General features: G+C 34.7%; 10 protein-coding genes and 2 long non-coding RNA genes across 17 annotated transcripts; 6 read left to right on the forward strand and 6 right to left on the reverse strand.

Moving 5' to 3' along the window:
- Positions 1–6,304: 6,304 nt before the first annotated feature.
- Positions 6,305–8,853, reverse strand: LOC129882817 (40S ribosomal protein S24-1). Its single transcript, XM_055957280.1, has 6 exons — positions 8,735–8,853; positions 8,566–8,644; positions 8,412–8,453; positions 7,728–7,898; positions 6,637–6,723; positions 6,305–6,510 (listed from the first exon to the last, which is right to left on the reverse strand). The coding sequence occupies exons 2-6, from the start codon at positions 8,635–8,637 to the stop codon at positions 6,481–6,483; spliced, it is 402 nt and encodes a 133-aa protein (XP_055813255.1). The 5' UTR covers positions 8,638–8,644; positions 8,735–8,853; the 3' UTR covers positions 6,305–6,480.
- Positions 8,854–14,619: 5,766 nt separating this feature from the next.
- Positions 14,620–15,711, forward strand: LOC129883648 (uncharacterized). Its single transcript, XM_055958267.1, has one exon. It carries the CDS (start codon positions 14,620–14,622, stop codon positions 15,709–15,711), a length of 1,092 nt encoding a protein of 363 aa, XP_055814242.1.
- Positions 15,712–31,629: 15,918 nt separating this feature from the next.
- Positions 31,630–35,471, forward strand: LOC129882819 (uncharacterized). 3 transcript variants are annotated; one of them, XM_055957283.1, is made up of 4 exons: positions 31,630–32,026; positions 33,439–33,580; positions 33,657–33,728; positions 35,225–35,312. In XM_055957283.1, the coding sequence occupies exons 1-3, from the start codon at positions 31,716–31,718 to the stop codon at positions 33,720–33,722; spliced, it is 519 nt and encodes a 172-aa protein (XP_055813258.1). In that variant the 5' UTR covers positions 31,630–31,715; the 3' UTR covers positions 33,723–33,728; positions 35,225–35,312. The 3 variants fall into 3 exon arrangements, with proteins under 3 accessions (XP_055813258.1, XP_055813257.1, XP_055813259.1); XM_055957282.1 differs by lacking the exon at positions 33,657–33,728 and having other exon boundaries at positions 35,225–35,471; XM_055957284.1 differs by lacking the exons at positions 33,657–33,728; positions 35,225–35,312 and adding an exon at positions 34,720–35,218.
- Positions 35,472–35,476: 5 nt separating this feature from the next.
- LOC129882818 (COMPASS-like H3K4 histone methylase component WDR5B) lies at positions 35,477–38,061 on the reverse strand. 3 transcript variants are annotated; one of them, XR_008765831.1, is made up of 4 exons: positions 37,231–38,061; positions 36,158–36,463; positions 35,862–35,956; positions 35,477–35,732 (listed from the first exon to the last, which is right to left on the reverse strand). XR_008765831.1 is itself a non-coding variant. In XM_055957281.1 (3 exons), the coding sequence occupies exons 1-2, from the start codon at positions 37,897–37,899 to the stop codon at positions 36,176–36,178; spliced, it is 957 nt and encodes a 318-aa protein (XP_055813256.1). In that variant the 5' UTR covers positions 37,900–38,061; the 3' UTR covers positions 35,477–35,732; positions 36,158–36,175. The 3 variants fall into 3 exon arrangements, 1 of the variants encoding a protein (XP_055813256.1); XR_008765829.1 differs by having other exon boundaries at positions 35,862–35,963; XM_055957281.1 differs by lacking the exon at positions 35,862–35,956.
- A 1,012-nt stretch (positions 38,062–39,073) lies between these two features.
- LOC129882820 (uncharacterized) lies at positions 39,074–42,608 on the reverse strand. Its single transcript, XM_055957285.1, has 2 exons — positions 41,690–42,608; positions 39,074–39,701 (listed from the first exon to the last, which is right to left on the reverse strand). The coding sequence occupies exons 1-2, from the start codon at positions 42,527–42,529 to the stop codon at positions 39,300–39,302; spliced, it is 1,242 nt and encodes a 413-aa protein (XP_055813260.1). The 5' UTR covers positions 42,530–42,608; the 3' UTR covers positions 39,074–39,299.
- Positions 42,609–49,827: 7,219 nt separating this feature from the next.
- Positions 49,828–56,523, reverse strand: LOC129882821 (ribosome-recycling factor, chloroplastic). The gene is made up of 11 exons (XM_055957286.1): positions 56,337–56,523; positions 56,124–56,238; positions 55,611–55,680; positions 55,438–55,533; positions 54,794–54,891; positions 54,307–54,418; positions 52,611–52,652; positions 51,558–51,614; positions 51,435–51,485; positions 51,088–51,144; positions 49,828–50,180 (listed from the first exon to the last, which is right to left on the reverse strand). Exons 1-11 carry the CDS (start codon positions 56,506–56,508, stop codon positions 50,163–50,165), a joined length of 888 nt encoding a protein of 295 aa, XP_055813261.1. The 5' UTR covers positions 56,509–56,523; the 3' UTR covers positions 49,828–50,162.
- Positions 56,524–57,501: 978 nt separating this feature from the next.
- Positions 57,502–80,453, reverse strand: LOC129881747 (uncharacterized). Its single transcript, XR_008765688.1, has 4 exons — positions 80,368–80,453; positions 80,178–80,254; positions 79,149–79,208; positions 57,502–57,672 (listed from the first exon to the last, which is right to left on the reverse strand). It is a non-coding gene; the product is annotated as an uncharacterized LOC129881747 (long non-coding RNA).
- Positions 80,454–91,401: 10,948 nt separating this feature from the next.
- On the reverse strand, positions 91,402–98,184 carry LOC129882823 (uncharacterized). Of its 2 annotated transcripts, XR_008765833.1 has the most exons (6): positions 97,775–98,184; positions 96,447–96,550; positions 94,868–95,045; positions 94,048–94,152; positions 92,551–92,915; positions 91,402–91,751 (listed from the first exon to the last, which is right to left on the reverse strand). It is a non-coding gene; the product is annotated as an uncharacterized LOC129882823 (long non-coding RNA). The 2 variants fall into 2 exon arrangements; XR_008765832.1 differs by having other exon boundaries at positions 94,868–96,550.
- Positions 96,816–97,197, forward strand: LOC129882822 (uncharacterized). The gene has a single exon (XM_055957287.1). The coding sequence runs from the start codon at positions 96,816–96,818 to the stop codon at positions 97,005–97,007; it is 192 nt and encodes a 63-aa protein (XP_055813262.1). The 3' UTR covers positions 97,008–97,197.
- A 29,623-nt stretch (positions 98,185–127,807) lies between the features above and the next one.
- On the forward strand, positions 127,808–128,975 carry LOC129881748 (mavicyanin-like). Its single transcript, XM_055955858.1, has 2 exons — positions 127,808–128,038; positions 128,504–128,975. The coding sequence occupies exons 1-2, from the start codon at positions 127,852–127,854 to the stop codon at positions 128,905–128,907; spliced, it is 591 nt and encodes a 196-aa protein (XP_055811833.1). The 5' UTR covers positions 127,808–127,851; the 3' UTR covers positions 128,908–128,975.
- A 366-nt stretch (positions 128,976–129,341) lies between these two features.
- On the forward strand, positions 129,342–130,938 carry LOC129881749 (chemocyanin-like). The gene is made up of 2 exons (XM_055955859.1): positions 129,342–129,513; positions 130,493–130,938. The coding sequence occupies exons 1-2, from the start codon at positions 129,342–129,344 to the stop codon at positions 130,936–130,938; spliced, it is 618 nt and encodes a 205-aa protein (XP_055811834.1).
- Positions 130,939–133,683: 2,745 nt separating this feature from the next.
- On the forward strand, positions 133,684–134,528 carry LOC129883649 (uncharacterized). Its single transcript, XM_055958268.1, has 3 exons — positions 133,684–133,907; positions 134,058–134,136; positions 134,256–134,528. Exons 1-3 carry the CDS (start codon positions 133,684–133,686, stop codon positions 134,526–134,528), a joined length of 576 nt encoding a protein of 191 aa, XP_055814243.1.
- The last annotated feature ends 9,651 nt before the right edge of the window (positions 134,529–144,179 follow it).

Here is a 144,179-nt window from a genome sequence, read left to right on the forward strand (position 1 = left end):
GTGTTTGGGATTAAGAAGCTATGATAATAGTAAATGGTTATTTTGGAATATTATTTCGGATAGACACATTCATTGCGGGGATATGTGACTTAGTTATCTATTTCAAATCAGAAAATGCATATGAGATTTAATTTGCTATTTTCTGTAAGTGGATGATCTTCTGGACCTCCTGCTCATATGTGCGGGTACGTGGATCAAAATGAGATAGTGATGAAATTTTTCATGCAATTTCTTTTTTGGGTTCCTTTTTCTCTCCCCTAATGGCGGAATAAGTATTTCATCAAACCGACAATCTGCAAATCAAGCAGTAAATAAATCTCCAGTCAATGGTTTAAGACATCGAATTATGGAGGGTGACTCAAACCCAACATATATGTCCAATCTTCGTTGAGGGCCCATTTTTGTACGTTGTGGTGGTGCTACAGGCCCGTATACCGCACAATTAAAAATTCTTAAATGAGCTATATTTGGTTAATGACCAAATACTAATTGTGACGGAGAATATTTATTATAATGTGTCGGTCTGAGACATACAAGTGCTGCTGCATGTAAGATAGCATGACCCCAAACAGTAATTGACAATTTTGTTTTCATTAGTAGAGGTGTTGCTATCAATTGTAGGTGCTTTATAAATGACTCTGCAAGGCCATTTTGAGTATGAACATGAGCAACAAGATATTCAATTTTTATCCCAATGGATAAGCAATAATCATTAAAAGCTTGGGATATAAATTCTCCAGCATTATCAAGGCGAATGGTCTTAATTGGATAATCTAAACATTGTGCCCTTAATCTTATTATTTGTGCCAACAACTTTGCAAACACCAGGTTGCGGGATGATAAGAGGCACACATGAGACCATCTAGATGATGCATCTATTAGGACCATAAAATATCTAAACAATCTATTATGTGGATGAATAGGTCCACATATATCTCCATGTATACGCTCTAAAAAGCTAGGAGATTCAAAGCCAACCTTCAGGGTCGATGGTCTGGCAATTAATTTGCCTTGATAATAAACAGCACATGAAAAATTCATCATTTGTAAGAATCTTCTGGTTCTTTAACGGATCTCTAGTTGAATTTTCAAGGATTCGTCTCATCATTATTGATCTAGGATGACCTATTCGATCATGCCATAGAACAAATGTATTTGAATCAGTAAACTTTTGGTTTACGATCATATGTGCTTCAATTGTACTATTTTTTGCATAATATAGGCAAGACGACAAAGTTGATAATTTTTCCAAAATATATTTCTGGCAAAGAACCAACGGATCGACTATCATGATTTTTCATTAACAGCTCGTTGTGGTGTTCAACAATCAGAAGGTGAGAGAGTAATTCAGAATATTTTTAAACCCCTTTTCACCATATTGCTGCTGTAGGAGCATATTCGCGGGTGGAAATTTGGAGTATGTTTTTTCTAGTTTATCTTGCTCAGTAATTTCTTCTCCGCATAAATTTAACTAAGCTATAATTCTAAATAAGGCAAAATTATATTTTTGAAATTCATTAATCTCAGATTTAGCCAATCATGACGTGATTAAGAAAGCATGACCAACTTCAGGTGGTCATATCTTTCTTTAAATTTTTTTCACAATTTAAGGATTTTTTTAAATGTGAGATATTGTAATTTTAGCCCCTCGTCAAGATGGTGACGGAGAAAGATCATGGCTTTGGCACGATCTTGATTAGATAACGTATTGTCATCTTTGATGGTGTCTGCCAGACCCATCGATTCTAGATGTATTTCGGCATCCAATGCCCATGATGAGTAGCCTTTTTCCAGAAATATCCAGAGCCACAAATTCAAGTTTTGAGTTATTGGACATTTTAAGAAAATAAAATTATGAAAATTCTTACCTTTTTTGTTACCTTCTAAAATTAGCTGGAGTTTCATGCTGATAATGTGTTGTAAATTAACTAACTTGACAATTTTATAAAGAAAGAAGAGAAAGAGAATATAGAGAGAGTAGTAGAAATTTTCGTTTATATTTGTCTTTTAAATGGTAATTTATAGGTAAAAAAAGAGCTAGAAAACAATTGAACAAAAATATTAGTAGGCAACTAATATTCACTAACGGGCAACTAACATCCACTAACATAACAATTGCGATTTTCTTCTTCTTCTTTTTTGACTTCTTTGTATCTTTTACCTGTTTTTTTTTCTCTTTCCCTCTCTCTTCTTCTGCATTTCATTTTAAAGATAGTTTGTCAGTTAAAAATACAATTATTTCTCCTCTTAGTTTCACCGTCCTGTACTAATCTCTCCTCTGGAATAACAACACCAACGGTATAAAAAAACAAGAAGTTAATATCTTCTTATAACTCTAAAGTACATAAAATAATATTTCAAACAATTTTCTTTCTAAACAATCCTAATTGCAAAACATGTCTTGATATTTTATTTTTCGTACCTTGACAAACTTAAAAGAACTTCAAAAATAATTAGCCATACACAATATATTTGTCAAATACGAATAATTGGTTAAAACTTTTTTCTTTTAGAAAATATTTTAATGAAAATACTTCTCAAAATAAAGATATATATATTTATTTTTTTCCTGCAATTTGGTCAAACCTGTCTCTAAGGCTTAGGCACAAGAAAAATAACCAAACATTTTGTCTTGAACCTTGGAGCCTTGAATGAAATCGCCTTGCAGAACACAGCAAAAAAATATTGCACTAGTCACAGACAGACATATATACCTCTAAATTTGATAGCAAAATTTATTTTAATACTTTAATTATACGAATATTTAAATATTTATTTTAACAAAATTGAAGTTAATTAAATATCACCCTGAAAGTATAACACTACTCTCACCCACCACATCATTGCCATGTAAGTACTATATCATTAATTTTTATTTCTTTTTCATTTATTTACCATTTTTTCTTACACACTTTTTATAATTAATTAATTAAAAAAATACATTTTCAAGAATCAAAATTTAAAATATGAGCCAATTTCATTAATTTTAATTTATTAATTTTAAATGTGTTCAATAGGTAGCCCCATTTTCTTTTCTTTTTTTCTCCTCCACGAGCCCGACCCCTCTCTTTCTTCTTCTTTGTTCTTCACCATTTTAATTTTTAGTGGTTTTTTTTTTCTTCTTCACCACCATTTAATAATTTAAAAAAATAATAATAACTGAAACTTCTTCTTCTTCTCCTTTTCCTTTCCCTCCATTCTTCAAAACTTTTAAACTTTGCAAGTATTTCACTTTTTACGTAATATAGAGTGAAATCAATGTCAATAATATAGTGTTGGTGTTGAATTTTAAGGACTAATGGAATGAAAAATAATTGATAGAGGTGGGATGAAGATGAAGGAAAAAATGTTTTAATGGAGAAAGAGGTGTAGTGGGGAAATCAACAAAATAAAGAAAAAAAATTATTATTATTTTCAAAAGAAGACTCACAAATTTCATTTATCTCTAATTAAGAAAATTTACATATTTTTTAAAGAATTAATATATCAAGAAAAAATATTCAAAATGATAGTTATATATCGGCCAATAAAAAAAAAGGCCATGGATATGATTTTAAATTAAGTGTTTCTTTTATGATTTAAATTCAGTATTTCTTTTTTTTTCTTTTTCATGTGCTTTTAGGAAAACAAGTACACTCACTTTGCCACATCACTCCTTAGAGGGATATTTAAATAATTTCAGAATTATTAAGGGGGTATTTAAATGACTATATAGTTAAAGTGTTAAAGTAAGTTTTGATGCCAAGTTCGAAGGAGTTTTGATGTATTTACTCAGCGAAACGACCTCTCAATCCACTTACTCCGTTTGGGGACTTTTGTAAATTTAATTTAGGGATCATTTGGTGTGAAAGATAACATTAAATAGTCTTGAGATTAAATTATAGTGTCACTTAATTTGTTGTTTGGTTGGCAAATTCTGAATAACTTATTCTGAAATTAATAATTAGTACCGGGATAAGATATCCCTCTTCTTGGATGATATAGTAATCTTGGAATAAAATAGAGAAAATGACAAGAATATCCCTTGAAATCCTTTTTATACATCACTTTTCACGTGTATATTCACATTATTTTTAATACCATGTATAATGACAGTTACAATCTTCACTACCACTATTCCTTATTTTTATGATAATTTTTTATATTTTTTAATTAAAAAATTAGACTATACAAATATAATTTTTATTTATTAATTTATCTGACTAATATTTATATTTATTTATGTTTTGATTTCTCTACTACTAAATTACATATTTTTAATTATATATCTTTTTAGTCTCTTGAAAGCTTGTATTTTATATATCAACTAAAATGAAAACTTTAGTATTTTACAATTTAAGGGTGATATGTCCTTAAATGAAGTGATACAAATAATAAATCCTCTTTTACCTTAACAAATTTAAGATGAAAGTTCTATTTTTAAGCTAAATAAGATAAAAATTTTATTTTTAAATACATATGGTACGAAATGCACACACAAAAATATTTAAGCTAAATAAGATGAAAATTTTATATTTAAGAATGAATAACTAAAGCTTGCAAAAAAATATAAAAAAGTAAATAAAGTGAAGGATATTTTTATAAACAACAACTTGTTCTTAAAATTTATGCAATGCATATTATTTTGAATACAACAAATCAAACAACCAATAAAAAATAATCAGTATAACTTATCCCATCATAACTAATTTCAGCATGACTTATCCCATTATAACTAATCTCATCATAACTTGTATTCAAACCAAACGACTCCTTACTATTTTTTATACCTATTCATTATGTTTAAGAAATCTAATTACAACTTACTTTATATATTTACTTATTAATAAAGATAGTATTAAAAAAATAATATATAATAAGTAAAAATAATATTTTTAATATAACTGCTAATTCAAAATGGACAAACGAGAAAATGACATCTCTTGCCCGCTAATAATTTGAACGGAAAAGGGCCAAAATTACCCCTGAACTTTGAAAAATAGTTTATTTATGCCCTTCGTTCTACTTTAGGGCCAATTATACCCCTACCGTTATACTTTGGGCCAAATATGCCCTTGAGTATAACAGAATGCCACGTGTCAGTTTCTCAGTGGTCAACTTATTTCCCCTTTTAAATTTTTTTTTTTAAATTTTTTTAAATCTGTTTTTAAAACCATTTTTAAAAATATTTTTTTTTTAAAAAATCTATTTCATTTTTTTTTATCTATTTTTAAATCTGCTTTTTAATTTATTTTTTAAAAATCTGTTTTTTATGTATTTTTTACAATATGTTTATTTTATTTTAAATTTGTTTTAAAAATAAATTTGCATTCACAGATTTTAAAAATATATATTTAAAAAGCAGATTTAAAAATAGATTAAAAATGGATTTAAAAAACATATAAAAACAGATTTTAAAAAAAAAATTAAAATAAAATATTTTAAATCTGTTTTTTTATGTATTTTTTACAATATGTTTATTTTATTTTATTTTAAATTTGTTTTTAAAATAAATTTGCATTCACAGATTTTTAAAAAAAATATTTAAAAAGCAGATTTAAAAATAGATTAAAAAATGGATTTAAAAAACATATAAAAAACAGATTTTAAAAACAAATTTAAAATAAAATAAAAAAAAACTGATTTTAAAAAATAGATAAAAAAACAGATTTAATCTCAAGGGCATATTTGGCCCAAAGTATAACGGTAGGGGTATAATTGGCCCTAAAGTAGAACGAAGGGCATAAATAAACTATTTTTCAAAGTTCAGGAGTAATTTTGACCCTTTTCCGTAATTTGAATGAGGAAAAAAGCTCTTTTCAGAATTTTTAAGAGTAAAACTAGAGATCTCTTCTAAATATATATATATATATATATATATAAAACTAAAAACAAGTGGGTAAAGAACTAAGAAAACTTATTTCTCACGTAACAATGGAAGTGACATGTTTACTAAGATTGAATTTAGGTACAAGAACTCAACTACGTATTTTAGAGGCACGCTGGACAAATTCAAAAGAATATATCTAATCTAAGTTGCTCCAGCGCTCCAAAAATATTGCCACACTCATAAAAAAACACTACTTTTGAAAAAATCAATATATACCAACTAACATCGAAAAATAGTATCTAATCAAACTTGCAACAAATTATTAGGATAAAACGCCTGTACTGATTCCCAATCACAACATAAGCAAAAGGAAAGTTTAAAACTCCTAGTTAATAAATGACATCTACGCATTTCCTCTCGTTTACTTTATATATTCCAAACACTTCTTTTGACAATAAGGAGAGAATAATCTGGTAACATTTGAAGAGAGAATAATATTCTAACAATCCACTCAATTTGATGATGATCTAATAGTACTTGAACATGCAAAATATATTGAAGTAACCCCAGCAAAATTGAAATGAGTCTACAAGAAGGTCCCATAAAAACATAAATGATACGGCATGTCTAGCCAAAACGCTTTTCCAGCTTCGTCTACAATTACTATCAGATCATTTCTTCTTGGCATCTCCTGCCTTTGTCTGCAAGTATCACGGAATAATATCATTAGCATAAGAAGAAGGAAACTATGAACATAAAAAACAACAGAACAATAATTATCTCCTGCTCATAGCAGCAAAGATAGAAATGGAGACAACAATCTTTACCTTCTTAACACCACGGATTTTCTTGGCTCTGTTCTTCCTCTCCTTCATTTGCTTCCTGGACTTCTCCACCTTAGTGTCCAATCCATTCTGTGGAAGTTGTTAAATAAATTTATTAGAGACAATAAAGTGTATATAGAAGGATAAACTTATTCATTGGGGAGAGTTTAAGGTGTGCTTAACATTAATCATCACCATTGTTAACAAAACCCTTCAATAACAACTTGTAGACTACTCTTATCTGCATGATAGGTACTCAAGAACACGTATTGTTAAACGTGATGCACTTTTTTTTTTTTGGTAAAAAGCTAGCTCAGCATACATTTCCAATAAAGCAACAGTCTCAAATGCATATCGGAATTGAGAAAAAACACTGAACAAAGAAGGCATAGGGTTAGAGGAAAGACATTTAAGTGCTTCAAAACATATGATTATTGTCTAAAAGCTTTTATATAGAGAGCATTGCTCAAGCAAATGCAATCCTGCAGTCTGCAATTGGTTTTGGACAGCAGATGAGCAAAAGTTACAATGTTAGACCATCCAAATAAACTTCTGAAAAGCTAGGAAGTACTGCACATGACCATTTCCAAAAGTGATTCTATAATAGTATCTAACTGGATTACCACAGAGGCATATAGATATAATATGAGATTAATCTGGGAAAAATATTAAGAATCGAATGGCATGTAATGAAGAATCATAAAAAAGGTATACCGGACGCATCTTAAAGTCTACGGAAAACAAAGCAGGTTTTTCCTTTGGGTGTTTTGAAGCTTAGATATAAGATTTATCTTTTAATCTAGCGCTTATATTCATTCAAAAACAACCCTGTTCAAAGCACAATCAAGAAAATAAAAATAAAAACCAATGCTGCAGTGTGACAGTATATAAAATAGGCATTGCTGGTTGTTTTCACACTACACAATGAACCAAAAGATCTAAACTGCAACACTAGAGATTAAAAGGTTCTTGATTATTATTTTTTGATAAGGTTAACATAAGAGATTACTTGAATTAAAGAAGCAACTTTAACTATTGCAGGTCTTTGAAGCACATAACACATGCACTCGTGTAAAAATAAGATGATGCCTTACCCTGATCAGCCTGTACTTCGGCTCATACTTCTTAGCATTCTCAACAGAGTCATAGATCAAACCAAAGCCAGTAGATTTGCCTCCTCCAAAGTGGGTTCTGAACTTGAACACAAAGATGGCATTTGGATCTTTCACTTCATACATCCTTGCCAATTTTTCTTTCAACTCAGCCTAAAATATCAGTACAAACAGGTGAGCAATGAAAAGCTACAGAATCACAAGAACCTATATAAAGGATAAACCAAACAAGTGGGTTTTCACAAACTGAGCATGACTGTGAAGATACAAGTCATAATGTCATGGGAATTACAAGATAACCAAAAAAATTGATAGCAACTATTATATACGAGGAGAACTTTTCTTTAACATTTCCAAAGAGACCATCAAGGATTCAGCACAAAATCATAAATAAGCTCCATGGGAGATCCTCAAGTAGGTCCTTTCGCTTGGCAAGAAATTAACATACCAACTATCAATCATCAACTCTGTCTCAATCCTTAACTAGTTGGGGTCAGCTATAGAAATATCTACATTCATTGTGCTTGATTCCATCACAAAGAAGACCTTAAAAGAAACATAAACAAACCCATCTCACTCCTCTAACTATACCTATAACTGAAAATCTCCAAATGATAAGCACAATCAATCAAATAACGAAAGCTATTCGTGAAAAAAACAACCAACCTTGGAAACATTAGCTCTTCCAGGATGCAAGACATCGATAACCTGAAAAAAAAATGACACCCATTTGAATTTTAGACAAATCAAAAGGGATTATATAACAAAGAACAGCCTTTTAGATTTCAATAATAAAAAGGTCAACAATTTAAGAACTTACGAATTGTTTCCTTGCAAGCAACCTATTGGTCATGAACTTCCTAGTTCTAATAGTCACTGCCTTGTCCGCCATTTTTGTCCTGTAAGCAAACGAAAGAACTTTCAATAAAATCAACCACACAAACATTCACTAACAAAAGTACAGAAAACTATGGTGATGAAAATGATACTTTTGTCAGTCTGGATTCGCTACTCCGGCGACTCTCCGTCTCTAACTCTCCCTCTGCGCGGCGCCTCCGTTCTGAGTTCTGTTTTCGATCTTGCTTGCTATACTTTAGGGTTTTAAAAAGGCTTCCCTAATTCTTGCGTTTATTTTGGGCCGTGGGCTTAGAGATGGAGCAAGTACAAAGATAGCCATTTTGGAACTTCTATTTAAACTATGGCCTAAATTCAACGGGGAAGGAATCATTTTTGTAGGTAAAAATACCGTATGGACGAACCTTGCTTCTTGGAAGCTATATTTTTGATATTTTCGACTCAACTTCAGATATACATGATTGAAGTTGAAAAGATATGTAAATGAAGTTAGGAGTTCATATATGCATGTCTAAAAGTTGGCATATTTACATATTCTTGTATATTTATGATCGAATCTCAAATATTTATATCTAATTTATCAGATGAAAATAAAAGTCGGAAAACTTTATTAAAACGTCAACACACGACTTTTATTTACATCAAAATCTCAATTCAAATGATTTTTTCAGATAATTCAAACATGAGGATCATTTTTCTTATCGAACCAATAAAATCAAAATACCAGACAAATCAAATGATCTCAAATTAAAAATTAAAGAAGAGATAAAGATTCAAATAATTTTTTCAGATAATTCAAACATGAAAATGTGTTTTTTGGTTTTTAACATTAATGTTGTCTCCATTTATCAAAAATAGAAATTGTTATAATAAATATGCGCTACAAAACAAATCAGTGTGAATTTAGAGATATCAAATATGATGGGTATAAGTCAAACGTGTTTTCCAAAAATAAAAGTTTTGTATGAAATCTACCAACAATAACTATAAGTCAAATGTGTTTTTCAAAAAAAGAAACAACACAATTTCTGCTAGTTTAGATCGTAATTATGTTCAGACATAGTAGTTTATCAAATTGTCATTTATACTATTTTTTGTTTGTTAGATACATGTATATTTAATATATGCGGGTCAAATTAGTTATAATTTTATAATGATCTGTCTCATTGTTAGTAAATTACCAAGCGTAAGATGTCCAAATTTGAAAGTTTTAATATCAAATCGGATTTAAGCCGGAATCAGCTCTGTCCTGGGATAACAAAATTCCATTAGAAAAAAAGAGCAAATGCTGCCTAGGACCTCTATGGTGGTCCCTTGATCGCTATAGTTGCGCTAGGTAGTTAACCTAGCGAATTTTAAAACTTTTTTTCCTCTCAATTCCAGTTCTAAAAGAGTTGCCTCCAACTACAAAGGCCCTAGGGCTACTCTTAAGAGAGAAACCTTGACAACAGAAAGAAAGAAACACGTCTCCAACCTCGTCTTCGCAAACTCTTCATCAATCTCACTAAAACAGAATCAAGGAACAAAGATTTATACGCTCTGTAGCAGCAGTTTGGTGTCCAGATAGGCTATAATTTATAAGTAGTAGATTATGATTAGAAAATGTGTGCATAATGTAGATTGGATAGGAGAATTATGATTAGGCATGCAGACATGACGTTTAGATGGATAAAACATAATACTTAAAGAAAAAAAATCTTATTGTCTATTAATGTTATTGATTGAATCCCTTGAGGGGTGTTTTGTGTTGATATGACTTACATGGTGAATTATAGGGTAAAGATGTGATGATGAGTAACAATAGAGAAATTACATGAAATTTTAATCTAGGAAATATGCTTAATTACCATTAACGAGGGTGAATTTGCCATAGTGTTGTCGTAAGTACATGATGTTACTATTTAATTATTGCTAGGCTATTGATCATGACAGGGGAGTGATTTTGTTGTTGTTAATTGAAGTTTAGACTTGATTTAGATTTAATTGTGCTCTCAAGTTGAATATTTATTGCATTGTCTTCAAACATGATTCTAATTAATGATGTGGTTGTTAATGCTTGAGAATGCACGAGTTATTGATCGATGGGTCTATTTGGTTACTTGCATTGTAGGTGTACGTATGGTTTTTATACACTGAGCCATTTATGTGAGAAAGGTAATAGTAATTATAATCTTATGGTGTGATTAGTGGTTCGTGTTCGAAGTGAGCTTCAGAATGAGCGATTGTATATGTGTATATATATTTGTGTATGTGTATATATATATGGACGAAGAATTAAGTACTACACTGGTACGATAATGAGAAAAGCTGATTCTCTGCAGATCATGACTATTATACATAAATAAGACACTTAGCGTATATGTACAAATAAGAGTGTGATATAGTGGTGATATGTCTAACAGTGCTCATATGCTCAGGTATTCGTATTTTGAGATAATTGACTCGATTATTGAGTTATATGTATCTCTTGTGTGGTTTATGAATTCGTAATCTAATTGATATGGTGTGACATACTTGTAATCTTGATTTAGGGATTACGTGGGAGCATAGTTTAGTATATTATAGGTCATGTTGGTTGTTGTTAGTAGGTTATAAAATTGTCAGTATGATAGAAAAATATTCACAATGTGTGTAATGATGTTTCCCTATTGATATCGATTTGTGGGTCTAGTTGATATAGCTAATTATTAAATATGCCTATTGTATTAATTAGATGATCTTGTTGGTTAGACTATTCAAGCAAAGGTAAATGAGGGGGACTGTTGTGGTATAAAATCCTTATATCGAACTTGTGATTTTTTTATAATGTTGAGTGATCTATCCTTGATTGATCGATGATACTTAGCAGTGCGTGCGGTGTATTGATACTTTTTTTGTTATATTTTTTTGAAGTGTAGATGTGTTGCGGTTGACTGGAAGTCATTTATGTAGAATGACGCGTAGTCATCATCAACTTTTGCACCCTTCTTTTCGCTAGAAGTTGTGTCTTGCCTAACTCAAGTTAGAAGCTACTCTATATACCTAGATTAGATCTTGAGAGTTGTTTTGTTTTATTCGGTTAATTACTTGGGAAATTATTGTTTAACATTAATTTTAGGTATTAAAATATACATGCTATTGTTGATAGAACCGTTAATTGAATTTCTTACATATTTTTGATTGGGGAGGTAAGGGTTCTCCTATTTAGTTAAGAATAGAGTAGGTGTCCGCACGATCCCTTAATTAGGATCGTGACAACTTTATTCTAGATACACTGTACCCAAATGTGCATCACGTATATTTGGATACACTAACTCTCTGACTCCCTCCTCTTTCGATCGCTTTCCTCCCTCTCTCACTCACCTCTCTCTATGTGTCTATATTTTATTATGTATCTAAGTTTCACAAATTTTATGTATATATGTATCTAATATTAGTTTCATATTTTTGTGTATTCAAAATCAATTTCATCCATTGTATTTGATATCATTACATCCCTTGTATCCCATATCAATATCATGAGTGTATCTAATATCAAACATTTAGTGTATGTGTATATAGGTACATGTATCTAATATCAAAATATCTCCGAGGTCCAAACTAAATGTATTTGATATCAAATATTTAGTGTATTCGTGCATAGTATATTCGGACACATGATATCAAAGATATATGTATCTAATATCAAAATGTGCCTAAGGTCCAAAATCTTAGATACAACCTTTTTTCATAAACCACAACAACTTATATCATCCTCCATAAAAAACAGCAGAATCAAACAACATTGTTTTCATTTGTTCTAGATGGATGTCTATACTAGGATAAACATGATTAAGAATAGAAATATATGAGATAAGGTAGGAGTGACCACCATAGTGGATAAGATGAGGAAGGTGACACTGGGATGTTTTAGGCATGTGAAGAGAAGATACACATATGCCTCAATCAAGAGGTGTGAAGAGTTGACTATAGCGGGTACAAATAAAGATAGATGTATATCGAAAAAGTTTTAGAGATATGTGATTAGACAAGATATGATACACCCGCATCTTATGGAGGACATGAATCTTGATAGAAAGATTTCAAGATTGAGAATTAATATACAAAGCTAGTTGGTAGTCGAATGTTTCCTAATCTCCTTATCGATATTGCTTTTAGTACTTTTCTTTTATCTATTGATTTTATTTTCTCCTTTATTTCGATTATCTTATTAATTAACACTGTTACTGGTATCTTCTCCATTAAATGAATTTTCACTACTGTATATGTTTTACATACTTGATTTTTTTATTGTGCTTTGTTTGAACTGATGATCTATCGAAAACAATCTCTCAATCTTCTCAAGACAGAGGTAAAACTACATACACCATCCTTCTCAAATTTCACTTATAAATTACACTGAATATGTTCAATGTAAATAATTCTTACATTATCCATTTATATATATATGTTATAGCATATTTCAAAAAGTCTTATCTGTAAATATATTTTGCATGACCTATAACATTTTTTTAAAAACAATATATAAAATTTGATATTTTCTTTTCTCGAAATAAAAGAAGCAAATAGAAATATATTGGTGAAAAATAAACAAGGGTCCTGTTTGGAAAACCACTTTGGTAATTGGATTTGGTGTAATTACACTGTCTGACATGTTTGGTTGGTCATGTAATTACATGATCAACAAGTTATTGGGTTTAATTGGCAGGGAGTAATTACACTCTTCAATTCCCAGGGAGGCTGTGAATTGGTGTAATTACAAGTTGATTATCTTTTAATTTTTTTTATTTCTATTTTTATTATTTTTTGTTTTAATTTATTTTTATTACTATTTTATATTCTTATTATTTTTATTGTTCTAATATTTTCTAAAAATGTATTTTTTATTTTTTATTTTTTATGTTTCATTTCGTTCTCATTCTCAACTTTTACTTCATGTGATTTCATGCAATTTTTCGTATTACTCTCTTTTTAATTCTATGTTTATTTTTTCCATTAGCATAATTTTGTTAGTGTTCTAGTTTTAAAATTAAAGTAGAAGTCATTGTTGAATGAGGTTATAAACTTATATTTTGAATTTAGAACTTATGCTATATTTTCAGTTTTATTTATTTTAGTAGTATTAACTTGATATTTCACATTGCAAGTCATTTATTTTTTAGTTAGATTTGATAGATTATCTTTTTGTCAAATGTTTTAATAATTTTATGACTTATATTTATAATATTAATATCTTTTTAAAATCAAACATGCATTTCATGATGCTCAAAGAAATTTTATATTTTTAGTTTTTATGATTAATTTAAGAAAAATATATTAATTTAAAAAATATAAATCAATTATTTTCTATAAGATTAGTAAGAACGTATGTTTATTAGTTAATATATTCAAAATACAATATATATCTTAAATATTTAATTTAATATCATTTATAAAAGCCCTTATTTGTCTAATATAAATTTTAAGTTTAGATAATTAATTTTTATTTTTAAAATTTAATATAACCTTGTATTTAAACTTGTGCAACCAAATTGTATATTTATAGTTACACTATAATTACATTGTACCAAATAAACAAATCATTATAGTTATTAAGTTGTGTAATTACTATTCTAATAACTATATAAATTCCAATCAACACGCGACTTTCCAAACAAAGCCCAAATGTAGAAAATTGGAAACATATCACTAAGCCTGTTTGGATGATCTTATTTTAATTAACTTATAAATTGAAAACTGCTTATAAGTTAAAAATAAAAAGCAGTTGCAATCCAACTTATTTTTTTGACATTATTTTCAACTTATAAACTTATAAACTTATAAACAGCTTATAATAAGTTATAAGCCAATCCAACCGGCTCTAAAACTTGCAGTAATCTCCCTCTTCTTCTTGGCGAGGGCGAAAAATTTACAGATTACAAAGTGAACTGAGAATCTCTCATTAAGCAATAAATAACCGCTCCGTCAACCGTCTTTCCCTTCACATATCCCCAAAATACTCTCTCTAAGAAAAACCCATTGAGCTTTCAAGAATTCATCAATGGCGTCCACTGTTAATCTCTTCATCTTCCTCATTTCCATTTTCATCTGCACCGCAAACCCAACGTTCTGTTCAACATCAGAATCTCGTCGTCAACTTCTGCTAACTCCATCTCCATCTCCATCTCCATCTCCATCTCCATCACCACTTCCATTGGTCGTCATCCTCTCAAATCTTGGATTCAATGACCTCGCCAATGCTTCTCTCAATTCCAGCATCTCCACCATTAATTTCCCACTTACCATTTTCGCCCCAACCGATTCCTCCCTCCTTACTTGCCCTTCCTGCTCCATTCCCCTTCTTCTTCAAGAACACTCTGTTCTTGGTCTCTACTCATTTCACTTCCTCCAGAGTTTAGCATTTGGTACCAAGATTGAAACTTTAGCCCCAACTCGTTGTCTCACGATTACCCCATCTCGATCCAGAAATTCCTCAAAGGCAGTGTTCGTTAATGGGGTGGAAATTACTAAACCGGACATCTACAACAATGGGTTCATCATTTTTCACGGTATACAGGGGTACGTCTCTCATCTTTCTCCAATTTCTTGCAGAATTGAGAGTATGACTACTTTATCCTTCCCATTTCTTCCGCCACCCACGGCGGCGTTTGCTGCCACGCGCTCGATGTTAAAAGATGTTATGGGTCGTTTGCGTACCGGTGGTTACACTATGGTGGCACTTGCTATGAGGGTTAAGTACCCTGAGCTATCGGATTTAAAATTGATGACTATTTTTGCAATGGATGATTCGTCTATATTTGGTGTTGGAATTGGGCATGAGTATGTAGCAAATCTTGGGTTTCATATTGTGCCTAATAGGCTTTTAATGGCGTCTGAGTTGATGGAATTGGCTCCTAATACAGAGCTGATGACAATGGACAAAGGGGGGAAATTGGTGGTGACTACTGCAGGTGGCAATGGTCCTTTGGTTCCAATGAGGATCAATTATGTTAAAGTCAAGAATTTCGATCTTGTTTACAATAAAAGGATTGTTGTTCATGGACTCTCAAGGCCATTTCCGCGTATTCGTCTTCATCAACAAGCTGATGAATCCACAAGGATTTCAGTTAGATTCTCGAGTACTGTGAAATGATGGGCACCAATGTAAAGGGAAAAAGATTAGGATTCGTCCTACTATACTGTACTATTCTTTGAAGCAATTTTTTGTTAGTTCTTGTTGAGGCACGTAACATGTAGAAAAGAGAGGAGGAAACATTGTTGTATAGAATTTTATTTGCTCTTAAGAGAAACATAATGCCCAATTTGTTCTTGTCTTGTTTGCTTCCTATTCTTTCTTGTTGTTGATTGTTCATCCTGACTTTTACTTCTTTGCATTGAAACATTTTGCTTTTATCTTTAGTGAGTCACCTAGCCAAAACTATTACTTAAGCTTCCGTTTAATCATAGATTTTGAACTTAAAACTTAAAAAATTGAGTTTTGAAATTTCAATTTTTGAAATTGTGTTTGGACTTATATTTTTTTGGATAATAGTTTCATCCTATTCCACCAAAAAAAATGTTCAATACAAAGCAAGTGGAAGCTGACCATCCAACTTCTATAGATCTATAATGCATTAACTTGGTTTCCTTTTATCTTGGCATTGCTGTATATGTAAACTGCTCTTAATATGCAGTAACTCATAAAGGGTTTCTGGCATAGAACATGTGTCTATTGAACATGAGTGGAGTTAGTGTGTACGTTAAGGTATATTTGTATTAAGAAATTCATTAAATAAGATGTGTAACTTTATACATTAGTTCATACATGTAAAGATCTAAAGTAGTAAATCAATTACAAACAGATTTCAGCTGGAAAATGTTCAATAGAGTTCATCACCATTTACTCCATCACCATTTATTTCCCCTGCAATGTAAAGAGTTCATCCAAATCAATTAGGTAAATGTTTAGTTGATTTAAACGTTTCTTGATCGATCTCTAGACCTAGTACAGTTTTTCCTTCCCATTTAATTTAAAATATATTACGTGAGTGCCAAACAACACTTATTTGGGTAGTTTCAAAAGGAAGGGATATCACTCAGACATGTTAATATATATGGCAATTGAATTATAAGCCAAGATCATAAAAAGCATTCCGCGACAAGAAAGTGAATATCCTAACTTTCAATAGTCAGATAAAAGAACAGAAATAAATTGATTTATTATCTTATGGTCATAAATTTCGCTCGCTCTACCAGTTTTTCCATTAGATATTTGGCCAAATCCATCGCTGGCCCCTTAAAGTTGGCGTCAACTTTCACTTAGACACCTAAACCAAGATATGTTCATTTTAGACACCTAATGTAAGGGTCTATTGTATCATTTTGACACTTTTTAATCAATCTGAAGTTTGAGTGTAGAGCGTGTATTACACTTTCCTCTACATAGATTAATTGACCAATTAAATCCTGCCAACACTACCAACTTTACATGTCATATAACTTTAAAATTAAATACCCAAAACTTGATCTTCAACACAGTTCATTGTCTCTTCAGTTCAAAGAAATCCTCTTTTCCTTCTTCACCGATCAAAACCCACGCAAGTGTATGGAAGTTCAATTTTCCTTGATTTTCATTCAATGCCCAAAACTTGAACTTTAACACACTGTGTCCATTGTCTCTTTAGTTCAAACGAAACCCTCTTTCTTCTTCACTGATCAAAACCTAGGTAAGTGTTTGAAAGTTCATTCTTTCTTGATTTTCGTTCAATTCTTAGTTAGTACTAACTGTTATGTTTGTTTATGTTGCCAATTTTCAGATTTAAATGTTGAAATCAAGTGTTGGATATTGCATTTTTGTTGGGTATTTTGACATTTGTATCAACTGCTTCTTGAAGTGACATTAGTTTGTGTTTCGTGTTTCATCCTTGAAGAAGAAGGTGTATGTTCTGGTTTGGTTGTGTCTACTCTCTGTTAGCATTTTGTAACTAGTTTTTTTTTTAAAAAAATTGCACTGAAAAAGTAAGGGGCTTTTTGGGTATTTCCTTGTTGAGATATGAATGACTATATATTGACATGTTTTCATCATAAGGGTCATGTTATCGCAGACCTTGATAAAGGTGTATGTATTTCCCGTTGCCATTGATAAAGATCATTTTAGCCTTGTCGAGTTTCTTTCATACACTAAAGACCTTGGGTACACAAATGTGAAGGATTTTTACTGTCAAAATGAAATTAACAATGAATTTGTCCAAGTTACTTCTGATATTCAGTTGTTAGACTATGTGAAAGACTTAATAGATGGTGATGACTTTCATGTTTATGTGGTCCATGAAATTGATGAGTTAGAGGAATTGCCAACTCCAACTGGTCTTTTGCCATGGCCAGGCTCTGTTGATGTTGGAAATGTGGAGAATGAGGCTGCTTCAGATGTGAATAAGATTGAGGATGTTTCAGATGTGAATGAGTCAGATTTGCATAGTAGTGACTCAGATATAAATGCCATTCCTGATGAAGATGGTTCAAATGTTGATGAAGAATTAAGATCTTTTAGATCTGAAAGGAGGAACAAAAGAAATCCTAATCCTAAGAGAAAAAAGAAAGTACCTGGAGAAATACCAGTAGGTGAAGCTGGTATTGATAGAGGCTTTGAAGGTATTGAAAAAAATAAGAAGGATAGATATGTTGACAGATTAGGAGGAGATGAAGATTATATTGATAGCTCAGACTGTGATAGTGATAATAGCACAGATGTGGTAGATGTAGAAGTTGTTAGGGGTATTGATCAACTAGAGAGAAGAAAAAGTAAAAATGTCAGGTATGATGCTGAATGTGAAGTCTCTATTTTTGAAAATGCTAAACAATTTAGAAAGGTTTTGGCAAATTATGCAGTAAAAAATAATTATCAGATTAAGTTAAGGCCTAATGAAACTCATAGAGTGAGGGCTAAATGTAAATTCAAAGAAAAATACAAATGGTTGTGTTATGGTGCAACTGATAGTGATTCTGATAACTTTTTGATCAAGAACTACCATCCTATACATAAGTGTTCTCCATTAAATAAGAAAATGTGTACAAGTAAATTCCTAGTAAACAAATTCAGGGATGAAATAACTAAACAATCATTCATAAAGATTTGGGAAATACAAGAATTGTACAGGGAGAAGTTAGGATTGTATGTGGGTAGGACCATCTGTTACAAGGCAAAGCTAATGATTCTTAGAGAATCCATGGGTGACTAAAATATGGAATTTGCAAGATTATGGGATTATGCTGAGGTTATAAAATAGACCTATCCTGGTAGTTCTATTTTTTTAAGAATGGATAGAGAAACTGCACTAGAAAAGAATTTATTTGTGTACTTCTATGTGTGCTTGGAGGCATTGAAAAGGGGGTGGAAGGAAGGATGTAGAAGAATAATAGGATTTAATGGATATTTCTTAAAGGGTGCTTGCAAGGTGAACTTCTAGTAGCAGTTGGCAAGAATGGAAACAATCAGATGTTTCCTATAGCCTGACAGTTGTAGATAAGGAAACTAAGCATAGTTGGAGTTTCTTCATCAATTACTTGAAAGAGGACCTGCAGTTGGGTACTGGACAGGGTCTTACTGTGATGATAGATATGCAAAAGGTAATTACATATTACATTTGCTTAAGCTATCAGATTATCTATTAAGTATTGAATTGCATTTTGTTTTCTTTGCAGGGTTTTCATGCAGCAGTTACTGAACTGCTACCAAATGCTGAAGTTAGAATGTGTGCTAGACATATTTGATCTAATTGAAATCAAACCTGGAAAGGAGAGGAAAGGAGAAAACAATTTTGGAGATCTTCAAAGTCAAGTTTTGAAGTGAAGTTCAAGGATGAGCTTCATAAAATGAGCAAACTTGGTAAGGATATTTGTGCTGACTTATTGCATTATCCAAAGATGTCATGGGTTAGGGCATTCTTTCAAGAGCATTCCAAATGTGATGTAGTTGAAAATAACATGTGTGAGACCTTTAACGCATGGATCATATCATGTAGACACAAATCTATAATAACCATGCTGGAGGAAATTAGGAGAAAGATAATGACAAGAACTGTTGACATGATCAAGTTTGCCAACACCTGGATATCTGATATTGCACCTATGGCTAGACTTATCTTAGAGGAGAATAAGGAAAAGTCTAGGACATGCAAGGTGCTTTGGAATGCTGATGTTGGGTTTGAGATTGGAGAAGGGGAGTACATGCATATAGTTAACTTGACTGATAGAGTTTGTAGTTGTAGAACTTGGCAACTGAGAGGCATTCCATGCCAACATGCTATTGCTGCTTTGTGCCACATAGAACAGGACTGAACCTTTTGTGGAGCATTGGTATAAGAAGGATATCTTCTTAAAGGCTTATAGTCATTTCATCCAACCAATTTCAAATATGAAGATATGGCCTGAAACTAACAATCCAAGGATTGAACCTCCTAAACAAAAACCAATGCCTGACAGACCTGCAAAAAATAGAAGAAAGGGAAAAGATGAACCAAGAAAGAATTATGGAAAAATTTCTAAACAAGGGGTGAAACAGACTTGTTCCATGTGTAAACAACAAGGTCATAACAAGAGATATTGCAAGGTAACATAATTTATACTTGCTTATGTCTTTTTTAATCACTTATTGAATTTTTAATGAACATATATTTTGTGGTTAAATATTCAGGTTGCTGCTCAAAACTCACAATTTACTGGTCAAAGCTCACAAGGAAGTAGCCAACCTCAACCAAAAAACTTCAGTCAACCTGAACCAACAACATTCAGCCAACCTGCATCAACTACATCAAGCAAGCATGTTTCTTCAATAATAGTTTGTGTTGATACAAGTAGAGTTAAGAGGGTGAATGATACAAACTCAAGCCAACCACCATCATATGTGGATACAAGTATTTCTTTTACAAGAGGAATAACAAGTCAAATACCTCAGAGGAGAAAAGAGACTGTTGGACAAAAGAGAGGAGTTGCAGCAACTGGAGAAGACTATACAAGAGGGGGGACAAAGAAGCCATCATATGGTGGATCAAGTAATGTCGGATTTGGCATATTCACAAGTGCAAGTAGAACTCAAATACTCAATGTATGTTGCTTTGTCCTTTGGTTACATACTAATCTTCAGTAGTGCAGCATACTTACTAATTTTGGTTTCTCTTTTTCTGTAAAAACAGCCAGGAACTTCAAGTCAAAGAATTCTGCCAACAAGTTCAAAGCTAAATGATGCAAGTTCAACAGGCATATACCTTGGTTTTAAGCCTAGAGGCTTGAGATGGAAAAATAGAGATGCTGTCACTACCAACCAGTTGCAGAAAATGGCAAATAAAAAGAAGTAACAGCAGCTTGAAGTTTTGAATACTAACTGCGGATTGCTTAACAGCTTAACATAAATTTGTGGATTGTGTAATGTATTCAGTTTTGAGGATTGTGTAACCTTGTTAAACAAGTCCACTGATCTTCGTATTTAGCATAATGCTAACTTTGAGTTCATTGTTGATTATGTTTTTGTAGTTGCACTGTGATATTGTTAAATGTTTTTGGTATTAAATTTGTGAAGTCTCTATTTTTGTTGTTGGTATTAACCAGTCCACTCAATTTGAGTTACATTGTGTAGAGATTTTAAACTTTTAATAAGTGAAATATGTATTCACATCAACAAGATGTGAATTGTATACAACAATAACATCAAAATACATACAAATGTGGCCTAGCTAGAAATTAACAGAAACAACAACAACATGAGAATTATTTCTTCACAGCAACAACAACATCACCCTTACATTAACTTTACAACAACTTTACAGCAACAACAACATCAAAATAATACTGCAAAACATAAGCAATTTTACAGCAGATTATTGAACAAAACATAATGTTACTTTAAGGCAAAAAACACAACACATTTTAACAATTAGGCTTCAATCTCCATATTCCAAACACTACCAACCCAGCAACGATCACACCAACAATAAATATATTTCTTGCTTGATTTATTTTTTCATCAAAAGTCTTGACTTTCTTCAACAAACTCCAGATCACCTTATTTGCTTGAGGAGGGTGTCGATCTTCATACCAATAAAAAAAATCGCAGCCACCCATTTTCTACAAAATCAATCAGGAAAAAAATTAGAAGCCCACAATTGACAGAAAATACTTATTCCTCTTTTGTTGTACTTACATGAAATAAATGAAGCTTTAACATTCACATTGAATAAAAGTTGCAATATATGAGTAAACATATCAACATAAAGAATTATTTTACCTTTGAAAGTTTACAAGTAAAAAATCTACGACCTGGATTTAGTTGAGTCCAAGAAGTCTTTAATAGTGCTTCATTACCACATTTACAATATCGACATTCATCCAAAGAGGTCATGGAAGAGTTGGAGAAGCTCAACATGGAAGTGTAGGAGAAGAGTGAGAGAAAAACAAAGAAGAAGAGAGAAAAACAAAGAACAAGAGAGAAGTGATTTTTGCCCTAAATCAGAGAAACAATCTAAGAAATTAGGGCAAAAATGAAGAAGAAGATGCATAAATATATAGATAAGAGGGATATGACCGTTATAGGCCAAGTCTGATGCCACATCAGCTGAAAAAATAGCTTCTACGCGCCTCTAGTAAGTGCAAAACACGCGAGGGTCCAGCTAATTAAAAAGTGTCAAAATGACACAATAGACCCTTACATTATGTGTCTAAAATGAACATATCTTGGTTTAGGTGTCTAAGTGAAAGTTGACGCCAACTTTAAGGGGCCAGTGATGGGTTTGGCCTAGATATTTGCACTATGTGGCCCTTGACGCCATTTGGCTTTGTTCTAAAGTGGGCTAGAAAAGGCTATTTGTGTAAATGCCCTCCGATAATTCATTCTCATTCTCAGCCACCACAGAAATAAAATATTTTGAACTCAAAAATTTTAAACCGAAAAAAGATAGTTGAAAATTAGAATTATGTTTCATCATGAATATAAATTGAAGTTGTTTTTGAATATTTATAAGTGATTTGGAGTGATAAAAGTGAAAACAACTTTTTAAAAGTTTTTCAAATTTCAAAATTTAACTTGAAGTTAAATTTTAAAATTTTATGATCAAACACGATTTTTTGAATTTAAACTCAAAAAAGTAAAAAAAATACGCATGATCAACGGCCACTAAGTTCTTGCATTACGCTTTCACTGCAATAAAATGTTCAAACCACGGTAGAAACTGTATGAAGATAATAATACTCGTGATATTCAGACATGTATTGATAAATAAACTTTAGTTAATTGGTATACATTTTTACCTGATTTTATCACTTTAAGTATGATAAATTAATATAACTTATTATAAATATTGAGCGTAAATAATTAAGTACTAACTTTTTGAATATGCGAATAATTAATTGTAAAAAATTTCCAAATGTCATTATTAAGATATAATATTTCGAGTTATAACAAAATTTTATAAGTTTCAAGTTATAGTAGTAAAACTCTATCAAGTTATAACAAATTTTAAAATATAATGCAGCAATTAATTTATTAATAAACGGATTAAAGAAAAGGGTAATAAATGTATTAATGGTAATACCGAATTACCATTCAATCAAGACTCTAGTTTTAATTTATAAATTAATTGATTATATTTTATTAAGTAATTAAATAACAATATATTTTTCCTTATATAGTGTTTTATAAATGGCTAGATATACCAATCCTTGATTTTCTCCATTTAGTTGGACACTATTTTAGTTGTTATCAATCTCCTATTAATATCCTAATTAATAATATCAATCTCCTGTTTTAGTTTCTATTTCCTCCTTCTTATTTTTTTATTCTTTTGAAAATTGATATCATTTTTTGAAAAAAATGAAAATCATTTTTTTTAAAATTTAGTACTTATTTCTTACATCTGTTTTATTTTTTGAATCTCTTCCTTAATATTCTCACACAATTTTCTTCCTTAATATATCCACATTATTTATTTTTTCTTTAACTTTTTTCATGCACGCTTCTTTTCTTTTTTCTTCCCTATTTGTCGTCAATACTTTTTTTTTTTTTTTTTTTTTTTTTCGGGAACAGACCCTACACGAGGCTCCCACCTCTCGTGCACAGCCAGGGGTTGTGCCGCACACCCCCAAGCCTTATTATACATAAAACAGAAAAATACACGGAGGGGGACATAAACCTAACCTCCAATCCTATGGTGGTTCATAAGTCGGTCATCCTACTAAGGTCAGCCAACTCATCCCCGATACAAACACACGAAAAGGAAACCTAGAAACTATGCACCTAAAGAAGAGGACTCCTCTCGATACACAGAAACTAGGAAAGCATAAATAAGGGAGACTCGCCCTTTACATAAAATAAAGGAAAAATCTAAATAAAACTGGGGATGAATCCTCATAAAAGCTATATACATTTTAGCGTCAACGAGGATCATCAAATAACATGGCTAAAAATATAGCATGGAGACAAACACTGCAATTGGGCGCTCAATCCAATGCTGCAACACTAGTAGTAGATCATGGAGGCTTCTTAATCCTTTTGGTCTTCCTCCGTCTAAAGCTAGGTAGGCCGGCTCTATCTAGCATGTAGTATCCTCGTGTACCCCGAGGTAGCTGCTGGAGGGTGGTGTAGTGGCCTGGAGTGGTAAGAGTGTGACTGTGCTTGGAGAGAGCATCCGCAGTGAAGTTTGCCTCCCTGTATACATGCTTGCAAGAAAAGAAAACAAATAATTCGGAAATATCAACAAGGTCATGAGTTATCCGGTGAAGGCTCCACGGAGGTTTCGTCTGATGATTGATCCATTTAGTGATCAACTCCGAGTCGACTTCTAGGATAACGTGCTGAAAGCCCTGTTGAATGCACCATTTAAGCCCATAAACTGCCGCCTCTAGTTCGGCTTGATTGTTGGTTCCCTCCCCTAACGGTATGGCGTAGGCGAAGATGAATCTACCCATATGATCTCTTAAGATGCCACCCCCCCAATTGCCCCCGGATTACCCAACGCGCTTCCGTCAGTGTTCAGCTTAACGAAACCGAGTTGTGGTTTAGTCCACGAGACTTGGGTGATCTTCATTTCATGAGCACACTTATCTATGTAGGAAATAGTGTGGATCCAGTTCGAAGGCCAATGGATATAGGGGTACGCGATTCTAAGTAGATTAGAGATGTCTTTGAAAACGGCAAATTTCACTCTCGCCAGGCTAGAAATCTTTCCCCCGTATTTGCTCGCGCACCTATTCTTCCACAAATTCCAACATATAAATATTGGGGTGGAGTGAAAGATAAGTTTGTGAGCTTCTGTGTGGTACTTGTGAAGCCACCAACTCATAACAAGAGGTTTGAGGGGTGTGGCTTCATGCTTTATCCCTAGGGAGTCAGAGAAGTAGCGCCAAATATTCTTAGCGAAGTGGCCCGTGCTTGTCGTCAATACAAATTTTATGCTTTCATCCATAATTTTAAATTATTTTTTTCATATAAATTTTGTAAATTAACATAAATTTTTTTCTAGTATGAACTGAAATATAGTAACGTTCATTCAATCTTGTTTCAATAAGGAGATAATAATATAAAATCTTAATTAAAATTGATATCTACGTTGAAATTATAGTTTTGAAAAACACTGCATACACAAAGAAGTAAGAATTAAATATTTTAAAATTATATTTAGATACCAATTGCATACATTGTTACACTTAAGCTTTTCAGGTGTATATCAATTGGATACAACATTAACTAGTTTTAGCTTGGCTTACTCGGTTGAAATCTTAAATATATGTTTTATTTTTAGTTGGATACCAATTGCATATATGGTTAGAATTAATATTTTCAGGTGGATATCACTAGGATACCAATTGAAAACCAACTGCATACATTGGTGAACTTAATTTTTTAAGTGGATACCAAATGACTACCAACATTAATCAGTTTAAGTTTTTGAATCTACATTTAAAAAATAGTGTATACACAAAGGATTAAGTATTACACATAATACATATTCTGAAATCAAAATTCATTGAGTTAAAAGATCAAAAACATCAAAATATGTGTTTGTCACAATTAAACAACTAAATTAAAATAAAAATAAATTATGGCTAATTTTCAGCAGGATAATTTGAACATGTCTTCCTGTTGTGTCCCTCCCGACGGCATGTGCTGCACGTAATATATAATTTCCTCCATTTGGAAATCAATATACTCTTCGATTCCAATGTGTATGTATCTCTCTTTCCTGAAAATTTATATCTTAACATATTATGCCAATTTCATGTCATTTACAGTCCAATAAAATATACATAATAAACATTGCATACCAACTTTATGAAAACTATAAAAAAAATATCAAAATTATACAAGTTTAGAAACAATAATGAAAGAAAAATTCATACCAATTTTATTAGAAGTTAATTCCAACACAATTGAAAGTTAATATCAAGTTTCATGCCAAATATATAAACACTATAGCTAAATCACATGACTTTCATACTAATTATATGTTGTTTATATATACATTAATTATACATCAATTGCATATCATTATGCCAAGTCTATACAAATTACGTGTCACTTTCATGCCAATTTTATACAAATTACATGTCATTTGTATGTCAAGTCTCTTCCCTGCCATTTAGGTTGACAAAGTACACATTCATGCGAAAATATATGCCAAAATTCATGTCGCTTTCATGCCATTTGATGTTCACATAGTGCACATTCCATGCCAGCTATATGACACTACAAAATTCATACCAATTTTATGTCAAATGCAAAAAAAATAAAAATATCAAAATTAGACCAATTTAACTCAATTTTGGATAATTATAAAACAAGCAAAAAGTAGGTCTATGATACATAATCTGTAATCATATCAGTTAACATTCCTTTTATATACAAATTTCATATAAAAAAATACTACATACTTTGTAAGAGTTTGTATATAAAACACGTTATCCCAATTACATATTAATTTAATACAAACTTAAAATACATAAATACACCTTCATCGGAATGTCAGATTTATACCAATTTAGGGCAACTATAAAACACACAATCAAAAATGTAGTATATAATAACAAAGAAACAATCTAAAAATATACCCAGGTAAACCAAATTCATTCCATTTTTTTAAAAAGTGCCAAGACATAAATTATAGCAATTCCGTAGTAATTTCATACAACTTTCATAAAAGGGGTATGCATAAAAAAATTTAAAAAGAATATGTTCAAAAATAATTATTAAATAAATACATTCACAACATGTTTGACCTTTTTTTATTTAAGGATTTTTGAATCCTTCAATGTTGATCTACTAGGTCTTTTTTTCAAGGGTTTTGAAGACTCACCCTCTTCCACACTCTTTGCCTTTTTGATTTATTTTCACTTACCAAATCAGAATCAGAATTTGAATATGAAAAATCCGATGAATGAGAATCCAACATCTTTCCCTTTCTTTTTTTTCCTTCTCCGTGGTTTCTTTGTTCTTGACTTGAATTTTCTTCTTCATGGATGTATTCTAATTCCTCTTCAAAGGAGTTGGATTCTTCTTTGCCGGGGTGATGTTCTTTTTTATGGGGGTTTGGGTTAAAATGCTGAAGGTTGGCGGCTCAATCTCTACGTCATGTTCATCTTCTAGAAATTTTGGACTCTTTCTTGGTGTTTGACAATTTTTATTTTATTTTTATGCATCCTGAGAAATCGTTGAAATCGTGTTGAAAATAGAGGTATTGAAATAGTAAAGAAGAAAATATTTTGAATGAAGTTGAAAAGAGATGGTAAAGTAGAAAGATAAAGAGAAACGCTTGGTATCCCTGATTGTAGTGATTGGATTATTTCAATAAATGTGTCGTCTTTGTGATTATCACTCCTATTAATTATGTTCTAATTTAATATATTTAAAAAAAATTAATTTAAACTAATTTTTAAATTAATATAGATATGTTAAGACCTGTAAATAAAATGTTATAAGTGGTAAATATTTAAAATTACATTTAAAAGTTGTAATATTAACTCTTAATATATGTTGTGATTTTTCTTAATTAATTTTAGGTATTTCAATTAATTTAAGGAAAACCTACACAAAATAGACCAATTGTGAAACTATTTACCCAAATTAGATCCAACCCAAACTATTTACCTTTAATAAGCTCATGATTCAAACTATTTACCCCCTTACCCCGTTTTCTCCCTTTTAATTTCGCGCATGACGTCATGCTGACGTCAGCATCACTACTCCTCTTTCATACTATCAGAGTATAGTTTCTTCTTGATACCATCAGAGTATTATCAAGCAGTTTCGTTGAACCACTATTTCTTCCTTCTTGATACTATCATAGTATATACATACTCTCATGGTATCAAATGTTATTTACGCCAGTGCCCCTTTCCTTGTTCCTCTTTGATACCATCAGAGTATATTATACTCTGATGGTATCAAACAATTTATCAAGCAGTATTAATCTCATGATTCAAGAAGGAAGAGACAGTGCTTCAACAAAAATGTTTGATACCATCAGACTATTTTATATACTCTCATGGTATCAAATGCGTGAGAGAGTTAAAAACAAAGGATATGAAAGTAATAGTATATCTAATGATAAATAATTTTCATTTTTGAATATAACAATAATTATCCATTAATTTAAGGAAAAATTACTTAACTATACTTCATTAATTACTATATTTACTATTATTTTCTACCATTCTAAAATATTTTTAAAATCCCTATTTATATTCAAAACCCACCTTCATCCGGATACATCACTCTTGAAACCCAAGACATGATTTTCTTTCCTATTTTCACTCCATTTTGAATTTCAAATTTTGTTCTCTCTCCACTCAATCTCAACTTCATTTTACTCTATAGGTAATTTTCGTTCTTCTTCATCTTTAGTTATTTTATTTCAATTTATTTTGTATCTTCTTACTTCTAATACATATGGATGATGCACCTTCATTTAGTATTGGTATTACCTAATTAGACATGCATAATACTGATTGTCTTCATAATATTATTGAAAATGCTTTGACACAAACCAGAACCGAACCAATAAAAGATCAATTAAATATGACGAAGCAGAATTCTAAGAAGGAGAAGTCGATGAATGATGTATCTTCGTCTTTTAAAAGCAATGTGAAAAAAAATCCCCAAAAAGGATAGAAAAATTGAATCCCAGATTTCTCGACCTACATTATCCAGGGTATAGATTTTCATTGTAAATTTCTCAATTTTGATTTTTGATTCTAGAATTGTAGTTCATTGAATGCTGATAATTTTTTTGATGTATCATGTTCTAAATGGTGTTTGTTGATACATAAAAATCCAAATTTTGTTATTAATTTTGGTTCTTATTACAAGTCGAACAACGTAAGGATATACAGAGCTTAAAGTTTTAAAGTGCATCTCGAGATGTTTGTAATCAAATTTATGTACTTTATACAAAAAAATAATACATGATACATTTGTTTAATTAAGGTCTTAAGGAGTATCAGGTATATTTTTTGGTTTGATGTGTATCTGATATATTGGAATCATCATTATGTATCAAATTTATAAACTGGTTATGATACATGTTTTAGCTCTGTTTATCTGATATAATTTGATCTATTTGTTGATAAACAATTTGGACTAGTGTTTATGTATCATGAACATTACTTTTGTATCATTGCAGGAGGTTTTGTAGAAAAATCCTCAAATCCCGATATATCTTATTGTTCCACTGGCTTGGGCTTAGTAGATGATGTGGAAGACTCTGAATGTGAAACAAGTATATTACCATGTATACACCTAAATTAAAGGTGGCTGAAGAGAAACAATCTGAAACATTGCTTGAGCCAACTAAACTTCCAGTCCCAAGTTCTGTTTTACCAATTTTTTCATCTTAATGTTCATGGGTTTCAAGAAAATAAGTCTATTTCGAGAAACAATTTATTAGGGACAATGAATGTGCAAATGACGAGAGAAAGAATGTTCAATCTTTGAATTCTGGGTTGGAAGTTGATGAACCTTCTAAAAAAGCTTTAAGAAAAGAGGGAAAACGTTATTTCTGTAACTACACGCTTAAAGTTTATGTATCAGGAATCTTAATTTTTTTTGAATTTTATAGTAGTAGAATGTACAATTTTGTTTTTGTACCAATAGTAAATATTTTTTTTGGATATTCAACAATTTAGCAGACTATTATCAGATTCTCATGTATCAGATTCGAATTTAAGATGAAAGTTTATGTATCAGATTCTCATGTATCAAGCTTTATTATTTCTGATACATCTATAACCTATATCAATACAAGATGTTATGTATCAACCACAATTCAATTGAAAACTAATAAAACAATCTATCGAATGTATCAGCTATGGTTATGTATCAACTATTCTTATGTATTAGCTATTCTCATGTATCAGTTTATGTATCAGATTTTCATGTATCAAGCTTTAATGCTTCTGATACATCTACAACCTATATCAATACAAAATGTTATGTATCAACTACAATTCAGTTGAAAACTAATACAACAATCTTCAATGTATCAACCCTTAATCTATCGAATGTATCAGATGTGGTTATGTATTAGATTCTCATGTATCAGAAGCTTTACAGCTTCTAAAAGATCTACAACCTATATCAATACAAGATGTTATGTATCAACCACAATTCAGTTGAAAACTAATACAATAATCTTCAATGTATCAACCCTTAATCTATCGAATGTATCAGATATGGTTATGTATCAGCTATTCTTATGTATCAGAAGCTTTACTGCTTCTGAAACATCTACAACTTATATCAATATAAGATGTTATGTATCAACCACAATTCAGTTGAAAACTAATACAATAATCTTCAATGTATCAACCCTTAATATGTCGAATCTGTCGAATGGTCATGTATCAGTTACTCTCATGTATCAAACTCGAATATAAGATAAAAAGTTTATGTATCAGATTCTCATGTATCAAACTTTACTGCTTCTGATACATCTACAACTTATATCAATATAAGATGTTATGTATCAACCACAAATCAGTTGAAAATTAATATAACAATCTTCAATGTATCAATACTAAATCTGTCGAATATGTCGAATAGAGCAATACAAGTGTCACATAGAGAAATGGCGGATGAAGAAGAGAGTACACTAGACGAAGGAACCTATTCAGAACTACTATTTGTCGGTGACGATGATGGCGGCCTAGCAGGATGTTTCAGTTTCACTACTTCATCTTCCCCAAAAATGCTCTGTTTTGGTAATGATACTTCAATACTTGAAAATTATTCTGTACAAACACCAGAAGCAAAAATTCAAAAATCTGGACTCACATGCAGTGGAGATTCACAATCTGCTTGTTCAAGTAGCAACATCAGCAAGCCCAATGTATGTAAACAGTTTTAATTTTCCTTATTTTTGTACTAAATCTGTCGAATGGTCATGTATCAGTTACTCTCATGTATCAATCTCAAATATAAGATGAAAGTTTATGTATCAGATTCTCATGTATCAAACTTTAATGCTTCTAATATATCTACAACTTATATTAATACAAGATGTTATGTATCAACCACAAATCAGTTGAAAATTGATCCAACAATCTTCAATGTATCAACACTAAATCTGTCGAATGGTCATGTATCAGTTATCAATGTATCAAATTTTAATGCTGATGTTAGATTCACGTAACATATATTGTCGCCCACTATAATTTCATCACTTTTGTATCGTTCATAACTCACCTCGGATAACCAAACTCGAGAATGCCTCAGAAGAATCGAGATATTCATCCCGAATTGCTTGATGAATTTTGAATTTTGGATTGAAGTTTTGGTACGATACTAAGCTTTGTTTATGCTCTGTTTTTTTACTTTTTCAAGTCCCTTATAACTGTTACGCTTTGTATGGGTTAATTCCCTTATTTAGCTAAATAATTGATTGAAACAAAGAATTCTATCTTAAATTATGTTACTATCCATAAATAAATCAACAACATTAATTATTATACATACAAAACGTGATGTATCAAAAGAACCACTAATATATCAGAAATTTAGATAAAGTATACTTAATTTAAATTGTCGGGAGCGCCATAGCGGGTAAAATTTGGGGCGAGCCCAAATAGAAAAAATACACGATTTTGTCGGAACTGGATAGAACAGAGGAAAGCAAAAGGATGACGACAGCTCAGAGTTTCTCCTCCTCCGTTGTACTACCGCTACTTTGCCCTGCACCGCTGGTCCACCGCCGCGTCGCTCGTTCCCGACTTTCCGATTACGAATTCTCCTCTAAACTTCTATCAATTACCTTCCTTTCCCCTCACAAATTTTCTAAACGTACAAGGACTAGTACACTTCGTGGAATCAATTCCAATGACCCAAAAGATTCAGCATTCTTCGATGAAAATGGCGTCGTTGAAGATATGGATAGCTATCTCAATCATCTTTCCCTCGAATATGATTCTGTCTGGGACACCAAGCCCTCCTGGTAATTCCTTTAACATTTGCATTTGCCTTTGTTGATGAAAAACACGTCTAGTATGTTTTTTCGAGTTTCATATCTCGAACTTTTGCAAACTATTTATCAAAACCCATCTCAGTTATCATTATTCACTTTTGTTATCTAAAATATCACCGTAGTTTGGGTAGAAAAAGTTAACAATTGGTAGTTCAAATAAATAGTTGGTGAAACTTCAAGTAAGAAACTCGCACACGTGATAGTGAAAAATTAGCAATTGATAGTCGAGATAAATAGTTGGTGATACTTTTAAGTAAGAAACTCGCACAACTGAAAGTGAAAATTAATAATTGATAGTTCAGATAAATAATTACTAGTGATAGTTCAAGTAAGAAACTCATACACATGATAGTTCAACTCAAAAAAGTCAGGATAGAAATCATTGTTTCATTGTTTGGAATATATAGCTCAAATCTAAAGTTTCTCTATCCTAGTTTTAATCTTATAGAAAAAGCTCTTGTATATAGTTTTTAATTTACATTAAGAATTAACAGGGTATGCTTCTTTGCTGGGAACCTCATTTGTATTACTTAAGTTGAAAGAACAAACTGTTTTTGCAAGCCAAATTGCTTCTAAGTTGAACGTGAGTGAGCAGTGATACTGTGGATAGTAATGTTCGACTAGTTTTGCCATTGAAGGAGGCAGACTATGATTTTAGTCATTGACTTCTCTGTGACTATAACTTATAGGTCAAATTGAAGGCAGTGAGTAAACAAACATTCCTGCCATCGTTTACTTCAGTCACTACAACAGAGTTATCAAAGGCGAAAAGCTACTGAAAAGCACTGTGATAGGTTGGGACTCGAAGTGCAAAAAAGCTAGTAAAGCATGTGCTTTGATAAAGGATGGCGTAAATAAAGAAAAAATAAAATGTATATACACACATATATACACACACACACACACTGAAGATATGTACATCATGTGTTCTGATAACAAATAAATATATATATATACACACTGAAGATATGTACATTATGTGTCCTTATAACAAATAAATATACGTTATGTGTATATAATATATTTACAGACAAAAAAATTTATATAATTGGGTGTTTATTGTTTAGTGCTCAACATTTCAAGACATAGCCCACAGGCGATTAGACACACCTTAGTGCATTGGCGACACATTGCATAAACAAGACAAAGCACTCAACCTTTTGGCATCTAGTTTCAGGGTTGAATTGAGTCTTTGACAACAATGCAATTGAACATGGAACCTTTTGTTGTTTGTACCACTAGGATTATAATTTATATTCAACCTTTCATTTCCTCCCCTATATCTGCACTTTCACATGTTTAATTCCAATGACTGATGAACAATCGGAGATCTCTGCAGCTAGAATGCTTTCTGTAAATTTTAAGTACTCTTTTCATGGTAGGTGTCAACCTTGGACAATAACTCTCACTGGAGCAGTGATAATTAGCTTGAGCTGGCTGATTCTGCACTCGGCTGTAGCCACTGCAATAGTAATGACTATAATTGGGGCATGGTGGTACATCTTTCTTTATTCTTACCCCAAGGTAAAACATGTTTAGTTTGTATTATCTAATTCCAGATTTGACTAACTCGATGTTGCTATGACTACATGGTACACAGCTAAATTTGCTAAATTCGTTGATGCTTTTCCTCTGGTCAGTGCCCTATACTTGGAAGCTACTATGAACAAGGGTTAGTGTAAGGTGTCAATGTCTGTAGTCTATGTCACCCAATTGCAGTAGTAATTTAATGATACAGTGAGGCCAACTTCCTAATGTTGCTACTCTCAACTTGCACCGGATGTGACCTACTGGTCACTAGTAAATGAAATGGGGAAGGTGATAGGAAACCAAACATAAAATCCTAGTAGAGATTTGTGGCCATAGGAACAAACGTATCTTGTGGACTAAAATACGATACAATAGTTGGTCCTTTCACATTTCTCTACACCTATCTGAAGGATTTTACATTTGTTCCTGATATAATTGGTATTGGATACATGCTGCAAAGGTTAATATCAAATTGCTACCGAAAAGGAAAAGAGATCCTGAATTTCTAAATGCACCCACTATGAGGTGGAAAGTAAATGGATCTTCACATTTCTTCTGTAACATACTTCAGCATCCTCTGATGTTTTTCTCAATATCTTTTCCTAGAGATGAGGGTCAATAAGTTTGGAGATGTGCTTGGGCAACAATATTCTGTTAAGAGCAGTGTGGGGACGGTTCTTTGCAGCAATGCATACATATCTTGTATCCATTGTTGTTTTGATCTATATGTTTATAATTCAGTCATGTGTAGCATGTAATGACGAATTAAGTTTCTTTGAACAAATTGGAGTGGATCTATCTTACACTATCCGTGATACTTCTTAGTGATTACTTTTGAATTTTGGCACTGTAAGATCACTTATCTGGTCAAGTGGAGAAAGCGGAGGTGTCCTTTGGTTTTTAATTGCAGTCAACGCCTTTGCTAGTCCTAACCAAGATGTCTATGAAGCCAGCCCGCTGCAGTACAGATATACTAAGCTGCTTTGAACTTCTAAGGAGATATTTCTACTTAAATGACCAATGATTTTTAGCCTCCAGGACCTTTTTTTCCCTTAGGAAACTTTACCTGCAATGCTCCTTTATCAGGCAAAGTTGAAAGCAGTAGCACTGAATTTATTTTTAATACTCCTCAGGCATATTCAGATATGATTGAGAGAGAAGAAAGAGTGTGATAAACGGTCTAGAAGATACATATGGAGTGAGGAAAAACCAGTAATGCAAGAGACACCTCTTGGGCAACAATATTCTGTTAGGTGCAGGGTGGGGATGGTTGTTTATCTTATATCCATTGTTTCTATAATCTATATGCCTTTTTGTGTTTAGCATGTGATGACGAACTAAGTTGTCATCGAACAAACTGCAGTGAATCAATGTTACTACGACCATTCTTTAGTGTTGTCAGCGGAGGTGTCATTGCATGCGGTCTTTAATTGTAGTCGAATACCTTTGCTATAGACCCTAACCAAGATGTATATGAAGCCAGCTTTCGGCAGTACAGACTTGCTAAGTTGCTTTGGGCTTCTAAGGAGATGTTGCTGACTAAGTGACCTGTAAACTTTAGCCTGTAGATTTTTTTTCTCTCTCGATGGAATTGTCTACTGGCAGTAGCACTGAAATTATTGTTAATATACTCCGCAGGCATATTCAGATATGATTGAGGAGAGAAGAAAGAGGGTAACAAACGGTCTAGAAGATACATATGGAGAGAGGAAAAGCCAGTAGTGGAAGGAACACGAACAACGCTGGAGAGCAATATGCATACCGTGGTGACGTTGATTCATTTCACAATATTTGCATTTCTAAACTGTGAGTCAAAGGACACAATAGGGAAATCAATGTTCATTTATAACTAGCTTAAATTTTTGCCCCACCCCTGGAGAACACGTCATATGAATGAAACAACATATTCTATTCATATATTTTAACTTCTCTACATTAAATAAATGCTTCTCCTCAGTATTCTGGAGGAATGGCACCATCTAGTTTCTCACATATAATTAAAAAAGAAAATACAGTAGCCAGTTTTTTGTAATTTGATAACACAAAATCTTCTGGCATCAACTTCCAGAATATGGAGATAACTGCACTATTCATAAACACATAGGACTCACTGCGATCTGTCAAGGGAACGTCCTTGGGCAAAAACCTACAAATTGAGTAAACCATGTGAGATAGCTGGAAAAATCTTAAATTATGAACCTTCGGAGAAACAAAACTATAGAATTTGACGTATAGATAGTCCATCTTTTGTCTACCGTAAAATTTTTATGCTTACATAGAAGAATAAGAGCGCAACCGAAATGGATGACTCTTTCCATTACATTCAACTCAATCTACCAGATAAAGGACCACTTTGAATTTGAACGCTGCCTAGATACTGGGAAAAGGCAAAGTTAACAAGTGAAAAGTATACAAATGACATGTGATTTAAGCACCAAAAGAATCAACAAAAAGTTGCTTCTTGTTACTAAAAGCTCACATGTTAATAAGATTCTGATGTTCCAATCTTTAAAGTCAATATCACTCTTAAGTACGCAAAGATTGTGTATTTGTAGGATAGAATGAACTTACCACAGTTGAGGACATCCATTAGTCTTGGACCCAAACTCTCACTGTCCTGTCATTATCTAGTCCAGCTGAGACAATCATATTTTCTATGGGGTGGCAAGTCACTGAAATGACGGTATCAGTATGTCCTTCAAATTTCTGGAGCAAATTTTTCCCTTGCAAGTCCCATATGTAGACACATTGATCCTCTGAGCCACTCACAATATACTTTCCGTTCGTAACAGAAAATGTGGAAGTTATGCAGTACACTCTGTTCACATGGCCTGCATAACTTTTTATGAATTTTCCAGTAGAATAGTTCCATAACTTCTGTACTCAGGGACAATCACAAAAAGCCCAAGTTACAAGTCAGCCGTGCAGGGGAAGTGAAAAAATTGAATCACGTCGTGTTTTTTATGCTTAAAGGAAATGTATCACGAAATGGTGCTTCAGAAGGCACTGGATTTTTGAGTTGTTCAGTACTACAAAACCAATAACAATGCGTCATTCCCAAACTAGCTTGGACTTGCTATACAAAAACAACATACCTAGTGTAATCACGGGTAATGCGTGTGTAGACCTAACCCTTAACTTGGGAGATAGACACGTTGTTTCTGATGGACCTTTGACTCAAGTACAAGCAATAAAAAACAGTTCAAAAAAAAAACAGCGGAAGTAAAGAAGCCAAGACAAAATGCTAAAGAAAGCATGACAAAGCATGCTAAAAACGGAACATACACTACATCAAAATAGTACTTTTGTTCATATCCATTTTATTCTAATACGTGTAATTAATTTGTGTTTTGTCTGTTAAGCATTAGAGGTCATCTAAACCTAGAAATTCTCTAAATCTCACACTTACCCAAAACCTAATGTAAGTGTAACAAAAGCAACTAAGCTTTAACTAAAACAAGTTGGTTGAATTCTTTGATTCTATTTATGTTCTGTTCTTAACTAAGTTCCAGTCCTCATTGAGCTGCTGTTTAATTTTTATCACAAATATCATTAAAAAAATTCCTTTGACCCCAGCAAATCAAGCCAAATGAATAGAGCAGAATATACACACTCGAAATAGTAAATATTTTCTGAATACTTACAAGAGTATTATCAAGGGTGGCAACAAGAATAAACTTGCCATTAGGTGAAAACTTGGCGAAGGAAACCGCTGGAACCTTATCATCAATAAGGGTCTTTAGGCAATTCCCAGAAGCCGTATCCAATATCTTACAAGACCCATCATGACTACCCGAAACAATCAAGGACCCATCTTTATTGAAATGAACCGAAGTCACCGGCATCGAATGGGCACGAATCACGTGGTTGGGCTTGCCCGTTTTCACATCCCAGACCCGAATAGTCTCATCAAACGAACCCGAAACTATGAGATTGGACTGAGGATTGAAATTGACGCAGAAGACAAAGCCAGTATGTCCCCGGAGAGTTTTGACAGACTCGGCGGCGCGTGCATCCCATATACGGAGCGTGCGGTCGTCGGAGGCGGAACAAATGTAACTGGAATCAGACGACCATGCTAGGTCGGAGACGCCTTCGGAATGGCCGACGAGACGTGATAACTGGGTTAGGGTTTGCGTGGACCAGACGATTAGGGTTTTGTCCAAGGAGGCGGAGGCGAAAAGTTGGCCATTATTGGAGAACTTCACGCAAGAGACGGCGCGTGTGTGGCCGGTGAGAACTTTTTTCTGGCGGTAGGGAAGGTACGGTGGCGGCGGAGGTGGAGGCGTCGGTTGATTGTTGTTGTTGGCCATCGGAATTCGGGACTCCGGCCGCGGCACCAGTACGCAACCCCTCGCCGTCAAATCCTTTTATACTTTCTTCCTTCTGAATTCCGATAACTCACAGGTTTGTTATCAGATTCTGTTACGACTGACGATTAGGAAAATAATTTACACAATTAGCATGTTTACAATTAGCATGTTTGGAATGACTTATTTTTAATCAATTTACTGCTTAAATGTAGATTAATTTTTTTTTCGACTTATAATCTGTTTTCAACTTATAAACTTCTATAACTGCTTATTGGACTTATTTTAAGCACAAAATAACTTTAAGTTAACCAATCAAACACTCAAAAAAAATTGAAAATATTTTATAAGCCAATCCAAAACGGTCTCATTATCACCTTTTTTAAAACTCTTCGACTTATATAGGTTAGTAATCTCCATATATATAGAGAGAGAATTAGCAACAAAGAAATATTTTAATGAAATTTTTTAATATTGAGATAGTTTTTTTTTTGCTCGAGTAAATAAGGATGTTTTTATTTATTTATCAATTAGGCATAATACGCCAAAAAAGAAAATTATGCTATAATATATAAACATGATCTTTAATTTGATTTCAGCTGACAATTATTATTTTTAATTTCGTCAGTAGACAAGTAGGTATTTTAACTATTCAAAACTTGAACAAATAAACACTCGGATTTTATCTTTGACACACGTGACTTGGATGTATTTCAAGCATTTTGTCAAGTAGTATTCAACTGTTTTGTTTGTTCAAATTTTGAATAGTTAAAATGCATACTTGTGCACTGATAAAATTAAAGGTTATAGTTATCCGTTGAAATCAGTTAAGGGCCAGGTTTATTTATTAATGCTATCAACTATCATCCATATTTACTTCACATATTAGTTTTTGGAAATGAAAACAATGTTTTGATCTTAGAATTTGCTTTTACTCGTCTTTGTATTATATCTTAGGTGCATATTTTCTCAAAATTTGCCTACTTTTTTTGTTTCAAGAGATGATGTTACATATGTCATACTGGCATCCTTTTTAAATTGGATTTACTTTATTTTTTACAAGAGTTACTCCATTGTTGCGGAATATTGAATTGTTCCTCTAATGTAATCACTTAACAGCAAGCTTAGAACTTTCTATTTGTTCTGCCGATTCATGAAAACTACTGGTAGTTTAAGGAACAGCAAGCACTTAACATGTATCATAATAACTCATCCAGAACTAAATGCGAGTTTTCTCTACATAAGATCCAATTCCAGAAGTTACAAACCAGGACATCCAATTTTTCCCCCTTGTGCAAGACCTTGCAGGGTAGGCCTTGACTCAGGGGACACAATTCAGCTACATCATGGGAAAAAAAAGTACTGAAGGCAAATCAATATATATATGCATGAAGGATTATCCCTTATGAAGGCATTATTCGAAGCCTTTCCTCTGAGATTTGAGATCCCCCAGAAGTCCCCTCTTCTGCAAGCAGAGACTGCAAGTCACTTCCATTTGCAAGGCTATTGAACTCCACAGCTTTGGATGGCATTGCTGGATACCGTCTTTGGCAGAATGTCATCAGTCTTTTAACTGACTGCAGATACTTCCTAGTTGTCTCGTCATTCATAATATGAGCAACACTGTTTGTGTAGATCTTCTCACGAGCTGACCGTTCATGAATACCAACCATAGTAACACCAATAGGCCAAGGTGCATTACCAATTGCCATCTTAATGTACTGATCCATTGCAGCTAGATAATCCCTCTTCATACAGCATTCAACAACCACAAGCAGTGCTTGCCTAATGTCATCAGGAAGTACCTAGATACACAACAAGTACATCATGACAAAATAAGCTTCTCATGCAGAAGAAGTAATTTATTAAGAATCTTAAATGAGAGGATAAAAAAACATATTGGTTCAACCTAATATATATATATTTTTTTTGAAAAAAGGACAGCACCAGCAAGCAAAGACCTCCTCATCAAAATTATTAAGTTACACAACACTTTACCAGCATATTCAACTCAGGTTCCAAATTTCTAAGGGTTGGGTGATATTTCAGGAGATAAACCAGCAGTACTGCTATCTATACATATACTATATTAGCTTTCCACCTAGATACCGTATATACCCCCTATATTCAGAGTTAGCTCAAGAACCTATTATTAGAAATGAGTTCGGTTAATTATCAACTTTCCAGATAAAATTACGCTGATAGACGAATAATCACATTGCGATATACTAAGATATACAAAACTTGTGAATGGCTTGTTGGTTTATTGAGTAAAAAGATCTAATGAGAGGTGCAGGTTTAGCATCCATTATAGTAACAAGTATATCCTTTAAGAACTACTACTACACCTCAATCCTTAACATTTGATGAAAATAGAAAATAATTTTGGTTTATATCTAAAAAAACCATGCAAGTATCGAGCAAAGCGGGGTTATGTTAGAGTAAGAATCCTGCAGTTCACTCTGTATTTCTTCCATTGTATCATCACAACGTAGTGGTAATTCACTTTCTCAATTACCAATGCATGATAGCTCTTTCTAATCCAGGTGTTCACTCCCTTCAACCAGGAAAGTGGTTGCTTGCTCAACTCTTGCCTTTTGCCAATCATCCAGTCTTCCCTCGCCCGAAGGAGTCCTTGAGCTTAAGACAAGTTAATTGTGTGTGGGCTTTCATCTTCAGTTCTTCACTTTGTAAAGATAGCAAACAGTCTATTTCCTACTTTTTTTAAAGGCAAGCATATCTGATTCCTTTCAGTGAGAAGTTCAATGCACAAAGTGCAAAAGCTTAGAAACTCAAGAGCCTGTTGCTACAGTTAACTAACCATAATATATAGGGTATTAATTATTATCACATGAAGGATAAGGGATGAGGTCTTGTGCACAGTACATATGTATCAATTAATTACTTTAATGTTATTTTTTCAGTAAGGTACTTAACTTACGCAATAAGCACACCATTCAATATTTATACATAAGCAATATATAAAAATCTTTTTATGCATGTGCATATAGGGACTGTTTCTTTGTCTTCAAATTCTCTGAAACATTACCCTGTCAGGTCATTATACCATAGCTTACCTTGAACTATGACATCCTTAGTCATACAAGAAGGGGACAAAGGATCATCTATTCAACCATGGATGACAATGAGACTATTAGAGAAAAGACCAAAAGTTCTGTTGCAGGAAGAATGACATGATTCTCATTTTTCAAGTTTTCCCAATTCCCATTATGTCAGAAGACACAATGTGTAGGCAAGATCTAACACAGGATCTACAGTAAGAATGTGCGCTCATCCTACATCAATATTCTTTTACTTCCTATTTCACCACCACAAGTAAAGCATTGGAAGAACAAGAGACCATAAATCTTCAAGATCAATTTCAAATCATAAGAAATTGACTCCAGTTATGATAAGTGTATATATTTGATCAAAATACATCATCACTATATACAAACACAGGCTTCTACAAGAGACTACAATCCTTTACATCACAGTTAGAACTCCCACATGGACAACCATAGTCCATATCACATTGCCTAATTCATTCTTCCATACATTGGATCCACCTAAGACTCGATTCATATGCTGGAATAGAATCTGATCAAGTAAATTTCCAACCAAACCTTAATTTCAAGCAAATGCGGTTATGAAGAGAGAAAATTAATATAAAACTAGCAGCTTCAGGAGTTGCATAAGGAAATTAATATCAAGCTTGCAGCTTCAGGATGTGCAGCAACAGAACATAGCATCTAAACAAAGCAATTACAGTAAAAGGAAAGGCAGCAATTACCTTTTTCCTGCAGAACTTGAATAATGGATGCAAGTACCTAGCACACTGCTTAAAAGTGGCGACCATTGATTTCCCCTTGGCCGTCCGCTTTTCAGAATCAGTCATCTCATCAAGCTCCTGATTCCACTCATTCAACAGCTTCTTGAAGAACACCAAAATCTTATCCTCATCACACAACTCCACAAAATTCGTTTTCATCCTCTTCAAATCCTTATCATGATCAACCCCCGAGGAGTTGCCATCTCCACTCAAATCATCGTCACCACCTCCTCCATCTTTATCCTCACCAGAATCCTCCGTTACCTTCCGCTTCCTTTCACTCATCATCCCCGACTTTTGCCGTTTCTTCAATTCCACAATATCTCTCAAAAAGTCATTGGTTTGCCCCTCAGTCATGTCAGTATCATCCACTTCGAACAATCCAGCTTTTAATACAAACTTCAAACGATCAAGCCTCGCTTCGTCATCTTCTCCAAATAAAGTCACCGGTTGTTTCAGAAACCTAAGTCGTCGAATAACTTCTTGTCTAGGAAGGTTTAATCCATCGATCTTTTGCTCGTCGGTAGGTGCTTTAGAAACCGATGCAGATGATGAATCATGTTTGAGGCATTGAATATCGGTTATGGAGTTAGATTTTGATGAGGAATCATCGGTAGACTTCTGTTGCTGCTCTAATTGTTTTTGACGGAGAGCTTTGGCTTCGGCTTCACGTTTTTCCTCTTCGCGAATCCTCTGGAGGCGCTTCTGTTCGATCTCCGACCGCTTGAAAACTTTCCGGCCACCGACGTCTTGGGCCAGATTCTTCCGTCGTTTCTCCAATTCCTGTTTCAGTATATCCATCGGCCTAGGGTTTCTCCTGCTCGGATAATTTTCTCAAAAAAGAAAAAGGAGAAAAGAACAGTCTGTTATTCTAATTGGGGATTGGGACCCTGAAGTTCTGTATTTATATTTTTCTCCCCCTTTGATTTGAGTTTCTGTCTCAAACAGTACTAGGCTCAATTTTTTCTTATTAATGTTTTCAATTTATAAACTGTTTAAAATAATTCCATCCAAACAAATCTAATTATTTATTGAAGCTTATTTTAAGTACAAAATAATTTTAAGTTGGTCAGCCAAACACTAAAAAAATTAAAAACAACTTATAAATAACTTATAAGCCAATCCAAACGGGCTCTTAGTTATTGAGCAAAAACATGGATTGTTTTCTTTTAGAGAAAATGACAAAAATGACCCCTTATGTTTGAAGGTAAATTTAAGCAAGCAAGCACCTAACAATTTTGATCTTTTGAGTTTGTCAATAACTAACATTTTTAGTCTCCTTAAAATTTTATGAAAATCTATCAATAACTAACATTTTTAGTTTCCTTAAAATTGTATGAAAATATATTTACTAGATTTGACGAGAATTATGAAGAATTTTTTTTTGGCAAGAACTTATATTAAGAGGTCAAATATTTGTACAGTAATTCTTTTTCAAAGTATGATACAACTTTTTGAGCTGTAACTTTTAATTATTTTTATATTTATTTATTTCTAGATTTGTAATTTAGGATAACAATTAAATTTGTGTTTGAAAATGAAAGGCCACGCAAATCATTAAGACCAAACACTATTTTTCTAATGATTAATGGCTCGATATAAAATAAAGGGAAATTTTCAGATATGGCAAATCTTTTAAGCATAATTACTCTATATGAGTATAGTTTTTCTAATTATTTATTATGAAAAACATAAAATTTGTCATTATACAAATGTTGTAGCGAATTATACAAAAGCTGTAGCGAATTATACAAATATTATACCCACGAGTTATTTGTTTACCAAAATATACAAACACTGGTATACATATGTATTTGTATATCTGGAAAGCGAGATTGAGAGAGAGGAGGAGAGGGGCGAGCGAGATCGAGAGAGGGAGAAGAGAGGCAAGCGAGAGGCGAATTGTATATGTATATCTGTCGAATTGTATATGTATATTTTGTCAAAAAATTATATATATGTAACGGATATACATATGTATTTGTATATCTGGCAAGCGAGATTGAGAGAGAGGAGGAGAGAGGCGAGCGAGATCGAGAAAGGGAGGAGAGAGGCGAATTGTATATGTATATCTGTCGAATTATATATGTATATTTGTCAGAAAAATTGTATAATGATAACTGATATACATATATATATTTGTAGATAAGCATAAATAGATAGCTATGTTTGCCGCGAGCGGTAATTATTTTTAAACTATACCCTAAATGCGTAATATAGTAGTAAAATTTGCCATACCGCGTAATTTTCCCTAAAAATAACCGAGATAATGAACAAGGGTAATGAAGAAGTAAAGTAGATCTTATTAAGTTATCTCAGGCGACATTATCACTCAACGTCATCGAGAAAGTAGGAGTTTAAATGTTTTGTTAAAACTAAGAGTGCATATAATATTTGTGATGAAAATCAGATGGCTTATACGTAAGGGAAACGGGTATATTTATAACCTAATCCTATATATTGTTTGGTATGAATTTAATCCCTCATAATGGACATGATCAACATGTTGAAGTTGTTACGTTTGTGAATGTATAATTGCTAGAGAAAATTTTGACTTTTTTCCTAGCCGCATTTCGCGCGAGCGTTGTTGACACCCAATTTTGACTATCCACAACGCAAATTAGCTATCGAGTTTCTTTGAATTTGAACATTTTGAAATAATTAGCTTTTATAAAAAAACAAAAATATTTTCATATTATTCTTAACTATTTTTACTTTTTTATAAATTTTAGTATAATACACATATTTCTATATAACTATAAAGGGCAAAGGGCAGCCCGGTGCACTAAAGCTCCCGCTATGCGCGGGGTCCGGGGAAGGGCCTGACCACAAGGGTCTATTGTATATCGTTAATTATAAACAACTTATAAATAATTAAAAACTCCTTGCATATCGTTGAGTTTTGAGTCTCCTATCATCTTGATCAAATGACTGAAAATTGATACATGGAAAAAAGGTAATATCTATGATTTGAATATTGATATTGGGTTGTATACATGAAATACAAGCGGAAAACAGTGCCGTATACATTGATATACAGTGTATATATAATTTTATGTAAAGAAATAATGTTATATACACTATATATACACTGTATACAGTGTATACACAATGATATATAGTATACTCAATGTATATAGTATGTATGCAGTGATATACAGTAGATACATGGGGTAAAACACTGTATACGGTGTTATATATACTGTATATGCAGTGATATGCAGTAGATACAAGGGAAAAACACTATATATAGTGTATATACAGTAATATGCAGCAACTACAAGGAATAAAAACTGTATACAATGTATATACAGTCTGATACACAGTGATATAAAATGATATACAGTGATATACAGCATCTACAGGAAACAAACACGTGGTATATGGTGTATATACAATTCAATACAGTGTATATACAACTGCGATATATAATGGAATTGGGCTTAAGGCCCAAAATGTAGATGACCCAATAACTTAGTCCAGGCGTACAGAAACTAAGTGTTGGACCAAATTTTCATACTTTATTCATTTATATTTAATTCGGGTTGTAATAATTTATTTATTTATTTACGTTTGTTTATACTAACGTAGAAGTTGATTAGTTTGATTTAACTTAATTGAATTCCCCTAAGGATAAACCAATTCATGTTAATTTATTCTTAAAATGAATTTCTACATTTACTTAGTCATTGATAAACTTTTACTTTATATATATATATATATATATATATGTATATTATAATCAAATGTTTAAATTTTATCAAAAAAATTTTCTAAAAAATAATTTCAAAGTCTTCGTTCCTTTTAAATTAATATTTCCCAAAATTAGTCAAATAATTTTCAAATCGTTGGATAACCACATGTTAGCGGCTATTTTAAGTGCTAAAACCTTCTTAAAATAGTAATATGAACCTCGTACCCTTTTTCTCTAAATTTTTAAGACTTAAATCTGTTAGAGTCTTTTAAATTAAGTTTTCTTAATTTCTTTTAAAAAAATTAAGTGGCGACTCCTCTTTTACTAAAATTGATTTTTTCTTATAAAGATGAAATTAATTTTACACTTTGTCCATTTTTCGACATAACAAGCGTTATAATATATGTGTTAGAATTAATTTTCTTTTCAATTAATTATATATTCACTATATTATATTGTTTGGCCTTATCATTATCTCTTGATTTAATTGTAGGGAGGAGGGTCAAAAATACTTCTCAACTTTTGTTTAATAGCTAGTTTTACCCTCTGTTATACGATGCAATCATTAATATCCTCGCCGTGCATAAACTTATCACCCGTACCCCTTACTTGGAAGGAAAACTCCAAATCAAGTGAAGCTATCCTTTTTTTTTAAAAAAACAACAACCCATCACCCAATTTTAACTCATGTCCGACCCTCTAACTATCTTAACCCAAATAATTAAATTCATGTCAGACCCTTCTAAGTTTACCTTGTTATGGATAGTAATAATAGTCATGACTGCACTTGAACATAATGCAAGTTCATTATGTTTTAGTATTTGAATAAAAGAATATGGTGAATGCTGCAGGAGCATATGGTTTTTATCCTCCATTAAAACAGAGTATGAAAGAGTGCGTCATTTCATGTGTATTTTGAAAAGGCTAGCCAGAAAATTGATAAACTCATAACAACATATTAGGCTAATTTATTAGATTAAAAGTAATATCAAAATAAGTTAAGACTATTTCTTAAAATTGAAAAATAATTACAGGAAAGATAAAATGAACTCTTTTATATTGTGAGTTGTGACTTCTGGTTAACAAATTAAACAAATGTGATCATTTTCCTTTACACCTTTTCATTGCCTTCATAATTTTTCATTGCCTTTTTTATTGCAATAATAAATTTAAAAATGAAAAAAAATCAAATAAAGAAGAAAAAAAGATAAATAAATTTCTTGGCCATAGAAAAGTGTACATCATATTGTCTATGCCTAATTTTAATATTATATGTAAATTTAGAGAGAAACAAAATAGATGTATTCATGTAAATTAACGACTCCAAAAGAATCACAACTAAAATCACAAAAATTAAAATAAAATATTTCAAGGACTTAAATAACAATGATATTTAGTTTTGGACTTTGCTCAGAGATCCCTTTTCTCCAACAAGACAGCAAGGAATCAAGACATGACCTAATGAATTAATTAGCATACTCTTTCGGAAGAGGTTGTATCTGCTCCGCGCCTTTATGCTTGAAACAAAATCTCTCACGCAGTAATATTTATAATCACGGCAGAACTTACATTATATCATTAGAACATGATATTTGAAAGAATAGCAATTATAGGAAGTTAAATTAGAACTACAACATACTATTCTTATTTTTCGAACAGTGAAAGTTCATCACCATATACGCCTCATTTGATAAATGAAATTGAATGCCTCATGAATTTTTTCAAGTATTCCAAATTCTTGATCTTGATTTATACTGAAATATTCTAATAGTATATATGAAGTCTTCAAAAGGTTAAAATCACAATAAATCAAGGTAAAGAAAAAATGAGAGAGCATACAAATGAAAATAAGTTACAAATACACCTTTGGCTTCCTTGGAGAGTTTAGCACACCATTTTTCTCCATTCTTGTCACAAGAAAAGAAGTGTAAAATTAAAAAGAATAAACTTGTAAATGAGTTTCTGGTAGAAATGAGAAACTACAAAATTATGAGAATTTTATGAAGATATAAAAAAGAATGGAAGGTAAAAAGGTTTGTAACCAATTTAAAATTATAATGATTAATTACTAAAAGAAATATGAGAGAAGGAAGAGGAAGGGTCTTAGGTAAATTAATCAATTAATATTAATGATGAAATAAAAAATATTTTTAATTTTCTGCTAATTTTTATGGAAACAAATTAAATGAGATTGATTGAGACAAAAATTAATGGGAAAAAGAAATGTCTATGGTAATAAGTAAGAGAGATAAATAAGATATTTTTATTTTATAAAAATTGTAGAAATAAAAATATTTAATTATGATAATAGAAATGAGAGATAAATGACATATTAGCCATAGTATTCTTGTGAGGTAATCTTTCACTATTGTCCCAAGTCCAAGATAAATCGTAATACAGACTCAACAAAATATCCTACCTTAATTTGTGTCGTTTTTATTGGGTTAAATCTGGCTAGACTTTGAAAACCATGTGTTATCTCTTAATATAGTCATATATCAAATTCTTGTTTTGATTCATACAAATAATCCCCCACTTTCCAGATATTCAATTAATTAATTATGTCTGAAAAGTGAATTTCTTTTTCATTTTAGTGGAAAAGAGATGAAAAGACTTCTGATATGAATAAAGTGACATGCACCGGATGATGAATGTATTAAATTTTACTCCTCGAAACCCATATAAATCCCTTTGACGAGGTCAATGTTTATAGGACTTCTACTTGTACTTCATCAAATTCTAGCATATTTATGATATAATTCTATAGAGATTAAAAATATTATGCTACAGATTTGTAATATTGTAACTACTATTATAGAGAATAAAATTGATGAAAGGTAAATTTGAATATTGTAAATTATAAAGATTAAAACAAACCACTTTTAGAAGATTTGAAAGTTAGAATTGTTAAATTCACTTGATAATATTATTAGAACAAAATCTCAGCTTGAACATGCCCTTTCACACCCTCATCTTCATTACCGCATCTTAAATTTTCATAGTGTGGCTTAATAGCTTGATATTTTTATAATTGGTATAACTTTGATGTCACATTTATTCTTGTACAACAGAATCATTGTACTCCACCTTCACTTTTCGGATATTTTCGCCATCTTTAAAAAAAAATACATTAAATAGTTTAGTCAGTCATCCCTTCCCGCCCTCTTTCAAAATTCTACTAGAATTGCCTGGCCCAATTCTCTTTCCATGTGCATCCTATAAATAACATTTTTAACCTCCTCAATCTTTACACATCTACGATGCCCAAAATTGTGATGCCTCTCTGGGTTTTCCTAATCCCCCAACACGACATCTCTATCCACCTCTTCATTCAAAAAATTATAAAGGTAGTGTGTTAGATATGCTATACTTGTCCCTCATCACTTGGGTAAGGATTTTCAAAATGTTTATTGTTGCTTCTTTATAATTTCCAAGACTTGGTTTTTTGGAGAAAAAAAAAAGCATTATGGTTTTGCATCTCATGTGCTGAAACTTGTGTGGAAGGTTGAATCTAGAGTTGCATTGGCTAAACTTAGAATTTAGAGCCCGTTTAGATTGACTTATAAATTACTTATAAGCTGTTATCAGCTTTTTTAAGTGTTTGACTGACCAACGTAAAGTCATTTTGTGCTTAAAATTAGCCTCAATAAATAATTGAGTTTGTTTGGATGAATTTATTTTAAGCAACTTATAAGTTGAAAACAGATTGTAAGAGGCCGTTTGGATTGACTTATAAGCTGCTTATAAGTTGTTTTCAGCTTTTTTTGAATGTTTGGCTAGCCAACTTAAAGTCATTTTGTACTTAAAATAAGTTATAATAAATAGTTGGGTTTATTTGGATGAACTTAATTTAAGCAGTTTAAAAGTTGAAAACAGCTTATAAGTCAAAAAAAAAAGTTGGCATGCACCTACTTTTTTTTTTTTAACTTATAAGCAGTTTTCAACTTATAAGCTGTTTAAAAATAAGTCAATTCAAACAGGCTATAAGTCAAAAAAAGTAAGTTGGACTGCACCTACTTTTTTTTTCCAACTTATAAGTTACTTAAAATAAGTCCATCCAAACAGACTCTTAAGACTTCTAAGAAAAAAATTAGATCACTGCAATTTCTTCAAATGATGATTAGTAGTACACTTAACTGGGCTCATGGTCTACTATACATGGCTTACCTCAAGTTCTCACTGAAAGAAAGAAACAGACATGGAATAGAATCAAACTACATGTAAGTCATAAGATTATATTTACACAACCATTTATATACAACAATGTATTAAATGAATGAGTGATATATACGCAGACAGACAATTAAAAGGTCATTGAAAGACTTGTTTCGGAACATGAAGGGCGATTTGGACAACCAAATACAAGATGTCCACAACTTAAACCAAACAAATCTCCGTGAGAAAATAAAGAGAAAGAAGAGCAGCGACAGTAGATATTCTACCATCAGCAAGTACGATTTCATTCTGAATCCTGTAGTTACAAAATCCAGCAGCATCAAGCAGCTCAAATCATGTCGCTACAAGGAGATTTAACTTCTTTTGGGAGTAATTTCCAGTAAAAACAGAAATTCCTAACAAAATTAACAGGGACCATTCCAGTTCCTGAGTGATCTTTACAACGAAGAAGTCAAGGTAGTTTTTTTACAAAGGCATGTAACAAGCCTATTACAACCAGATGAACATTCCAAGAAAAGCTTCATTACTGCACAAACTCCATATACACATTGAATAGAACTGTTGTCAAACTTTCAGCAGTTCCTGAGATCAAACATAAACATGTTTCAACAAAATTTTACTAACATTCATTGTGTAAATAGAAAGGAAGCAGGAGTGAGTCAACAGGAGAAGCATGGTAAATGAGGTAACAATGAAACCTCACAAGGGGAGTGGGAAAAATTGGAAAAGAAAGTGAATTACCATCATATTATCAATTGGATAAGATCAACATGGAACAAGGGGAAATGGAAGGGGGAAGCAGCTGCATTATTATACTCCATTTCCAATAGAAGCCTTTCAGAGGATGACAAGCGTTTCTATTTCTTTGGTGAGCAAATAGAAGATTGCCAGACAACACAAGACTAGAAAGTTTGAAGGGGAAAGAAAAAAGAGTAAAAACTCTATTCTTTGGGGTGTGCATGCATGAAATTAATGATTCCTTTTGCATTAACAGATTAAAACTCTTTCTTTGGGGTGTGCATGCATGAAATTAGTAATTCCTTTTGTATTAACAGATCAAAACTCTTTTCTTTGGGGTGTGCATGCATGATATTAATGATTCCGTTTGCATTAACAGATTAAAACTCTTTTCTTGGGGGTGTGAATGCATGAAATTAATGATTCCATTTGCATTAACGAATTGCCTGTAACGGACACAAGGTGATGCTAGAATCCCATTCCTGTTATTCAGAATCTAGTCAATGTGCATAAGAAAACACACACGATATCTAAAAAGGCCTAGCGAAGCACAAAGGTGCAGAGAAACATGGTGTGGTGAAGGGAAGGGGAAGGAAGTATTTCTTTAGTGCTCAAATCAGAACTTAACTGTTGCTCTGCTTGGTTATAACTTTCTACAGAACAGTTCCCAGGGAATTTAGTGTCTACCCATATTTTTTGCATACACATGACATTTTATCTCAAACCACATGAATATTCTTGATTAACATACCTTCTCCTTCTGCTTGAAGACAGTATCGATCTTCTTCATGTATTCATCTGTCACTTTCTGTGTAGAAAAAGGAAGAATGCCACAAGTAGAAAACTTCAGATTGCATTATAATGATGATTTTTAATAGTAATTTGAGCTATTTTCTTCAGCAGGTTTGAGAGATTAGAGCAAAAGTTGGTATTACGAGAAAATCTGAAAACAATTTTATTTCTTCTCATCCAGTAGAATCCAAATGATAATTTACACTTAAAATTTACAATTTATGAGACAAATTGCTTAAACAAATATGGATAATCACTTTATGTTTTGGAACTCTTGTGCCATGAACATCAAACTTTGTTCGTTACCTGTAAATCACTAGATAAGTCCTTCACATTGTCTTCAGAAAGCTTTTTCTCCTGAAAAAAGTTAAGATTTATCAATATCTAGCACCAGATAGATATGGACCAAAAATTGCCTAGAGCTCAAACCTTCTCAAGTTTTTCATAAGCTTTTAAGGCATCTCTTCTTATATTCCTTATAGCTACCTGCAAATGTTTTATGAGAAAGAGATAGTAGTAGTCCAATGGACATGATTGATGGGCTACATAAGCACAATCAACTACTCCATCCGTAACCAACAGAATGATTCAAAAGTAAGAGGGCAAGCTATCTGACTTTGAATTGATATCAGAAGACAAAAGGTTTTCCCATTTAGAATAGCAGCGCTGGTTTTTTTTCATAACCAAGAAATCCCCAAGGGCAAATGACGACCGGTGCTAAACTCAGTGGTTATTAGGTTATTCCCCTCTACCGTTCTCCACTTAAATACCAGGTTTTTGTTTACAGCAGGATTCAAACTCGTGACGTGTGCTTAACCCACAAATCACGTATTGTGCTCTTACCATTAAACCAATGCCCTAGGGATAGAATAACAGCAGTATAATCTACACATTCTTAAAATTGAAGCAGTAGTTAAGTTGTTTAGGAATATCATGAACAGAGAAGTTTTTTTGAATTTCAACAGTAATTGTGTCACAAATTCGGAGAGAGAGTATGAAAAGTTAGCTCAACAACATACACAGACTGCAATGATAATTTAATCAACTGTGTCAGAAATTGAGCACTTTATACAAAGCAAACTAGACATGAAAAAGATGCATATATGCAACAAACAAATAGAAATGGAAAATTAATAACAAAATATAAAAAAATTCTCTTCCTCATAATCCCAGTTCTAAATGTGCTATTTAGTATCTTTTTGTTGGATGATTGAACTACCTGGTTGTTCATAACACCAAGTTTTATTGCTTAATACAATAAGGACCATGGAGAGGGTATCTCTACAAGCACCGAGTAAAGGTATAAATATACCATAGTCATGACCAATTTTAAATTTGAAACCTCAGGTGTTCCAAAGGGCAATAGGAGCTCTTTAATAGTAGATCCCACTAGATTAAGAACAAAGTTTTTTTTTTCTTTTGGAAAGCAGAAATAACATGGAAAAGGAGTTAGAACAAACTTTTAGAACAGATAAAACTTACCTTTCCTTCCTCTGCCTGTTTAGAAACAATTTTGGATAATTCCTGGGTAAAACGAAGAAAAAGAAGAGAAATAAAAATGTGAGCTCAAATATTCTGTGTCAGAAATTGAATATACCCTATTAAGTAAAACTTAAGTTGGAATTAGATCAAAAGCTACAAATACATTTTTCATAAAAACATGCTATTGTAAGCCATAACTTTTGAAATACTTCATAATAAAAAAGGACAAATATTTTCAATTGATAACAGAATGGATGCTGGCAGCAAAGGGTTTTGTACCCTTAGTGTGCGCCTGTCACATAGCTTGAACAATAAAAAGTCACGTGTAGTTGAGATAAGAAACAATTCTAGTTTGTCAGTCCTCTAATTAAAACAAGGTCACTCCAAACCAGTTATTAAACATAGATGGCCAGTCATTAGGATGAACTGCATAGATTTTGTCAGATACACCACAAGAACTTCACATTGGTAAACCAATAACGTATTGTCATGAGAAATGACAACATCATCATTAAATGAGAGATATGTAAGCAACGAAAGCTTGATTCCAGTATCAATTCAAACATGAAAGTAAATTGTCCTTCAAATTACATGGGGTTAAGTAATGAAATGTTACAGCAATACCTGAACTTAAGATCATTGGTTCCTATAAAAACACATGAAATAAACATAAAAACAACAAAAGAGATGTGAATTATTATTTTCTATTTTCATCCAATAGTTTAGGCATCCCTCTTTTTCGGAAACAATTTCTCTACCTCCACGAGGTAGGGGTAAGGTCTGTGTACACTGAGATTACACTGAGTATGTTTTTGGTGTTGTTGGAGTGAATGTTAAAGCCAGGTTTTCCCTATAAGCTCCCCTAAAGAAGCATGAGAAATATTGTGAATTTGTTGAACAGATTGTAAATGGTATTATACAATTCTTTTCATATACATCAGCCAATCAATATACTAACGTAACTAGAAGCTCATAACGTTATATAACCCCATAAAATATCTAAATTCTAGTATGAAGAAGTTTACTTCAGAAGAGTACAGTTGTATAAAAGCTAGAAGTCACAGTGACAGGAAAGCTACACTAAGGCAAAAGCTGCTTATATTTCAAATCTCGTGTTCCTCTATTAAGGGAGTGGTCTAGGGCAGAAAGGCAAGGAGCAAAAGAGATAGGTATTTAGCTTAAAATCCTTCACAACCTACATAGTGTAGCATGTAGGGACAATATAGTAAAACTTTGGAAAGGTTAAATCACCTACCTCACAATCTGAAATGTTCATGACATCATATGAGGGCTAAATCCTTAAAAGAGGAAGACAAACTTACTGAATATTAATGACAAAGATACAAGATATTAACACAAAGCAGATGTAACGGAAACACAAGTATCTTGTCTGTAGTTCTTGACTACAGCAATGAAAACATTAATTGGTGATCCAAATTTTCAGGAACAATAGCCAAATATTTTCCAAGATACAGGGCAAAGAAGATGAGAAAGCATGGCTTACCCGAAAACCAGGTAAATAAATTAGAGATAATATCAATCCAACCCATAGCATGAGTGGAGAAATGACCACAGTGAGATGAACAAACATTCATGCTCGCTTATCGAAAAAGAAACATACATACAGAATAGCATTCAAGCTCAAAGCTGACATCTAGAAGAAACAAATTTGACTGAGCAATGGAACACTTAATACCTTCCTCCTGTCCGATGTCAACTGGGGTACAGCCAATCTTATTACTTCTCCATCATTATTTGGCGTCATACCAACATCAGAGCTGACAATAGCCTTCTCTATAGACTTTAAACTGAAAATTTAGACAAAAACTAATGCTTAGTGCAGTGCAAACGTACGCAAGGTTGCTACGAAATGGTTCTAAGATATCCATCATAAGGAAATTTCATCAACCTAAGGCCTAAAATTGGAAACAAATTCTATGACCTGTTATCATGCAAATTATACAAGAAAAGCAGTAGACAAGGGCCAACGAGTCTGATGAAAGTAGATGTCCTATTGTTCTGATGCATAAATTCCAGAACTCACTCTTTTGCTCACCCTACTTCAAATGCATCTAAAAATTTACAAGTAGTATTGATATCAAGAAAGCGTGAAATAATGGTCAGGCATCCACAGTATCAGCCCGACTTTTCTTTTCTTTTTTCAAATGTTTCAGAAGTTCAACCTGGATTTGTCATACGGCTGCACCAAGATAGAACTTGCATCAGGAGTGCTAATTTGCGCTATGCTTTTCAAGCTGACTGGAGTGCCATAATAATCAACCTTTGTATGAGCAATACAAGATGAAAAAAAGAAAAGCTGGACTTAGATATATTGAATACAAAAACGAAACAAAGACATTATGGTTTACCACCATATCTCAGACATCACATCATTACACCCGGATAACTAGTATGAATAATGCATGAGAAATACTAAGGAAATTCTAGGGGCTTGCAGTGAAAGTAATGAGAAAGACACATAAGCCTTCAGGCAAAAACACATATATCACTCATAAGTGATAACGCACCAGAGGAGTGGGACGAGGTACAATTGACAAGAGGAAAAAAAATGAACTTTTACTTCGGACAGGCCTGAAGAGAGAATTGGAGAGAAAAACATATCAACATGGGACCTATGAATAACAGGACTCTCAACTCATTTTTAAGTTATAAATTTGTTGGTAGGATTTTAATGGTTTTGAAAGCCGCCCAGTAGTCTACTGTATCAGCTATGATGGTTATCAAAAATTTGTCATGTTAACCATAAGTCTTAAGCACAATGTCATATGTGGGGCCGGGGGGGGGGGTATTCTACATAATATCGTACCTCAATTTTATCTAGCATTGCTGGGCTAGCTCTTCCTGTCCTTATAGAGTTGAAATTTGACCTAACAGTTTCAACTGTCTTTTCCATCCTTTCTTTCTAAAGTAAAATAAAAGGTGTGTAAACAAAGAGTTGACATAGCTTTTGCTAATGAAAACGGAAATCACTATACTCACGGCATCTTTCTCAATTGAAGATTTTTCAGCTTCTATTTCTTCAATTGTTGCACACCTCACAATTGCACTTCTGAAAAATCAACCCAAGTTACAATAAATAAATAGTAAAATCAACCCAAGTTATGCATATGGAGATAAACGACGAAATCAACCCAAGCACCACCAAGACAAACAACATGTACTACTACACCTCAATACCAAACTATTTGAGAAATCTTAGTAGCTTAGTTGGTTGGCTTGCTGAATTTTCATTTTATTAGTGAGGATTTGTTTCCTCACCTTGTAATCCCCACCCCATTTTCCCTTCCCCTTCCCCTACCCCAACCCCTCCCCCATTATCCCTTCTCCTACCCCCAATTTAAAATACTAAACTATTTGGGGTCGATGATATAACTCTTCTTCAACATCCATTCGAGTCAATCTAGACGTTTCATTCCTACATGGGTACTTATCATTTTCTACTGACACACAAACAGAATGAGCAAACATCACAAGAGTACAGAATTAACTTGCCTCTTTCCCCAAGATGATTTAACAAGAGGCTGCAATCTCCTTGCTCCGATCCATAAGCTCGAATAATTCGCAGACGCCGACCAAGATACCACATTACCAGAAGTACGAAATTTATCTGCAAGATATTTGTTGAAATGCCAAAGAGACAGACACCTTCCTTTCAAAACTCAGAAGCTCAAGAGAATACCAAATAGAGAGAAGAAAGAGAGATACCTTGAAAGCAAAAGAGAATAGGTTTGCGGGTGAGTTGCTGTTGGCATAGCGAACGTACTGGAGTTGCAGGCGAGAAAGCTATCGTCATTGTTGAAGGAACAGTGAATTGCAAAGAGAAAAAACTACTACTTTTTTTGACTTCAGCCTGAACTTTTGGATAAGAAGTTTCCATTTTGTTATTTTTCCTTCTTTTTCATTTTTTTTATTTTTGGGCTTGGAAATATTATTAGGAAAAGATTATTTTTTTGAGAAAATTTAACAAAACACGATATTATATCTCTGAATTATTATATAAACGGAGACTTTCAACAACAACAACAATAATAATGACATATTTAGTGAAATTTCACGAGTGGGGTCTGGGGAGGCCTTACCACTACCTCATGAAGATAGAGAGTCTGTTTTCGAAAGACACTCGGCTCAAAAGTATCTGTCCCGAGAAAAAAACGGAGACTTTCAATATTTACATAATATTTTCTAATTTTAAGTGAGATATGCTATATTCCACTCGCATAGAGTTTATTTCTAAGTAAAAGACAAGTTCTAAAAATTGAATTTTTCTCCTTTAACTTGCGAAAATGCAAATTTGTGAATTTAAGAAGGATCAAAATTCTTCATTTTGTGGCTTTGGAGATACATAGCATCATATTTCTTCTTGGTGATTGAAATTGAGTTGTACTTTATAAAATTATTTGCAATTAAAGATAAATATCAAGGAGATTTCACAAATTATTGTATATGTTATTCATAATGTTGAACATTACAGTGCTGATGTGATAGTATTGAAATTTTAAGAATGTTTATATCAATTACATAACTAAGGATATTATTTTTAAGAATTATGCCTCGTATGAAGATCTGATTGTTGAGAATTCAAAGCAATAAAAAATCGATGGAACTAGATATTTTTTTATAAATCAACTACAATGTTAATCAATCAAACTATTTGTGGAGTTAAAGAAATACAGAGATTTTGATTTCTATCCATTATGTATAATAATAACGGAAAAACAATTGGGTCACCACAACAATGGAGAAACACAGTCATGATGATGTGTACTAGGTAAGACAATCCTCACAAAAATCAAATACTTATCAGAATATAAGTAAAAAAATTAAAAGTAAAGTTTTAAAGTGAGGCTTTCATAAAATATAAAATCTGATGAATAACATGATGAAGATATGAGTACTACAACTATCCGAAAAGTAAGGACATGCGATAAATAAAAGATAGAGAAGTATGAATGCTACGGAACAACCAAGCAGCTATCTCCAAGGACTTCAATGAACTCCAACTCAAAGCAAGAATCACCTACTACTCGTATCAGGCTCGAACCTGCAGAATACAGGTGAAGAAAGCAAATGTAAGTATGAAAGAATACATGTACTCGATAACATCGTCAATTGACCCATAGATGAAATGATGGCGAGGATCGATCCTACACTACTCATTTTAATACTTAGTTACCATATCAAAAAAATCTAAATTCAAATATCTCTAGAAGCTAAAGATGACATTAAATTATTTCAAAAGCAATATTTAAAATCAGTCACTAGTAGAGATTTTCACAGTAAGTACAGACCATAACACACAAGCTATTTGAGTCAACTCAACTAATAGAGAGAAAGATAAGTCATTTTTATAATCAATTAACTATTTCATCGTTACGAATCATCATGTAATATAAAAAACAATGAAATACAATGCAATGTCATTTTCTCTATCGAATAGTCGAGACTCATGAGGGACTTGTGAGATTTATATATTGTGTTGGCATGCAATATTAACTCATATATAACATATGTAGGTGTGCAACTTCGATTCATATATAATATGTGCAGATGTGCAACTCTGATCACAATGATATGTTATGCATACGTGAAATATCGATCCTAATAATATGCTATTCTGACATTTAACATCGATCCTGAAGAATTAATATGTAATTATGATGTACATGTTTCATAGAAGTTAACCAAGTCATATAAGCTTTGTCTTTATTTTCAATTTCTCATATCAAAAAATATTGTCATAATTCTACTCTGAATCCATAAAAGAGAATAGAATGCAAAATATCAACAAATTAAGCAAGATGAGTAACATATTAAGCAAATGTTTGAATATTCATACTCACAAACCATAAAATTATTCAATACAAATAAAGAGTCATCAACTTACCCATAACATGACATTGTATCCTCATAAATGCTACGTTACTCATTTATATGGGACTTCCTTTACCCACTATCCCCCCCCCCTTTAAACAAGTAAATCATTACACTAAAACTTAGTAAAAAGTCAAAGAAAGTCTCAACTTATCTTAATCATTGCTCAAAAAGTTAAATCAATAATTTTTTCTTTCGTCACACCATCAGATGATCTCAATCTGGTCAAATATGTAGTATAGGTAAGTATATGAGTCCGTAAACACTCATATTGCAATATAAAAATTTATTTTTAAAATCAGATAAAAAAATCAACCTCAATCCTTGAGATTAAATCCAAAAAGTTCTTTTAAAATTGGTTTACTCATAAGGAAACTCATACGTTGAAAATCAGCTAAAATGGATGATTAATCAATCCCCGATTTCAAGAATTACATAAATCTCAACTTTGGGCAATCGCCCCTCACCATTCTCCAATCCCAAACACCAATTAAATCACTAATTAAATAATAGATTAATGAAAAAGTGTAACTAGATTATTAAAATCTTACCGCATGAAGAAATCTATCAAAAATCGTTGAAATCGTCACAAATTGAACGCTAAATCTCCATAAAATGAGTTATAAAGTCTAAAGTTCAAAATTAAAAATTCAAATCTGTTAGATGTAATTATTTTTGTGAGCGAGATATACCCCAGAAAATGCGATCCCCAACTTTGAGACCCATCGCTAATGTGACACACCTCCCACAAATGCAAAGAACGAAATCGATCATATTTTGAACTAGATTTCTATGCTATTGTAACTGACCCATTTTGATTAAGTCTATGATTTTCTATGTGTGCCTAGATAGTACATTTGAGTTGTCAATGTGGAGTAGGTAGATGTAAGCATTCTTTAATACCCTTAAGAGTTGGGTCGAAGAGGTTATACATAGATTATGGTGAGCCTCTATGATATAGTTCAAGTGTCCTCCAGTAAAGTAGATATGAATTTAGAAGAGCGGTACTCGCGGGCTAAGGATGAGAAGTCAGACTATTAAGAGTTGAGTAATGTGGCTTTATAATGTGATACGAGTGATGATTATAGAAAGACCTTGTAATGACCCTGAAGGTGTAACACCTTGATTTTTTAAAGCTAAGACCGAGCCATCCTTCGTAGGGGTATGGGGTTGCACCGAATGATTCATAATTGTGTGTATGTGTGAAGGTTCATTCTTTAGTGTGATAATAGATTTGGAGATGAATTAAAGTCATAAGGATCCTCTAGCACAAAGTTGAGTTGAAAGCTTCTTCACCGATTGAGTTTCGATAAAAGATTTTACTTGGGTCAACTACAAACGATCATATCTCCTAGAATATAAAGAATTAGGTGGCCTATGACCTATAAAATTAAAGGTCTTTGATTTCTCTTTCTAACTCCATAAAGTTTACCTCATTTCGAGTTTGGAGTAAAAAGTTATGAGTATTTTACTAAGAGGCTGTCAGAGCATAAAAGGTTACGACTCAACTCTACTACCAATAGAGTTTTCTACGAGTCATAGGAATATAATTCTCAGAAAAATTCTGCACGTCCTCAAATGCTATTTTGGTCCTTTCCTAAGCTTTTTAGCCTTATTCTAAGTAATTTTTGATTGTTTTAACTGGGTATATCATCCAATTAATTTATTTTCCTCTCATAATCATCAATCCAAATCATCTAGTCTCAAGAAACTCTCTCAAAACTAATCTAGGGTTCCTCTTCTTCATCAAAAACCCTAAGAATTTCAAGTCAAAAATTCAAGATACGAAGAGAAACTTTTCATACAAAGTTTTCCCAAGCTCTTCCACTCTAAGAACTTCATAAAAGAGTTTCTTTTTTCGAGATCAAGCATCGAGGTTCCAAGATCAAAGGTTTCCTCCAAGAAAGCTATTATTTTTTAGAGTTTTGATTGTAATATCAATCTTCCAGGTATGTAAGACTAATCATAGCGTTGGATTGAGTTCATCTACGCGCCCTACATCTAGATTCTATCTTTAAACAGTTGAGTTGAGTTTTAGCCCTAATTTCTTGAGTTCCGAATGAGTAATTTCTTCGTTCATTGAGTTCTATATAATTATGCATCGAGATTATCATTGATTCTACACCTTGAATTCTTGAAATTTCTGTTCATGGTTTCATTCACAAAATCCTAAGTGAGATTTTATTATTGATGGAGTTTTACAGAATGATTCTGAACGTTTAGTTTTAATTAAATTATGCATTATTTTGAATTTAAAGAATGATTATTTTCATCTTTGATTGATAAAGGGTTTGAGAATGAGTTGAGTTTGAGAAGTCTCTTAATTATTATTTTAAGCATGAGTTTGAGAAATTTCTTAATTATTATTTTGAGCATAAGTTTGAGAAATCCCTTAATTATTATCTTGAACATGCGTATTTTAAGTATAAACGAGTTGAGCATTGTTATATTAAAACATCTATTTTGAGATTGAGTTGTTTTCATAAACCCTAATAGCATATTGATGGATATTGAATGTATATGCTTAAGGATCGAGTTTAGAGCCTTGAATTTGTGAATGCATGATCGTGATTGGGATGCGAGCATGATGATAATGTTGATGAACTTGATAGTCCTTTAATTTTCCTATTTAACCTAAGTGAGTGATTTTCGCATAAATGTTGTCAGAAATGATTGTCCAAACTTCTCTTAAATAAATGATTGAGAAATCGATTGGTTGAAAGGATTGATTTGATAGAATTGATGAACTGATAAGAGTCCATTTGAAACTTCTTGATTTGGTTTGATTTGGATTGATTGTATTATGAGCTTTGAGTTTTGGAAAGAGTGTCGAGTACCGAATTATGTAAGAGTAAGTAATAACTCAAACCCAATAACTACGTCACCAGACGTAGGAGAGGATTGAACCGTTAAGTCGGATATTTCCTAATTTTATTGTCCTGACATGATATGACTTGATTGGGCTTGGATCCATGATTGGTTGAACGGATGTGGCAACAATGTCGGCTTGTTGTACTCTCACTGGATCATAAGTGATGGTTGTTGGATAAGAGAAACTCTCATATAAGTCTTTATAGTATTCTGATTGGATTGGATTGGATTGTATATGATTGGTCTCTGTCTAAATCTTATTTTATTTAGATTTAGGACATCTTGATTGAGTTGTTCACCTTTTCGATCTGAGATCTCTGAACTGATTTGAATCTACCTTGATGTATGTTTCATTCTATACATTTCATGTACTGGCGTCTATTTGGACCTGCATCATTTTATGATGAAGAGACAAGTTCTAGAGATCATCAACAAGCACACCGTTGAAGATCTGTTTGCATTTCAGCTGATTGGTTAGTCCTGCCTTTGCATCCATAAGCATTCTTGAGTTATTATCTTTTATTTTGAGTATTTTTCTTTGGGGTAGCCATGATCTTGTCATTGACACATTCTTGATAGTGATAGAGGCTTCATAGATAAATAGATGCTAGTGTCGAGTAGATATTTTGGTTTTCAAAACTATCATTATGATATGGAGTTGATTTGAGATTTATTTTAAATACATTATTCTTATCGAAATGTTGATTTGTTGAGGCCACTTGAATGTCTTTTAAATTCATTTTGAGTCATCCACTGAGTGATTAAATGTGTGATTGGACCAAGTGATTCGCTTGGGGACCAACAATAGTCTTCAAGTGCCGGCACGCCTAGGGTACCATCTTGGGGTATGACAGAAGGTCATTTTTGGAATTTTTTACAAAATGATCATTTTATTCTTTTCGATAGTTGCCCCAAGTCAATCCTGATCAGTATTTAGTGTTAGTTTTGGAATTTTGATGGAATGTTTTAAGTTTTGGGTGTTTTTGAATTTTAAAGGCTTAAAGTGTTCAAAAGTGGTTTTTGATACCAACCAGAGCTAAGAGTTTCAGAATGAAATTCCACTAATTCCATTAGCTCCGGAATGTGAAAATTGATATAGGAGAGTCGTTGTTTCTGGAATTGGAATTATATCGCAGATTTGAGGTCCTATGTTGGAAGTTTGAGGAATTTTAGGTCAAGATTTGACTTTGATTAATATTTGGAGTTTCGATGCTCGAAATAAAATTTTGACGACTTCGTTGAATTTGGAGGATGATTTTAGGTCTAGAAGTGGTCTTGGTTGAATTTTTGGAGGTCCTGAGCTTATTTTGGTATTTTGAGGCTTAAAATTAATTTAGTTGTGATTTTTCAGGTTCCGAGTCAAGGAAACTATAAAGTCGAATTTCGATGGTTCACATCGAATTTAGTATAACTGCATATAAGGTTTGTGTTCTCGAAATTCTGAATTAATCTCGAGAGGATACCTTAGGAAAGGGTAGAGCTAATTGAGGAATGTCAAACACTGATCATCCAGCTCAAAGCTAGAGTCAAACACACTCTGAGCTCCCGTGTAGGGGTCGGTCTATCCCCAAAAAGGGTCCTCCTATCTAAAAGGGATTCCGAAGCGAGCGAGTTCCCTATTCCGTATCTCGGTCATCTTATCTGCAATGGCAGCTTTCTTCATTTTTGATTTGCATGTCTTTCATTCTGATTTGCAATAATTTCTTTAAATTAGTAATTTGACTGCGGAAAGGCCTACTAAGGTCCTCTCCATCTTCAGCAGCTCCTCAATCTTTCATTGAGAAAATCAAACCTGGATGTCACGGGGCTTTCTCACAACTTCGTTCCCCTTTGATGACTTATCGACTGTCTTGCTTGAGGAATAGTTTCACAAAAATGGAGATGAACCGGGATAACGTCCGATCTTGGGGAACCTGTGGCTTGCTATCTTAGCCTATTGCCTCCCGCTCGTAGATTCACGTTTTCACTTCATTTTGAAGGCGGACATGAATGAACAGACATCAAGATCATGAAAACCCAAAACTTAGTGAGTTTGCTGTATTTTGCTAATATCTGGTGCACCACCTTATGTTCATCGCGATTACAGACTCTTCCTTGCGATCGTGAAGCTTTGTTTCTGAGTGAGTTGTGATTGCGTGGACACTGTCACGATCGCGTAGCATTGATTAACTAGGCATCATGATCGCATGACTTTCGTCACAATCACGAGGGTCAATAAATGAGTTGACCCCTCTAACTCATCGCGATCGCGAGGAGTTGGCCATTACGATCGCGAAGAGTAAAGTATGCTTGAATTGTGTTCTTCCCAAAATTGAGAATTAGACCCTTTTTCTCAATTTTTAGACTTTGGAAGAGGCGATTCCAAGGTGTTTTTGCGTGAAATTTTTTGGGTAAGTGATTTCAACTCATTTACTTCATTACCTAGTGATTTTGGCCTTTAATTTGTGAATTGGATTCCAAAATTTGGGGTTTTTGACATGGACTTGAACTTTTACAAAAATAAGGATTGTGATCTGATTTCAAATTCAAACACAAATTGGTTTTCACTATTGACTTCCAAATACCTCAAGGAATATTTTCGTGTAAAAATTTTCAGATTTACCCTTCATTTTCGGAATCAGTTTTTTGGGTCGATTTCAGTTCGATTTTCAAAAATTATATTTTGGGTATTTTGAACTCGTATTGTTATTGAAAATTCATATTTGACTAGATTTTATTTATTCAGAGCATCGACATAAGGGAAAGTCTCAAATTTTGGAGTAGTTGGGGTTAAATTCGAGACAAGTGAATTTTTAAACCTTTGTTTAAGCTTGTAGGGTCTTGTATTCTTATTTTGTATGTTGGGGAGTAATAGTAAATGGTTTGAGATTATTTTACTATTGTGATTGAACTTGATAACAAAGAATTGGGGTAATAAAATGGTAAATTTGATGAGTTATAATGATGTGTTTGCTATGATTAAGCCTTCGACTAATTGTGGATATGTGAATAAATTGTTGTGACATGAGTTATGACTTGTTTTTGATATCCTTCCATTATTGTAATTTACATGAACTTTGACTATTTGCATTGGTTCTGATATAATTTGACAAAAGTTGATATGAGGATTATGCCGAAGGAAAATAATTCTGGAGATGCCGAAGGGAAATAGTTTTGGTAATTGATGATTATGCCGAAGGAAATAGTTTCGGCGATGCCATAGAAAAATAGTTCTGGCGATTGATATTTATGCCAAAGGTAAATAATTTCGGTGGATAGATGGACCATATGAGTCTCTCATGAGTTCTGGCCTGCTAGTAAGCGGATGAGTATCATTAGGACAGACATGCATCACTATACGTGACATTGCATTGCATTATATTGCATCATACATCTTTTGCCATTTGTGGACTGTGTTTACCCCTTGATGTTCCCATAATTTATACTACTGATTGGTGTAATTTTGACTGAGGCTCAAGTGATATTGTTGTTGATATACATATGCTTGTGCTGATAGAACTGTTAGACTAGGCTGATTTCTATGCATGTTGTAGTCTGAAGGGTTCGGTTGATATGACAAGAGTACTTGTATGCTATTTGCTTTGCTTAGTCTTAGTTATTCGCTTGCTGGGTACCGTGTCATTGGTAGTCACTCCTTTCTATCTACTCCTGTGTAGATTCTGAGCCTAGACATTGACTCAGTTCTCTTTCCCTTTATCCGAGGCTTTACAGAGGAGACTTCAGAGGTAGTTATTTGATGCCAGCGGTCTCCCTTATTGCCCTTTTACTTCTACTTTGTTCTATTCAAGTGATAAAGACTTTGAGACTTGTATTTATTTTCATTATTATTGTATTAAAGGCTTGTACATATGGCAACCAGTCCTTTGGAGGTATTGTAGTTGATTAAGACTTTCGCTTTAGTATATTATGTATCTATTTTAAACTATTTCCATATTATTTTAAATAAATGTTGGGTTTAGGCTGACTTGTCCATTTGGAATGGATAAATGTCATCACGCCCGAATTTGAATTATGACAAATGGTATCAGAGCCTAGGTTCATAGATCTCGCATGTACAAGCCAAGTTTAAGTAGAGTCTCAAAGATCAGTACAAAGACGTCTGTACTTATCTTCGAGAGGCTATGGAAACTTTTAGGAAACTTTTTATATTCATTCTTTCTTATCATGTGAGGTTGTTATCACTAGTACTGAGTGTCGCGTGTTATTTTGGTAGATGTCGAGGACCAGAGCTATAGCTATTGGTAGAGGGGAGGCAGTCCCCAAGGCTGACGTTGGGATCCTAGCTAGGGGTAGAAGTAGAGGCTGAGCTAAAGGTCGTGGCCATGGAGAGGTCGCAGGTAAAAGTCATGGATGAGGACCGACACCAGCCCGAGGTTGTGCTAAAGAGGCTTCTCTAGAGCCATATATGGAGGCTGGTGAGGACCAGGTCCTTCCAGAGGTCGCGACACCATTTTTCAGGAGACCTTATTGAGGATATTGAGTGTGTTAGTGAGTCTTACTCAGGGTACTGCAAGCACGCCACAGGGCTCACAGACTAGAGTCAGGGCACAGATCCCGAAGCAAAGTCAAGATTAGCTGAGTGTATTAGAGACAATAAGATTAGCTGAGAACCATGGAATTCGATAAACTACATTTCAGTTATGTAGCCCAGCCAGAGAGTAGTGGAGAGTGTATTTGAGTTCCAAGCCAGTGGGGTTATAACATGTGACTTGGGATGAGTATGCTAGTGCCTTTTATGAACTTTTCATCCCTTGGTGTGTGAGGGAGGAGAGTCAGTTACGATTCGAGAGTTTGAGGTAGGAGGGCCTCACAGTTGTTGAGTATGAGACCCATTTCTACCAGGTGTCGAGGCATGCCATGGTCGTTCTTCCTGGTAAGACAATTTGGGTTCGCAGATTTGCACAAGAGATGACTTATTCCATCTGTACAACAGTGTTTTGATCTGCCCGAGAAGAGGCTTCCTTCCAGTCCATCGTGGGTGTCGCCAAAGAGGTTGAGTTGATAGAGAGAGAGGAGTTTAGGGACCCCAAAAGAGCCCGTGCTTCTGGTCAGTTCTCGGGTAGCTCATCTGGAGTAGGGATTTTTACAAAGGAGGTGGTTCCTTCCAGTGTAGAGGGCCAATTCATGCTTCTATGCTAACTTTTGAGGGTGGTCAAACACCTTGTGTGTCATACAGTGCGGGTTAGGTTTACTAGGGATCACAACGGAGGCCGACATACCGGGGTGGTCAAATAAGTTCATCCGATCCACCACAATAGTATTCAGTTATGTTAGTGGCCATTACATGTTCATTCTGGTCCCTAGCATACCTATTATACTCCAGCGAGAGCACCAGCACCTCTGACCTAGGGTCGGGGGTGAGCTCAGATGGATAGAGGTTGTTGCACTCCAAATAGGGGTGCTGTTGAATCTATAGTGCTGCAGAGATGATGTAGAGGTACTGTGTAGACTTGCGGTGGTAGGGGAGCTCAGTGCTATGCTTTTTTTGAGAGACCCAAGGCATAGGCTTGTGATGCAGTTATTATAGGTATCTTTCTAGTGTCCGCCTATTTTACATCTGGTTTTGATTTAACTTGTGATCGCATGCCTATGCTCATTCATGTTTCTACACATGTAGGTGAGCCTTTAATGGTGGATCGAGTGTATCGATCCTCTCTTTTCTCTTTGGATGGGTATCATACGTGGGTAGATATGATTATTCTGGGGATGATAGACTTTGATGTTATATTAGGTATGGATTGGCTTTCTCCCTACTTCACTATACTTATTGTTATGCTAAGACAGTTACCTTAGCGATACCTTGTGCCCCAAGGATTGAGTGAAAGGGCACTAGTGGCTCCTATCCTAGTAAGGTTATTTCCTATATACGTGCTCAGAGGATTATTGATAGGGGGTGTATGTCCCATTTGGCCTTTATTCGGGATACTATTGTCGAGTCACCTCCTATGGAATCTATTCCTGTGGTTAAGGAATTTGCCGACATATTTCCTTCCGATCTTCCTAGTGTTCGTTCAGATAAGAATATTAACTTTGCTATTGACTTGGAGCCGTTCACTAAGCGCATTTCTATTCCTATCACGACCCAACCCACTGGGCTGTGTGGGCACCCACTGTACATCCTTAGTAGGAGAACCCATAACACTTTATATAAAGCATTGCGGAATTTAAATTCAAAACTTGAGTAATTAGACAAGATATTTATAGAAATCTGAAATAATACACTTGTACAAAAATAACACATAAAACCCCAATGGACACTAGTGTAAAGCAGGTATAAGAGCTTCTAAGAGTAGTAATAAAATAAAGAAAAAATGACCCAGCTTCTACCATAAGGAAGGAAAATAGAAGCTGCTGGAGGATCACCTTCGTCTTCACCTAAGAGACATAACTGACCCTTCAACCAGACTATGCCAAGTGGCATAGCAAAAGTAGTATCAGTACAAACAACATGTACTGGTAGGCATCATCGTTCAATATGATACTCACCGCATAGTATATGAATGAAAAAATAAGCGAGATCATAATAACTAAATTTAACAACTTGTCCACCCCAACCAAATTAGCACACTCTTTACTCTCACCCTTAAAGTCTTCACCACTCTACGCTCTATAATTTTACTACCCATTCTAGTTGCAACTTAAGACCTGTGGGTTATGAGCCCACCATACTACTATTTACTTACTCTAGCAGACTCCACCTAACAACCTTAACCACTCAATGATTCCACCCAGCTACCACTGGTCATGGTCTAATTGTCGCACAACATAAGGGCCTAGTCATTCCATAACCACACTTCCATATTAAACCTGGTTCTAGATAACCACTACTATTACCACAATTACTCGTGAACACTTCAATGATAAAACTGTTTGTGAACAAACATCATCCACCTCTAAGCCTATGAATATATAATACTTTATATAACACATATGTCACATCAAGCCTAATACAACCCATCATCTTACCATAATAAGTTTATATATGCTCGCATCTCTTTATAACTAATACACCTCAACTTAAGGGTTCTTTTATAGGTCCTTAATCCATGGCTTATTACCATTAACCTTAATTTTACATGAAAATATAGATATCATCACATCCTCTTAGGGGACCATCCACACACATATACTTGGCCCTCTCAGGGGACCCAATCCAGTTATAATTGTGTTGGAATGTGACACCCGATCCAAGAATGTGTCAGAATGTGACACCTGATCTAAATACATATCAGAATGTGACACCCGATCCAAATACGTGTTGAAACATGACACCCAATCTAAATATGTGTTGGAATGTGACACCCGATCCAAGAATACAAATCAACCACAAACTATCACCAATAAACCACATTATATTACCAAGAATAGGTTCATCACAAAATAAGCCAGCAAATGATCATTATATCAAGTCTAACATGTTTCCTTTAATCATACACACCTATGAAACTCAACAGGTACATATGACATGTCCTAGAGACAACCATCGCGCACACTACCAACTTTAAGGTTTATCTTTAATATCTGCTTATTTTATATTTGTTTACATAATACAATGCCCGTTATAATTTAACTGTTTGTATGTAATAATATCACGATCAATAAACTTCTCTACTTATTACAACGCTATTTTACCAGGTCACATTCGAATTAAACCCTTACACAACCAAATTTATACCCGTGACCATGACCCACAACTCAGTTATACAATTTCTCATTAAAGTTTCTTCTATACTACACAATAGGTATATATTTACTACTTGAAAAAGAGAAACCTAGCCTACATGGGTGCCAAGAAATTGTGGAGAGATATTGTAGTTGAAATCATTGGCTTCAGATGTTCTACTGGCAAGATCGAACTGAATTCCACTAGTTAGAAGCCTTCCCATGCTGAGATTTCTTCCCCTCATATTTCCAAGTCAAGAACAACTTTTTAGAGGGTTTTTGCAGTAACCCTCGCCTCTAACTTACCTTTGGGAGAAGTGGGAGAAATAATAAAATTGCAACTTAAGTTTCTGACCCACGTCCTCCCAAGCTGAAGGCCATATTCCCGCTCTAACGGCGCCACTAAGGTGGAACATCCCACTCTGGCGGGATGGTGGGACCTTGTTGAGTATATTTTTCTTGTGATTTCTTCTAATCTAAATTAATGACGATTCTGGTCGTTACAATTCCTCCATATTGTATGGATCCAACTGAGTTAAAAGAGTTGAAGGATCAGTTGCAGGATTTGTTAAAGGGATTTATTCGCCCGAGTGTATCACCTTGAGGTGCACCAATTCTTGTTGTGAAGAAGAAGGCTGGGTCTGTGAGGATGTGCATTGATTATCTACAGTTGAACAAGGTGAAGGTCAAGAACAAATATACCCTTCCTTGTATTAATAATTTATTTGATCATCTTTAGGGAGTGGCCTTGTTCTCTAAGATTGAATTGAGATTTGGGTACCATCAGCTGAGGATTAGGCCATCATATATTCCTAAGACAGCTTTCCAGACCTTTTATGGCCATTATGAGTTTCTGGTTATGTTTTTTGGGCTGACTAACGCTTTGACATCATTCAAGTAGTTGATGAACGGGGTGTTTCAGTTTTATCTACACTCCTTTGTGATTATTTTTATTGATGATATCTTGTTGTATTCCAAGATAGAAGAAGATCATGCTTGTCATTTGAGATCGGTGCTTTAGAAGTTGAGAGAGAATAAGTCATATGCAAAGTTCTCTAAATATGAGTATTGGCTTGATTCTGTGTCATTCCTAGGACACGTGGTGTCCAAGAAGAGAATTAGGGTAGATCTAGCTAAGATTGACGCAGTTAGGGGCTTAAATAAACCTACTTCCCCAACCGAGATCTGGAGTTTTATGGGATTGACTAGTTATTATAGATGTTTTGTGTAGGGTTTCTCCACTATTGCGGATCCATTGACTAGATTGACTTAGAAGGTTGTGAATTTTCTTTGATCTAATGAGTGTGAGGGGAGCTTTCAAAAGCTCAAGACTTTATTGACTTCAGCTCTTGTTTTGACTCTACCCAAGAAGCGTGTGGACTTTACTATATAATGTGATTTTTTTCAGAGTTGGCTTAGGTAGAGTATTAATGTAGAAAGGGAAGGTGGTCACCTATGCTTCTAGATAGTTGAAGGCTCATGAGAAGAACTATCATACTCATGATTTAGAGTTAGCGACGGTTGTATTTGTGTTGAAGCGATGGCATCATTACTTGTATAGTTTGCATTGTGAGGCATTCACCGATCGCTGGAGTCTTTAGTACATCTTCAGTGAGAGATCTAAACTTAAAACATCGTTGATGGCTTGAGTTGCTGAAGAACTATGACATGACTATCTTATATCATCTAGAAAGGACAATGTGGTGGCCGATGCTTTAAGTAGGAAGGCTCCTAGTATGGGGAGTCTCGCAGAGATTAGTGTTAACAGGACTTCCTTGGCTAGGAATGTTCAGAGTTTAGCCAATAACTTTGTCCATTTGTTGGTTTCTGAGGAGAGTGGAGGTTTTATTACTTTCATTGAGGCTCGTTCCTCATAAGTTTAGCAGATTCTTGACATCAGTTTGATGATGAGAAGTTGTGTCTCATTCGATACAATATGTTGAAGGATGAAGCCAAGGAAGCTAGACTCAATTCAGATGGTGTTTTGAGGATTGAGTGTAGGATTTACGTGCCCATGTAGGTGATTTCATCAAATTAATTCAAGAGGAGGCTTATTATTCTAGATATTCTATTCACCCGGGTACAAAGAAGATACACCATGATCTTAGCTGCATTACTGATGGTGTGGGATGAAGAAGGACATCACTGAGTTTATGTCTAAGTGTTTTACCTATCAACAAGTCAAGTGTGAGCACCAGCGGATTGGAGGTGTGACTCAGAGGATGCTCATTCCTACTTGGAAGTGGGAACGGATCACCATGGACTTTGTTGGGGTTTTTCCCCCATCATGGGTAGTTATGATTCTATTGGGGTAGTTGTTGATAGACTGACCAAGTCTGCAAATTTCCTTCCACTTTTGGTGAAGCACACAACAGAAAAGCTAGCCTAATTGTATACCAGTCATATCATTTGGCTTCATGGTGGACATGTATCCATTATTTCAGATCAGGGTTCATTAGTTACTTTGCACTTTTGAAGGGCATTGCAACACGATTTGGGTACTATGATTGATGTGAGTACAACTTTTCATCGACATACTAACAGACAGTCTAAGCGAACGATTCAGGTGTTGGAGGATATGTTTCGATCCTATGTTATTGATTTTGGTGCTAGTTAAGATTAACATTTGCCCTTAACAGAGTTTGCCTATAACAACAATTATCATTCCAGTATTCATATGGCCCATTTGAGGCGTTGTATGGTAGATGGTGTCGATCTCCTATCAAAGAGTTATATTCAGCTGTGATGGACTCTTTAGACACGGACTTGCTTAGGGATGCCATAGAGCAGGTTCGTATGATTCAGGGTAGGCTCTTAACAACCCAGAGTAGGCATAAGAGCTATGTAGACAGGATATTCGACCGTTGGAGTTCATAGAGGATGACCATGTTTGGCTTTGAGTTTCACGCATGAAGGGCATGATGAGGTTCGAGAAGAAGGGCAAGCTTAGCCTTTGATTCAATGACCCATTTGAGATTTTCGAGCGAGTGGGAGAGGTAAAGTTTGTGTGCACGGGATTCTGAATGAATCCTGAGGGTGTATCCAGGATTTGAACTTAGTGAGTTTTTTTATGTTTTGCTGATATCTGATGCACCACCTTTTATTCATCGCAATCAAAAACTCTTTCTCTTGATCACGAAACTTTATTTCTAAGTGAGTCGCGATCACGTGTATATTGTCGTGATTGCGTAGTATTGATTCCCTAAGCATCGAGATCGCGTGACCTTTGTCGTGATCGCGAGGATCAATAAATGAGTTGACCTTTCTGACTCATCGCGATCGCAAGGTGTTGGTCATCGCGCTCGCGAAGAGTAAAATGTGCTTGAACAGTGTTCTTCCTAAAAGTCGGGAATTAGACCTTTTTTTCTCTATTTTTAGAATTTGGGAGCTCGAGGGAAGGCAATTCCAAGTGGTTTTTTCGTAAAAACTTTTGGGTAAGTGATTTCAACCATTTGCTTCATTACCTAGTGATTACATAGTGATTTTGGCCTTTAATTTGTGAATTGGATTCCAAAATTTGGGTTTTTTACATGAACTTGAACTTTTTAAAAAATGGGGATTGTGATGTAATTTCAACTCCAAACTCAAATTGGTTTTCACCTTTGAATTCCAAATACCTCAAGGAGTGTTTTCATGTAAAACTTTCTAGATTTATCCTTTATTTTTGAATTTGGGTTTTTGTGTCGATTTTGGCTTGGTTTTTAAAAATTATATTTTGAGTGTCATTAAACTTGTATTCTTATTGAGAATTTATATTTGACTAGATTTTATTGATTTGGAGCATGGGCAAGGCTCAAGTTTCAGTGTAGTTGGGGTTAAATCGATGCAAGTGAACTTCTAAACCTTCATTTAAGCTTGTAGGGTCTTGTATTCTTGTTTTGTATGTTGGGCAATAATGGGAAGCAGTTCAGAATTATTTGACTATTGTGATTGAACTTGATAACAAAGAATCGGGGTAATAAAATGGCAAATTTGATGAGTTATAATGATGTGTTTGATATGATTAAGCCTTCGACTAATTATGGATATGTGAATAAATTGTTGTGACATGAGTTATGACTTGTTGTCGATATCATTCCATTATTGTAATTTACATGAATATTGACTATTTGCATTAGTTATGATATACTTTGACGTAATTGATATGAGGATTATGCTAAAGGAAAATGATTTTGGCGATACCAAAAGGAAATGATTTCGGCGATTGATGATTATGTCGAAGGAAAATGGTTTCGGTGATGCCGAAGAGAAATTATTCCAGCGATTGATATTTATGCCGAAGGGAAGTGGTTCCAGCGGATACATGGACCATATGAGTACCCCATAGGTTCAGGTCTGCTAGTCAGCGGATGTGTCATTAGGACAAACATGCATCACTATACGTGACATTGCATTGCATTACATTGCATCATACATCTTTTGCAATTTGTAGACTATGTTTATCCCTTGATATTTCCTTGATTTATACTATTGATTGGTGCGATATCGCTGAGGCTTGAGCAGTATTGTTGTTGGTATATATATATATATATATATATATATATATACTTGTGTTGTTAGAACTGTTAGACAAAACTGATTTCTTGGCTGGTTGTAGTCTGAGGGGTTCAGTTGATATGCCATAAGTACTTGTATTATATTAGCTTTTTTTAGTCTTAGTTGTTCACTTTCTAGGTACCGTATCATTGGTACTCACATCTTGATCTAAACTTGTGTAGTTTTTGAGATGAATAGTGACTCGGTTCTCTTTTCCTTCATCCGAATCTATACAAAGGAAACTTGAGAGGTAGTTGTTCAATGTCGGCGGTCTTCCTTGTTCCTCTCTACTTTGCCTTTGTTCTATTCGAGTGAAAATAACTTGGAGACTTGTATTTATTTTCATTATCCTTGTATTAGAGGCTTGTACATGTGACAATCAGTCCTTTGGGGGTATTATAGTTGACTAAGATTTCTACTTTTAGTATATTATCTATCTATTTTAAACTGTTTCTGCATTATTTTCTATAAATATTGGGTTTAGACTGACTTATCCGGTGGAAATAGATAAGTGTCATCACACCTAGATTCGAGCTGTGACAGACCTCCATAGAAGCAAGATGAAGTTAGGAGAAACATCTCAAAAAGAAGCCCTAGAAGAAATCTTAGTACATGCACTTAGAGAGTTCAGTAGGCATGAGATTGATATTTTTTGAGTATTAGAGTAAAGAGAATATTGACTAGTTTGGAGAATGTGAAATACGTCCAAGGCTTAGAGTATCGACTTCAGACCTAAGGGGTAGATGATGAGTGAGGAACCAAGTCAAGTGATGAGAATCAGATAATGATGTATTCATAAAAGTGGTTTTGGTGACATGACAGTCCATTCCTACTCTAGCGCATTCCACAAATTTCAATCTTTATATCACCTTATTGATGTCCCGCATATCAACAGTATGCCCATGACCTATGCTCATACACTTCAGATAGATTCACATTTATGCTTAGTTCCCAAAATAGGAGATAAATACTATAGTCCATTGATATCAAATCTTACTTCATAAGGTTTCAAATATCAGCCTCAGGATATGAATCTACTTATATAAGCACTCAGGTTTCATAGTATGTTCAGGCTCGAGAATTCATGATTTAAATTTAGTGGCTCACGAAGTTATGATATGCTGTGAATGTTCTTATATCAAAAATCTTGGATGAATCGTGCTTATGACGTTTTTCTCTAAGCCCTTTCTAATGATCCTTTTTTTTCATTCTTGATAACGATGTTGATGATAGTAGTTGAGTTATATAAGATGGGAGAGAATGAGTGTTCCTTATTGTGATAGTTATTGTATGCTTATTCCATATAAGGTTATAAATTTATAGGACAAGCGAGGTGAGATTTTGATTATGTGTAATGGATAAGTAAGAGTATTTGGTGAGCCTCTTAGTAAAGGTTAACAAAATTGTGGTTGTAGAGATGTTAGGGAAGACATGAAAATCCTTAGGTGGAGGTTACAACAAAGAAGCCATAAAGTGGTTAGAATGATAGGTTGGAATGTTGTGTTTGTCTTTATATGGATAATTACATTACGACATTAGTGACTTCTTGTTAAGAGTTTCAGGTAAGTGTGTTAGAGTGATAATAAAAAGTAGTATTCTCTAAAAGAAAGTTCCTATAAAGGTTTAGACAAGTTTGATCATCTTATGTGTAGCACCTTGTGACTTCGAGTTAGACTTGAACATGGTAAGAGAATACTTATAGACTCAATCCTTCATAGGAGTAGCCAGATGTACCCTTGTGGGAGCTATTACAACTAATGAAGTGTAGTACAAAGAAAGAAGAACATAGTTGAGAAGAGTTGCTAAGCTTAAAAGCTATTAGTCTTATCGCTCAAGGTATAATAGTCATGTCCTTACTTCGTGCCCAAGGTATCCATGTTTTATGTTGAGTGACTTCAAATAGATTGTTTTGTTAAATCTAAATCGTTCATACTTCATGAACCCATGTCAGTTGATTAATATACTCAGACCTTATTAGTGCTTCATAGTAAGATGTCTTATGCGAATCATGCTCATAATTCTCTTCCTAAAAGTTATGAGAAATTTCAATGAAAGCATTTGAGATTGTAGCCCTCCTCTCATTTCAGATTCAACACTTATACCAAGTGTTTGAGTGTTTTATATTTCATGTTCGTGCCTTATGTCTTTATTTTCGCGGTTATGACTTTAATAGTAAGTTCAGAAAGGAAAGGAAAGATTACATGTTCTCCTATTATTTCTTCTCTAGGTTGACTTCATTCGAGGACGAATGATTCCAAGGGGGAGATATTGTAACACCCCAAAAAAATTTAAGCTAGGACCTGAACCATTTTTTCAATGCATGTAAATTCGAACCCGATTATTTCTAAGTTGAAAATATATGTTAAGGTCCCTTATGAAGTGTAGTAAGTGTATAGGATGTGTTTTAGAATCATAAGGTACCTCAAACACCGAACCAAGTTCAAAGTATTTCTATCAGCTAAAATTTTCATGTAAGTTCATTCGAAGGTCAACTTCAACAAATCACATAACCTAGAATATGAAGAGTTTTGTGGCTTAATACCAACCAAATGAAACTCCTCGAAGGCTTCTTTCAATCGCTTTTGACCATTCATCAATCCAAGTTACGTACTAAAAGTTATGCCCATTTTTCTGAACACTACGTAGTCTGCACCAATCGGTCCGTGAAGTGGACGTCAGCCACGTGGAAAGGTTAGTGTTATTGTTAAGGTTGTGTGAAGTTCCCGCGAACTAGGCCTCAATTGAGCGATCCCGCAAGTTACTTTGGGATTCTTTTGGTGTTTTCTTCTTTTCACATTCTAGGAGGGGTATTTTTGTCTTTTTCTTATCCCATAATTCCAACCCACGACTATTAACTTTCCCCAAAAGCCAAAGTCAATCATTTTCATTACTTCAGCCCTTTCATTCTCAAAATTTCTAAGATCAAGAACTTCAATAAAATAACAAGGCTGGGGCTTATCTTCCAAGGTTATTCTTTAAGATTCGTCACTAAAGTATGCAAGGTTTCATAGTGTTGGATTAGTTCATCCACACTCCATACATATATCAGAATTTCAAAATAGAGTAATCTAGGATTTTATTCCTTGATTTTGAGTAATTTTGAGTTAAGCCTATTGTTGAATTTTAATTCAATTCTTGAGTTATTGCATTCATATCATTGAGTATTGTTGTGATATTGTCCATGTCTATATTTCACTATGAACCCTACTTGTTGAGTTGATTTTTGGAGTATTTGAAAAGAGATCCTTTTAACCATATTATTGCTTGAATTGATTTCTGAAAAGAGTTTTGGAACAGTTTCGGAGAAGAGTTTTAAAGACGATCTTCGAGAAGAGTATAGGGAACTAAGTATTTCCCAAAGATAACATTTTAAATGAGAAATCTTGAATTCTAAATGAGTTTATTTGAGTACTGATATACTCTAAAAGCAGTTTCCTCTTTCAAGAGACTAGTTTGAGTAATTACCTTAAACCCAGAAAAGATAATATTTTTAAACATTAAGTTGAGCATGATTATATAATTATTGAGATAGTATTGAACACCGATATGGAGATGAGTTCAGACAACTCATAGTCCTCATAAACCATGTAGCCAACATGGGTAAAGGATTCATACTTTTTTGATAATTTCCTTAAAGTACTTAGTGGATCCACTTAGTTGAGAGTTCTTATGCCCTGGAGAGGTATAGGACGGTTCTGGCAGCTGGACGACATGTTGTATCATCACGTAGCTCATAGTGATGGTTGTCGGTTAGAGATTCTCCCAAATAAAGTTAAAGAATATTTTTACCATATTACTTTATATTGTTGAGTTCAGAGATGAGTAAGTATTTTGTAAGGATAAATTATTTTATTTCTTTATTTCTTTACATCAAGTTGAGTATATTCTATCTGTTGCAGTCTTTCCTTTCAGTTATTATCACTTCGGCTATATTACATACTGGTACATTCCATGTACTGACGTTATTTGATGTTGTATTGTTTTATGATGCAGATTCGGATACTCTTGATCGCAAACAGTTCAATAAGATTTCTATGACCAGATGATGAGACCTCATTGATTTCGGAGGGCTCTAGTATAATTAGTTCAATTTTATTTAATTTATAGTAAGGTAGCCGTGGGCCTTGTCTCGGCACCTATCTTCAGTTAGTAGAGGCTTCATAGACAGTCAAAGTTAGTGAGTCAGTTCAATCTGCTTATTCTAATGTTTTAAACATTATCACATTTATATTAAGAGCTACTTTCAGACGTTACATAAATTGAGATTGAGTTCTGAGTTTTGACTTAAATGTTTTTCTTAAATGTTCACTTTTTAAAGCTTCCACATGTGTATTTAGTCTTTAGTTCAGTAGTCATCCAGGCCAAGGGTTTGCTTGGGATCATCAATAATTTTCGAGTGCCGGCTATGTCTAGGGTGTAGGCTCAGGGTGTGATACTTTATCTCTAGATTAGAAATTAAAACATTGCTAATGTTATTGATTTCTCTTTTTTTTATTTTTTTTTTTGTAATTTACAGCCTATTTGTGAAAAGTGACTATTTAATATCTTTGTAAAATTAAGTGGAGTGTGTTATATAAAATTGTATACAAATACTGTGATATATTAAGTATTTTAGTGGTGATAAACTGACATCAAGGGATCGAGAAAAAGGGTTTATGATTCAAGTGGTAGATGAAGATGTTGATAAAAAATGTGATTTAAAAGTTTTGAATAATGAAAACTTCGAGAAGAATTGTGATTTTTTCTAGTTATTTAGGGAAGTTATAGTAGCGGTGAGAATGAAAGATGTGGTGGTGTTTTTAATGTAAAAAATGGAGAGAGGTAGTCAAGGGACAATGAGGGAGGAATGGAGTGAAAAGAAGAAAAGATATTTTTTTAAAAAATAAATAATAAGTGATGTGTCATTCAAAATTTGATGGATGATAATGGTCCCTTATATTGTGCATTTGAACTTCACGCAAAATCAGAGAGGTTTAAAATGTAAAGTTTCGTTGAGTTTAAGAATTCAATTGACAAATAATTAAGTTGAAGGTTTAAAATATAAACTTATACAAATACAAGGATCCATCAAACTATTTTACCTATAATTAATGTACATAAAATTGATGCTTTCATTAACATCCTAAAAGTATTATATGATTCTTTTTCTCAATAATTTCACTCTAATATTCTGTTTTGATGAAGAACAAGAGTATTTGACGCAAAATTAATAACAATCTTTCGCAGAATGTGCAGAAAATTGATGGACTATCATTTGATGCAAAATCTAGATAAAAGGAATGATATATCCATTCTCTTATACATTATTGTGAAAATATTCAATTGTTGTAGAAAGTTATTTTTTTAAAAATAAATTAATTTCATGTTTTATCATACAGTAGTTCGATAAAACTCAACTACTCATTGTGAAACTTGATACATGCATGAAATGAAATCTACAAGTGATTTACTACATAAATTTAGTTCTTGATCATATTTAAAGCCAAGGATGAAACATAAGCGAACATTTTTGTTCTTCCTTTTTTTTTTCTACAAGGAAAATAAGAATAACTTATCATAGTGTCATATTTGATTTACCTATTTGCTGTGTGTTCGATCCAAAGATTCGTCATAATCGTCACATATGCAGTTGTAAAGCTACAAACATGTGAAATGAAATGGTTATAAGTTATTAATATAAGGTGAGAATTAACAAATGTTAGCTACAAATATGATCTATTTACTTTCCAATTATGCTGCCATACACCGTGATTTCAACTTTTTATCAGTTAAATATTGAAATCAAAATTAACTTTTACAACTTAATTCAGTTATCACAAAGCGTAAAAATTCCATTTGTCTGTACTTGTAACTATAATCACATATCTATGCTTACAACACACAGATACACTAATAAATCGTTCAAAAAGATTTTTTTAAAAATTAAAAAAACTATTAAATGCTCTCTCTCTTAGCGAACATTGAATTTCACGAATTTGTCAATAAAATGATTTGCTCTGATCTCTTTCATTTTCCTCGTTGCCCCTACTACAAACCCATTTCTTTGTTTAAAATTTGTAAAATTAAAATAATTTTTTTCCCTAAAAGATGAAGTAACTCATTTTGCCAACTCAAGACTGTAGATCATAAGTAAGCTGAAAGGCAAAAAAATTGAAAAGAAAAAAAATGCATTACTAAACTATGAAAATTGTGCTCATAGAATTTTTATCTATTTTAATTTCATTGAGTTATTCTTAATACCATCGACAACTATAAAATTGAGATACAAATACATATATATACATAATCAGTTAACGAAAGAGCCAAAGGCTTACAAAACTTTACAACAACATTCAATAAATTTAAGCTTTTTATTTTCTATTGGAGTTAACGGTGATGGGGGATGAAAGACAATAAAGAAAATTCCTTAAAAACCCCTCCACTACAATCCTCTCAAATCTCCAAAACAATGCGACCTCCTAAAGATTTATTTATTTTTTTAGAAAATATGAATATCAAAAGAGATTTGATACTAAGTATTCAAAAAAAACTCATGCAAGTAAACTCGATTAAGAAAAAAAAACACTAAATGCACATATAATTCTGATAGATCTGAGAGTCGTATACCATCTAAAGACACGATAAAAGAATCCACGAAATTGAAAGAGGAAGCGGAAGAGGGAAGATCCCCAAAGCATGCTTGCCTGTTAATTAGAAATAAAGCATCACAGGGCAAAAATAAAATTAATATTAAAAAGAACACCAAAAGCAAGACACACAATTGAAAATTTTCTAAAAAAAATAATCAAAAGCATACCTGAAAAAGGAACATCGATTGAAATAAAATATGTATGACGGTGTGAAAGAGAATTAGTAACAGAGATGAAGTGCACAATAAGTACGACAAATAAAGAGGGCTAAAGGAAAGGTTTAGAACAGAAAATTGATACAAGTGTATATCAGTATAAGTACATGCATTCCACGTTTACTGATTCTATAAAATATATTAATTAAGAAAATAATTTAATTAACTATTTGTTGAATTTAATACTATTTTTTCTTTTGCCATATTAATGTCTCTTACTATTTATTAAAGTACAGAAAAATAATTAATTTTATCTTGTTTTATTTTAAAATGATAATTATTTCGGACAAATTATTTTCAAGAGATTAACTATAAAAGACTAGAGGAAGTAATACATTTTGTGTCATTTTAGCTTTTATTTTGTTGGTACTATTGTGTCATTTCATTGGAGCTTCATTAATGTCACGATCCAACTATCGAATCGTGTGGGCACCTATTCTAATTATCTATATAGGAGAATTATTATCATCCAAATTAAAACAGGTAATGCAGAAATCAAAAGAAAACATAAAAATACTTTTAGAAATTTAAAAAAGTTGTGTAAACTCGAGTACAAGGAAATCTTTTATGATACCACGAAAATCCTTTCTAGGAATTAGTCTAAACAAGTACAAGAGCTTCTAAGAAAATACAATATTTTAAATAAGACACAACTCCCACCATAAGAAAGTGTCACGATCCTGGCCCGCCATGATTGACACTCACTCCAACCCTTTGGTGGGAGAACCACTCCTACAACCCAACTAAGCAGTAATAACAAAAGAAAGGAATTTAAAGATGCGGAAACATGTTTAAATAATAGTTTAAAAGTTGAGTTCTTTGAAAGTCATTGTACCACAACTTTACCATCCAACAAGTCTAAAGAAAAGGGGATGCAACCCCGAAAACCATAAAATAAAATAAGAGTCTTGAAGGTCTAAGTCCTGAAAGGAAGGACCAAGACTAGGAAGAATTCATGAAAGCCTGAAAGAACTGGCTCATCCTTAAACTCTAAAAATCAGCGATCTCCTATTTGAGGTCTCTAAACAACCTCCTGTAGATTCACTATAATCAACATAGAAAGAGCAAGTGCAATAACAATATACAAAACAACGGTGTATTGATAGGATTACGCGGTTATTTCAGTAATTGAAATATAAACAAGTAATCACAACACAATAACACACATATACAAAATACTTTACCACTTATCATCTCATGATCGGTACATATACATATACACAAATTAACAATCTCAATTTCAATGCAACAGTTAAAGAATGGTCCCCTCATGGAACCCACACCCAAGTTGTTAATGTGTCAAAACGTGACACCCAATCTAATAATATGTCGGAACGTGACACCTAGTTCAATATTATGCCAGAACGTGACATCTGATCCAATTATATGCCAGAACGTGACACTTAATCTAATTATGTGTCGAACGCAATACTCAATCCAATCACAATGAATAGTCTTACACAGTTACAATCATCAAGTAACAGGATTGCATCCAATTGATCGTAAATAGTTATTTCATTTGGTTCATTTCATCTTTCCCTATTCACATATGCATACAATGGATCAGTTAACAAGCATATATGACACAGACAGGAAAACAAACCATCACCTACCTTGAAACCAAGCCTGAATGATCTTACAAGACTTGAGACTTCTTTTTTGGAGTCTTTCAACTTATTCTTGGTCCAAAATAATTACGCATATGCAAAGAATTAATAAAATGACCTAATTTACCTAAATTATATCATAATACTTAGCCAAGTTCATGATCCTAATATCCAACTAGGGTTTTTTCCACCATTAATTTCAAGCCAACTCCCCCTCCCCCCAAGGATAATTAACAATGATTCTAGGTTTTGAGAATCAAATTATGGATTAGGAGAGTAATTAATTACCTTTGGTGCGAGAATTTATGGAAAAATGATAAGAAACTGTCCTAGGTCTTCCCTTAGCTCTCAAAAATGAAGTTTTGCATAAAATAACATTTTTGGGGTTAGGCTCAAAATTTTCAAGTTACTGCTCAGACGTTTTCTGACACGAATTCCTCCCCCATTGATTTATTCATAACGAAGAGAACAATTCACACAATAGATACCAATATACCACTCGTCCCTGAGTGACAAAACTAGAAAATACTAGGCTAAGGCAAGAATAGAGTAGTACTTAAATTGTCAAATAAGCAGGGATACTTGTCTCGTATGTCCTTCTCGATTTCCTAAGTAGCTTCTTCCATCGGATGGTGATTCTATTAAACTTTCACTGATTTAATCTCTTTGTTTTTCAACTTCCAGATATCATGATCTAGAATTGCAACTGGCTTTTTCTCATACTAAAGATCTTTGTCTAACAAAACAGAGTCTCACTTTATGATATAATCTCCATTTCTATGATACTTCTGTAACATGGATACATGGAATACTAGATGGACTCTAGATAGGCTAGGTGGTAAATTCAACCTATCAGCCACTAACCTACACAGTCAAGGATTTCAAAGAGGCCAATGTAGCAAGGACTAAACTTGCCCTTCTTGTCGAATCTCATCATCCCCTTTATGGGTGACACTTTCAGAAAAACTTGCTCACCAGCCTGAAATGTCATCTCTTACATTGCGATCTTCATATTTCTTCTATGGACTCTAGGCTACTAAGAGCTTATCTTGGATGCTTCCTACCTTATCCTGAGTATCCTTTACCTAGTCAACCCCAAAGGCTTCACATCTCCACCCTCAAACAACTATATGGGTGATCTATATCCTTTTTCATAGAGTGTCTCAAATGATGATGTATCAATGCTGAAGTGATAGTTGTTATTGTATGAGAATTCAAACAAAGGTAGAAATTTATCCCAACGCTCCCCAAAGTCAATTACACATGTCCTCAACATGTCTTCCAACACCTGAATGGTTCTCTCTGGCTATCCATTAGTCTATGGATGAAAAGTTGTGCTGAAAATGATTTGAGTGACCAACTCCTAATATAATTTCACCTAAAACTTAGATATAAACTGCGTACCACACTCTAAAATGATAGAAAGTGGCATCCCGTATACCCTTACTATCTCTTTAACATAGATCTTTGCCAACTATTGAGCGTTATAATCTACTCTAACTAGAATGAAATAAGCTGACTTCGTCAATCTGTCAACCACAACCCAAATAGAGTCATACCTTCCCAAAGTCATAGGAAGACCCACCACAAAATTCATAGCTATCATTTCTCACTTCCATTCAAAAATGGGCATTCTCTGAAGTAACCTGCAGGCCTTTGGTGCTCATACTTCACTTGCTAATAGTTCTGACACTTATCCACAAACTCGACTGTATTTTTCTGCATGCCAAACCACCAATAAAGTCGCTTCAAGTCTTGATATTTCTTGGTCACACCTGGATGAATAGATTATCCTGAACCATGAGACTCAGACAACACTTTCTGAATCAATCCATCTGCTCAAAGAATACAAATTCTCCCCTTAAAACTAAGCACCCTACTTACATCAAGGGTTATATCTTTGGACCTTGCGCAACAAAGTCTTGTAATGACCCTGAAGGTTATTTTTGATATTTTTAATAAAATTACTATTTTATCCTTTTCGTTAATTTTTTTGAGTCACTTTTAGTTGGGTTTGAAAGTTGGTTTTTGAAAATCTTGTGAAAAGTTGAGGTTTTGCTAAAGAAATAATTTTAAAGGCTTAAGTTGCCAAATTTTAAATTTTGGTGTCATTTGGAGTTTCGAGACTCGGAATGGAATTCTGTCAATTCCATCAGTTATGGAATTTGTAATTGGTCTAGGAGAGTTTTCGGAACTAGATTCAAAGTTGAAACATGGATTTTAGGTCTGAAGTTGGAAATTGAGTTAAAGTTTGATCCAAGTTTGACCTTGGTCAATATTTGGGGTTCGCGAGCTCGGATTGGATTTTTGATGATTTCAATAGTTTTGGGAGGTGATTCTAACGCAAAAAATGGATTCATTGTAATTTTTATAGATCTCGAGCGTATTTGGGTATTTCAAACGCCAAAATTAGTTTAATTGCGATTTATCGGATTTCGGGTGAAGAAGGCCTCGAATTCCAATTCCAATAATTTCATTGAGTCTGAAATGTCAAATTTAGTAAGGCGGCATATATAGTTTGTGTATACGAAATTCTGAATGAATCTCGAGGGTTGTTTCATAAGTTTTCGAGACTTAGTGAAATTTGAGTTACTGATCTCTGGTGCCCCCGCTTTAGCGTGGTAGGTGTCGCTTTAGCGAAGATCGCTTAATCAAGACCCCATATCTTTAGCAACGTCCGCTTAAGCGATGCCCTAGTCTCTTTAGCGAGGCAGACCACTTAAGCGAGCGAACCCCTGATCGCAAAAGCGATTGTCCGCTTTAGCGATCCTATGTCGTTTTAGCAACATCTGAGAGGGATTTAGACGATGTTTAAGGTGTTTTCACCATTTTTGAATATTCCAAGCTCGGTTTAAGTGATTTCTTCAAGGTTTTTCATGAAAAAACTCTCGGCTAACGTAATTCTAACTATGTACTTCAATTTCCAATGATTATTTATGGATTCTAACTTCAAAATATACATTTCAAATTGGGAATTTTGAGATTTTCTTGAACACAAACTTTTGTAAGAAAAATGGAGATTGTGAACTCATTTTAGTATTTTTTGAAATGGTTTTCACCACTAGATCACTAACTACTTGAAGAATTTTTTCATCTAAAAATATTCAAATTTTGAGTTCGTTTTCCGACAAGAGATTTTTGATCATTTTACTCTTTTCACTCGAATTGATTGATTGTAGTGTTATTGACTTCGAAATGTGATTGTGAGTATATATTTAATTAAAGTGTGATGATTTGAAGTATCGTCGAAGAGGTAAAGACTTGACTTTGGATTGATCGTGACTTTGGCTAAGGCAAGTGAAATTCTAATCTTTTGTTAAGTGTGTTGAACCTTGTATTTTCCTATGTGTGGGAGTAAGGGTATAATTGTGATAGTAGATTGATTATGATTCATCTATTATGAGACTTTGATTGTGGAATTCTGGTGTAAGTAATGGTATAAGTGTTGTAAAATCTCGGGTTATTGACTGTTGTGTGATTGTGGACTATACGATGCTATATTATGACTATTTATTCTATATTCACTCATTACTTGTGTATATATCTATTTGTGATGGCTGAGAAAGTGAGATAATGTATATTGAGGTCGAGGTGATTTGCCGAGGTTTCTTTCGGTGGTCGAGGTCTTTTTGGCTTATATTATGGTCGAGGTCTTTTTCGACGGATATTATAATCGAGGTCTTTTTCGGCGGATATTATGGCCGAGGTCTTTTTCGACAGATATAGGTGAGGTCTTCCTCGGACCCTGCGTATAACGGGAGCTTAAGTGCACCGATCTGCCCTTTTTTTATTATAGGTGAGGTCTCTTCCAGCAATGATGATAGATACATAGTCCATGTAAGGCCCTCATGGGTTTCGGTCTGAGGTGATCAATGGATGTGTATCGTAGGACAGATATGCATCACGATTATTTGACATTATATTTGCATCTATTTCATTCTGTGGTTGTATATGATTGAAATTTCCTATGTATGCCTGAGTACAGTGATGAGAATATGGATGCACATTCTATTTGTGAATTGTTTGGTATATTATAAGTTAATTACTGTATATTCAGTATAGACTGGGTTGTCTGAGTGCAGGTGTATAGTTTTGGAGGTATGTGGTTGGGATGTCAGGAGTACCTGTGTTCCGCATTGTTTTACTTAGGGTTTAGTTTTCATTTGTTGAGTACCGTGTTGTTGATGCTCACCCCTTTCTTCTACACTTGTGTAGGATCTGAACTCAGTACCTTCTACTCTTAGCATTCTATTGATTAGACCGAGCTTCCGGACGTGTGAGAGGTAGAAGTTTATCTTCTCTGGCCTACTCTCGCCACCCATTTACTTTATGCTTCTTTCTACTTGAGGACTGAGATATTTAGACTTGTACCTTTTTTATTTCTATTGAAATATTGACTTGTACATGTGACACCAAATCTTGGGTGGTTTAGACTTTTCTTCCACTTACCTTTATGTTTATACATATAAATATCTAGTTACGGGACCATTGGCTTGAGGGATTTCTCTTCTAGGAGGCATTTATGAAAATCGCAAAGACCAATCGTTAAGAAAAGAACCTTAAGGCACAACTTTATCGCACAACATAGATCATGAAAGAAGTGAAGCATTTCCCTAAGTGCCTCGTAGCCTACTATTCATAGATGTGGCATGCTTCACACTGATGAACAAGACTCTACTCAATACGGCATGTTTGACACCCTAGAACACTTGAACCTTATACTCTGATACCAAGTTTGTCAAGACCCGGACTAGGTCCTAGCTTTGACACGGCGAACGGGAACCCGAAGGATCCCAACCAAGCCTCTTAGCATAGATTTCATTCATAAGGTAAGATAAAACATAATCAAAACAAGCGAAAGAAAAATCTCTAACATGAAAGTCTAGAAATGAAAACGAAATCTCAAGTCATATGTCCAAACGAACTACATCAACTCTTATGTCTAAATATGCCTCTATCATACTAACATAGGTGGGGGCATAGAACAAGCCACTAGCTCCCCAACAAGAAAGAAACGTCTGAAAATAATAACATAGTCTAGAGGTAGAAAGAAAAGAATTAAGTTCGATAGGTAGTCCCTGAAGCATGAGGACTAACAAATCAAGTGAACAAGTCTTCTATCTAGCCATGAGAGTATGTAGGGTGATCGCCGAGCCCTACATTATAACACAATGCAAGCAAATAAAAGTATGCATTCATACTTTGAATGTACTAAGTATGTGAGCAATGAAATACATGACATAAAATCAATGATGTATGATCAAGACTAAAGCACATAATAAGTAAACCATTTATACGTGGTAATGATTCAAGAGTAAGGCTATTGTCATTTAAAACCATAACGAAATCTTATGAAAAGAACTTATACAATGCATGGATAGTCACGAGTCATAATGAGAAATCATAAGAGAGCTTGCAAGTTCATAAGTAGTAGTACGGATCTTAAATTACATTGAGAGTCATAAACCATGGGTGAGAGAACATACTTTACTTGTGAGAGACATATTAGCCATAGTAAGAAATACCTTAAACATTGAAAAAAGGGACATTGTACCTTTGTGAGAGTGACTGTTAACTGACATAAACCATGTGAGATATAACATGGAGTCCTGATGTTACCCCAACATCGGAGGAAAGGGAAGAACTACTTGCCAAGATAGACTCAGTTATGTCTAACTGGATCTACTAAGCTATATGGAGGATCGAGCCTCAACTTCAGGTGACCCTCAAAGGAATCAAGCCTCTCCTACGAGTGATATTTTATCCTACGATGGCACGTAGTTATGGAACAATGGTATCTTTCTACGGATCTCTTTCCTTTTCAACGGGAGAGAATGCATATTCCAATGTCCACTCGATGTTAAGTAAACTCTCAATGGAATAGACAAACCATAAGATATAAAATCAATATCATTCATATCATAAACCTAAATATCAATGTAGGAAATTTATAGAAAACTCATTGAAATTATCATTTATAATCTTCACCAAACTTCCGTAAGTCTCAAATATCATTTATAAAAGCCTTCATTGAAAAATCCTTCGAAACTAATCATAATTCATGAAAATCACCATTGAAAATAACATTATGCATGGGCATTCATAATCCAACCTATAATAAATGTAGAATTATGCTTATAATAATCATTGATAATAATTAAAAAATGAAATTTAAACAACCCAATGCAATTCATCAAAACTAGGGTTAGAAAACAATGAAATCTAAGGAGATTTTTGAGGAAAATCTTGGGGTTCCATGGGTGAAAGGAACCCATGTATCAATCCCCACATACCTCGATGAATTCTAGCCTTGAACTTGAAAAAAGGGGGACTTGATGTTCAAGAAACCCTAGCAAATTTCTTGATGATGAAGAAGACCTTTGAAAGGGGTCTTGGGAGAGAAGAATTATGGATTTTGAGAGTTAATACGAGAATGAGAGTTTAGGAATACTTAGGATAGTCATTAGTTGAGAACCTAGTTCCAAAAACATCCATATACATTAGGAAAATTATACAAAAAAGACCAAACAACTCCTCATAAAACCTGATCGGAAGACCATATGAATCACTCTTTACGAGTCGTCAAATAGTTTACGGGTAGTAGACCCAATTCGTCTTGGCAACCCCCCAAAAAAGCTGAAAAATGAGCCTCTGATCTTCTTATATGATTCATGTTTACGAGTCGTAAACATTTATACGATTTTTAGCTTTTTCCTATGAGTCGTAACTCAAGATCCTAAAATTTCTGATATGGCAGTCTATGGTAAAATGGTGATACCATTTTACTCAGAACTCCAAATGAGACAAACTTGGTGGCGTTGGAAAGAGGACTCAAAGTTCTTTAATTTTTTAGGTTATGGGTCACATAATTCTCTCTATTATAGGAGATATTCTTGTTTAACGTCGACCCAAGTAAAATCTTTCACCAAAATTCAATCGGTAAGGAAGCTTTCTACTCGATTTTGTGCTAGAGGATTCTTGTGATCTTAAAATATCTCTAAATCTATTCCCACACTGAAGAATTGGCCTTAACACCTATGCACAATTAATAATCACCTTGTACGACCTTACGGATGGCCCTCTACAGATCATCATTTCCTCCACGGGTTGTAAACCCAAATCATAAACCAAGGTGCATGAAACATTAGGTATTCGAAGGCATTTGGCTTCTACGACTCACCCTTATAAGTCGTCGACTGTCCTACGAGTCGTATAAATGACACGTCAACTTCCCCCTCTACTTAGTCAAAAATGAACTCAGGACCCAATCTTACGAGTCCATCTACGACTCGTCAAACTTTCCATGACTCATCCTATTGAGTCGTTTCAAAAATACTGAGTCTTGTTATTTATCAAAAATCAGACATTGACCCTACGAATCATTTCTACGAGTCGTCAACTCTCTTACGGGTCATAACTCGACTTGTAGACCTTGTTTACACTTAACCAAATTTTCTATCCTTAGTGTCAATCATACGACTCCGTCCTACGATCCGTATCCTCTATTAGTCGTAGGTCGACTCGTGGGAACTGGCACAGTCCAAATTTTTTTCAAATCTCCTTTGTTTTGACTTTTCAACTTTCTAGGTCTTACAGCTGAGTTGTCGTATGTTCTTTCGGCAGATGGCTAGGAATAGAGAATCAGCTTCTACTGGACGAAGGAATCCAGCCCTTGAGATTGCTACGGAGACCCCAGTTCGGGGTAAAGGTAGAGGCAGAGCCAGAGGCCAAGGAAGGGATCCGGGTAGAGGAGCGCACTACTAGAAATTTGATTTACTGCAACAGTTGCTACGGTTAATTCTAACGGTTCATATAGCTGTAGCAGTAGATATCCCTATTGCCACGGTTTTCATTTTTATTAATTGGCAACGGTTAATAGTGTATTGGTACGGTTATGAACCGTCGCAATAGAGTTTTATGCAATAGTTGTTTCCAAGTTATTGCTACGTTTTTTATTTCTATTCAACAAGAATTTTATTATATTGCAACGGTTTTTATATGGTAACACAAAAGTTTTAAACTATTATAACTTTAGCTCAATGGCTATTGCTATAGTTATTACAGGGTAATGCAATATTTCTTTAATTTTAACAACTGTTAATTTTAGGCTATTGCAATGAATAATATTAGGCTATTGCAACATATATATACTATTAGTCCACTTTCACAAATATTATTGAGCTATTGCAATAATTTATAACATAAAATACACATAAATCGATCACGAAAGGAACTATTCATTACTAAAAGTATAATCCAAGATTCATGGTTGGATAATATCAATGAAAGCAAAATTTACAAATATGTTTTGACCATTCAAAAAGGTTGAACAAATGTACCAACAGTTTTTGATCTTTGATCTTGGGTGCATTTATGAGCTCATGTACCATGTTTGCCCATATTTGTTAGGCGTTTTGTGAAGACGTTGGAGCTAAAAGGTGTGTTTTGAATGAAATACCAATCAAATGTGAATTAAGGTGTGTGTTTAAGTAAATGTAGGAAGTTTGGAGAAGCACAAGAAAGAAGAGAGAAATTTGGTCTGTAGGCACTGTAGTGGCGCGCCGCGCCAGGAGGAAAACAACAAAATCTCTGCAGGCACTATAGGGCGCACCGCGCCAGCATGCAAACTTCAGAGACATATTCCAGGCGCTATAATGGCGCGCCGCAGCACTGCAACGCCAAGAACTTTTTATTTGTTTATTGTTCTGGGTCCGACAATAATTGAAGGAGGACATTTAAATAGATTTTTAGGGCTAGTGAGAAAGCAGCAGGCGCATTTTGTATTTGAAAAAGAAGAGCAAGAAGTTCACAAGTATTTTTAGGTTCCATTTCTTCTTCTTTTCTTGTTCTCATTAATTTGTATAAAGTTAAGCACTTGTTTTTATCATTTGAAAATGAGTAGCTAAGCACCCAAAATCTGGGGCTATAGCTACGAAGTCATGGTTTAATATTATTTGAACTTGGTTGATGATGGGTTATTGATTTTAATTACTCTTGTAGTTATGATTTTAATGTTTGGCCAACATTAGAATATATGTATTATCTATCTTGGATTCGGAAGAGGACAAGTAGATAGATCAAAGAATGGAAGAAATGTGTTCATACTAGAATAATCTAGGATGATTCATATATAAGATGCTTGTGACACATACCTATATACCACGTTTGGTTATGATAAAGAATGATAGTTTAAATGCATCTTTATTGTTTCATGCGTATCCCCACTCAATGATGTAGTTAAGTTGATGATAAAGATAGACAATTATAGGTCGAGAGATCATGATTGGATTAATATCCCTTTTTGATCAATAATTAAATAACCCATCGAAGGCTGAGCTCAAAGAGTAGTAAGCTTGACTTCATGTAAACTATAGCCCTAGAATTTCTTGTAATCTGATTAATATACATAACTACTGCATTGCTCTTATTCGTAGAAAATTTTCTTACATCCTATTAACAAATTATCTCAAATCCTTCACACGATCGTAATTAGTGTAGTTCGTTGAAAAGAAGAAATTAGCCTTATTAAGATCCCTGTGGGTTCGACATCTAGCTCGAAAGAGCCGCTTTACCACTTTAGAGACTAAGTACACTTGCGTGTGCAATTGTAATCCAACAATCTTCCAAAATAAAAGATTTCTAGAACATAGATAAAGTTAACATTAATCCAATTCAGCTCCTATGTCAAGCCTTCAGTACTCTTTTCATCCCCCTGTTCGAGTTCATCACCTAAATACAATTAATGAAAATACAAAATAATTTAGCAATTTTTCACAAAAGCTTAATGACTCCGCGTCAGTCATATATTTAAAAGTTATCACTATATATCTACAACAAACATATAAATTCAGTAAGCTCAAAATGACATTAAACAAAAATAGCATAGTTTCAGGAGATATATGCTTACTACTTCTGAGAATTATTCCATCACTGCAAGTACAATTCAACAGTTAATCAAAGCTAATAGCATCCTCACCAATGGTTCAATTTACAATATTTCTCTAATAGCCTCACTAATAGCATCACTGCAAGTACAATCCAACTACTAAAAACTAACCAATAGGTCAATAACTCATAGCCGACGAGGTCGACTCTAGAAAGTACTAAGCTAAGCAAACGTTCGACCAGGCCACCATTAGAGTAAATAGCTAACAACAAGTTCAACAAGGCCGTACTCAACAGTCCCTTCTCACGTAAATGGTACAGCAGTTCAATAGACATAAAATGCTAAAGTAACAAAAAAGTGTTTCCAGATAAAAGCATTTCGAAGAAAGCCGCTGAAAAGAGTTTTTGGGGCTATGAAAGTACGTGTAATATAATCTAAACATGAAATTATCTCGAGATTCATTAGGCAATGATCCAGAGGACTGACATAAAAAAATTAAATCATCATCACACTCAATTAGCAAACGTGTACACCATGACATCAGAAAATAAACTTTCAAGTGTAGCCAAGAGTATAAAGTTTTCTATTACCAAACATCTGTGCAAGAAGAAGAAGTCAAAATAGAGAATTAGCAACACTAACCTTGTTCAGCCGCTTGAGTAGAAGTAGCTTCTCTTGGTGAAGGAATGGACAATGCTGCTAGTATGTTAGGGATCAATTAATCCTGCATGTTGAGTTGTATTATATCTGCAATAACTTCTTGTCACATAGTTCTCTTTTGTTCCTCCATTTGTTTCTCCATTTTTTGCATCCTTTCTTGCATTTGTTGCACTACATCATTTGTTGTATTTAAAGTTGGTTCAGAATTTCACACTTTTTTAAAGTAGTCTTTGTAACACCCACTCCATAGAGATTTAGACGTCCTGGATGTTTAGGACCCATGACGGCTGAAAATGCATCAACAGACTAACTGCGCTCATTTGTTTTTCAATTTTCTCTATTTCAGCCTAGCAGAGCATATCCAAAAAGCACAGTCTTGTAAATTAAAATTTAGAATAAATAATTGATCTCAGTAAAAGTTTGTAAATAGATAGTATTTTTTATTAGTTGTGTTTTCATTTGAGGCCTTGTACAAACGCCTGGGTTTTCTTGTTCTTGTGACCACAAAGAGATCCTTAGGTGATACATTTTCCTGATTTTTTGCCTAGTCAAATAAAAATGGATATCAGAAGTTGCTTAAATTACATGTTAAGACTAGATAATAAATAAGTGAACACACCAATTTATTACGGACTAAAGCAAAACTCTTTTTGCCGGCAATGTGTGGATTCATCAGCTTTTTTCGATTCTCAATAATTATTTCAGACATTTTCTAGAAATAAATGAATCAATAATGTTAACTAAAAGCATTTGAGTGCTGCATAATGTACTAGACGAAGTCAGTTTCAAAGCTCGACTCATAACAGCTTCAAACATAAATCAAATCAGAATTAAACAAGTGAAAACTTACAACCCAATATGCCAACGTTAAAGTCTCTCATTAAGATACATCTAATTGACAATCCTTGTTCTAAATGAGAATATGCAAAATAAAGGGATGATAGAGAGTAAAAAAATCGGGGAGGCTGCTATAATTATCAAACTCACATCAATTAGTCAAGTTTAGATTCGAGACAATATAGTGACCAAAACAGGCTAGTAGCCCTTAGATTAGGCAAGAGTCTTGAATCATTTTTTACAAGTCTTTAAGAAACGAACCAAATGAGATTCTCAAAGGACAAGACAGATTAGACTTTTAGACAAGCCTTCTTGATTAATCAATCATATATACACAAAGGAGTTAAGACTGAGTCGAAGTTATTTACTTAAACATTTGGAGAGTGATATATATGCCTGTAGGGTCGTATTTTTTGTCAATGTGCCTAGGAAGCCACTTAACTCTGTTACAACTTCATCAATAGGACCAATTGGTTGATTTTACCTATTCAGTGGGATCAATTTACACTCGTGTCGGCCATGTATTTTATGCATTTGCATTCTACCTCTTTTATTTTGAGTGAAAACGCCTTCAACTATAAGAAAATACAAAAAATTAGAAATTATGGATGAATTTAATTAGTTTCTAAGCTTATATGTTACCTTGTTCTTCAAGTTGTTCATCTGTTGGAGGAGTGACTGAATTCATTTGCACTTGATCCTCTACAGGTTGCTGGTCAAGAGGCTGCTCCTCGAAAGGCTGCTCCTCTACAAATTATTTGCTTCAGATTGTGGTGCTACCGGTTGTTGCTTTTCAATTAATTTAAACAGCTGTCCTTTTTCTAACTCTATAGCTTGAACAATTTCATTTGTTATCAATAACCGTTATTTTTTATTTACCAAGAATGATAACGATCCAGATTTAGCATGTCTTATTTTTTGCTCTTTTGTTTCTTTTTGAAGATTTTTGTTGACTCGTGACTATCCAAATCTTTGTAAAATAAAACTGAAGAGGTTAAAAAGTCTGGCAGAGTACACCTGCCCTTAAACATAATCAACAAGATCTTACAAATCACATCTTTTTAATCAGTAAAATATGAAACCAAATACGTCTCTCTGTATAAAAATCATATTCGATTATATGAGACAAAGAACTGAAAATAAAATATACCCTTCATGGACATTTCAAGTTGAAAAGGAAGCAACAACATAGATTCATGGTGAAAAATAATGCTTTAACTTCCTCACCATTTTTTCCAATAAACCCAAGCCATAACTTCCCTCATCAACAATGCCATCCTCTTCTCCAACAAAAAATATTCTGCTATTCAACAACCTTTCTGAAAATATATGTTTTTTATTTATTTCTTCTTTGTTCATTTTTGTGTTTATATGAAGCCCCTTAGTGCAGAATTTTCAAATGTGAATAACAACAATGAAAATGAGAAAAACAAATAACAAGAGGATCAAGAAATGTATCCACCTGATGAAATCAATCAGTAGCAGCAGCATATTCTTTTGTTTCTTACTTGAAAAAACTCACTGGTCAAAAGATCAATATTCAACCATTAACCAAGGAAGATTTTAGCTTCGCGAAGATGAATAGCAACCAATGGACTCAAGCTTGGAATCCAACTTTCGAGATTCTGCTACTCAATGGCCTAAATGGGAGATGCAAAGAGAAGTGTAGCAAAAAAATAAACACAGAATCTTAATAACTAATACAACTATAGTTCCAACATGTATGACAAAGAAACAAAAACACAACAAATAAGCAGAAATCAAGAATCTAGCAGCAGAAAATGAGCAGAAATTTAGAATCTCAAAAATAAAGAAATCAGAATATGGAGTTTTATTGGTCCATTTACGAGCTTTCAAATGACTTATCAAGAAAATCATTAACGACACGAATACATTCATGGTGGATCTTAGGAGATTCATCCAACTTTTATCTCCAATATCCATTGAATATCCTACATGACATGAGCAAAACATTAAAGCCAATAAATTCACGAGTACAAGCAATATCAAGAGAACTTAACCTTTCAAAGTTATAAATTATCTTGAATTATTAACCAAATCTCAAACCTCCACATTAATTGCACACCAAACATGGCAGTGTTAATCGTAGAACCCAACAAATATTGAGAAGTTAAGTGGTATAACAACTTCTACCATTTAAGAAGCTTTGTACAAATGGGGCAAAAATTCATAATCAAAACTAATTATAGAAAATTAGTATTCCAATATTCTACGTTATCTTGTCAGCTTTGGATTGTCTACAACAAATTGTAGGAACAATAAGTCTTGACTCTTGCCCAACAAATTTGTCACAGAAATGAGAAAGTCACATCATTGCAATTTCAAGTTTTATTTTCTTTTAACTATTGAGGACGAGATAAAATCACTCAACACTTTTACTTAATGTAGCTCAATAAAAATAAGGCAATACATTATACATACACAACATATGACTTAGAAGTCTCGTGCAAAACTGAAATTCGTCACTAAAATTAACAATAATTACATATTGTTGAAGGTTTGCGAAATAACAAAGGAGACAATAGAATAGCAAGACAAGCTATACAAGGTTTCATGTGCAAACTTGATTAACATATCTCATGTAATCATATGTTAAAGAGGTCAAATAAATAAAAAAATAAAATGATTTGTTGGCAAAGCAGGCAAAGGATAGAGAGTTGATTCTGCCACTTAACTATGAAATAGATTTTTGTATGACATGTCTTTCACGATAAAAAATTATTTATGTAAGTGTACCCTTAAAATCCTATGTTTCAACTGGTTGAAGGTTTACTCTAACATAGCATGTGAGTCCTAATAAGGTTATTCACTGGGGGTGTCTATTACCTAATTTGCTTAACAATAGCAACTTAAGAGTGAATAACTTCAAACCCGGGGATTGTGGTGCTTAAGACTAACTGTCCATCAATTATTGGTTATCGCTTTTCATGACACTTGATAATTTGAATGGTGCTTGCCAGTTATTCAACATTTATTGTCGTAGATTGAAAAATGAATACAAATATAAATGGATACGTTACCTGGTCACCAAGATAGACGTGCCGTATCGAGATGTCAAAGAATGCTTCGAACCAACAATGGATTTTAGTTCATGTTCAGAGACATTTTGAGAATGACTTTATATCTGTATTACATAGCAAGCATAAACTCAGAAATTTAATAAAAAATTTAGCCTCAAGTTTCAATATCCTAAATGCTAATAGAATCGACATAAGTTGAATGAAATGTTCTATTCACAATAAAAATAATAGAAAAATTAAAGTTCAGAACAACATTTTTAAACTTTCAACCAACAGTGAATTTCAATTCACATAGACAGACCAAACTCAAAACGCAAATAAAAATTCTCAAAGCCTAAGAAAAAAATCAACTACTAATCAATTTTGAAAATGGAGTATCAGTTGGAGAATTTGGTGGAGTCGATAAAGTCGAAGGTAAGGAAATTGAAGAAATCAAAAAAGCCATATATCAAGATGAAAAAAAGCTCCAGTGTCAAGGTTGAGATCCGCAACAAGAAAGCTCATAAGCTCGTCGAGAAAACTCTCCAAACAGCTAATCATCCTGGCAAGCATAGCCTTTAATTCACAATTGTTAACAGACAGTTTCATTTGTGTAATGAAATAGAGCCTATTTTAACTGTTCTTCACTTGGTTTAGTAGTATGTTACATAACCCCTTACTTTTGTTCTTCAAAACAATTGGGTTAATTTGGACTTAAACATATACTATATGCTCTACAAAATTGAATTAGTCACGTACTGCCATGGATCATTTAATTTAGTATCCACCAGCAGAGCAAAAGAAAAGGAAGAATTTAGAGATGTTGGATTCAAAATGATTGTACTTGATTATATACACTTTACTTTATAAGCAAATTCAGAATCCTTTTTTGGTCTTTTTGTAGGTGATTGTGAAAACAAACAAAATATGGGCAATCCTCTTAAGTGAAGTTGTAACTTGAGTCTTAAAAATCAGATCAGTCCATTTAGTTTATTGTACAGAATAAGATGAAAAGTATCTTAGATTTTTTTACGTGAAAATATGCTTGTGCGTGCTTTTGAAAAAAAATCAACTACAAATCAGAATTTGACTCATAAAATTGAAAGACTTTCCGCAGAGAGATCTCAAAACTTCACCAAACTTGAATACAATCTCTAAATAACAAATAGATTATATCGCAGACCTAGATTAGGAAAAATAACATAGATTTCAGACAAACCAATATGTTATTCTCTAAGATTTTTCAAAAACCATCTAATGGAGTTTCTGATTTTTCAAAAACCATTCAAAATCCATTCAATGGTACTTAGAAATAATGGAGTAGTAGAGGAAACTTAAAAATAGTACACCTTTATAAACAAAAGTTCGCTGTTGAAGAAGACCATTAGAGCTTCACACTGTAGAATAAGAACTTGCTGTCCAAGAATACCAACGAGCTTCGCCAGAGAGCTCGTCATTCACCAGAGAGCTCGCCGTTCACTGTTGTTTTCTTCATCAAAAGCTTCCCCATTGTTTTCCGGAACTCAATAGCATAGTGATTTTGAATGAAAATGGGTTTTCTGGAAAAGGTCTTTTTCTTTTAGAATCTTTAATGAGATGAAAATATTTAGCGCTTGCAAAATTTGTGGAGGGAAATATATTTTGGGGACAAAAATCAAAAGTACAATATTTTTCCTAAAATAACCGTAGCCATTGAGTTGTCTATTGCAACAATTCTAAAATTCGCTGCCATAGAAGCTCTATAGAGACGGTTGTCGGGATATTGCCACGATTTATCATAAAAATTATTCTATTAGATCCGAGGATATATTGCAACAGTTTTAACCGTTGCAATAGATAAGATATTGCTATGGTTGTATAACTGTTGCCATCTAAACATTGCAGTAGGTCAAATTTCTAGTAGTGGCGGCACTAGCCAGGGATCATGAGAGGGGTATTCTCCCGAGCTTGCGACAGAGGCTAGAGGAGAGCAGGTTCCTCCTGAGTATTAACAACGCTATTACTACAGGATATTCTACTGAAGGTTTTAGGCGTGCTCGAGACTATCGCACAGACTAGCAGCCCAGCAGGTACACCAGGTACATCACAGATCTGAGTGAGGGTTTAGGTCCCGGGCCAGCAGCAGGTTCCAGAGGCTCAGAGACAAGTGCGGCAACCGCTAGGAGTCCCGATAGTTGAGATTCCTCCAGCACCAGTAGTTGAGGGTCAAGATGCACCAGTAGCTGCATTGACTAAGGATGAGCAGCGCCGGTATGAGAAGTTTAGAAAGATGGACCCACCTTAGTTTCAGGGTGGGAAGACCAAGGGACCATATGAGTTTTAGGCTACCTATAGGGAGGTTCTGGAGACAGTTGGGTTGGCTGAGTCCCATGGTGTCCATTATGTTACTCTTCAACTTCATGGATCGGCTAGAGAGTGGTGGAGGACATATTCCAGGTCTCTACCAGTTGGGTCTCCTCTAGTGACTTGGGAGATATTCAGCAATGCCTTTTATTATCGTTTCACCCCATAGAGTGTGAGGGAGGAGAGTCGCATTAGATTTGAGAGCCTGAGGCAGGATGGGATGTCCGTTTCTGAGTATGAGGTTCCCTTTTGTTAGCTAGCCAGACTTACCACCGCTATCAGCCTTGATGAGACCGAAAGGGTTAGCTATTTCATGAGAGGTTTGACTTACTCTATCCCCAAAAGGACCCGTGCTTCTGGTCAGTTTGCGGGTACCTCATCTAAAGGTAAAGGTACTTACAAAAGAGGTAATTCCTTTCAGTGTAGAGGGTTGGTTTATGCTGTTATGCCAGCATCTGAGGGTGGACAGGGTCATCGTGGTTTATACAGTTCAGGTCAGAGTTCGTCCGGGTCACAGCAGAGGCCTACAGGCTGGGGTGGTTATAATATTCTTCCTATTTCTTCGCAGAAGCCATCCACTCCGAGATCGTATTTTGGGTTTAGATCCCTAGACTATTTGGTCTAACAGTTCCCCATGCAAACTCATTCCAGTCCGTATCATTCTTACACAGTAGCGCCAGTCAGGGGTTCGACAATACTAGCCAAAGTTTCAACCTCACCGATCCGGGGTCGTGGTAGAGGTCAGTTCGACAGAGGTGGTCGTACCGAAGGTAGGAGGGCGGCTGATGCCCTAGAACTATAGGGTGGTAGAGGAGTTGCCTAGACAAATGGCGGATGGAGAGCTTATTTTTATGCTTTTCCAGGTAGACCCGAGGCTGAGACCTCCGATGCAGTCATCACAAGTATTGTTCTGATTTGCCATCGCCCCGCATCTTGTTATTTGATCCTGGCTCCACTTACTCATATATGTCTGCATATTTCTCTTCTGGGTTTGACTTGCTATGAGATCATATTTTCATGCATGTGCATGTTTCTACCCAGTAGGAGAACCCTTAGAAGTGCATAGGGTGTACTGATCCTATTTTATTTCTTTAGCGGGTTAAGAGATGATGGTGGATATATTATCCTTAATATGGTAGACTTCGACGTCATTTTAGGTATGTACTGGTTATCTCCATATCATGCTATTCTTGATTGTTATGCCAAGACTGTGACCTTAGCTATGCTCAGTAGGCGCGGATAAAGTGGAAGGGTTCGAGTGGTTCTTATCCTAGTAAAGTTATTTCTTGTATTTAGTCCTAGCTATTGATCGATAGAGGTTGTTTTGCGTATTTGGCATTTATTGGTGATTCTATTGTTGAGCTGCCTTTTATGGAGTCTATTCCTATAGTTCTAGAGTTTATAGAAGTGTTCCCTACCGATCTTCCAGGGATTCCACCTGATATGGATATTGATTTTGATATTGACCTTGAGCCAGACACCAAACCCATTTATATTTCTCCTTATCGTAGGCTCCAACTGATTTGAAGGAGTTAAAGGAGCACCTTCAGGATTTATTGAGCAAATGGTTTATTCGCCTTAGTGTTTCACCTTAGGGTTCTCCGGTCTTATTTATGAAGAAAAAGGATGGGTCCATGAGGATGTGTATGACTATATACAGTTGAACAAGGTGATTTTCAAGACAAGTATCCTCTTCCCCGTATCAATGATTTATTTGATTAGCTCTAGGGATCGGGCCTATTCTCTAAGATCGACTTAAGATATGGATATCATCAGTTGAGGATTTGGCCTTTGGATATTTCTAAGACAGCTTTTCGGACCAGATATGTCCACTATGAGTTTCTTGTTATGTCATTTTGGCAAACTAACGCCCTCACGGTATTTATGGAGTTGATGAATAGGGTGTTTCGTCCGTATCTGGATTCATTTTTTATTATTTTTATTGATAATACCTTGATTTACTCCAAGACTGAGGCATATCTTGAGAAGCATTTGAGAATGGTGCTCCAAAAGTTTTGGGCAAAGAAACTTTATGCCAAGTTATCCAAGTGTGAGTTTTGATTAAGTTCAGTGGTGTTCTTAGGGCATATGGTGTCCAAGGAAGGCATTAGAGCCGATCTGGCTAAGATTGAGGTGGTTCGAGGATGGGCTAGACCTACCTCAGCTATAGAAATTTGCAGTGTTATGGGTTGGCGGGATATGATCGTTATTTCGTTCAGGGCTTCTCTACGATAGCAACACCATTGACCAGGCTCACTCAGAAAAATATAGTATTTCATTGGTCGGATGAGTGCGAGGAAAGCTTCCAAAAGCTCAAGGTATTATTGAGTACTGCACCTGTGTTGACCTTGCCTAAGGAGGGTATTGACTTCACCATGTATTATGATACATTGGAAGTGGGTTTAGGTGGAGGGTTGATGCAAAAGAGGAAGGTGATAGTTTATGCTTCGAGATAATTGAAGATGCATGAGAAGAACTATTCTACCCATGACTTAGAATTGGTAGCGGTTATCTTTGTTTGAAGTTATATGTGCATTATTTGTATGGAGTCCATTGTGAAATATTCACTAATCACCAGAGTCTACAATACATATTCAGCCAGTGGCACTTGAATTTGATGCAAAAAAGGTGGATTGAGCTTCTGAAGGATTATGACTTGATTATTATATATCACCCCGGGAAGGCCAATATGGTGGCTAATGCATTGAGTAGGAAGACTTCTAGCATGTGAAGTCTCGCAGCTATTCGAGCCGAAGAGCGACCCTTGGCTTAAGATTTTTAGAGATTAGCCAATAGGTTGGTGAGATTGCAGCTTTCTAATGAAGGCTAAGTGCTTGCTTTCATAGAGGCCCGCTCTTCTTTGATAGATCAGATCCGTGAAAAGAAGTTTGAAGATGAGAAATTATGTCTTATTCAAGACAAGGTGACGAGAGGTGAAGCTAAGGAAGTAGTACTTGCTTCAGATCATGTTTTGAGGATTGAAAGTCGCATTTGTATGCCCAAGATGGGTGATTTGGTCAGATTGATACTAGAGAAGGCTTATTGCACTCAATATTCTATCCATCTTGGGGTAGCAAAGATACATCACTACTTGAGTCAACACTATTGGTGGTGTGGTATGCATAAGGATATCGCTAAGTTTATGTCCAAGTGTTTGATATGCCAGCAGGTTAAGTGTGAGCACTAGAGGCTCGAGGGTGAGTTTCAAAGGATGTCCATTCCTACTTGGAAGTGAGAGATGATCACCATAGATTTTATGGTAAGTTTTCCTACTACAATGGGAGGATATGATTCCATTTGGGTTGTGGTCGATCGATTGATCAAGGCTGCTTACTTCATTCGGTTAAGGTTAATTTCACGGCGGAGAGGTTGGCTCAGCTCTATATTAGTCGGATTGTTAGACTTCACTAAGTTCTTATGTTCATTATATCCGATCGAGGTTCACTATTCATATCTCACTTCTAGGAGGTCTTGCAGTGTGGGTTGGGTACACGATTAGATTTGAGTACCATATTCCACCCTTAGACATATAGACAGTCTGAGAGGACTATTCAGGTACTTGAGGATATGTTACGGGCATATGTGATTGATTTTGGTGCTCGGTGGGATCAGTACTTGTCTTTGGCAGAGTTCAGTTACAATAACAGTTGTCATTCCAGTATACATATGGCTCCTTTTAAGGTATTGTATGACCGGAGATATAGGTCGCCCATTGAATGGTTTGATTCTTTGGCAGTGGATAGAGTAGACACTGATTTGTTCAGAGATGCTATGGAGCAAGTTCGGTTGATTCAGGGTAGGTTGTTGACAACTCAAAAGATCTATGCAAACAGATGGGCTCTCAAACTTAGGTATTCATGGTCGGTGACCGGGTATGGTTGAGGGTCTCACCCTTGAAGGGTACTATGAGATTCGAGAAGAATGGCAAGCTCATCCCTAGGTATATTGGTCCTTTTGAGATCCTAGATCAAGTGGGAGAGGTGTCCTACAGACTTGCCTTGCCACCTAGTCTGTCTGTTGTACATCCAGTATTTCATGTTTCTATGCTAAGGTGCTATATCCTGGAGTCTCATGTGATTTCCCTTAATTCTGTGGAGATGAGCCCAGATTTGACCTATGAGGAGGAACCGATAACTATTTTGGACAGACAAGTCAGGGAGTTGAGGACTTAGGCAATAGCTTCGGTGAAGGTTTAGTGGCGGCATCGGCCCGTGGGAGAGGCTACTTGGGAGTTAGAGTCAAAATGTAGGCCCGCTATCCTCATCTTTTTCAGACTGAAGGTATGTCCCTTGCTTTATGTTTGAGAATGAACATGATTTTTAGTAATGGATGATGTAATGACCTTGAATGTCATTTTTAATATTTTCAACAAAATTACAGTTTTACCTCTACTATTAATTTCCCCGAGTCACTATTGGTTGGATCTGAAAGTTGATTTTTGAAAATCTTGTGAAAAGTTCAAGTTTTGCTAAAGAAATGAGTTTTGCAAGCTTAAGTTGTCGAATTTTGAGTTTTGGAGTTATTTGGAGTTTTGAGACTCGAAATGGAAATCCATTAATTCCATCAGTTACGAAATATGCAAATTGGTCTAGGAGAGTTGTGAGAACCATATTCGGAGTTGAAACATGGATTTTAGGTCTGAAGTTGAAAATTGAGTTAAAGTTTGATTCAAGTTTAACCTTGGTCAACATTTGGGATTCAGGAACTCAGATTTGATTTTTGATGGTTCCAATGATTTCGGGAGGTAATTCTAACGCTAGAAATAGCTTCATTGTAATTTTTAAAGGTATAAAGGGTATTTTGGGTATTTCAAGTGCCGAAACTAGTTTAATTGTGACTTATCGGATATTGAGTTAAGGAGGCATCGAATTCAAATTTTGATAATTTTATTGAGTCTGGAATATCAAATTTAGTAGGGTAGCATATATGGTTTATGTATATGGGATTTCGAACGAATCCTGAGGTTGTTTCGAAAGTTTTTGAGACTTAGTGAAATTTGAGTTACTGATCTCTGGTGCCCCCACTTTAGAAAGGTGGGTGTTGCTTTAGCGACGATCGCTTAAGCGACACTCCATTGCTTTAGCGGTGTGCGCTTAAGCGATGCCCTAGTCGCTTTAGCGATGCAGACCACTTAAACGGGGGTCGCTTATTGCAAAAGCGATGGTCCGCTTTAGCGACCCCATGTCGCTTTTGCGACATCTGAGAGGGGTTTAGATGAGGTTTAAGGTATTTTCACCATTTTTGAGCATTCGAAGCTCAGTTTAGGCGATTTATTCAAGGTTTTTCACAACAAAACTCTTGGGTAACGTATTTGTAACTATGTACTTCAATTTCCATTGATTATTTATGAATTGTAACTTCAAAATGTGAATTTCAAATTAGGGATTTTGAGATTTTTTTTAACATGAACTTTTGAAAGAAAAATAGGGATGATGAACTCATTTTAACCTCATTTTTGAAATGGTTTTCACCATTAGATCCCTGACTACTTGAAGAATATTTTCATCTAAAAATATTCAAATTTCAAGTTCGTTTTTCAATAAGAGATTTTTGATCATTTTACCCTTTTCACCCGAATTGATTGATTTTAGTGTCATTGGCTTCGAAATGTAATTGTAATTGTGAATCTATATTTGATTAGATTGTGGTGATTTAGAGTATCGGCGGAGAGGGAAAGCCTTGACTTTGGGTTGATCATGACTTTGACTAAGGCAAATGAAATTCTAACCTTTTATTGAGTTTTTTTAACCTTGTATTTTCCTATGTGTGGGAGTTAGAGTGTAATTGTGACAGTAGATTGATTATGATTCACCTATTATGAGGCTTTGATTGTGGAATTCGGGTGTAGGTAATGGTATAAGTGTTGTAAAGTCTCAGGATATTGATTGTTGTGTGATCGTGGACTATACGGTGCTATATTATGACTATTCATTTTGTATTTACTTATTACTTGTGCATATATCTATTTGTGATGGCTGAGAAGGTGATATGAGTGAGATGATGTATATTAGGATCGAGGTTTCTACTAGTCGAGGTAATTTACCGAGGTTTCTTCCAACTGCTGAGGTATTTTCCAACTAATATTATGGCTGAGGTCTTTTCAAGCGAATATTATGGCCGAGGTCTTTTTCGGTGAATATTATGGCCGAGGTCTTTTTCAACGAATATTATGGCTGAGGTCTTTTCCGGCGGATATTACAACCAATGTCTCTTCCGACAATGATGATAGATACATGATCCATGTGATTAGGATGTCAGGAGTACCTGTGTTCCGCATTGCTTTACTTAGGGTTTAGTTTTCATTTGTTGAGTACCGTGTTGTTGGTGCTCACCCCTTGCTTCTACACCTGTGTAGGATCTGAGCCCGTTACCTCCTGTTTTTAGCATTCTGTTGATTGGATCGAGCTTCCGTACGTGTGAGAGGTAGCAACTTGTCTTCTCTGGTAGACTCTTGTCACCCTTTTACTTTATGTTTCATTCTACTTGAAGACTAAGACATTTAGACTTGTACCTTTTTCATTTCTGTTGAAATAGTGACTTGTACATGTAACACTAAGTATTGGGTGGTTTAGACTTTTCTTCTGCTTACCCTTGTGTTTATTCATATAAATATCTAGTTAAACTTTTTCTTTCCACTTTTATTTCTGTTTATTGACTTACTTAGACACTTAGGCTGACTTGCCTTTAGTGGGTTAGGCAAGTTCAATCACACCCGATTTCGGATCGTGACAGTCTTCTCTTTGATTTCATTGAAGTCTTCATCCTCACACTGCTTGGACTTGATTTCCTCAATAAAAGTAGGCCTTACCTCAATATTGGCCAGCACCCCAACATTCTTTGAGATGCCTAACCTCACAAACTTAGCCTCCAAGGCTTGAATATCTCTAGCCGGGGGCCGCTTACCGTACCCAAACAAGCTAGATTGTCCATAGTAACTGGATTTCGACTTAATGTGTGTACCACCACATTATCCTTAACTAAATGATACTGAATGGTGACATCATAATCTTTGAGTAACTCCATCCACTATCGATGTCTCAAGTTCAAGTTCTTCTGAGTGAACAGGTGTTATAGGCTGTGATGGTTAGAAAACATTTCATAATTGACACCATAAAGGTAATGCCATCAAATCTTTAGAGCAAAAACTATTGCTACTAACTACAAATCATGCATAAGATAGTTCCTCTCATGAACCTTCAACTACCGCAAGGCATAGGCTACAACATTCTTATTCTTCATCAACACAACACCACGGAAATAGGTCGTTTCATGAAGAAAAGAATAGAAGCTGCTAGAGATCATCATCGTCTTCACCTAGAAAACATCACTAATTTTGCAATTAGATTATACCAAGTGGCATAATAAGAGTAGTATCAATACAAGTAATACGTACTATTAGGCATCATAGGTCTACCTGAATCCATTATATAATATCATATAAATATTCACAAGAAACATGAAATATGTCACGACCTAACCCCGTAGGCCGTGATGAGTGCCTGAACTATACACACATGTGTACCCCTGCCAACTATACATAACCCACCTCCTGTTTGTACTCAAAATGCACCAACATGTAAGAAACATATAAGCCGATGAGGCTGTAGTAATGTAGAGGGTGGTTCCATAACACGTATATACACGAGCCGACAAGGCCGCCACGACACAGGGAACGCCTCTAAATCATAAGTCATATCAGTACAGCTGTACATACATATATATACAACTCATCTACCACTCGTATACAACTCGTATGCAGCTCAAACACAACTCATTTACAACCCACATACACATAAAACTCACATACATACAATCCATATCTGTATCCACAGACCTCTAAGAGTAAGAAAACAGTAACATAAGATGGGACAGGTCCCCCGTCGTACCCGTGAGCAAAACAAATATATACAATAAGGTTTAGTACCCAAAATCAGGCTCCAGCACAATGGAGCACTTTCGGACTGCTGAGTAGGACTCCTATGCTGGCAGATCCCCAAACGGTGTATCTGTACCTGCGGGCATGAATGCAGCCCCCCGAAGAAAGGGGGTCAATACGATATATGTATTGAGTATGTGAAATATAGTATAACATAACATAGCTGGAAACATATCTGACACAGAGAAACAGGGAATAAAATGTCATATAAGGAACCTATACCTGAATCATGGGAATCATAAACATGCATGCTGAAATTATACAATATAGCCGGTCCTTTTAGGGAACCGGGGAAGCATACCTGTAGGACCATCATAGGTCCGACGCCATCACCACCTTATTACATTACATCATCATATATATACATACATACCCGGCCCTCTAGTGAGGGACTCGGTGAACAATGCAGTGAGATTAAGCATGAATCTGTAGCCGGCCTGAGACTTGGAGAAAGATATCTTACCATATACACGAGTAGAGTAGTGAGCAACCAATGCAGTTTAAATCATTATTGGAGACTCGACCGTATAAAAAGAATAAGCTAGCGTCTGAGGATCAGAGTAGTAATGTGATCACCTCACGTGTGTTCTAGTTTCCATTCGGGGCTGCATCAATTGGAATCTCAGGGATCCTAGACATGTGCTAAAGTAATACTATCCACTTATGAAATCGGAAGCACTTATCATCCTATAGTCTTTAAGACTAGGAGTCTGTACATTCATTACTTCCTTAACATATAGAAAGTTCTAGGAAAGTAGTTCATCATCCAGAAGTGAATAAGAGACACTTAGAAATGAAATTATTTCAGAGATCATATCACCTTTTACTTGCCTCTAAGACATGCCAAAAGAAGAGAAAGAATAGGCCTTACATACCTCTTACGGGTTACTCTTTATCCCGTTCGCCTCGTCGTCCTTTGAACCTAGGTAACACGAAAGCAATACGAGTATTAACAACCTTAGACTTCTCAGCGCCTTAGGTTACTCACGATTATTCATAGAACTCATCCCCTCGCTTGCATTCTCGACTAGTTCTTTGACTAGTTAAGAAGTTAATAGAAATCGGACAACACCTCCCCTATAATGTGCCCTATCCGAATCCCCAATTATATCCTTAATACCTAAACACAAACAACAACATAACCAGATGCTCATATATATATATAACATGGCAACATTACGCAATATAAACTCCAAACGACTCGCTCGAAAATACGATACCAAAATGAGGTTTCTAGTTTCCATTTTGCAAAACCTTTAACCGTACAAAGAGGGGGTCGTGTGGATGCAACCAGCATCTCCCACAACTCTTTTAGAACCCATTTAGGCCCTATAACACACACCACACAACAAGCAGCCGCCTCCAAACACACAACGCCTCACTTCGACTACAATTTAACTACGACGACTTCAATTTAGATTGTTTCTTTCGCTGAGCATATCCATGACTTTTTTATACTTTAAGCAGTATAAAAGGTACCTAATACACTTTAAAACAATCCCATAAAGTCCAAATTTAAAGGAGAACCTTATCTTACCCAAAATTGGCCAAAACTAGCCAAAATTGTGCCTCGGAAACCTCTTTAGCGTGCTGAAAGTTGCGGACTGTTTGCAGCTCATTTTTGCTCATCCAAAATGGATTTTTATGCTATCAAACACCTCTATACCACCGTAGGATACCTTAAATAATTAATTTACGGAGCGAAATCGAAACGTACCTATTTTTTCCTCCCAAATCCGAGCTCTCTCTCTCTAGCTCAAGGTTTCTTTTTCTTCTTCTCTCTTCTTGAACTCTCTTGAAGAAAAGGACTTATGGGATAAGGATGAGGGAAATAAGTCATAAAACATATATATGTAGGCCACTTTAATTAATGAACAAGCTTTTCAAGACTTGGGCCCTTCCTTGTGTTGGGCCTCAAGTCTTCTATTACTATTGCTATTATGAGAGCCCAAATACTTTATTGCAATTATTATTTAAGCCCAAAAGCTACAAGTCTTCTCTCTTTTCACAAACTACTCTCCAAAATTCCCAATTTTACCCTCGGCCTTCCTCCGTATTCCCACATCAATTTTTTTCCATAAACATCACACCGGTACAAACTAGAATAAACAAAATAAATCACAACGTCATTTCTTGCAAATCAATTTTTTTCTTTCTTTCCGAATGCCCAAAAGTGCGGGATATAACATCCCTCCCTTCTTTAGAATCATTTGATAGTGTCATAGCTTATCCGGCTCTCATGATAATGTCTAAGGAACTTAGGAGACAATCCAAGTTTAAAAGTGAGGGGCATAACAAAATAGGAAAGTCATACAATCCACATCCTTATCATCATGCTTTTACTATCCCAGGTATACTACCTACGACTCATACACTCTATCCCAAGCATTCCTACCTTATTTAGCTGCCAACTCCACCATAAGGAGCCATTCTACCATCCTATCTTATCATAACTCAACTTTTTTTTATCACACTAAGGTTTTTCCAGCCTACTCGTCTTAAAAACACTAGAATTTTCTTACTAACTCCAATTTCAAACTCAAATTACTAATTATCCCTTTCAGTCGATCCATCACCCTCACTTAATATCCCATGCCAACTACCCGGGCCGTTGGCACTTAACTAATTTAGTGAACCACCTGCAAATCTCTTACTTAACCACCTTGACTCAACAACCTCAACAATCAGGTATGCCCCATACCACCTCGACAGACCTAAACAATTCAACAATCAGGTATTCCCACATCAATTGTTTTCCATAAACATCACACCGGTACAAACTAGAATAAACAAAATAAATCACAACGTCATTCCTTGCAAATTAATTTTTTTTTCTTTCTTTCCGAATGTCCAAAAGTGCGGGATATAACATCCCTCCCTTCTTTAGAATCATTTGATAGTGTCATAGCTTATCCGGCTCTCATGATAATGTCTAAGGAACTTAGGAGACATTCCAAGTTTAAAAGTGAGGGGCATAACATCCTTCCCCCCTTTAGAACAATCGTCCCCGAATGATACATAAAACTTCCCTTAAGAGTTCATACAGAATGTAAGGAGGTTTCTTTTTATTGCGATAACACATATTTTCATCCAAATAGTTAATATGCAAGTTCCAAGAGTTGGGATTACCTGTAGATGTTGAGAATAGGTACGAATATTTGTGTTTCATGTCCTCTTTAGCTTCCCAGGTTATTTCTTCTCGGTTCCTATTTCGCCATAACACCTTCACCGAGTCTACGTCCTTAGTCCGCAGTCTTCTGATCTGCCGATTCAGGATGGCGATAGGTTGCTCTTCATAGGCTAATTCCTCTGTGACTTGGATATCGTCTACGAGATGCACCCGGGATGGATCACCCACACACTTATGAAGCATTGACACATGGAAGACTGGATGTACGGCTTCTAGATCTGCTGGTAAGTTTAATTCGTAAGCCACTTTGTCTATTCGGCGAAGAATCAGGTAAGGGCTAATGTATCTCGGACTCAGCTTCCCTTTCTTGCCGAATCTCATTACCCCTTTCATGGGCGATACTTTTAAGAACACCCACTCACCTACTTGAAATTCCAAAGGTCGACGTCGATTATCTGCATATGATTTTTGTTGACTCTGGGCGGCTAATAATCTTTCCCGAATAAGCTTCACCTTATCTACCGCCTGTTGGACCATGTCTGGGCCCATTAGTTGTGTTTCGCCAACCTCAAACCAACCGATAGGTTACTTGCACTTCCTGCCGTATAAAGCCTCATACAGCGCCATTTGGATGCTGGAGTGATAGCTGTTATTGTAGGTAAATTCAATAAGTGGTACATGATTATCCCAGCTACCTTTGAAGTCAATTACACAGGACCGCAACATATCCTCTAGTGTTTGAATAGTACGCTCAGCTTGCCCATCAGTTTGAGGATGAAATGCTTGTCACGCCCCGGGAGGGTACCCTAGACGTGGCCGACACTCGAAAACCATTTCAGGCCTTCAAGCGAACCACTTGATTCAATCACACTTTCATTCAGTTACACTCTATTAGCGGAAGACTCAAATCATAAGAATACTATTCATAATAAGGCCAAAGGCCAACCACATCTCTATTCAACAACTAAAAAAAATAAAACTAGTCACAACGAAACAATTCAGCATCATCCACACTCTAGTCTATGAAGCCTTTATCAACAATATAAGAGGTGTCAATGACAGGTTCATGGCTACCACAAATCAAAATAAAGGAAAACTAACTCAAAGCTGAAAAGATAACTGCGGTATCCTCCGAAAATAAGGAGGACTCACCAATTAGCTGGAAGTGAATAGATCTTCAACGATGCGCCTGTTGATGATCTCTAGTACCTATCTCTGCATCATAAAATGATGCAGGCCAAATGGCGTCAGTTAATGGAATGTACGAGTATGTAAAATGGCCGAATGAAACATACATCAAGGTAGGATCAAATCAACTCAGAATCTCAACTCAGAAGAAGGTACAACTCAATCAAGATGTTCTAAGTCTAAACAAAATATAATTTAGACAGGACCAATCACATACAATCTAGCCCAATCCATTCCAATCCGACTCAGAGTACTATCAAGACCTATATGGGAGTTTCTCTTATCCGACAACCATCACTTATGAGCCAGTGATAGTACAACAAGCCAACGTTGTTGCCACGTCCGTTCATACCTTGCCAGGGTACGAACGAATCAACAAATCATAAATTCGTAACCAATCAAGTCCTATTATATCAGGACAGTAATTTGGAAAACATCCGACTTTAACAGTCCAATTCCGTCCTACGTTTGGCGACGTAGTTATTGGATTCGAGTTATTACTTACTCTTATCCAATTCGGTGCTCGATACTCCTCCCAAGACTCAATGCTCATAAAACTCTATCCATCAATTCAATCTAATCATATCGACCAGTCTCATATGGACCTTTGTCAATTCATCAATTCTATCCCAAATCAAGCCTCTTGACCAATCATATTATCCAATCAACCCCAATCTTATATATATATATTTTTTTAGGAAATCTCAAGAATATTGCTTACTTTACTTTCTGTCATCACCTTTGACTAGAAAGAATGTCTTTCCATAGTGTTTTTTTGCCAAACATTATTATTTAATAACTATCCAAGTTGTCCCAAACCAAACCAAACACTTCACGTAAAATTAGGAAATAAATGATAAAGTTAGCTTTTTCTATATTATTAGAATATATCAAAGTGGAAATATTATATGAATATACTAATAGAAATATAACTTTTTCTTAAATATAATTTAATTTCATGATGCTAATGGAATTCCATTGAGGCATCAACTCACAGAAATTGAATTCATGCTAACTAAAAGGTTAATCAAATATTGTCCCCATCTTATTTCTAGCAATTTGGATCTGTGAAGGTGTTAAACTAATAAAAACATCCTAACCAACATTTTAGTATTCTTTCTATGTTCCATCATTTGGTAGTTGAATTAAACTGTAATGTACCAACGTATTTCAAGTTACTGCAAGTTAATTATCTATTGTTAATATAACAAAATATGTTTAACAACTCATATCAATCAACTCTTAGACATACCAAAATATGTATAACAACTCATATCAATCAACTCTTGGACATAACAAAATATGCATAACAACTCATATCAATCAACTCTTAGACATAACAAAATATGTATAACAACTCATATCAATCAACTCTTAGACATAACAAAATATGTATAACAACTCATATCAATCAACTCATATCAAACATGAAACATTTATCAATTTCTCAACTTATCAATATCAACATAACAAAATCAAGTTAATAGACATATGAACTCATTAGGATATAAATCTATCAAGAAATCCCAATTCTTATGAAAATTCAATCTCAAATAAGATGTAGGGAACATGGTGAATTTAATCCATGTTTTTAGTAGCCTTACATACCTTAGTGTAGATTTTGAAGAAACCTTGATGTTAGGTCTTCAAAGGGAAACTTGAATCCTTGAGTTTGAGAGGATTTTATTGGAGATAATTTGAAAGAGAAGGGGATAAAGATTTGGGTTGTTTGGAGAGGAAAAATACTGAAATTATGATCCAAAACGCGTCCAGTTATGTATATAGATATTAGGTAATTTTACCAAAATATCCCTACAAAATCTGGAAAATCGGCCAAAATGCGCTGCAGGTCTTCTCTGTTCGATCAAGCATAACTTTTGACTCCGAACTCAAAAAAATACAATCTTGATGGAGTTGGAAAGAAGACTCAAAGACCTTTAATTTTATAGGTTATGGGACACCCAGTTCATTATATTTTAGGAGATATGGTCGTTTGAAGTTGACCCTTATACTAACTCATTCGGAAACTTAGCCGAAATGAATTCTTTGGACTTGGCTTGATTTTTTTTTTGGGATCCCTTATGACCCTAAATCACATCTAATATATTTTAAATACTTATGAATCAATCATAGATCATATATACAATTTGAAGCCTTCGAGTTCGATTTTATACGTATATGAAGAATGGTCCGAATCTTAGTGAAAAAAAAAGTTGGGGTGTTACAATGCTGTACTAAGTCTTACCTGTATTCCCAAGCCTTCTTGGAATGACTTCCAAAAGTGGGCTGTGAACTAAGCTCCCCTGTCCAAAATAATAGATGTAGGAACTCCGTGAAGTCATACTATTTCTTTGATGTACAATTTTGCATAGTCCTCAACTGAGTAAGTGGTTCTGACTGGAAGGAAGTGGGCTGATTTTGTCAGCCTATCCATGATAACCCATATGGAATGCTGCTTTCGAAGAGTACGAGGCAAACCTGTAACGAAGTCCATGTTAATCGCTTCCCATTTCCAAGTTGGAATCTCCATCTCCTATAGTAGCCCACCCGGTTTCTGATGTTCCACTTTAACTTGTTGGCAGTTTGGGTATTGGGCTACGAACTCTGCTATATCCCTTTTCATACCATCCCACCAATACATACATTTGAGGTCGTGATACATCTTGGTTGACCCCGGATGAATAGAATAGTTGGCATAATGTGCCTCTCCCAGTACTTGCTGTCATAGCCCTGCAACTTTCGGTACACAGACTCTGCCTTGATATCGTAGTACCCCACCAACCGTGATTTCAAATGGAGTCTTTTCCTTTTGGAGAGTTTCTTCCTTATACTGTGTTAGAACAGGGTCTTGGTACTGACATTATTTTACTTCTTCCATAATCGAGGATTCAGCAACACCTCGAACAGAAACCCCATCATCACCTGAATCAACTAAGCGAACTCCCAGACTAGCGAGCTGGCAAATGTCACAGGTTATCTCTTTTCGTTCCAGTTGTACATCTGCCAAGCTACCCATTGATTTATGACTGAGTGCGTCTGCCACCACATTTGCCTTTCCTGGGTGGTATAATATGTCGACATCATAGTCCTTTAGCAATTCTAGCCACCTTCTTTGTCGTAAGTTCAATTCCTTCTATTTGAAGATATACTGGAGGCTTTTGTGGTCTGTATAGATATCAACATGTACACCATATAAATAGTGCCTCCATATTTTCAAGGCATGAATCACCGCTGCTAATTCCAAGTCATGAGTTGGATAATTCTTTTTGTGTTTTCTGAGCTGTCGGGAGGCATAAGCTATAACTTTACCCTGTTGCATCAATACACATCCAAGACCAATACCGGAAGCATCACAATAAATAACAAGGCCATTTGGTCCTTCTGGAAGAGTTAGAACAGGAGCTGTAGTCAATTTTTCTTTTAATAACTGGAAACTCCGTTCACAAGCATCAGTCCACTGGAACTTAGCTGCTTTTTGAGTCAGCCTTGTCAAAGGCACCGAAATGGAAGCAAACTTTTCCACGAACCTCCGATAGTATCCTGCTAACCCCAAAAAGCTACGTACCTCCGTAGGGGTTGTAGGTCTTAGCCAGGCCTTCACGGCCTTGATCTTCTGCATATCTACGCGGATACCATCAGTCCCAACAATATGCCCCAGAAAAGCCACCGAAGTTAACCAAAATTCACATTTAAAAAACTTAGCATATAATATTTTGTGTTGGAGTATTCCTAGTACCACCCGCAAATGATCCGCGTGTTCCTTTTCTGATCGTGAATATACCAAAATATCATCAATAAATATGATCACGAACAAATCTAGAAATGGCTTGAACACTCGGTTCATCAAGTCCATAAACACCGCTGGAGCATTTGTCAACCCAAAAGACATCACTTTGAACTCATAATGCCCGTATCGGGTTCTGAATGCGGTCTTTGGGATATCTGCTTTTCTTACCCATACCTGATGGTAGCCTGACCGTAGGTCTATCTTTGAAAAACATTTAGAACCCTGCAACTGGTCAAACAAATCATCAATCCTGGGGAGGGGATATTTGTTCTTAATTGTTACCTTGTTCAACTGCCTGTAGTCTATGCACATTCGCAGCGACCCATCTTTCTTTTTCACAAATAATACCGGCGCTCCCCATGGTGATGTACTAGGGCTAATGAAACCCTTCTCCAGCAAGTCCTTCAACTGCTCTTTTAGCTCCTTTAACTCCGCGGGTGCCATTCTATATGGGGGAATAGAGATAGGCTGAGTATCTGGTGGCACGTCTACAGTGAACTCTATCTCCCATTCGAGAGGAAGACCTGAAAGTTCATCTGGAAACACATCTAGATATTCATTAACCATGGGCACCGACTGAAGAGTTGGCACCACTGCTTCCAGATCATGCACGCGGACTAAATGATAAATACACCCCTTTCTGATCATTTTCTTTGCCTTAAGGTATGAAATAAATTTACCCTTCGGCGATGTTGTATTCCCTACCCACTCGACAACTGGTCCACCTGGGAACTAGAACCGAACCACTTTGTTCCTACAGTCTACATTGGCATGACATGAAGCTAACCAGTCCATACCCATAATAACATCAAACTCCACCATATCTAATTCTATGAAATCAGCCAAGGTATGATGACTATATACATTCACCGGGCAATTTCTATATATCTGCTTCACCACAATAGCGTCTCCTACTGGTGTAGCCACCTCAAATGATTCCATTAACTCAGGCTTAATTCTAATTCTATTAGCAACAAAAGAAGATATATATGATAAAGTAGAGCCGGGATCCATCAACGCATATACGTCCTGAGAGAAGATTGATAATGTACCTGTGACCATGTTTGGCGACGCTTCCTGATTTTGTCTACTGGCCAACGCATATATACGGTTAGAAGGGCCGCCGGAACTAGAAGCTCCACCACGACCTTCACTATGGCCTGCCGTTATCTGCATACCATGCCGCATCAGATGCATAGCCACAGAAGAAAAAGAACCTGCAACTGACCCAGTTGGCTGAGCCATACCACCTGGAGTACTTTTAAGTGGACATTCCCTCGCGATATGGCCTTGGCGGCCACAAGAAAAACAAGCACTTGTAGTCCAACGACATTCCCCAAAATGAGGCCTATTACAATGGGGACACTGGGTATCAGTGGTCTTGACTGTCGAGAACTCTGGTTCACCTGTGTACCTAAAACTCTGGAGCTCTGACCGGCCCCCGAATATCTGGTGCTCTCAACTCTTCCACCTGGAAGTTGTGGAGGTACACTCCGAGCTGGCTGGGAGGGATATCTACCAAACTGCTGGAACCGCCCGCTGTGAAATTCCCCCAGATAACCAACTGACCTAGCCCTCTTAAGCTGACTTCTATCAAACCCTCTGTCAGGCTGACGCCTTCTATGTCGCTCTTCCACCCCTTGGGCGTATGCTTGTACCCGAGCAATATCCATGCCTGGCTGAGAAGCCATGGCCATACAACTATCAACCAAATAAAGATCCAAGCCCATGACATATTGATGCACCCTATCCGCCATATCAGCTATAATTGTGGGGGCATGTCTCGCTAATGAGTCAAACTCGAGGCTATAGTCCCAAATACTCCTGCCGTTTCGCTTTAATTGTAAAAAATTATCAACCCTAGCTCGTTTCATTTCTGGTGGCAGAAAGTGACTAAGAAAGGCTTCTATAAATTCATCCCATTCAGCTAGAGGAGCGCCCTCGCCCCTCGATAATTCCCAAGACTCGTGCCAGTTAGCGGCCACATCCTGCAGCCGATAGGAGGCTAATTTCACCGACTCAGTCTCCAAGGCCCTAATGATTCACAGTGTACGCTGTATCTGTCGAGTGAACTCCTGTGGGTCCTCTGCAGGTCTCGACCTATGAAATTCTGGGGGATTGGAGGCTAAGAAGTCACGAACCCTCAAGCTATCTTATCTATTTGCATCCTCTGGGTCATGCCTCCGAGCCTGTCCTGCCATCAGTCCAGTTAGCAACTACACTGCATCTCTCATAGATCTGTCTTCCGCCCTGTGCTGTGGGGCTGGAGGCTCCTGTACTGAAGGTTCAGGACCTGCAGCTGTTGGTGCCCTAAACTCTTCTGGGGTGGCGGCATAGTAGAGCTCGCCGACTGAAGTACAATCCTCGGCATAGACTGGGTACGAGCCCTGGTAGCTCTCGAGGTCCGACTAGTTTCCTCCGCTGCTGACTTGCCCTTCTGGGCAGTGGTTGCTTTCCTTGGAGGCATCACTGTAAGCATATAGGTCGATTGGTGAAAAGGCATCCTAAAATATAGCTCTATCGCACGATCTAAGACAAGAAAGAAAGTAACATCCTAAATGCCCTGTAGCCTGCTATTTATAGATGTGGTGCACGACACACCGATAAACAAGCCTATACTAAACACGGTTTGTGGACACTCCAAGGAAGGACTGCTCTGATACCACTTCTGTCACGACCCAACCCCGTAGGCCGTGATGAGTGCCTAAACTGTATACACACGTGTACCCCTGCCAACTATAAACCAACGAGGCTGTAGTAATGTATAGGGTGGTTCCATAACACGCATATATACGAGCCGACAAGGCCGCCACGACACAAGGAACACCTCCAAATCATAAGTCATATCAGTACAACTGTACATACATACATATACAACTCATCTACTACTCGTATACAACTCGTATGCAGCTCATACACAACTCATAAACAACTCATATACAACCTACGTACATATAAAACCCACATACATACAACCCACATCCGTATCCACAGACCTCTAAGAGTAAGAAAACAGTAACATAAGATGGGACAGGGCCCCCGTCGTACCCGTGAGCAAAACAAATATATACAATAAGGTTTAGTACCCAAAATCAGGCTCCAGCACAATGGAGCACTTTCGGACTGCTGAGTGAGACTCCTATGCTGGCGGATCCCCAAATGGTGTATCTGTATCTGCGGGCATGAATGCAGTCCCCTGAAGAAAGGGGGTCAGTACGATATATGTATTGAGTATGTGAAACATAGTATAGCATAACATAGCTGGAAACATATCTGACACAGAGAGAAGCAGGGAATAAAATATCATATAAGGAACCTGTACCTGAATCCTGGGAATCATAAACATGCATGCTGAAATTATACAATATAGCCGGTCCTTTTAGGGAACCGGGGAAGCATACCTGTAGGACCATCATAGGTCTGGCGCCATCACCACCTTATTACATTACATCATCATATATATACATATATACCCGGCCCTCTAATGAGGGACTCGGTGAACAATGCAGTAAGATTAAGCATGAATCTGTAGCCGGCCTGGGACTCGGAGAAAGATATGTTACCATATACACGAGTAGAGTAGTGAGCAACCAATGCAGTTTAAATCATTATTGGAGACTCGACCGTATAAAAAGAATAAGCTAGCGTCTGAGGATCAGAGTAGTAATGTGATCACCTCACGTGTGTTCTAGTTGCCATTCGGGGCTGCATCAATTGGAATCTCAGGGATCCTAGACATGTGCTAAAGTAATACTAGCCACTTATGAAATCGGAAGCACTTATCATCCTATAGTCTTTAAGACTAGGAGTCTGTACATTTATTACTTCCTTAACATATAGAAAGTTCTAGGAAAGTAGTTCATTATCCAGAAGTGAATAAGAGACACTTAGAAATGAAATTATTTCAGAGATCATATCACCTTTTACTTGCCGCTAAGTCATGCCAAAAGAAGAGAAAGAATAGGCCTTACATACCTCTTACGGGTTACTCTTTATCCCGTTCGCCTCGTCATCCTTTGAACCTAGGTAAAATGAAGGCAATATGAGTATTCATAGAACTCATCCCCTCGCTTGCATTCTCGACTAGTTCTTTGACTAGTTAAAAAGTTAATGGAAATCGGACAACACCTCCCCTGTAATGTGCCCTATCCGAATCCCCAATTACATCCTTAATACCTAAATACAACCAACAACATAACCAGAAGCTCATATATATATATATATATAACATGGCAACATTACGCAATATAAACTCCAAACGACTCGCTCGAAACTACGATACCAAAATGAGGTTTCTAGTTTTCATTTTGCAAAACCTTTAACCGTACAAAGAGGGGGTCATGTGGATGCAACCAGCATCTCCCACAACTCTTTTAGAACCCATTTAGGCCCTGTAACACACACCACACAACAAGAAGCCGCCTCCAAACACACAACGCCTCACTTCGACTACAATTTAACTACGACGACTTCAATTTAGATTGTTTCTTTCGCTGAGCATATCCATGACTTTTTTATACTTTAAGAAGTATAAAAGGTACCTAATACACTTTAAAACAACCCCATAAAGTCCAAATTTAAAGGAGAACCTTACCTTACCCGAAATTGGCCAAAACTAGCCAAAATTGTGCCTCGGAAATCTCTTTAGCGTGCTGAAAGTTGCGGACTATTTGCAGCTCATTTTTGCTGATCCAAAATGGATTTTTATGCTATCAAACACCTCTATACCACCGTAGGATACCTTAAATAATTAATTTACGGAGCGAAATTGAAACGTACCTATTTTTTCCTCCCAAATCCGAGCTCTCTCTCTCTAGCTCAAGGTTTCTTTTTCTTCTTCTCTCTTCTTGAACTCTCTTGAAGAAAAGGACTTATGGGATAAGGATGAGGGAAATAAGTCATAAAACATATATATGTAGGCCACTTTAATTAATGAACAAGCTTTTCAAGACTTGGGCCCTTCTTTGTGTTGGGCCTCAAGTCTTCTATTACTATTGCTATTATGAGAGCCCAAATACTTTATTGCAATTATTATTTAAGCCCCAAAGCTACAAGTCTTCTCTCTTTTTGTAATTCACAAACTTCTCTCCAAAATTCCCAATTTTACCCTCGGCCTTCCTCCGTATTCCCACATCAATTTTTTTTCCATGAACATCACACCGGTACAAACTAGAATAAACAAAATAAATCACAACGTCATTTCTTGCAAATCAATTTTTTTCTTTCTTTCCGAATGCCCAAAAGTGCGGGATATAACATCCCTCCCTTCTTTAGAATCATTTGATAGTGTCATAGCTTATCCGGCTCTCATGATAATGTCTAAGGAACTTAGGAGACAATCCAAGTTTAAAAGTGAGGGGCATAACAAAATAGGAAAGTCATACAATCCACATCCTTATCATCATGCTTTTACTATCCCAGGTATACTACCTACGACTCATACACTCTATCCCAAGCCTTCCTACCTTATTTAGCTGCCAACTCCACCATAAGGAGCCATTCTACCATCCTATCTTATCATAACTCAACTTTTTTTTTATCACACTAAGGTTTTTCCAGCCTACTCGTCTTAAAAACACTAGAATTTTCTTACTAACTCCAATTTCAAACTCAAATTACTAATTATCCCTTTCAGTCGATCCATCACCCTCACTTAATATCCCATGCCAACTACCCGGGCCGTTGGCACTTAACTAATTTAGTGAACCACCTGCAAATCTCTTACTTAACCACCTTGACTCAACAACCTCAACAATCAGGTATGTCCCATACCACCTCGACAGACCTAAACAATTCAAGTTAGTGAATATATGTAATTTTCAATTAATGACGTGTAAGACCACAAAAATTAAAAAGTAAAATAAATAATTTTTTTCAGAAAAATTGCTGGTGCAAGAGGTATATGGGCCTCTATACAAGTCGTATAACACTATACGTTTGTATAGAGTGATCATGAAAGGGCTTCTGGGGAAGGGATCTGGAAAGTAGAGGATTACGAGTGGATATATGGCCAGTGAAAAGGTATACGGGTCGTAGAGTGGGTCGTATAAATGAAGCTAAGGGAAAGTTGGGAAATATGTTGGGCTAAGGCTCTATGGAAGGGTATACGACCCATAGAAAGTTATACGGACCGTATAATCCACTCGTTGAACACCTAAGGAAAATTGCACTGGATGACCCTTCTTGAGGACCTTTTCAGTCCATCAACCTTTATACAACTTGTAGACCACTTTGTCAAAGTCAACCTCCCCATTAATTTGTTCACTTTGACTTCTACGGAGGCCTATACAGTCCGTAGAAGTTTATACAGATCATATAAGTGGCCCTTGAAGTTGTTTCGGTTAGTTTTATGTTAAGGATATTTGGGTTTTTTTTTCATTGTTTTAATTTCTATACTTGGACATTTTTGGAGTATATTCCTAAACTATAACTAATTCTCAACCCTCCAAAACCATTATTTTTCAAGTTAGAATTTATTCTTTCAAGTTTCTTTCAAATTCTCCTTCAAGAAAAGAACTAGGGCTCAAGTCTCCAAACTTTCATCGAAGAAACTAATTCAAACTTTTACTCCAGGTATGTGGAAATTCACTAATGGATTTCATTCATACATTGGGTCCCAAAAGAATCTCAAGTCTCCAACTTAATTTCACCCAATTTCAAAAAGGTTTCAAGTCAATTCTTCATGGGTCCTTTCTACATTGATTCAATTAATATTGTTTCACTTGATTATGCATGATTGTACGTTACTACATGATTTTACATTGATTTCACATAGACCCATGTAATATGTCAATGATTTCCAACTATGAGCTATGAATTTATGATCAAGGATTTATGAATGAATTATGAAAATCTATGAAGTATGTTTCAATTATGAATAAATAATCATGATTTTAAAGGAGCTATTCTTATGATGTATTTTTAAAATATGGGTTGGTACATGTTTGCCTTTCCTAATGTTAATGATTTACATTCCGTTGGGATTAACTTAGCACCAAAAGGACTTGTAGTGAAGACGTGGTAATAGAGTCTCTAGTAGCAACCTAATCCCAATCACGTTGCCCCCGTAGGTTTGCCTTAATTGGACTAGCTAGTGGATCCACATATAGTAAATGTTTATGATTATGCTACGGATTCTACCTTGGCAAGTAGCCTCTCTCTTCTTGATGTGAGAGTTACATCAGATTCCATGTTAAAGCTCACATGGTCTTAAATATCGGTTAAGGTTAATATCTCACAAAGTACTATGTTCTTCTTATAAGCTCTTATGATGTTTTTATGAAGCATTTACCTCATTAAGTGTTTTCAAGTTTTATTTTATGCTTTTCAAGATATTTGGTCATGTATCACATGATCATATTGATTTTGTTCATTTATTCATGTTTATGCATATTTCTCACATACTTAGTACATTTCATGTACTAACGCATACTTTTGACTATATTATCTCATAATGTAGGGTCTGACTCCCATCCTTCTGCACGTGGCTAGCTCGGAGATCCTTTCACACTTAGCTTTTGGTGAGTCCTCATGTTTCGAGTATGATCTTGTTGAATTCTTCCTTCATTGTCTAAGAATTATGTTCTTTTGTTATATTTTGGTGAGTTAGGACTTGTCCTATGCCCCATCTAAAGTGGTAGAGGCATGTCTAAACTATTATGTATGTAGTTCCCATTTGTTCAGAGATTATGTTTCGATTCTCTTCTATTAAGACATCTACTTTGAGACTTCCTTCTGCATTTATGATTTTCTTAAAATGAATGTCTTATTACCTTATGTGTGCCATGTATATTAAGAGGCTTGGTTGGGGTCCTTTAGGATTCTATGGCCCTGTCATGTCTAGGGCCTAGTTTGGGGCGTGACACGACCTAACTTAACAACCATTGAAATATGCCCAAAACCACTACAACAACCTATACATGATTTCAACACATCTTTCAAGTAATTCGGACCACCCAAGGATCCCTAAGACATTTTTATAGTGTTTAACATGCAATCCCGATCTACTCAAGAACTACCCCAGCATTTAAACACAATAATCTACCTATTCATGGAATGAAAAATAATGAATACATCACAATGAATAAAATTGGACCACTCATGAAAACCAACAAAGAGATGAAAAATCAAACATCTACTAAGCGTGGTACCCAAGCCAACCGTATTAGAATCTATATCAGACGCGGTACCCGATCCAACTGATAGATATATCGTACCAGGCGTGGTACCTAAGCCAAACGATAATCTGTACCAGGTGGGTACCTGAGCCAAACGAAGAATTACATTTATCACAAAATTACAACCACAATGAATACAACCACACTTGTAAGGCCACAAGCAATTTAGACAAGTTCATGACATGAGATTGACAACAAGATATCATTTTACATTCACCCCCTTATTTCCTAAACACGTATTGTTTAAGGAATAGTAATGAAACAGTAAACATGCACACATAATGTAGATTGGAATCATCACCTACACTAACTATGGTCCATTGCTCTAACTTACGTAATCCTTCCTAAACAAATTTTCAACTCATAACCCGATTATCCACAGATTATCACCCATAAAATAACACCCAACAATCTTCATAAGACAAACATTACCAACCAAGCACCTTACCACCCTAAACAACAACAATCAACACGTTTTAGCCATCTAAACTCTGTGCCTGAAGGCCTAAGCATAAAATCTCTCATCAATATATAACATATTCGTATTTAGAAATGAGTTTAACTATTCAGTTAAGCCTAGCCTATTTGAGCTCCAAGCAACTACTGCATAAGTCTGACACGAACTTCAGACTCTGTGGAGGGGAATCCTAATGGAAGTAGGCCTGAAATCCATGGGAATTTGTCCCCTTTGTGTGACAATCCTTCCTCTCTGTTGCTCCTAACCTTGGGACTCTGTTTTGATCGTGTTGTTTAGATTTTGAAAATTTGATCTTCAAATATTTTTAAGTTTTCAAAATTGGTTCAGACCAATTTATTGTTTTATGGGACTTCATTCACAAAATTTTAAATTTTTTCTTAGTAAAATGCTTGTTCAAAACACAACTTCAAATTCTAAAAATCATAACTTTAAAAACTTAAAATTTTTAAGTTTTGAATTTGTAACGACCCATTAGGTCGTTTTGAGAACTAGAGCTTTTTATTTCATAAAAGACTCATCCCATAAATTTTTAATGGGTATTTTGGACTATTCAATAACTATAATTATTTAGTTGAGGGGTGAATTTAAATAACTAATTAAATTAATGGGTTAAAGTGTTAATTTAATTAATACTCTATACCAATTATTAAAGGAAAACGATAGGGTTTATTAATTTTAATACATATTAGTTTGAGAAAAAAAAGAAAAAAAAGAAGAGAACAACGACGAGCAAGTGAAAGAAAAGGTTTTCTTGATTTTTTCCCCTCATCATAGAACGTAGAAGTTGGAAAAAAACAAATACGGAGGAAGAAAGAAAAGAAAAGGGAAAAGAAAAATAAAGGAGAAGAGAAAAATAGGAATTTTCATTTCAAAGCGTCAAGGTAATTATTCTCATCCTTTCCATTAAATTTTTATGTGATTATAAACATATTTTAGGGTATATTGGTGGAGAAATAACGCTGAAATAAGGAAATATGACCTTAGGGTTCTTCACATAAAATCTTGATTTGGGGATCGAATAACGATCCGTTTTAGCTGAAATTTGACATGTGAGTTTATTTTATCATGAGCGAACATATTCGGAAAGAAAATTTCAGATTTGCCTTCAATGACTCAGAATGAATTTTTGACCCAATTTGTTTATCCAAAAATAAATATAGCAATATGGGTGTCATTGGATTCATATTCTTATGAAGATTATGTATTTGAACAGATTTTGATCATTCAGAAGCGTTACAAAAGGCTCAAATTTTAAAGTAATTATTTAATTTAATTGAGGTTTAACCCTAGTTTTGAAATTCAGAAAATATGAGAGTTGACATGTTAAGTGACATCAAGATTAGGAACGTGTTTATAGAATTGAGTGAGTTATTGGTCTAGGTTAAACATATATATAATATTGGTGTTTACAGATTAGTTTACTTATAAATATTATATATTTGATAGATTGAAATTGGTCTGAGGCATTGAAGAAAGGAAAGACATTGGTGGATTAACTTGCTTTACTTTGGTTCTTCGGTTGAGGCAGGTCATGGTTTTTATTCTATATCATAGATAGACTTTTAATAGTGATTGATATTCATTGAGTAACATGTGAAGTTTACTATGCATTTAATTATTGTGGTTTGGATGGTTGATATGTTGTTGTGATTGGTCTGAAATCCCGAGACCCTAAAATCCATAATCTTGAACTTGCCCTATCAAAAATGGTGCCTTGAATAAAGAAGGCTTGATGAAATATTGTTAATGAAGTGGAATGTAATCATGAAGAATGATAAATTAATTATATTTGGATCGGGTGTCACGTTCCGACACGGCATATTTGGATCGGGTGTCACGTTCCGACACGATATATTTAGATCGAGTGTCACGTTCCGACATGATATATTTGGATCGGGTGTCACGTTCCAACACGATATATTTGGATTGGGTGTCACTTTCCGGCATGCTAATATTAAAGGAAAACAAATTAAAATGACTTAATACTACACAATCTTCAATAACTCATTTTCCAAAAGAGTGTGATATGGAGGCTTGAGTCCTCATATGTGATCTTAATATTGTTGATTGGTTATGAAATTATTCATTGTGTTGTCACTTGATCTTGATCTTGTTGGTTGCCACCTGTTAAGTGCTAAGGTTGATTTTCCGCTATTACTTATTGCATATTGATTCCTATTTTGAGTCGGTCGATGATACCTACTCAGTACATGTTGTCCTGTACTGACCCCTACTTGTATCTTTTCTTATTTTATTTTGTGGGGTGCAGCGAGTGTTCCACCGACTTCGACTCGACCTCAGCTCTAGTCAGTCTCCAGTTCATAAGATTTCAGGGTGAGCTATCCTTCTAGCTGGCGATGGAATCTCTTGTCATGGCATGATGTCCTTAGTTTTCGGACACGTTATGTTATTTATTTATTTGGTGTTTGATAATTCAAGACTTAGTTTTAGAATTTAGATGTCCTTCATGTGATGACTTTCAGGTTTTGGGGAAAACGTATTTATTTGAGCTTCCATGTTATTGTTATATTTATTAGTTGGGGTTTGTATCGTTGGTTCTCCCACCTAGGAGGTTAAGTGTGGGTGCCACTCATGATCCATTTTGGGTCGTGATAGAATTTTAACTTTAAAATTTATAACTAAACGGGAAAGTAAATTATGTTAGCTACAACTTTTGAATATTTGAATTAGGATAGCCGTTTTGAATTCGAAGCGTTCTAAAGCATACATGAATAGCTTAAAACTTTATATATTGTATTTGTATGCAATATACCCTCGTCGTTCCTGTTTTGCTTGTATTATCTGAACAAATATTAATTATGAATTTATTTTACTATTATCCTTACAATGATGATTCAGAAATTTAAATGGACTATTAATCAGTTTGAAAAATAGTTATTTAACTATAAAAGTAAAGTTGGAGAGAAATAATTAATTCTCTTTAGATTTATAAAAGGAAAAAAATTACCTTTAGGGCATGTTTAGTAATTATTATGGAGGAAATTCAAATATTTTCATGTTCGTTCAAAATTTTTGAAAAATATTTTTTCTTGAAAACCAAACTCCTTAAAAACGAGGAATGTGACTTTTTTAATGGAATTGGAGAAAACAAATTTCACAAACGACATTGCACATTGATATTTTCATCTCACCCTCCAATATACCTCATTTTCACCGCAACTCTATAGCCCCATTTCCCAATACTCCCATCCTTACCTCTAACTGTTGTCCCTGTATTCAATATAGTACAACAAAAATACTTTTAAAATGAAAAGAAAAGACAATATCCGAGTCCACATAATTTATTGTGTGTCTTTAAGAAATTTAATCCCCTCACTATATCCGATGTTATGGATTATTTCCTTACATGATAAAACGGATAAACTATTAAAGTTGTAGTACTTCAATCTTCAATAATTTCAGCGAACTCAAAAATCAGCAATAAAATCACACAAAAAACTTAACTTAATTTGTTTGTAAGAAAATATATGCAGAAGAGGGAGAAATTCAATTGAGAAAATTGAGGGAGAAAACCCCTCTATTTATAACCAACAAAAAGTAGTATGAAAAGATGTTAATTGTGTCTTATCGGAGAGGTCTTAACCCTTTGCTAAAGATGCAACCTTTCAGAAAGGTCACAATCTTTTAAAAAAAGACACAACCTTTCAAAACGGATACAAACCTTTAGAAAAGGCACAACCTTTCGTAAAGGTCACAACTCTTTAAAAAAGCCGCAACCCTTCGTTTTTCATTCACACTTTTAAAATCCAACACTAAATTCATTTTGCATAATACTTATCTAGATTATTTATAAATATTTTTAAAATATTTTTTTTTCATCTACACAGCGCACAGATACAATAAAATAATTAAAAACTATTTATTTATTTTCGTGAAAATATTTTTCAACATTTTCTTTCAAGTCGAAATGTACTTTAAGTATACTCGACAAGTAAAAAGGGAAAGAGTACTAAATGTGAAATCATTAAAATAAGAGACAAGTGGTGTAATCATACCAAACATACTTGAATTGGTCTCGTATTTTAAATGGACATTTGACCATACTTGAATTGGTCTCTTATTTTAAATGGACATTTAAAATCACATTAGTAAGCATCAACATATATAGTATCGCTAGCTTATCTTGGACAAAATGCACATATATCTCACCTCACATGCATAAACTCTCCAAATTATTCACGCATTATTTGTGAGTCCTACTGCTACCTACACAAACCCAATTTTGGCCTTTTCTTAATTCACTTTGCAGAATTAACGTTATATATATAACAACACTTTTGTAACTCCAGCTTTCATTTGAATTCTCTTAGTTTATTACTACTTCTATTAGAATTTCTTTTCTTGTGGTTGTTGTTGTTGAGTACTCATGGATTTTAGGAAGGAAGCTATGTTTTTCGTATCGATAACGGTTGTTTTTAGTTTCTTTATGGCCACTCTCGCTGGCGCTAGCGTGTATAAAGTTGGTGATGATGCTGGTTGGACGATCGGTAGTGCCAATGTTGACTACCATACATGGGTTGCTAAGAAAAAATTTCGGGTTGGTGACATTCTCGGTAAGTCCGCCTTGTTCGTAACGCTTTTAAAAAAATAAATAATTCGAACTCCATACCAACATCATTTTAGATTTGCAAGTAATTTTGAGAATCGATTGAGTTCTCGAATAGAATTTGCGATTTGTGAATTTAGAATTTTATTTATTAATTTCTAAATTAATACTAATTAGTATATACTTAATAAATATATGATTTTGATCAAAGTTACTGAATTCGATTAGTAAATCACCCTTTTTCTCGACTAACAATCTTAGTGATTATCTTTCGCGTATGGACTATTTAGTTAATAAGGAGTATGGAAATCTTAATTGGATAACTAATTTTTGAGATTTGGAATAATGAAATTAGATTTTTAAGTTGTCCCTTTATGATAAACCTGAAAAATCTGTGATATGTGAATTAATAGAAATCAAAATTTTCTATATTGTAGAAATTTCATTGATTTTCACCTTAATGATATTGCAGTATTTGAGTACAATCGAACAGAAAACAACGTACTACGTGTGGACCTCCCTGATTATCATAAGTGTAACGCCGCAAATCCCATCAGGACTTACTCTTCTGGCAACGACTCTATCACCATCATGGGTCCGGGCCACTACTACTATATTTGCGGTTTCCCGGGCCATTGCCAGACCGGTCAGAAGATTGATGTTAGGGTCCTTAAAGTTTCTAGGCCCATTGATATTCCAACTGGAAGCCCAAGTCCAGCTCCTGCAGCAGCCTCATCTACTACTAATGTCCATGTAATTGCACCTAGCCCAGCCAAAAAGAGCAGTGCACCCTCATTGTTCATAACTAACGGGCTTGGTCTTGGGCTTTGCCTCACTCTGTTCATGATTATTATTAGTGCAGATTATGTACTTTAATTGTACTAGGGGCTAACCCAATGTTGTAGGGTATTAATTAATGTTAATGGACAAGAGAATTTTGGGGATTTACCATTAAATGTTCGGGTTTTAATTCGTACCCATATGGAAAAGATGATTTTATGTTATATGGATAGTAGGGAATAACAATTTATGACAATGGTCGGTTGAAATGACAGATGTAACCAGTAACATGTTACGTGGGATCAAACTATTAATTAACAATATTAATAGGGGAAAAAAGGAAAGAAAATCATGAATTAATTGAGCTTACCATAAATCACACCTGCACAATTGGAAAATTCTAATAGAATCTGCTTCTTTCCGAAGTAAAACGATAAAACTGGTTGTTATATAGAGCTAGACACCCTCATTCACTCACCTTTCGAAAAATTATATTTGTGTCTCCTAATATTTTTTTTCACTAATTAGCTATGATTCTTCCAAAGTTAGCCATGTTGTTATTCTTGATGTTTTTTGTATGCTGTGGTGTATCAATGGGTGCAGTGTACAAGGTTGGTGACTCTACTGGATGGACAGACATTGGTCACATTGACTACAAATCTTGGTCTGCCAATAAAAAATTTCGTGTTGGAGATTCCATTGGTAAGTAGTTATATTATACATATATGCCTTTAAAATGTTTATATATATATATTTTTTTAATTTAGGATATGGAGTTAATAGTAATAGTAGAGATGTTTGTTTGTCTTCAACCAATAGAAGATTGAGAACAAAAGAAAAAGGATTTAAGACATAGATAGATCTATTTTTTTATGTCCTACTTGTGTGAATCTTGAATGCAAAAGTAATATAGGCTACATATAATTCAATGAATGGTCTTTATGAAGTGTTTATGTGTTTTCTCTTCTTTAGATCAAATAGCAAAAGTAATTATGTTTTCATTCAGGGTATGCTATTTGTTTTGAGATGTTAATTAATTTAGATTCACATCATTTAACTGATGGAGAAATATTTGATATAATATTTTTTTTTATTCGCTCGAACTTGAAATTTCTAGTTAATGGTGAAACAATCCTACTCAAAGTCGGTCCTAAGCAAAGTTACTAAACTAATATATTATTAATATTTCTTTAACTTTTAACAACACTTTGATATATTTTTCATTTTAATTAAAAAAACGATGCAGGTATCTTATATGAAAAATTATTGTTAAAATATCAGTAATTAATCTTAATTTATCAAGGAAGAAAAGAGAATCTTATTTATTACTATAATTCTAAACTTTGGCCTATTTCTCTTTAACATAAACTTTTCCCCTAGGAAACTATTCTTCTATGAGATCATTTCTGGAGTTTCTCTATAAACCTTAAAATAGTATAGTTTTCAGAGAATGATTTCACCTATATATACCAATAATATATATAATTCTTTTAAAGGATAGAAATTAATAACTTATATAATAGAGAAATTTATATATGATCGTTTAATTATTCTTAAGGTATAGATTTCCGCCTAAATGAAATATCAAGATCCCATTGAGATAAGAAATAGTTAGGTATGGTGACTCTATGTGGCTACGTCACTGATATTATAAATTGCGATATATTTTTTGATGTTACAGTGTTTGAGTACAAGCAGCACTTGGACAACGTGGTACGAGTAACACACAAAAACTTCAATGCATGCAATGCAACAACAACTTATGCCACATTCAACACTGGAGACGACACATTTGTGATAAAAAAACCAGGACACTTCTATTTCATTAGCAGTTTCCCTGGTCATTGTCAAAATGGTCAGAGAGTTGACATCCGAATCCCGAGGCCTATAAAGTCATCGCCTTCTCCTTCTCCTTCTCCTTCGGAGCCAAATACTCCGTCATCAACACCAAAGGCACCTTCACCATCTTCTTCTCCTCCTCCTTCTCCTTCGGAGCCAAATACTCCGTCATCAACACGATCACCTTCACCATCTCCTGATGATAAAACAAGTGGATCCTCAGAGATGTTATTTTCTTTTAAGCTTTGGTTGTCCATGCTTCTAATAGTATTAGTCGATATGGTTTAATTATTTTCCCATTATTTACTCTTCAAAGACTTTTTGTTTCGATTTTAAGTAGACATTATGTTAAGATTTGATATCGACATTTCTGCTTGGTAATTCTTGGTGATATTTATAATTAGATGTTTATTAATAGTTTTTGTGGGATACTTACTGTTGGTGTATATGCATTTTATAAGTAAAATAAAATATTAAGTGCATATATTAGTGGGTATAAATTGTGGTAGAAGATAACTATTAGTTCTTGTAACTTATATGACCATTAGTTCTTGTGACTCTCATGGTCATTAGTACCTATAAATAATGGTGCATCTTCCTTTGTCTTGAGTATTAGATGAATATGTTGAGTGTGAAAAAAATATTGTAGTATGTAGTAGTGAAATATTGTTGAACTAGATTTCCTTCCTAACGAGCAGGCAAACAACGAAATGCTCTCGGCGTAAATACTGCTAACGTACGTTGAGACGAGTATGCCAGGACGGAGATGGCGAGGGAGACCTAGGAAGGAGATCATCACATCGGCTGGAAGCACTGTAAAAGCTGGTTCAAAACTAAAAGAACTTCGAGAGCAGGCTAGGGAAGCTTCGAGCAATAAAGGTAATTCTGAAATGATGAGGAATGAACACATAGGAACAACCATCTCGACTCAGAGGAGTATTAAATGGAGCCCAGAGATTACTCATAGATTACCATCTCCAGATCTGGAGGATTCAGTAACAAAGACACCATCAAACACTGTTCCATTGGTTACTGTTCCATTAGATCCAGTTGCGGAGAAATCAAAAGATGCTGGGATGGTAGATCTAGCAGGTAAGGAAGTTACTAAACCATGGATCAATTCATTTGCTGGTAATAGAGTTGCTAGTAATGGATTAACTCTAAAGTATATTACGCCTGATGTGTTCAATGGCAACATGATAGTGAAATTGGATGAGAAGGAACAAGAGAAGGAGGAGGAAAAATGGAAGAACTCTCTAATTCTGTATGTAATTGGAGAAATGCCTGGATATAATTATATGAAAAGATTCATCACTCACTCCTGGGCTGCTGTGGCAACACCTAATTTGTATTATCATGATGAGGGCTATTATGTGGTGCAATTCCAATCTGAAGTGATATGAAGGAGATTTTGTTTACAGGATCATACAGTATAAACAATAAGCCCATTATACTGAAACAATGGACTTTCAAACTTGATTTTAAGGCAGAATTTCTAGTTGATGTCCCACTCTGGGTTACCTTTTCAAAATTTCCACTAAATTGTAGGGGATGTGATTCATTGAGTAGAATTGCAAGTGCTATAGGTATTCCACTGTTTGTGGATGAGTTTACAATCAAACAAACAAGGATATCTTATGCATGAATATTAATTAAGGTAGACGACACTAAGCCAATACCTACAGAGATAACAATCATGGATGCGCAAGGTAAGGCATTTCAGCAGTTAATAGATTTTGATTGGAAACCAGAATATTATAAAGAATGCTTGATGGTGGGATATAATTGTCACAAGACAAGAACCACACAAACTGATAAGTAAAGACCAAAGTATCAACAGCATCATCCTAAGCAGGCACAAGCAAAATTTGTCCCTACTTGGCTTCCTAAAGCTGCTGTCCAGATACCTTTGAAGATCAATAAACAACCTCAGCCAGTAAAAACTAACAATCTGCAACCTAAAGGTGAAGAGTTTACACATGTGACTACTAAAGGTAAGCAACCATAGATGAGCTTAGTTACTGAATCAGGGAATAAAAACAGGAAGAGTTATGCACAAGCTACATCAATTTCTATGAAGAATAACTTTGAAGTGTTACAACCTATAGCTGCTGTGTTGGCAACCAATCCACTTCCTGATAAAGGGGCTGGTACCACCATTATTATCTAAATGGTATGGTTAGTATGGAACATAAGGGGTATTAATAAAAGGTACAAACAAAGGGAAATGAGTAATACTTAAAAAATCACATAAACCTTATTGATTTGGTAGAGACTAGAGTTAAGGTGAATAAAGCAGCTACTATAGCTCAAGGAATAGCTCCTAACCGGGGTATGATCCACAACTATACAAATACAATAAATGGGAGAATATGGATATTATGATATGATAGCACGTTTGATGTTGAAATGATTATTCAAGGTGCTCAATATATCTACTGTGCAGTGCATACTAGAGACATGAAGGTAGATTGCTGTTTGAATGTGGTATATGGATATAATACAATAGACCAGAGGAAAGCATTATGGACTGATATAAGAAAGCTGACAGCTCAATGTACAAAATCTTGGCTTGTATGGGGTGATTTTAATACACTATTACATAATCAAAATAGGGTCTATGGTGCTCCAGTAACAAGATCTGAAACTAGGCACTTTGCTGACTGTGTTTAAGAGTAACTATTAAATGAGCTTATGTGGAAAGGAGAATTTTATTCCCGATCCAATAAGCAAATTGGTATAGACAGAATATACAGTAGACTAGACAGGGCTATGGAAAATGATGAATGGATGATGAAATATGGACAATTGGTACTAGACTACAGATTACCTCATATCTCAGATCATTCATCTATGCTTCTTGATATGAAGATCACCTTATCCAATATCAAATCCCCCTTTAAATTCTTTAATATATGGAAAACTCATGAGTCATTTGTTCCTCTAGTACAAAGACACTTGACTGACAGGTTACATGAAAACAAGTTAAGATGTATATGACAAAGGTTGAAGGAGTTGAAGCTACATTTAAAAATGCTGAATAATAACAATTATAAGGAAGCTGCAGAGAAGATACAACAGATCATAAACTCCCTAAAAAGGTCACAGTTGAAGCTAGCTACACACTATACTGATGCTCTTGCATTGGAAGAAAAAGACTTGCTGATCCAATTGGAGAAATGGACAAACATTGAGAAGAGTATTCAACATCAGAAATCTAGAGCTATGTGGATTAAATTGGGAGATTCAAACAACAAGTATTTTATAGCAATGATAAAGTAAAAGAGGCATAAGAAGCAAATTATAGTGCTGACTTCAGCAAATGATATAAAAATTATGGAACCTCAGGCAATTCATAAAGAGACTATCACATTCTATCAATCATTAATGAGTACTGCTCTAACTAGTACTACAGTAGTGAGTAAGGCCATCATGAGGACAGGTCCAACCTTGAATCACATTCAACAACTGACACTGTGTGTAGAGGTAACTGAGCAAGAAATCTATGATGGACTCTTCTTAATAGGGGATGATAGGGCTACAGGAGTTGATGGATATAATGCTATGTTTTTTTTAAAAAACTTGATCAATGATAAAAAAAAAAGGACATCTATGAAGCTGTGAAAGAATTTTTCAATACTGGGAAGCTATACAAAGATGTGAATTGTACTGCTGTTACATTGTTGCCCAAAGTTCCAAATCTATCCAATATAAGGGAGTATAGGCCCATTGCTTGTTGTACTATTCTGTATAAACTCATAGCAAAGGTATTGGCTGATAGAATTCAAAAGGTGATAGCAAATGTGATATCACAAACTCAGGCTGGATTTATTCCAGGAAGAAAAGTAGCTGATAACATCATGCTTGCAATGAGTTAGTTAAAGCTTATATTAGGAAAAATGTCTCTCCAAGATGCATGATAAAGGTGGATATCCAAAAAGCATATGACACAATTGATTGGAAATTTTTATAACAAGTAATGACAGGATTGGGATTTCTGTCAGATTGATAAGCTGGGTTATGCAATGTGTAACTACTGTCTCTTTTTCCTTCCTGATCCATGGTGAGCTTACAAAACCATTTGAGGAAGCTAGAGGGCTTAGGCAAGGAGATCCAATGTCCCCTTTCCTATTTGTTATAGTCATGGAGTATTTGAGTAGGAACCTAAATGATCTGAGTAATCACAAGTAATTCAAGTTCCATCTTATGTGCAGCAGACTCAGGATAACTAACTTATGCTTTGCAGATGATCTCCTCATGTTTGCTAAAGGGGATATAAATGTTTGGGGGAGGAAGCACCACAACTAAAGTTTGATATGATGAAAATAATGAAAATAAATTGGACACGAGAATTTTACGTGGAAACCCCTCTAACTGATATAAGGGAAAAACCACGGGGTAGAAGGATCTCACTATAAAATATGGAGTACACTGTTCTCAAATACAAGGAGAAAACAACAATTAACACTTCTCTCTTGTAAAAGGAACAACTACTAAAGAGGACACTCAAGACTACAATATTTATCTTGGTGTATAACTCTCTTTATATTCTTACTCTCTATTTCTGGGATTTTTTGGATGAGGGCAAGATGCCCTCTATTTATAAGCGGAGAAAACGCGTAAAATAAGAAAACGCATTTTTGTATTTCAATCAAAAACGTGTAAGGAAAAGTTGGCAACAACTGTTCAAAAAGTTGCTGCCAAAAACGTGTAAGGAAAAGTTGGCAACAACTATTCAAAAAGTTGCTGCCAAACTTCTACTTTGTCTTCCAATGTTTTTTTTTGACTTTTCTTTAGCAACTTTTTCTGACTTTCATTTCATTCTCCCACTTGAATATTTAATTGAGAATCAATTAAGTCTTCATACCATCCTTTCTATCCAATTACTACAATGTTACGTTTCTGCTAGGCCAATAGAAGATCGACACCATATGAACTTGTTACTGTTGATCGGCTTTGTAAACATATCTGCCAGGTTGTCACTAGTGTGAATTTTCTGAACATCCACACTGCCTTCTTCCACCTTCTCACGAACAAAGTGGTACTGAACTCGTATGTGCTTTGTCCTTGAATGAAATGTCGGATTCTTTGCAAGATGCAAAGCGCTCTGACTGTCACAAAACAAAGCAATCTTCTCTTGTTTGTGCCCGAGCTCCTCCAATAACATCTGCATCCATATTGCCTCTTTGCTAGCTTGTGTAGCTGCTACATATTCTGCTTCCGTCGTAGATGTAGCCACGATAGATTGCAGTTTTAAAACCCAGCTTACAGCTCCTCCAGCAAGAGTAAGCACATAACCTGTGGTGGACTTGCTCTTATCAAGATCACCTGCATAATCTGAATCAACATAACCTTTAACATTAAAGTCTGATCCTCCATAACACATTGCAACATCTAAGGTACCCTTGATGTATCTCAAGATCCTCTTAACAGTATTCCAATGCTCTCTACCAGGATTAGTCATGTATCGACTAACCACTCCCACTGCTTGTGCAATGTCAGGTCTTGTACATACCATGGCGAACATTAAACTTCCCACTACTGATGCATACGGAACTCGAGACATCTCCATCCTCTCTGCTTTATTGCTAGGACTCATACTTGAGGATAACTTGAAATTAATAGGAAGTGGGGTAGAAATTGACTTACAGTCTTGCATCTTGAAGCGTCTCAAGATTTTCTTCAAGTAGTTCTTTTGAGAAAGCCAAATCTTCCTATTATTTCTGTCTCGGTGAATTTGCATCCCTAGAATCTTGTTTGCTGGTCCCAAGTCCTTCATTTCAAACTCCCTAGCCAACTGTGCCTTTAAATTTGTAAGATGATCTTTGTTGGGGCCTGCTACCAACATGTTGTCAACATACAACAGCAAAATAACAAAATCTTCATCACCAAATCTCTTGTAATAAACACAAGGATTTGAACTATGTCTGTTGTATCCAAGGCTTATAATGAAGGAATCAAATCTCTTATACCAACACCTCGGCGCCTGTTTGAGACCATATAGAGATTTGTTCAACCTGCAAACCAAGTTCTCTTTTCCTTGTTCTTCAAAACTTTCTGGTTGGAGCATGTAAATTTCTTTTTCAAGCTCTCTATGAAGAAATGCAGTTTTGATAGCTAACTGCTCCAAGTACAAGTCAAATGTAGCACACATTGCCAGGACCACTCGAATTGTTGTGAGTCGAACCACCGGAGAAAATATCTCATTGAAGTCTATACCTTCTTTCTGAGCAAATCCTTTCACCACCAATCTTGCATGATACTTATCCACTTGATCATTACCATTGCGTTTGATCTTGTAGACCCATTTGTTTCCAATAGCCTTCCTTCCTTGTGGTAATTGAACAAGATCCCATGTTTTATTTTTATGAAGAGCTTCAATTTCTTCTTGCATTGCTGCCACCCACAGAGATGATTCTTGGCCTTTCATAGCTTCTTGAAAGGTTGAAGGCTCTCCATCTTCTATTAATAGACAGTATGCAATATTACTCTCCATAGAATAATCTGAGTGCCAAGCTGGTTCTCTTCTCTCCCTAGTTGACCGTCGAACTTCTTGAGTTTCGATCTCAGCTTGCTCTTGTTCTTCGTGCTCTGGTGCTGCTTCAGAAGAAACTGGAACTTCTTCTATTTCTTCAACTTCAACTGTAGCAGTCTCTGATTTTTCTTTTGAAGTGCTACCTTCTTTTGCTTGTATCTTGTTTTCAATAAATACAACATCCCTGCTGATTACCACCTTACGGGCTATGGGATCCCACAAGCGATACCCCTTGACTCCATCAACATACCCTAAGAAAATGCATTCCCTGGATTTTGGATCCAACTTTGATTTTTCTTGGGTGTTGTACATAACATAAGCAGGACTTCCGAATATATGTAAGCGAGAATAATCAGCTGGTTTTCCGGTCCACATCTCCATTGGCGTTTTCAGATCAATTGCGGTTGATGGTGATCGATTGATCACATAACATGCGGTTTTGACTGCTTCTGCCCAGAATGGTTTTTCTAACCCTGCAGTTGCCAACATAGCTCTTGTTCGTTCCAACAAAGTTCTGTTCATCCGCTCTACTACTCCATTTTGTTGTGGAGTATATGCCACCGTGAACTGCCGTTTAATACCTTCTTGTTTACAGAAGTTATTAAATTCATCACCAGTGCATTCTCCTCCATTATCTGTCCTCAAACACTTGATCTTTTTCTCAGATTCAAGTTCCACCCGCGCTTTGAATTCTTTGAAAACTGAAAAAACATCTATCTTCCTCTTGATTGGATACACCCAACTTCTCCTGGAGTAATTGTCGATAAATGACACGAAATATTTCGCTCCTCTTAGAGACTCCACCGGTGCTTGCCAGACATCAGAGTGAACCAGATCTAGTATTTCCTTGCTTTTAGCAGAGGAACTGCTAAACTTCAGTCTATTTTGCTTACTGGTAACACAATGCTCACAAAAGGGTAGTGAAACCTTTTTGAGCCCTGGAAGAAGTTTTTGCTCAGCAAGAATCTTCAAACCTCATTCCTGACATATGGCCAAGTTTACGATGCCACATCATCGTTGATTCTTCAAATGAACTTGCTGACGCGGTTGATGTTTCTCCTTCTTGGTGTGTTTCACCTTTAAGCACATATAGATTTGCAGCAAGTTTTTCTGCTTTCATCACTACAAGCGCTCCTTTGGATATTCTCATGACTCCACCATGAGTCTTATACGAACATCCATTATCATCTAGTTGTCCTAAAGACAATAGATTCTTCTTCAAGTCTTTTACATGTCGTACCTCCTGGATGGTGCATACCGTGCCGTCATATATCTTTATTTTGATGGACCCAATACCAATAACATCCAAAGCATGATTGTTTCCCATGAACACAGACCCTCCTGAGATAGGATTATATTGATGGAACCATTCTCTCCTGGAAGTCATGTGCCATGTTGCTCCTGTGTCCATGATCCAGACATCAGCAAAACGTTTTCTGCCTTCATTATTTGATATTGCCTCACTACATAAAATATCGCTATCATCCGAGGTACATGCAATATTCCCTTGAGCATTTGATGGCTCAGGATTTTCACTCTTCTTCTTGAACCGACAATCTTTCTTGAAGTGCCCTTTCTTGCCACAGTTGTAGCACTTGATATTTTTCTTACTTCTTGATTGAGATCTGCCATGATTGTGACTCCCACTAGGGCCACGTTCCGTTGGTCTTCCTCTCACCATCATTAAGGCTTCAGCTTGCTGCGAACTTGCTTGTCTGTCTTTCTTATTTTTGCGCTGATTTTCTTCTTCCAAGACAGCGGCTGCAATTTCATCGAAAACTAGACTGTTTGTATTGTTCGTCAGGTTGATGATGAGTTGATCATACGAGTCAGGCAGACTTTAAAGTAGAAGCTCCGCACGTTCAGTCCCCTCTATTTTGCAACCCATTGTTGTAAGTTGCGAAAATAGAGTATTCAAAGTATTAATGTATTCAGTAACTGACATGGACTCTGCCATTCGAAGAGTATACAATTTTCTTTTTAATAAGATTTTATTATGCAAAGACTTGGCCTCATACAACCCTGTAAGAGTATCCCATATTTCCTTCGCCGTCCGTTTTTCCGCTACACTAGACAACACTTGATCAGCTAGTGCCAAGTGTAGATCAGCAACTGCGTTGCTATCTATGTCGTTCCACTTGCTGTCATTAACAAAGTTTGTGGGCCTGCCTTCAATTGCAGCTAAGCAATTGTCTTTTCTCAATATCGCTTTTATTTTCATTTTCCACAATGAGAAATTAGTCCCATTGAACTTTTCAACGTCAAACTTTGTTGTACACGATATTTTTATTTGCTTCACACCCTTCTAGATCATTTCTGAATATTTTTGCGAACAATCGTGACAAACTGTACCGTCACCCAAATTTACTATTCACGTGAATAGTACTATTCACCGAATTTTACTATTCACGAAAATTTATTATTCACGAATAGTATCTTCGCATAAAACAGACAGAATAAACGAGGGATCTGATACCACTGTTGGGGGGAGGAAGCACCACAACTAAAGTTTGATATGATGAAAATAATGAAAATAAATTAGATACGAGAATTTTACGTGGAAACCCCTCTAACTGATAGAAGGGAAAAACCATGGGGTAGAAGGATCTCACTATAAAATATAGAGTACACTGTTCTCAAATACAAGGAGAAAACAACAATTAACACTTCTCTCTTGTAAAAGGAACAACTACTAAAGAGGACACTCAAGACTACAATATTTATCTTGGTGTATAACTCTCTTTATATTCTTACTCTCTCTTTCTGGGATTTTTTGGATGAGGGTAAGAGACCCTCTATTTATAAGCGGAGAAAATGCGTAAAATAAGAAAATGCGTTTTTGTATTTTAGTCAAAAACGTGTAAGGAAAAGTTGGCAACAACTGTTCAAAAAGTTGCTGCCAAAAACGTGTAAGCAAAAGTTGGCAACAACTGTTCAAAAAGTTGCTTCCAAACTTTTACTTTGTCTTTCACTGTTTTTTTTTTTACTTTTCTTTAGCAACTTTTTCTGACTTTCATTTCATTAAACTCAGTGCAGTTGCTACATGAAAAATTCTCTGTATTTACAGCTGCTTCAAGGTTGCAAGCTAACTTGTCAAAGAGTTCTATATATTTTGGAGGGGTATCAAGTTTGGTAAAGTCTCAAATACAGTAGGTATTAGGGTATAGTCTAGGTGAGTTGCCATTTAGAAATCTTCGAATCCCATTGTCGACCAAGAAGCGTAGTGTTAGTTACCCAATGGCAACTTTTGATAGATAGAATTATAGTAAAAATCTCCTCTTGGACAGCAAAAAAACTTTCATATGCAGAGAGAATACAATTAGTAAACACAGTGATTTTGGGGGTGCATGCCTACTGGGCACAATTGTTTATGCTGCCAGCTAAAGTGATGAAAATAATTCAAGGCTATTCCAGAAGCTATATATGGTTTGGAACTAATGTTATAACCAAGAAGGCACTGGTGTCTTGGGAGAAGATGTGTACACCAAAGGTCACCGGGGGGGAGGGCTCAATTTGGTGAATTTAAAGATATGGAACAAAGCAGCAATATTAAGGATGTGTTGGGACATAGAGTAGAAACAAGATAGATTATGGATTAAGTGGGTACACAGTTACTATCAATGACCAAGACATGGAAGAAGTCAGGATTCCTAAGCAAGCATGTTGGATGATCAGAAAGGTTTTGAGAGCTAAAGACCTGCTACATTTACTACATAATGTCAATGTTGGAAAGAGAAGTATGATCAGACAAGCTTATAGCCAAAAGCTTGGTAATTATTCAAAGGTTGATTGGAGAAGTCTATTGTTCCATAACTTAGCTAGACCCAAAGTTATTTTTACTTTGTGGTTACAAATCCAAAATAGACTCCTTACGACAGACAGGTTGCTGAAATGGAGATTACAAGTTGATTCTACATGTGTTATATGTAAGCAGACAGAGAAAATAAAAGATCACTTGTTCTTTTATTGTCCTTTCTTCAAGCCACTATGGAGGAGATTACTTCAATGGATAGGATTGAACCAGCCTCAAAACAATACATGGAATGCAATGACACAATGGATACTACAGCAGACTAAGAAGAGAAGACATCAAGCACAGATTTTAAAATTAATCTCCACAGAGTTTATACAAGCAATTTGGAAGGAACGCAATGAAAGAGTTTTTGAGCAGCAAGAGAATGAAATGGAGAATGTAGTATGAAGTATTGATTGTGTTAGTTGTGTTTGATCTACTACATCAGCCATACTATTTCTAGAGACTTGTAGCTTTTAAAGTATTAGAGTTTCATAGATAAATATAGATTCAAATGAGGTAGCTAGTAGAGTTTGCTACCTTAGCTTTTGTAAATACTACTTTGGTGATTAATAAAATTCTAACTACCAAAAAAGAAAGAGAGAGTTGAGACAAAGAAAATATTCTAAATCTTCAACTAATTCACTATACAAAAGAGAGTAATTATATGTTGAAGGAAGGTGGTTTTTTTGTGAAGCTTTGGATCTTTCAACTAATCCAGAGTTGTTTGAGTTGTACGATGTTATTGGTCTGTTATATCATGAAGGGGACAAGTCAAAAGATATACTGTTGGCTCGGTGTAATATATTTATCGTATATCACACAACACTTACATATGATATTTTTTTGGGCTATTTCAATTTGGACTACTGTATCAGAGCCCAAAGGATCATTTAAACCTTGTAAAAATAAAGAGATTACTATTTAAACTTGGAATTTTTACATAAATGAACTTTTTTTACATAAAAGAAAGAGATTACTATTTAAACTTGGAATCTTCATTAATAACTAAAATCATCCATTACCCTCCCCCCTTCTCTTACTTTCTTTCTCTCTCTCTCTCTTTGTCCTCTTTCTGCGTGACTATTCTCTTTTTTTCTCTCTCTTTCTTCCTCTCTCTCGTGCTTCTTCTCTCCTTTTATTTTTTATCTATTTTTTCTCTTTTTCCCTTATTTAAAATAATAATTAATTATTCTAATTTAAAACCAATTTAAATAGTACCAAAATATTTGAAATTCACATATAATACTTATATCCTAATTTAAACCAATTTAAATAGTACCAAAATATTTGAAATTCACATATAATACTTATAATATATTTGTATTAAAAATATTTTAATTATATGTTCACCACATTCGTTGAAAGATGCCTATAATATGTATCATACATTGATTTCAAAATGTATTATAATTATTGTTTATTTTTTCTCTTATTAATGGCGTTAAAATCTATTATTATATTAAAAATATTTTAGTTATATATTCATCACATGCATTGAATTAATGTGCCTATACTATATTGAATTCAAAATCTATTATAATTATTTTTTACTTTTTTTCTCTTATTAACAAAATATATTATTTTATTAAAAGTATTTTAGTTATATACTCACCACTTGCATTGAAACATCTCTATAATATCTATAACATATTGAATTCAAAATTTATTACAATTAGAATTCAATACTATACATTGTTATGAATTCAAAATTTCAACAAATATAATACATATCTAACAACTCAAATTAATTTGAATAGTATTAGAATGTTTGAAATTCACACATAATACTTATAATACATTTGTATTAAAATATTTTAGTTATATATTCATCACGTGCATTGAAATATGCCTATAATATGTATAATATATTGAATTCAAAACGTATTACACTTATCATTTATATTTATTTCTTTTATTGTGTTAGAAATGCATTACATATGTATTTACATTTAAAAAATCATATATTTTAAAAAATAGTAAAAAACATTATTTTTGTAATATCCAATCCAAAATTAATATTTAAATTAAAATAATTAATTATTATTTTTAAAAGAGAAAAGAGAGAGAGAGAGAGAGAGAGAGAGAGAGAGAGAGAGAGAGAAATTGACATAAAAAAGAGAAAAAACGGAAGAAAAAAAGAGAAGAAGGAGAGTGAGAAAAAGAGAAAAAGGAAGAAAGAGATAAAGAAAGGAAAAAATAAGAAGGAGAGAGAGAGTGGAAGAAAAAGAAAGGTATTTTTTTTTCTATTTCAGATAAGAAAAGTACTGCCATTTTTAGTAAATGTGAAACATGTACTAAAACTCGTAATTAATGTTATATAATATATTATTTAAGTAATTGGCCCTTTAAACTTACTATTACAGCTCTGTTATCAACTTTTTTTTTAAAATAGTAATATGACTAAAATTAAACCAGTTGATTGTCTATGTTTGGTGATATAAGCTCTTATTTAGCTATAGGGGATTTTTCTTGAATTTGAGCACGAAAATATGACTTATTCAACTATTTTTCTTGAATTAGCCCATGAAAATATTATCCATTCAACTAGTCCTAAGTTAAACTTTTTTCCTCAATCCATTTTAAATAGTCCAATTCAGCCTATTTAAAAGTACAATGATATTTATTTCAAATTTATTCATGAGAATTTTTGTTAAAATTTCTAATATCTTTATTTGATATGTTATGTATATTCATTAATATAATAAAGATTTAAAAGTTCAATTAGGTAGTTAAATAAATTATGAGAAAATAAATAAATTAAAACTTGGAAAGAGTTAACTATTTGTGTTACAATGCACTGTTAAGCACATTTTTTAAATCTAATTCATTTCAATGCAAGTTACTTTTAAAGGGTGGTTTGGTAAAGTGTGTTAGGAGAAATAATTCATGTATTAAGTATGGTATGTTATAAAATTAACTTTGCAATTGATTAGAAGAATGGACAGTGAGGGAAAGAGAGAATTAAATAGAGAAACAGAGAAAGGAAATGTAATAGTATTTGTATTCTACCGTGTCCTCTATCTGTCTTCCATTGCCAATATTTATAGGCACAATAAAAGTATTACATACCAAGTGGGCAAGTTGCCCACTTTGAGTGGGGCCCACTTGGGAAAAAGACATCCACTAAACAAATACTCAATACCTAACATTCCCACTTGAATGTCAAGAATATTCTAGTTAAAGAATAAATAAATATAG

This window comes from Solanum dulcamara, chromosome 3 (genome assembly GCF_947179165.1).
Source record: "Solanum dulcamara chromosome 3, daSolDulc1.2, whole genome shotgun sequence".
In the NCBI taxonomy this organism is placed as follows: Eukaryota; Viridiplantae; Streptophyta; class Magnoliopsida; order Solanales; family Solanaceae; genus Solanum; species Solanum dulcamara.

Coding starts and splice junctions, on each gene's coding strand:
- LOC129882817 (XM_055957280.1), bottom strand. CDS start 8,637: ATGGCGGACAAGGCAGTGACTATTAGAACTAGGAAGTTCATGACCAAT. Junction 8,454..8,565: donor TGCTTGCAAGGAAACAATTC/GTAAGTTCTTAA, acceptor TTTTTTTTTCAG/GTTATCGATGTCTTGCATCC. Junction 6,724..7,727: donor CGAAGTACAGGCTGATCAGG/GTAAGGCATCAT, acceptor CAACTTCCACAG/AATGGATTGGACACTAAGGT.
- LOC129883648 (XM_055958267.1), top strand. CDS start 14,620: ATGGCGTCCACTGTTAATCTCTTCATCTTCCTCATTTCCATTTTCATC.
- LOC129882819 (XM_055957282.1), top strand. CDS start 31,716: ATGACGACAGCTCAGAGTTTCTCCTCCTCCGTTGTACTACCGCTACTT. Junction 32,027..33,438: donor TGGGACACCAAGCCCTCCTG/GTAATTCCTTTA, acceptor TTTTCATGGTAG/GTGTCAACCTTGGACAATAA. Junction 33,581..35,224: donor TTCTTTATTCTTACCCCAAG/GTAAAACATGTT, acceptor TATACTCCGCAG/GCATATTCAGATATGATTGA.
- LOC129882818 (XM_055957281.1), bottom strand. CDS start 37,899: ATGGCCAACAACAACAATCAACCGACGCCTCCACCTCCGCCGCCACCG. Junction 36,464..37,230: donor CCACCCTTGATAATACTCTT/GTAAGTATTCAG, acceptor CCCTGAGTACAG/AAGTTATGGAACTATTCTAC.
- LOC129882820 (XM_055957285.1), bottom strand. CDS start 42,529: ATGGATATACTGAAACAGGAATTGGAGAAACGACGGAAGAATCTGGCC. Junction 39,702..41,689: donor TCAAGTTCTGCAGGAAAAAG/GTAATTGCTGCC, acceptor TTGTGTATCTAG/GTACTTCCTGATGACATTAG.
- LOC129882821 (XM_055957286.1), bottom strand. CDS start 56,508: ATGGAAACTTCTTATCCAAAAGTTCAGGCTGAAGTCAAAAAAAGTAGT. Junction 55,534..55,610: donor CTTCAATTGAGAAAGATGCC/GTGAGTATAGTG, acceptor ATTTTACTTTAG/AAAGAAAGGATGGAAAAGAC. Junction 51,145..51,434: donor ACTTATCTAGTGATTTACAG/GTAACGAACAAA, acceptor TTTTCTACACAG/AAAGTGACAGATGAATACAT.
- LOC129882822 (XM_055957287.1), top strand. CDS start 96,816: ATGGAGTATCAGTTGGAGAATTTGGTGGAGTCGATAAAGTCGAAGGTA.
- LOC129881748 (XM_055955858.1), top strand. CDS start 127,852: ATGGATTTTAGGAAGGAAGCTATGTTTTTCGTATCGATAACGGTTGTT. Junction 128,039..128,503: donor TCGGGTTGGTGACATTCTCG/GTAAGTCCGCCT, acceptor ATGATATTGCAG/TATTTGAGTACAATCGAACA.
- LOC129881749 (XM_055955859.1), top strand. CDS start 129,342: ATGATTCTTCCAAAGTTAGCCATGTTGTTATTCTTGATGTTTTTTGTA. Junction 129,514..130,492: donor TCGTGTTGGAGATTCCATTG/GTAAGTAGTTAT, acceptor TTGATGTTACAG/TGTTTGAGTACAAGCAGCAC.
- LOC129883649 (XM_055958268.1), top strand. CDS start 133,684: ATGCTGAATAATAACAATTATAAGGAAGCTGCAGAGAAGATACAACAG. Junction 133,908..134,057: donor TTGGGAGATTCAAACAACAA/GTATTTTATAGC, acceptor TGCTCTAACTAG/TACTACAGTAGTGAGTAAGG. Junction 134,137..134,255: donor AACTGACACTGTGTGTAGAG/GTAACTGAGCAA, acceptor TAAAAAAAAAAG/GACATCTATGAAGCTGTGAA.